At 32.6% G+C, this 140,575-nt stretch overlaps 18 protein-coding genes, 1 long non-coding RNA gene and 2 pseudogenes across 31 annotated transcripts in view; 6 read left to right on the top strand and 15 right to left on the bottom strand.

The window, feature by feature from the left end:
• Positions 1 to 853, bottom strand: part of LOC105765115 (NAC domain-containing protein 7) — a 3,322-nt gene extending 2,469 nt beyond the window's left edge. The window contains exon 1 of one of the 2 annotated variants that reach the window (XM_012584050.2): positions 380 to 853. The gene's annotated coding sequence lies outside the window, so the exon portion shown is untranslated. Of the gene's footprint in view, positions 1 to 36; positions 314 to 379 lie in introns of those variants that run through there. The other variant, XM_012584051.2, reaches the window with a different exon arrangement.
• Positions 854 to 19,265: 18,412 nt separating this feature from the next.
• LOC105765114 (auxin-responsive protein SAUR36) lies at positions 19,266 to 20,190 on the top strand. Its single transcript, XM_012584049.2, has one exon. The coding sequence runs from the start codon at positions 19,546 to 19,548 to the stop codon at positions 20,038 to 20,040; it is 495 nt and encodes a 164-aa protein (XP_012439503.1). The 5' UTR covers positions 19,266 to 19,545; the 3' UTR covers positions 20,041 to 20,190.
• A 2,241-nt stretch (positions 20,191 to 22,431) lies between these two features.
• On the bottom strand, positions 22,432 to 26,307 carry LOC105765113 (vacuolar-processing enzyme). The gene is made up of 9 exons (XM_012584048.2): positions 25,890 to 26,307; positions 25,609 to 25,773; positions 24,374 to 24,530; positions 24,190 to 24,275; positions 23,861 to 24,060; positions 23,677 to 23,725; positions 23,360 to 23,572; positions 23,044 to 23,247; positions 22,432 to 22,959 (listed from the first exon to the last, which is right to left on the bottom strand). The coding sequence occupies exons 1-9, from the start codon at positions 26,103 to 26,105 to the stop codon at positions 22,774 to 22,776; spliced, it is 1,476 nt and encodes a 491-aa protein (XP_012439502.1). The 5' UTR covers positions 26,106 to 26,307; the 3' UTR covers positions 22,432 to 22,773.
• Positions 26,308 to 26,929: 622 nt separating this feature from the next.
• On the bottom strand, positions 26,930 to 29,636 carry LOC105765109 (uncharacterized). Its single transcript, XM_012584043.2, has one exon. The coding sequence runs from the start codon at positions 29,545 to 29,547 to the stop codon at positions 27,289 to 27,291; it is 2,259 nt and encodes a 752-aa protein (XP_012439497.1). The 5' UTR covers positions 29,548 to 29,636; the 3' UTR covers positions 26,930 to 27,288.
• Positions 29,637 to 31,157: 1,521 nt separating this feature from the next.
• Positions 31,158 to 32,547, top strand: LOC105765111 (uncharacterized). The gene is made up of 2 exons (XM_012584046.2): positions 31,158 to 31,324; positions 31,650 to 32,547. Exon 2 carries the CDS (start codon positions 31,662 to 31,664, stop codon positions 32,352 to 32,354), a length of 693 nt encoding a protein of 230 aa, XP_012439500.1. The 5' UTR covers positions 31,158 to 31,324; positions 31,650 to 31,661; the 3' UTR covers positions 32,355 to 32,547.
• A 685-nt stretch (positions 32,548 to 33,232) lies between these two features.
• LOC105765112 (uncharacterized) lies at positions 33,233 to 34,757 on the top strand. Of its 3 annotated transcripts, XR_008191655.1 has the most exons (4): positions 33,233 to 33,369; positions 33,592 to 33,716; positions 34,104 to 34,185; positions 34,395 to 34,757. XR_008191655.1 is itself a non-coding variant. In XM_052624676.1 (3 exons), exons 1-3 carry the CDS (start codon positions 33,332 to 33,334, stop codon positions 34,577 to 34,579), a joined length of 348 nt encoding a protein of 115 aa, XP_052480636.1. In that variant the 5' UTR covers positions 33,233 to 33,331; the 3' UTR covers positions 34,580 to 34,757. The 3 variants fall into 3 exon arrangements, 2 of the variants coding, with proteins under 2 accessions (XP_052480636.1, XP_012439501.1); XM_052624676.1 differs by lacking the exon at positions 34,104 to 34,185; XM_012584047.2 differs by lacking the exon at positions 33,233 to 33,369 and having other exon boundaries at positions 33,459 to 33,716.
• Positions 34,758 to 35,559: 802 nt separating this feature from the next.
• Positions 35,560 to 38,022, bottom strand: LOC105765110 (vesicle-associated protein 1-2). The gene is made up of 8 exons (XM_012584045.2): positions 37,816 to 38,022; positions 37,629 to 37,699; positions 37,323 to 37,404; positions 37,138 to 37,253; positions 36,888 to 37,043; positions 36,760 to 36,810; positions 36,251 to 36,328; positions 35,560 to 35,932 (listed from the first exon to the last, which is right to left on the bottom strand). The coding sequence occupies exons 1-8, from the start codon at positions 37,865 to 37,867 to the stop codon at positions 35,822 to 35,824; spliced, it is 717 nt and encodes a 238-aa protein (XP_012439499.1). The 5' UTR covers positions 37,868 to 38,022; the 3' UTR covers positions 35,560 to 35,821.
• A 3,738-nt stretch (positions 38,023 to 41,760) lies between these two features.
• LOC128035530 (phosphatidylinositol/phosphatidylcholine transfer protein SFH11-like) lies at positions 41,761 to 44,997 on the bottom strand (annotated as a pseudogene).
• A 3,025-nt stretch (positions 44,998 to 48,022) lies between these two features.
• Positions 48,023 to 51,393, bottom strand: LOC105765108 (phosphatidylinositol/phosphatidylcholine transfer protein SFH11). Its single transcript, XM_052624975.1, has 12 exons — positions 50,878 to 51,393; positions 50,677 to 50,794; positions 50,279 to 50,545; positions 49,923 to 50,000; positions 49,524 to 49,625; positions 49,351 to 49,400; positions 49,145 to 49,257; positions 48,955 to 49,028; positions 48,748 to 48,858; positions 48,623 to 48,664; positions 48,492 to 48,548; positions 48,023 to 48,392 (listed from the first exon to the last, which is right to left on the bottom strand). Exons 1-11 carry the CDS (start codon positions 51,261 to 51,263, stop codon positions 48,504 to 48,506), a joined length of 1,386 nt encoding a protein of 461 aa, XP_052480935.1. The 5' UTR covers positions 51,264 to 51,393; the 3' UTR covers positions 48,023 to 48,392; positions 48,492 to 48,503.
• A 17,448-nt stretch (positions 51,394 to 68,841) lies between these two features.
• On the top strand, positions 68,842 to 71,985 carry LOC105765107 (putative glucuronosyltransferase PGSIP8). Its single transcript, XM_012584040.2, has 4 exons — positions 68,842 to 69,250; positions 70,482 to 70,740; positions 70,814 to 71,015; positions 71,129 to 71,985. The coding sequence occupies exons 1-4, from the start codon at positions 68,970 to 68,972 to the stop codon at positions 71,815 to 71,817; spliced, it is 1,431 nt and encodes a 476-aa protein (XP_012439494.1). The 5' UTR covers positions 68,842 to 68,969; the 3' UTR covers positions 71,818 to 71,985.
• Positions 71,986 to 75,957: 3,972 nt separating this feature from the next.
• On the top strand, positions 75,958 to 78,632 carry LOC105765104 (probable pectinesterase 68). The gene is made up of 5 exons (XM_012584038.2): positions 75,958 to 76,374; positions 76,515 to 76,704; positions 77,019 to 77,225; positions 77,761 to 77,999; positions 78,313 to 78,632. The coding sequence occupies exons 1-5, from the start codon at positions 76,082 to 76,084 to the stop codon at positions 78,467 to 78,469; spliced, it is 1,086 nt and encodes a 361-aa protein (XP_012439492.2). The 5' UTR covers positions 75,958 to 76,081; the 3' UTR covers positions 78,470 to 78,632.
• A 38-nt stretch (positions 78,633 to 78,670) lies between these two features.
• On the bottom strand, positions 78,671 to 81,570 carry LOC105765105 (peroxisome biogenesis protein 19-2). Of its 2 annotated transcripts, XR_001124787.2 has the most exons (6): positions 81,281 to 81,570; positions 81,139 to 81,187; positions 80,674 to 80,959; positions 79,436 to 79,752; positions 78,880 to 78,988; positions 78,671 to 78,781 (listed from the first exon to the last, which is right to left on the bottom strand). XR_001124787.2 is itself a non-coding variant. In XM_012584039.2 (5 exons), the coding sequence occupies exons 1-5, from the start codon at positions 81,318 to 81,320 to the stop codon at positions 78,943 to 78,945; spliced, it is 738 nt and encodes a 245-aa protein (XP_012439493.1). In that variant the 5' UTR covers positions 81,321 to 81,566; the 3' UTR covers positions 78,671 to 78,942. The 2 variants fall into 2 exon arrangements, 1 of the variants encoding a protein (XP_012439493.1); XM_012584039.2 differs by having other exon boundaries at positions 78,671 to 78,988; positions 81,281 to 81,566.
• Positions 81,571 to 88,683: 7,113 nt separating this feature from the next.
• LOC105765103 (zinc finger protein ZAT9) lies at positions 88,684 to 89,858 on the bottom strand. Its single transcript, XM_012584037.2, has one exon. It carries the CDS (start codon positions 89,749 to 89,751, stop codon positions 88,828 to 88,830), a length of 924 nt encoding a protein of 307 aa, XP_012439491.1. The 5' UTR covers positions 89,752 to 89,858; the 3' UTR covers positions 88,684 to 88,827.
• A 5,140-nt stretch (positions 89,859 to 94,998) lies between these two features.
• LOC105765102 (WAT1-related protein At5g47470) lies at positions 94,999 to 97,374 on the bottom strand. Its single transcript, XM_012584036.2, has 7 exons — positions 96,872 to 97,374; positions 96,728 to 96,793; positions 96,505 to 96,621; positions 96,183 to 96,414; positions 95,945 to 96,106; positions 95,586 to 95,737; positions 94,999 to 95,489 (listed from the first exon to the last, which is right to left on the bottom strand). The coding sequence occupies exons 1-7, from the start codon at positions 97,069 to 97,071 to the stop codon at positions 95,363 to 95,365; spliced, it is 1,056 nt and encodes a 351-aa protein (XP_012439490.1). The 5' UTR covers positions 97,072 to 97,374; the 3' UTR covers positions 94,999 to 95,362.
• A 392-nt stretch (positions 97,375 to 97,766) lies between these two features.
• Positions 97,767 to 98,592, bottom strand: LOC128035410 (uncharacterized). Its single transcript, XR_008191886.1, has 2 exons — positions 98,487 to 98,592; positions 97,767 to 98,120 (listed from the first exon to the last, which is right to left on the bottom strand). It is a non-coding gene; the product is annotated as an uncharacterized LOC128035410 (long non-coding RNA).
• A 1,315-nt stretch (positions 98,593 to 99,907) lies between these two features.
• Positions 99,908 to 102,191, bottom strand: LOC105762268 (metalloendoproteinase 1-MMP-like; annotated as a pseudogene).
• A 4,966-nt stretch (positions 102,192 to 107,157) lies between these two features.
• On the bottom strand, positions 107,158 to 108,550 carry LOC105765101 (metalloendoproteinase 1-MMP). Its single transcript, XM_012584035.2, has one exon. It carries the CDS (start codon positions 108,370 to 108,372, stop codon positions 107,290 to 107,292), a length of 1,083 nt encoding a protein of 360 aa, XP_012439489.1. The 5' UTR covers positions 108,373 to 108,550; the 3' UTR covers positions 107,158 to 107,289.
• A 2,567-nt stretch (positions 108,551 to 111,117) lies between these two features.
• On the bottom strand, positions 111,118 to 111,850 carry LOC105765100 (metalloendoproteinase 4-MMP-like). The gene has a single exon (XM_052624768.1). The coding sequence runs from the start codon at positions 111,848 to 111,850 to the stop codon at positions 111,239 to 111,241; it is 612 nt and encodes a 203-aa protein (XP_052480728.1). The 3' UTR covers positions 111,118 to 111,238.
• A 559-nt stretch (positions 111,851 to 112,409) lies between these two features.
• LOC105765099 (O-fucosyltransferase 29) lies at positions 112,410 to 118,014 on the top strand. Its single transcript, XM_012584033.2, has 10 exons — positions 112,410 to 112,557; positions 113,126 to 113,638; positions 113,737 to 113,827; positions 114,640 to 114,716; positions 114,999 to 115,087; positions 115,177 to 115,366; positions 115,655 to 115,836; positions 116,325 to 116,427; positions 116,550 to 116,878; positions 117,340 to 118,014. The coding sequence occupies exons 2-10, from the start codon at positions 113,387 to 113,389 to the stop codon at positions 117,653 to 117,655; spliced, it is 1,629 nt and encodes a 542-aa protein (XP_012439487.1). The 5' UTR covers positions 112,410 to 112,557; positions 113,126 to 113,386; the 3' UTR covers positions 117,656 to 118,014.
• A 173-nt stretch (positions 118,015 to 118,187) lies between these two features.
• Positions 118,188 to 129,911, bottom strand: LOC105765097 (uncharacterized). 8 transcript variants are annotated; one of them, XM_012584031.2, is made up of 18 exons: positions 129,722 to 129,910; positions 129,413 to 129,508; positions 126,799 to 128,495; positions 126,326 to 126,688; positions 125,969 to 126,127; positions 125,174 to 125,568; positions 124,659 to 124,986; positions 124,505 to 124,577; positions 124,289 to 124,341; positions 124,103 to 124,210; positions 122,241 to 124,018; positions 121,922 to 122,027; positions 121,370 to 121,544; positions 120,852 to 120,919; positions 120,617 to 120,732; positions 119,654 to 120,526; positions 118,751 to 118,844; positions 118,188 to 118,634 (listed from the first exon to the last, which is right to left on the bottom strand). In XM_012584031.2, exons 3-18 carry the CDS (start codon positions 128,483 to 128,485, stop codon positions 118,630 to 118,632), a joined length of 6,381 nt encoding a protein of 2,126 aa, XP_012439485.1. In that variant the 5' UTR covers positions 128,486 to 128,495; positions 129,413 to 129,508; positions 129,722 to 129,910; the 3' UTR covers positions 118,188 to 118,629. The 8 variants fall into 8 exon arrangements, with proteins under 8 accessions (XP_012439485.1, XP_012439477.1, XP_012439481.1 ...); XM_012584023.2 differs by having other exon boundaries at positions 124,505 to 124,986; positions 129,413 to 129,521; positions 129,722 to 129,911; XM_012584027.2 differs by having other exon boundaries at positions 124,505 to 124,986; positions 129,440 to 129,521; positions 129,722 to 129,911.
• A 3,047-nt stretch (positions 129,912 to 132,958) lies between these two features.
• LOC105765096 (uncharacterized) lies at positions 132,959 to 138,219 on the bottom strand. 2 transcript variants are annotated; one of them, XM_052624810.1, is made up of 11 exons: positions 137,806 to 138,219; positions 137,000 to 137,066; positions 136,706 to 136,816; positions 136,313 to 136,429; positions 135,889 to 136,236; positions 135,181 to 135,503; positions 134,805 to 134,904; positions 134,661 to 134,720; positions 134,426 to 134,512; positions 133,954 to 134,094; positions 132,959 to 133,659 (listed from the first exon to the last, which is right to left on the bottom strand). In XM_052624810.1, exons 1-11 carry the CDS (start codon positions 137,964 to 137,966, stop codon positions 133,330 to 133,332), a joined length of 1,845 nt encoding a protein of 614 aa, XP_052480770.1. In that variant the 5' UTR covers positions 137,967 to 138,219; the 3' UTR covers positions 132,959 to 133,329. The 2 variants fall into 2 exon arrangements, with proteins under 2 accessions (XP_052480770.1, XP_012439472.1); XM_012584018.2 differs by having other exon boundaries at positions 136,706 to 136,822; positions 137,806 to 138,217.
• Positions 138,220 to 140,575: the final 2,356 nt, after the last annotated feature.

The following is a 140,575-nucleotide window of genomic DNA, read 5'->3' as shown; positions in this document are numbered from 1 at the left end:
CCTAATAAATGCAATGAAGCCAAAACAAACAAACACCTTACACCCTTGCACAAAGTATCAACAGGAGACTGATTGGAATCCATTGAAACAAGTATAGGTATTGAGAAATAAGGCATATCCCAGATCAAGTTGAAGCCATCTTTGAGCTCAAAAAAAGAAAAGAAAAGAAAAGAAAGAAAGAGCAAAATCTAAGCACTGATGAAACAGTTAAAAGACATTGTATATCATATCTTTTATATAGTTCCATAATTTCATTGCTTAGCGTATACCAAAAGCATGCCTCACTTCGTTTTTGTGACCTTCGGGAAATGATCACTCCCAACAAAACATTCAACAAAAAAAAAATGCACAAAGGAAACAACAAGGAAGAGAAGCTCACGATAACACCAAGCTTGAAAATGATGTGTAGAGACCCAACACTGTGTCTAACTCAAAACTGGTTAAACCTCAGAGATCTGACTCAAAACCAGACACATATATATCTGTTGCACCAAATCAACTTAAAAAAGCTATAACTTTTTGTTCACTCTCTCTTTTTCTTTAAACTTTTTATTGAACCAGACAAAGAACACAGAAAGAAAAGCAAAGAGAACTAAAATTAAGGTGGGTATGTAATGAAAAAGTTGTAACCCTCGGGAATTGAAGTAAAACCCCTCGACCCCCCGCCCTCCCCAACTCTTTTTTGTAGAGTCAAGAACTTTGTCCACTAGTTGTCGGAAAGGGAAAGAGGGAGACCAGAAGGAAAAGAGAGAAAAAAAAACAATGAAAGGACAATGAAGAGAATAGGAAAAGAGGGAGGAGATAGGGTTAAATAAGAAGAAGCACACACATGACCTAATAATCCATCCTTCTCAAATATTCTCTTTCTCCATCATATATATATATATATAAAGTGGGATTAGAGCTTGATTACTGGAAAAGCTTTGCGGGAAAAAAGGGAGGCGGATAATGGTTCAAGGAAGATTGAGAGCGAGAGCCATTGACAGAGATGTAATATTACAATTACAAAGAGAAAGAGAGAGAGAGACGGTAACCTTCAATGCCACCCACCAGCTACTGATTAAGACCACAAGAGTGTTTTATTAGTTTTATTTTCTTCTCTTTTCTTTTTCATACAAAAGAGAATGAAATTGCATAAGATTATAATCTGACGGCAAATATTAGATGGGCAGCTCAAAAAAGCTTTCAAGGGCCAATAAGAGAAAAAAAAAACGGCCTTTTGTTTTCCTATTAATTGAGAGATATGATCATTAGCAACCTTTACATTATTTTTTATATTTAAGTTTTATGATTTCCCTCCTCAATATGCTGATGCTATTCATATAGATTCACCTCTAAGCTTGGTAATTTTTCTCAAATTGGTCCTTAATTTTTTTTTATCACATTGGTTCGTAAGATTGGCATTCGTTACACAAATCGGTCCCTATGGTTAACACTATTAGTTTTTTAAGGCTTAATATATAGATTGGCCCTTGAACTTGACAACTTTTCTCAAATTAACCCCTAAGCTTTTTTTTATGACATGCCCAATGCTTATCAACATCAACAATTTTTTTTTAAAAAAAACAGTGTTATTGTAGAGACCAATCTATATAACATATGCCGATCTAAGGGACCAATATGATCGAGAAAAAAGTTTAAGGGCCAATTTGAGAAAAAATATTAAATTTAGGGTCAATCTATATATTAAACCTAAAAGAGAAAAACATATAAAAATAAAATTTGTAATAATTAACTGATGCACTGGTAATATTTAAATTTAATTATACTATATTAATGAAATTTTATTTTCCTTTTCTATTTTATATTCCTTTTTGTTAACAGCGTGATGTACACTACCAAAGTTGATAAATCATATATAGTAATAATAACCCGTCTAGAATATTTGTAGATTAACATGCTCATTTGTTGGGTTTTCTTTTTCTCTTTTCTAGTTTCAGTAAAGTTCTGTATTCGAATTTCGTCCTATTTAAAGAGGTCCAAAACAATTATAATTTGAGACAATATCAATACTTTGAAAATTTATCTCAAAAGAATAAAAAATCCTATAATTATTTTTGGGTGATTAATACGCTTAACGTTGCACCAAGTATATCACATACAATACAATTACTTTTAAACTTACATTATAAAAAAAAATGGCAAACACCTTTGAATGCTGTTGGAGATAGAGGAATGTGTTATCACCCTAGATTTTCAGACACACTATTAACTATATTTTCTAAAGTTCAGTGTTGTTGTCTGAATTCTCCTATTAATATATATATATATAAAAAGAATACCGAGAAATATAAGTCATTACTTTACGCATTGATTCTAAATTCTTAAACGACCAAAAGCACAAAGCCACAAAAGGAAATTAATAGAAATGAGAAAAGCCTTTTTTAAGGTTCGCAAATAAAAAGGAGTCACAGTCACACACCAGCCATTGCACGCGACGCGGTGCGAGCCTCCCCCGTTTGGTTGGTCAGCACTTATTCATTTATTTAGTTCATCTCATAACGTTAATAATGAATTATATTTCAATGACTTGACCCCACCGACCCACCCTATACGACACTTCTCCAAATTAATATTTTAAAATAATATCCAAACTTCTTTTACAATTACTAACTTCACTCGGCTAATCTCCCAACTCCAAGCCAATGAGCCGAGATGAAAGTAGACTCTAGGGTCCTTATTATTGCATCTAAAGATAGAATTAATCTTTTCAAAAATCCTAAAAAATCTTCCAATTTTACCAACAAAATTACGACCCAAAATTTTGTTTTTTAATTTCATCAATGCAGTCTTTTTAGTCACAAAATCAAGTATTTCATTTTGCCTATATGATTTAAAATTTTAATTTGATATTAAATTTTAGGAAAATAAATCATTTGAATCCACAAGCTAAATTCGAAAGATTTGGATATAAAAGATATGCAACTGACATGATCAAAATATATGTACATTTTTCCATATTGATTAAATTACATTTAATTATTTTTTAATTTTCATAAATTTTGTTAATACAGTTACGAAATTAAAATATAATATATAAATTTGATTTCTTAAAACATAGTAATTGATATTTAACGGAATTTAAATAAATAATATTTTGAAATTATTTTAAAATTATAAATATTATAATAATAGATTGTTAATTATAAGTGTTTATTATAAAATATAACTTGCAAAAACACCATTAAAAATATGTGTAAAAAGTGAAGGGGTTTATGTTGGAATTTTTCCTTCACAAATTCTTGCATTAAAACTTAACAATCTTGTAATATAGTATATATTATATCTTTCTTTTTTTTTATGGTTAGGTATTTTTCATGTTCATTTTATGATATTTGAAAACTTAATCTTTTTAAAATTCATGGTTGTCTCTCTTAGCAATGTTATCTACGGGTGAACGTTCAATTGGATCGAGTGAAAAAATTTTGAGTTGATGAGTCATATTTTATCATCCTAACTCGATTTGAATTTATTCGAATTGAGTCGAGTCAAACGAAATTCGAGTCAAATCGAATTGAGTGAAATTATTCGAATTAAATGAAAAAATTAAACATGTCAAATTAAAATATTGTTACAGTATAATTAATTCCATGTTGGAGCACATAAATTTGAAACCATATATATATTATTTTTTCAAAGCAAAATAAAAAAATACTTTAGTATAATAAACTTGAATCATGAATTAACTTATTTAGGTCATAAAATCATTGTTTTAGAAAAATTTAACTTTCTTTACATATTCTTTAGAATTTTTAAATTTATTATAATTTTTAAAAATATATAAATTTTGAAATTTTATAAATATTTTGAATTTAAAATTATTTTAAATTTTGAAAATTATTTATGATTCTTTTTGTAATTTTGTTGAGAGAACACAATTTGTTCATTTTCAAAATTGACAGGGGCTAAAGAGGTATTTACACTGATTTATTATTCGAATTATAAAATTTGATTCGAAACTCGAATTGCTTATTTAAACTGACTTGAATAATTCGATTCAATTAACTCAAAATTTAAAACTTTATTTCAACCTTTTCGAATTGAATTTTAAGTCTATTTTGTATACAATAATGAGTCATCCTTTGGAGAAAAATATATATTTAGAAAAAGGGATACAAACAGTGGAGAGTGGAGCCCAGAGCAGAGAATTGAAATGTCGGGGCTGAGGGACGTGGCGGCTAATGGTCCGGCGTGGACTAGCCCACAATCATTAGGCTCACCGTTTTGTGTTGCAGGCTGGCTGTTTCAAGTGGGCCCATCCCCGTTATCCCACTTGGACAGGACCCCACTTTTCCCTTTGGCTTCTCTCTTATTTATTTATTGCGGATAAGTAAAAAGTGTTAATTGATGACGATATTAAAATATAAATGTGTGGTATTGCCACTGACCGGGGCATCGCCTAGGGTTGAGGGATAGCATTGAAATTTAGTAACAGTTATTTTATTTTTGTTGGAACAAAGTACATATAGAATAGAAGTGAAGCAAAAGTCTCAAACGTTATCCAACTGTCATCTTGGCCCCACCTTTGTTTGCTTGTCATTGCGCTATTCGACCCTCACCCGCTTTTTCATTTATCATCAATTTATTATTATTTTTAAATAAAAAATATCTTTTGATTAAAAATAATATAAATCTAATAAGTTACAATAATATTTTAATTAAATTACACCTAGTGTAATTACAAAAAATACATTTCGCATGTGATGGAGACATCAGTGACTTAATTTTATCATTAAGTTAAAACCAAATTAGTTGTGAGTTTATTTTTAAAATATTATAAAATGATAATTATATTTTAATTTTGATTCTTTTAATAATTTGTATACAAATTCATGTTAAATATTTAAAATTTTAATTTATACATAATATTAACTTTGAGATGAGTTTATTTTTTATTTTTATTTATATTTTAATCAATATTTTCCATTAAAACTTTCTAAATAATGGTAACTAATGAGTTTTACATAAAAATAATTTAATAAATCTATCTCGAGTTAAATATAAAATCAAAGTATTTAATTTTAGTTGAAGCCAATATACTTAATATTTTATAGCACTTGAGTATGTAGTTTTTTTCATTATTTTGTAAATAAAACAATGGGAATTAGAAAATACAGAGATAAAAATAAAAATAAAAAATAATTATCTTTTATTTAAAATTTGCTTACTAAGTATGTGAGTTCAAGCTTAAGAAAAATAAGTGAACATTCTTCAAACAATGATAAATAAGTGTATTTTGTAGTACATGAAATTGCTACACATTGTGATAAACAAATATATAGGGTTTCAATGATTTTGTTTTTACAAAAGGAATTTTACTATTTTTGGATAATGAAATAAATGATTGGTGTTAGGGTTAGTTTTAATTTATTTATTAATTAGAAATTAAGAATGGATAACATAGCTCAAAAACTCTTGGTAGTGAAACTTTAATCATGACAAAAGCAAACAAGACAACCACTCACAATTGAAAGGGAAAAAAACAATGGTTCTCACTCCTTAAGCATGTTGATTTGATATAACATAGACATTTTCGAATGTACAAGATTATTATTAAAGGAATGCAGTTTGGTTTGGACCTCGTACACTGCCCTAACCCACATTGTACATTGTTAAGCGACTTTGTTGTGTTGCAAATAAATGGAATGTAAGGTTTTGTTAGTAATGAATGGAAGTGGGGTGAGCTGAATCCCAACTAATGGTGGGGTCTGTTTTAAATCATTGTTGATGTAAACCCATTATTGTTTTGGTTCCCCACGTTTAACCAAGGGAATGGCCAACTCCTCCGAAAAGGCCTAATTCAATAAACGAATATCTTCACAAGGTTAGCAACCCCCTTCTCCATTCTCCATTTGTCATCATGTAAGGTCTTTCTTTGTTAAATTTGATCACCATTCACTTCTACTTTTGCTTTTCTCACTTCCTATTGGTAACCTGCCTAATTTAGAAATGCTACAAGTGTATAAGAATTTTATTTTCTTTAGGGTCGGCTTAACTATCTCTTGACTCTATGCTTAATTGTAATTTGATTAGGATTATGTGTAAGGGTTCTAATTACTAGTCTCATTCTTTGATTTTGATTGTATTTTTCATTTCGTTTGTGATTGATTATATATCAATGTGTTGTTTATATTTATAATTTCATTAAAATTTGAAATTTTACCATGCACTTTAATAAATTCAAAATACATGATGTTTAAGCATGTGAACAATTGAAAGGGAAACTGTTTATATTAGTTCAGCAATCAAAGGGGTGTTGGATTAAATAATTCCTAGTCATTTTCCTACTGATATTTCCTTTGGAAACTTAACTCATGTGCTATGACTGATCAACACTGAATAATTCATTGATTTAATCATGGCAAGGTTGACGACAATTTGTATGTTGACTAGAATAGAATTGACTTTCAAGTAGAAGCTGCAGAATTAACCCAACTACCCAAAATACCCAAACATAGAACTTGTACTTCATCTGGCTTATTCAAATGAGTGGTAATCAAATTAACAATGACCAAAATTTTGACAATTGGTATCAGTAATGCTATGCTAGATTATTATTTATGTTACCTGTTTGAAGAGTAAAAATAAATGAAGGATAGCCGCCGCCGGAGAAGAAAGAGATTAACCACATGTATTATTACCTTGAACGACTTCTCTTGTTGCTCTTCTATTTTTTTTCTTTATAATCTTATTTTTCTTGATTTCTCAATTACAAAGCATTTGGATTAATTTAAGCATCTTGGAGCACAAGTTTCAATGCCTCTACCTTACCTTCATTAGCTTGCATGAACTTGATATCTTGGCCCATCTCACTTCCCTAAGTTTTCACAACCATTTATACGCTATTGTAATAGAAAACTTGGCTAGGTTTCAAACAATTAGCTTTAAAGAGCTTGCATATTTTCAGCCAATTTGGCTATTTCATGTTTGGGAAATTGCTGGATCTTGGCAGGTAGCATGAACGAAACCTTACCAGACTGAGGAACTTATTGATCTACTATAATTGGATTCGAACAAAATTTGATCCCGGTGGCTCCGCACCTAATTGTGTCTCCATGAACCTTTTTCTAAATTGATAAAAGAATTACAAAAACGAACCAGAAACCCAGAAAGAAATCATGAACTACCCCAAAAGCTGTGAAGTCGTAGACTTTCGAGTGGCAACAATGAAATAGAAAATTAGTGAGAAAACAAGGAAGATGAAAAGGAATAGAGAATGGAAAAAAAATGGATCTCCTATTTTTTGTCATTAATTAGCTCTAACATCCTAAACAAGGGGTAAGCTTAAAACTTAGACAGGAGAGTTAGAATCTACTAAGCTTGATTAAAACTAACAAAAAATCTATATTGATCTTCTTTGCAAAACAAATAAACTATTTATGATACAATATCACTTTTAAATTAGAAAATAACGTGCTTCAGCGAACTCAAACTTATATTTTCTTACACTGATTATAATATCGATGTAAATCGAGTTAAGACTCAACGAACAAACTTTTAAACATTAAAAATTATTGATTTATTGTATTTTAGAATGACATGAAAAAATTTAATATTTTAAGAATACGACAATACAATAAATTTTCTTTTTTTTCATCACAAAGTTTTTAAAATATTCAACATTATCACCATTTACAATTTTACTTATATATTTTAAAATTAACTATGTAAAATTTAAATTACTTGTTTTTATAATAAAAAAAAGTTTAAATACAAAACCCGACAAGTAATTTAACCGATTTATATATTCATGCGCAAAGAAGACTATTTGGGCACAGAAACACATGCACATAGTGGCATCATTCACTGGTGTGTTGCCCAAGGCGTGATGAATAATAATTAATGCTTTTTTTTTTCTCAATGCTTTGTGTTTGTTTGTGGCTCATTCTAGGAGTAATGATCCCCCAAATGAAAATAAATGGATGACTGATTAAAACTTTTTTGGACTATTTGGAATTAAAATTTTAAAAATGGCACAATATATGTTTCAAAATGTTGTTTTCATAAAAAATTACTAAACACTTGTGATGTTTAGAATAAACAAACAACAGAAATCATGATTACATTTTGGTTTATATGTCCCCCTCATAATAATAATACCAATTATGGCGATAATTATAGATTAAGAAATGAGAACAAATAAAGGGTAAGAAAGTGGAATTTGGAATCTTTACCTTCACAAATAAAACCACACACCTTCGCCTCTCCAGGAATTTTAATTAATTAGATTAGTGAATTCAATCCTAATTAAGAATAACCGAGTGCTCCTTTTGCGTAGTTGTTTTGTTTGATTCTCATTGCAACAAAATGGGGTCAGACCACGGCAAATTTGGTCTCCAGTAAACAAGATTGTGGTCTGCAGCAGAAGTTGGTGGAAGTGGGGCGACCAAAAGAGTCAACTCAGATATGCTGATCCAATGATAACAGCGGGGGACCTTTCTGTTAATATATTTTGTGGAAACATAAGCAAAGCTTTAGAAAGGCCATTATCAAATCTCATTAAGTTTATAAAAAGTTAAACCAAAGATCATTTTCTTGTAATCGAAGCAATATTTTTGCTTAAGAGGAGGAACATATAGTGTTGGATGCAAATTTAAGAATTCCTTAAAATAAATATATTTTGTGGCAATAATTAGTATTCCTACGTAGAGCACAAGGGATAGTACGAATACAGTATTCAGAAATTCCCTATTCAATATTTATACACAAAATAGCTCTTTTTTCCTTTATTTCCGTGGGGCTTCCCCCTCCCCTAAGATAACTCCAGCATTGCAATCTAGGATAATATATACACACACACACACTTTTAGGTTGGCAAAATAAAATTAGAATTTTGGCTAATTTGTTCAAAGAAAAAGAAAATGCTAAAATTACTACAGCTTATTCAAATAACTTTTTTATATTTTTTTAGTTAAATACAATTCTAATCTATGAATATTGTTGTCAATGCAGGAGAACATGAGTTCGAGTGCGTTAAAGCGCATTCTTCGAATAGTTCTAAACATTGCGTCAAAAAGAACAGATATGATGTTTATCATTGAAATTTTATTAGTTACAACAATTTAATGTAAGTCTCTTACTAAACACTTAAAATATATGGTACTAAAGCTCTTTTAATCAACCAAATTTCTCTTTTACTATTTCTCGAAAATCAACATCGTTGTTTCTTTTTTGAATCTCCCTTTACAATTTCTTTAAACAGTATTATTGTCTTTCTTCATTTTTATCAACCAAGTCATAATTATATATAAGAATTTATTTTCACTAAATTAATGAAAATTAGTTAACCTACTGGTTGATAAATTACCCATTACTAAATCCAATTTAGTTGCATTGTAATGCTGCTGTTGGATGATCTTAAACTTTCAAATCTTTGAATGCTTCAATAGATAAACATTCTATTGATAGGGTGAGCAAAACTTGATTCGATTTGAAAAAAAAAATTTAATCAAATTGAGTTATTCAATTTTTTTCGAGTCAACTTGTATAAGTAATTCGAGTTTTGAGTTTGAGTCGAGTTGAATTTTACAATTCAAATAACTCAAATGGTTAACAAATTGATGTAAATACTCTTTTGGTCCCTGTCAATTTTAAAAATGAGCAAATTGGTCTCTTAACAAAAATAAAAAAATTCTAAATATTTATATTTCTTGAAAATTTATCAAAATTTTTAAAAAATCTAAAGAATATATAAAAATTTTAAAATTTTAAAATTTTCTAAAATAATAATTTTAGGACCTAAATAAATTAATTAACAATTTAAGTTTATCATACTAAAGTATCTTATTTTTTTCTTAATTTTCTTTGAAAAAGTTTTCAATTTTATGTGCTCTAATATGGACTTAGTTATATTGTAACAAGATTTTAATTTCATATATTTAATTTTTTAATTTAACTTGAATAATTTCACTCGATTTGATCCGATTCAACTCGACTCGAATATCATTTTGCTCGACTCGATTCGAGAAAATTTGAAAATCGAGTTAGAATGATAAAATATGACTCGTCAACTCAATTAACTCGAACTTTTTTATTTGATTGGATCAAACGCTCACCCCCACCCATTGGTGGTCATTTTTCCTTTTACACCTTTAATTTATCTTTTTATCCATTGTACTTTTTTGTCCCTTTCTTCATTTTACCTTCTACTTCAACAATTTTGTATTTTCAATTGTCAGAATTTTTATTAATTTAAAATAATAAACAATTTTTCCCATTATTTTATAATAAACTAATATACGTTATTATCAAAAGTACTTTTAGTTTACCATTTCTTGGATTAACTACTTTTAGATTATTTACTTTAATTTTAATTATTTTGATTTAAAATATGTAATAACATATTTATATACTAATTAGGTAAATCATTTAATAAATATATTAAATACTTTATTAATAATTTATTAATTTATATTTTAAATAAGTTATAAGTACAATTATATTAAAAATTTTAATGTCCACAATGATATTTTGCATTTTACAAGAATCCACCTTATCATCACCGTTGTGTTTGAATACAAACACATATTCGATCTTTGATTTTAATCTCACCAAGAACTGTAATCAATCTCACTATTATCGTAATTAATTTGTTAAAAAATTTAATAGTTAAATGTGATCTCATGAAACAAATTTATTTATTAGTTCTTTTCAATAAATCATATTTTTATCTAAAATGAAAATATTTCTCATACTGTTTATTAATACAAAACCATCGGATTTTATTTTTAAAATAAATAAGATTGATTTACTCATTTCAAGAAATGCATTTAATGGAAATGAGTGAAGGATTCACGACCATACATTAAACTGAAAATTACATGAAGATTATTTAATATCATTTCATGAATGCAACAATAAAATAAAATCAAATAAGCTTAAATTAACCTCAAATACAAGAATATTGGTCATGAATTCCAAATTATCATAACACATACACAAAGTTGTTTCTAGGTCGGATATCCGTTCAAGTTTGAAGGCTTGTTTCAAAAATAAAAGGATTTAAACAAAAATATGAGACCTGAAAAATAAGTTTCAACAAAAAAAAACGCCTAAACTCAATGTAACCTGACTTGAATATATTATATTAATTATATATGTTGAGGCATACTTAACCAACCATTAACCCAAAAATAGTTAGTCATTATTCAAAGTCAAAACAAACCTACCCAAGTAAATAACCCGACCCAAAATTTACATTATCTAATCAATGTATTGTTTTTAAACTTATTTTATATAAAAAAAGTAAATTAAAAATTTAAATATGACTTGGATAAAAAAGCTTTATTGAGCTAGACTTGGATGAAAAATTAGAATTATTTATTGAGCAGTATCAAACTTGATCATGAAAATATCACATATACATATTCAAATGTTAAGAGGATATTAAAATCAAATTTTGATAAATGGATCATCACCATATCAACGTACCAATATGTATATATATTATCATTACCGACACTAACACTAAAGCATTGTAAACTCATATATGCGTATATATTAGAAAAATAACATATAATAAAACTAAGACTTTTCACGATTTCACAACCATTTAAACCGAAATGGGCTATGAACATGTAAAGAAGTTAGACCTAAAACCCAAATATTTGGGTTAAAGTAGGCTACTGGTCTGATTTTGTTGGACTGGATTGGGCCGGGTAATTTATGAGCCGAATATAATGTGAGGGCCTGCTATCCTTGCTGAACCGGGCTTCCATACCTGTCGGGTATGATCCACTTATTATCCTAATTAGGTCAAAAGGTCTAGACCTTTCTTCTCTTTTCTTTTGCTCTTCACCGTCCATTTCCCCTATTCTTCTAAAACAAATATCTAAAAAATTTGGATAAAGTAATATGTAGTCCCTAAACTTGAAATTGTTCTCACATTGGTATTTAAAATTTTCTTTTGGTCCATATTAATCTTGGAATTTGGTAGCTTTTTCGATTTGATCCCTGAACTTGACTTTTGTTAGGATATAATGATGTGACAATTTAATATTGTGCCATGTCATCACTTGAAAATTTTTAAGTTTCTTTATGTGTTTTTTATTTTATATAACATTTAAAATTTTATCATGTGATGAGGTGGCACTCAAAGTGCCATGTCATCACTTTTGAAAGAATCTGAGTTCAAAGATGGAATTTGACAAAGTTATCACATTTCAGGATTAATATGGACAAAAACTTCAAAGATCGTGTAGGGAAAAGTGACAAGTTTGGAAGTTAAATGTTGTTTTATCCCTAAAAAAATTCACACTCTCCTTTTACCCTAATATCACTTTTCAAGTTGTCCTTCCAAAATCTCCCCTGCACCACCACCATTTATAGTCATCGAAGCTCCGATTGGGCACCATCATACAATAGCTTGTTCTCTCTTTAAATTTCTTTACAAACGAGCTACAAAACCATTAAACTTCATATAATATCTTGAATTTCTTAGGCTCCAATCAAAATATTTGACCATCATATCGTCATACAACTTCGACAATGGCTCCACCTCATCTCAATATGCCTCTCTATCGTTCAGATTTTTAAATCCGCATTAAAGATAAGTAGTTCTTTTGCCTCTTCAATTCCTTTAAGTCTCTCTCTCTTTTCTTTAGGGATTTATTTGCTTGATTTGTATTTGTGAATTGTTTAGAACATATCTACCGGCTTTGGATATTTGGTGAATGAGTTAAGGGATACTATGCAAGTTGTATGAGTAGCAAAGATGGTTTGACGATTTGGGATCATGAAGGCCAATAGGTCACAGATGTGTGTTTAAATGTTGTGACTAATTTGTTAGGTTCTAGTGTTTGTAGTATAGTGATATTGTCAAATGTACTTGTAATTTTTTAACAAATTGGTTTAATAAAATTTTATGATCCATATTAATATTTTTTGTATAATGCCCTCAACAATTTTTGCACACAATGAAAAATGTAAGCAAGTATTAGCTCACAGATTATCTAATGTTTAACTAATATTATGTTGCATTATACGGTTAGATCATAATGCAAGAAGACAACTTATATTAGTATATAACCTAAATGGTCTATAATCTAACCGAAATTGAAAAATCAATTAAAAAGACTATTATGTCGTTTATCAAGCCCAAATGGGACTACATTTATTAGGTATCAGAGCAAATGACTCTTAAAAGATAAAGACACAAATGTGGTTGTTATCAAGAACTAATTTAGTAAAGAGTGTTGTACATCCTTTATGGTTATTGTTATTATAGATGAAAAGTTGTTATAGAAAGTAATAATAAAACATAAAAAAATCAATTCTACAATAAACTGTTTTAATGAAATATTACAGTATAGAATAGTTGTTGTATAAATGGTTGATCTTAGCAAAGAATACCCTAATATAATGCAAAACCCAATCAAATAGTTACCTCAAAATATTCTACTTACTTCCATAAAGATTAAATTCGTTAATTTAATAGTAAAAGACTAATATGAAGGTGGATATACTTGGTAGGTCTCCTATTAAAATATTGGATCAAATTGATCACTCTACTATTAAATAAAACAATTTAGTCTCTGTATTATTAAAAATAATAAAATAAAACCAAATTTGGATAGAGTTAATGTTTACCATTTAAAAATATCATTTATTCTCTAATAGAATTATATTTAATTTGAAAGTTTTTATGATTTTGTAGATGAAATATTTTATTCAAAGTTGAAATGTAAATAAAATATTCATATAATATTTTAAACAATAAAATTAACTCTATTCCAATTTAGTCTTATTTAATTTTTTAATAATATATAAACTAAATTAATTTATTTAAAATAATAATGATTTAATCCAACCTTATAGGAAATATACTCCCATAGACTTTTACCCTATTTTAAACCAATTCTTATAATAAAATATTTAGCAATAGGTGGCTCGAAAAATTAATCACAGGAAATGTTAAGGTCCTTGTACGAAGGACAACAAACTAGGGTTTTTTTTTAGATAAATAACCCCCAAAATTTAAAATATTATGAAAATGACTCTAGTAGTAGATTATTTAGAAAAATGATCTAATTTCTATAGGATTAATGGGTGCCTCCACTTCCCAGAGCGGCACCACCCAAAAAAGTAACCCAATCATGTTTTATAATTATAAAAACAATAGGATGATTTTTAATAATATTTTAATTATTTTTTCTAAATAATCTAGTACTAGAACCATCTGGGGGAAATTTATTTTTCTACAGATATTGGTCACTCCATAGAAGGCCTCACCTGAAAATAATTTTTAATCCAATTTGGTGCCTCCATTAAAAGAGGTGGCACCAAAAATAATAACAAATATTTTATTTTTTCATTAACTATGAAAATACGTATGAAAATACAAAAAATTATACGGGTGCTGCATTGAGAAGTGGCGGCACCAATTTTTTTTTTCATTCTATCATTTTTGTAATCATAAAACAATGATTGAGTTACTTTTTGGTGTAATACCGCCGTGAGAAGTGGAGGCACCCATTAATATGGTAAAAACTAAGGGTGGGTTTGGATGGGCGATTGGGTGCGGTGCGGTCGTTTAGCTTACTTTTTGTCTCACGCTACAGTATCGCTACAGTATCTAATCTCACCGCCACCGCTGTTTTTACACTAATCGCAAGTAAACGCACCGCCCATCCAAACTCACCCTAAGGCTCAGTTTGGATGGGCGGTGTATTTAGCTCCGGTGAGATTAAAAACGGCGGTGGCGGTGAGATTAGTTATTGTAGTAGTGAGATTGGATACTGTAGCGGTGAGATTAGAAACAGCAGTGGAGTATGTGTTTGGATTCAAATGCAGCTGTGGCGGTGAAGTGAGAATAGAAAATGACTTTTAAGGACATCAAATTAGAATTGATTTATATCAAAAGTTTTTTAAATTATTTACTTTTATAAAATTATTAAAGTATGTGAATTTATAAATTCATTTAATAAATTATTAAAATGTATCTTTTGATATTTTATTTATTATCCTATAAATTATCATATTTGTATTTATTTAAATGATAGTTATAACCTTAAAACACCTTAATTGTTATTTACTTATTATCCTATAAATTATAATATTTATTAATTTATTATATAATATAAGTATTTATCCAACCTAATCTAGGGATAAATTGCTTGGGCTTTTCAAATATTAAAAGGGAAAGAAAAGGTTAAAAAAAATAGAAAGGGCGATGGGTAAAATTAGAAAAAAGGCCTGCGTTGAGTGCACTGAAGCAAAAAGCATCAGTGAGCAACTGGAGGTGCAGCACAGTGAGAATCAGTTCAGTGGACAACTGCAAGTATTATCCAAACACCTCATTAGTGAGATTGAACTAAAAAAGTGGTTCAAACACAGAAATGGAGCTAATTGGTCATCCAAAGAAAGCCTAAGTTAATTTTCTAAATAATTTAATACTTAAGTCATTTTCATAATGTTTAAAGTTATATATCTTTAAAAAAAAACCCCACAAGCTGGCAAACCGGGTATGCAATTTGTACAAGTAAAATGTGGCCTTTAAGCTTTGCAATTGAAGTAGTTTAATGTAAGAGAGCAGACAAAATTCGTGTTCCATCATTGTTTCATACAATAAAAGAATAGGTTACTTTTTCGTCACCATGTTCATGCTATACAGATTCGAATATTTTTATACTGTTTTCTATTTCATCTTATTTTAATTTTAATCGTTAATCATGTTTTTGAAATTCAAAAACTAAGACAGTTACACATTAAAGGATTTGGCAATTGTGTAACTTTTGATCTGTTTGTAGATATAGTCCAAAATGGTCGTATTCTATACCTAATCGACATCTTTGATGGTTAAGAGATTGACTCCCTTGCCCATTTTTGTGTATTGTTTTTTCGTGGGATCCTACTCTAATTTCGTCCGCTAATAAAATAAAATCTGGTAAATTAATCAGTAACTTATCCCATCCGGATATTTTGTTTTTTTATCATTTTTTAGCACTAATGAAATTTAGTAATTACACGCTGCCATGGCCATTAGTGAGTTGTACCAAAAATGACACTACAAAGGCCCGATTTCACGCCTTTCATGTCTTTCTGTTTTCTCTTTCATATGTATTTTCCTGGTTTTGGTAGCAAATTTTTGGCATTTCACTAGATAAAATAATAATAATATTTCAAAATTACCAAAAAATTATTCTCATGACATGATTTCATTATGGTCGGAAATGCAATAGAATCACTATTTGTTCTTTTGCTGGACCTTACTAGGAATAACAAAAGTAATAACACTCTTCCTAAGACTACTATAATAAGGGATAAGTATGAAAATTATGTAACAAATTTAATTCAATATCTATATCATGAAATTTTAATTTTAATTTAATTATTTACATTTATAAAATAATATACTCCGATTATTTTCATATATATATTTTTGTGAAAATTGAACTCAAATAAAATTATATATATAATTACACAAAATTTCAAAATTTATATATCAAAACACGTATTAAATTATAAAAAAAAATTCCATGCCAAATACTCGTATGGATGATTAATTAGACATCACGTGGTCGATGTTAATTTACGAGACCAAAACTTTCTGTTTTAGACTTTGAATCAATCAAACTCAGTCAAATATTAACCAAGTAATCCAAACATGGAACGATTTGGTCGGGGAGCTTCAATCAAATTAGGACAAATGTATGGTTCTCTTGAGAGATGGACGTCCATGGTTCCTCTCAACTATTTGCGTGTAATCCACTATTCTCGTACATTCAATGTGATAAAAAGACTTCCAATAAAAAGAAAGCAAAAAAAAAATCAAAATATAATATCTTAGTATTTTTATTTTAATTGTTTTCTTTAAACCAATTTAAAGAATTGAGTCTGAACTGCTTGTTTTCCTTTTTTAAAAAAAAAAAAAAACTGGGTTTATATATTATTGAAAATGGTATCACATAAAGATATAGACAAACTGTAATTTAAAAAAAAAATCAAGGAAAGCCCGAAACAAGAAAAAGATAACAGCTATTACCTCCTACCTACAACCAAAGTAAAAATGAAAGAAAAACTTAGCCACCTCTGTGAAGCCTCAATCTCGAAAATTCAAAGAAATCGTTGAATTGCCTAGCTCCAGAGGAAGAAAAACCCTGTCGTCCCTCCCGACAGCAGACTAGATAAAGGTCCACGTCTCTAGCAACGGCCCACCCAAACTAAGCAACTCATCCACCAAAATACCAACCTCGGCTCTTAGTCATGCCGTTGCCAATCGCCCAGATCTAAAGTATCAGTCCCCTCCACCATCATGATTGTGGAGAAATCACCCATCCACACCGTGGATGGTGACGGGACCATCCTAGACCCACCAAGAATCACACTATCGGTGAAAGCCATGTTAATGTCAGATCTATCACTGATGGTAGACTTTATTTTTGTAATTACAAGTAGAGAATCACCTTCGAATTCAACCCTCCGAAAACCTATCCCCATCGCAAACCGAATTACTTCCAAGACACAAGCCCAAGCCTCGACCTCAAGTGGAGTTGGAACATGTGATTTCCAAAAACAGGCCGCCCCAACAACCCCATCACTCACCGCACTTATCTCGGATGCGCACCAACCCCTATAAAAAACCAACATCAAAATTGACACGTATAAAGGATTCTATTGGTGGCAGTCACACTCCTATTCGAGGTACCGCCTGATTTTCCGAAACACCAAAAATCCAATCCAACTGTCGGGCATAACATTAATTAATCGTGCTGTTCTATTACATGGAAGTAGAAGGATCTATGTCCATGCCAGATAAAGTAGTAGTGGAAACTAGCTCAAATGAAACTGCGAAACTGTCCATTTTTAATGTAAAATTAACTATATTAGAGCTATAAATAGTTGACAGTAATTATTTATTAATGTTATGTACAGATTTATTTTAATTTAAGTTTAAATATAAATGTAATTTTATTAATGCGAAATTAAGTCCATCATCGTACGAAACTGCTTCCGAACGAACTCTCGAAGCTGCATGCATTTGTTAACCTTCCACCCAAAATGAAAGAAGCACCAGAGTTTAGTGTCTTGTAATTGCAACTTTTCAATTTTGTTTATGTGATGTATAAATTACTTTTGATTATAGTTACTTTGAAATATATATCATCATTTTTCTAATTTGGTTGTAAAATTAAAACATTTTCTACGTTAGCGTACCAAAACCAAAATCTTGATCAAATTTGTATTTGTCTCAGTTAAATCAAATTATGATTTTAATATTGACTTTGAATATATTGTGCCGACTACTTAGACTTATTCTATTTAAGAAATACTCCATCCATCACACAATCAAATTCAATGAAATTACAAGTTATGGTTCACTCCCCCGACGCTTTGTCCTCCCCCCTTTCACATAACCTTTAATTGAATTTTTTAATTCGTTTAATATATTTTTTACATGTAAATAAAATAAACTACTTAGCATTCATTAAAATATTTGTTATTTTAAAAAAATCATGCAATTCTTGGAGATCTCATAGATGGATTGCATATGCCTAATTTGAAAACCCATGTTATGTTTAAATGATTGATATTGAAAGGGTAAATTGTAAAAATAGTCATTTTTGTTTGCCTCAAATTATATTTTAGTCATTTATGTTTGAAATGTTACGTTTTAGTCACTTATGTTATCGTTTTGTTACGAAGTGGTCACTCTACCGTTAACTTCTGTTACCTCCCTAACGGTGGTCCTACATAACAGTCCAAATGGATTTTAAATGCCAACTTTGCTGCCTTACGTGACAATCCAAATTAAATTTATTTAATTAAAAACCTATTTTCATATCAATAATTGGACATCCAAGTTGGCATTTAAAACTTATTTGGACTGCCACATAGGATTGCCCCTAGGGAGGTAACAAAATTTTAATGGTAGAGTGATCACTTTGTAACAAAACAATAATGTAAGTGACTAAAACGTAACATTTTAATCATAAATGACTAAAATATAATCTGACTATTTTTGAAGTTTACCCCTATTGAAATTATTGAAATTAAGATGTATTTTTTCATATAATACTTATTATCTTTATTACTCAATTCTCAGTATCCTTTTTAAGTAATTATATGCAATACTAACAAACATGGTAACATGTCAAAACAAGAAAAAAAATATCCATTTTTGTCCCGCTCTTCCAAGTAATTACAGCGTGCCTTGTGCTGAGTGCTGACCATTACCACATCTTTTCGGCATCTCTGTTCTTTTCTTACATCATAGTAAAACTAAATCTGACAACCTTAAAAAAAAAACCCTCTATATAAGCATCTCTCAATCTTCTCAAAATAAACGAACCCTTAATCTCTTCTTCTCATGCTTGAATACTCGAACCAAAGCATCGCTGCTACTGCCCCAAAGCCACCAAAGTCACCATTTTTTCCTTCAAAAAGGAGGAAAAAGAAAAAAAGGACAGAATAAGAAGCATTGTTATGAGAGTCTGAGACCCATGTCTGAAAACGAACATCATTAGCAAATCCGAAAATAACCCATTTCTCAGATTTAGATTCTTGCATTACCCATTTGATTATTTTTCTTTCTTTGACGTAAAGATTATGAAGAAAATTAGAGGGTTCAAGCTTGGGCGCAAGCTAGTGAAGGTGTTCAAATGGATAATCCCACCTAGAAGAAGAAACTACCGGAATGGTTTCTTGAGGCATCCGACTCGAAGCTACAACCCTTTATCAAGACTCTGCTCTTTCGCGACGTTTCTTCGACAGGGAACCAGAAGGCTGTGTAATTCGGACTCGGATCCGGGTTACATTCAATTGGGTGAAAAGGGAGTGAAGCGGGTAGGAGTGCCGAAGGGGCACCTTGCAGTGTACGTGGGGGAATCAGACGGTAACATGAGGAGGGTGGTAGTGCCTGTGATTTATTTCAATCACCCGCTATTTGGGGAGCTGTTGAAGGAAGCGGAGCTGGTTTACGGGTTCAATCAATCGGGTGGGATCACGTTACCATGTGGGATTTCGGAGTTCGAGAAGGTTAAGATGAGAATTGCCGATTGGGATCATTGTCGACGGAAACAACATCGTCGTTATTTTTATTGATATGTCCCCCTATCTTTAATGGCGGGTAAAAAATTGATTTCGCTTTGTTTTTTTTTTTGTAAATACAGGAAGGTGTTAATGTTTTTTTACAGTAAAAGAAAAGTTTAAATATTAAAAGAATGGATAAGCATTAATTTATTGACTTATTCCGTATTACGGTCTCCTTTTTCTTTATTTATTCCCTCTTTTAGTTTGAGTTCCTTTAAATTAGGTAATATAATTAGTTTTAAATTAAATATTTCTTATATAACTATTAATAAAGTGTTGACATAAAATTTTATCCATTTTACCATTAGTTTATACTATATTTATTGAATTGTATTTTAATTAAGATTAACAAAATTCAAGTCGCTTTATCGATTTCAATTTATTTGGAATGGAGAGAATTTTCTTTTGTAAAAAATATGAATACTCACAATAGAGTAAACCTATTCAAGAGTTGAATAATCTACTCGATTCAACTTGGGTCGGGCTTAAATAAAGATCTTTGTATACTTGGTTGACCCTACCCAATTTCAATTTAGATAATAAAAATTATTTTATTAATTTTTAAACAGTAAAACAAATTATTTTTAGCGAGAGGGGCCGATCCATGTGCAGCTCTAAAGTGGAGTGAGCAACTGTTTTAAATGCTTGTTTTGCTCCATCCCACCCAACTTTTAAAATTACTATTTTGCCTCTTACAAACATTCTATGCATATTTTATATTTTTATTATATATAATATATACAAAATCATTAATATGTGAATATGCTATATTTATTTATAAATATATAATTTGATAGTATTACATTGAAGAAATTATTAATGAAAAAATAGGTAGAACAAGCTATAGTAGGTGTTCATGGGCTGGGTTGGGTTCAACAAAAAATTTAGGCTCGTTTGCTAGGTTTAGGCTCGGTTCTAAAAATAGACCTAAAATTTTGTCCAAGCCCGACCAAGATAAAAATGCTAAAACCTGGACTCGACTCGCCCGTATTAAAATTTTTATATTATTTTTAAATATAAATATATAATACATCAAAAATACTAAAAATATTAAAATAAATATTTCTCAACAAATTGAAAATAAATTTTAAAAAATATGTATACTTAAATAACATTAAGATAGATGCAATTTAACAAACAAATACCTGTAAAATAATAACAAAATTAACAATCAAATTAAACAAGTGTCCTACAATATCTAAACAATAACAACAAAATAATAGTAACGTAATATTAAAATGGTAGTAAAACAGGGAGAAAACAAGAAAATAATATTAAAACAACAAAAAATAGTAGATTTTTTTTTTGTTTTTTTTTTGTGAATTTGGGTTGAGCCGAGCCAGAACAAAAAATACCTTACTCGAGGCTCGACCTATTTTTTAAACAGGCATTATCTTTTTGTCTAGACCCATTTTTCAAGCTTATATTTTTACTTAAATGGACCTTTCTCGACCTATGAGCAGTTCTAACTGAATGTAAATAACATTGACAAACATGAATATTTTCAGCATTTATACAAACTTAAAACGAAACCATCGATCCCTAGTTTTGACATCATTAAATATAAATGGCTACTAAAACTCCATACGTGTCTTACTAATTTATTCATGCAAAAAAACAATACGTTTTCTTTTTTTAACCTCATCTTTTACTTTTCTCATTGAACCTTGTTCCGACTTTTTCAAAACTTCATTACTTAGTTGAGATACATGAGAATCTCCTCAGCCACGACTATATGTTCCATAAAAAGCATTCTTTTTAATTTTATAAAACCTAACACCATACAGTACAACAAGTTTTTACTTCGTCACGTCGAAAACCCAACACCCATGTGCAAGCTTGACTTTGCTAAATTAAACAGCAAAAAAGGAATAATTGTTAGATTAGTATGTACAACAAGAGCAACACACTGATGGGAGTTGGGCCTGTTTCCATAAAAATAATTAGGAACCGATCTGACAGATCCACATTTGCTTAATAATTAGGCTCTTGTGGGAGTTTTATCAGGTTTGATTATAATCCTGGTTTTCTTCTTTTTTCTAACTTTTATTTGGTAAAAATTACTGGGTCAAAAATCTCAAAAGAGGATCCCAAAAATCCAGTTGCCGACCATTTAACCTGTCATTCCTAATTAAATAGATTGGTATCTTTGGAAAATTATATTCGGAGTCGGACTTTGTCCTTTGATGCCATTCTTCTTTTTTAAATCAATATTTAATATGATTGCAAGTTATTTAATTAATGAAATAAATAAAAGGTTTTTGGAACATATGTTGTTATATTTAATTTCTCTAAAAATAATTTGATTCTCAACAATAAGCTGAAAAAAATCATTTGTAAGTGGGGAAGAACATGCCTATGTATAGGTCAACAATCAAAGAAACAGAGGCTCAAAGACTACAATAGTACAATTTCCTATCATAGGTGTTTATTTTATAGTAGAGGACCAAAATATAAATTACATACTTCAACAGCTCCTCTATAGATCTTAGCATAAGACTATGTCTTCAAACAACTATTATTTTGTATTTGGTATACCTGTAATATTAATCCTCTATTAAGATAACAACATATCTCTGTTTACCTTAAGCTATTTAATATGTATGTGTCTACAACCCATCTGCTAGGTGGCTACAACCTTGTGATAAAAGTGCATCTAGCAGAAAAACCTAACATACTAAACTAACTTTGAAAACGATTCAGATTTAATGGTAGTGAATGGCCTTGGGCACATGGATTCCTCAATCAAGCGCTATACCCATTATTTGAAGGATGCCATTGTGTTGGATCATGGCTGCTGCTGCATGCTGCAACACAAGCTTCCTCCATTGCGGATTGGGAAACATCACTGTTGCAAATGTTTGCAAATGCACGCATGTGTTTCATTCCGTACTGAGTTAGTGACCCGCAGTGTGTTTCGAACAAGCGAACCTGGATTCAAGATTTGGTTTACAACTTGATCAAACAATGAAGAAAACTAGTTAAAATTTTGAGAGGAAAAGATATAATAAATACCATGGATTTCAAGCACTGCCAGTCATCAACAAGGGGCAAACCAGGTTCCCTGATGGTATTGAGGATGACAGAGCCTTTTGCTGGTCCATACAACACTGTTCCAATCAAGTCAATGCTGCCATCCAAGTGGATTCTATGCCTCATAGTCTCAGAAATCTGTTTCAGTATTTCTTTCTTCTTCGATCCATCTTCCGAATTTTTGTACTGTATAACAAACGAAATGACTGACATCGATATCGTTTTTTTCTCTTGTAATTTAAAGAATTTAAATAAGATACGGGGAAGGGGAAATGAAAAGAATAGAGCTCAAGCTCACCATATGCCATAAAAAGAGAATATCTGCATCTCTCTGGTTAATAGCTTCCATTTGCGTGTCATGGCTTAATTCATTTGGAGGAAAGTTTACGGAAGCAGGATCAAAACCTTGATACAAATAAAGCTTTTCAGCTTTAATGCTTGTGCTACCGTATTCCATCACATGCGATCCACCGGATGTGTATGAGTTGAAATTGGAAGTTCGTTCCCTTACCTGCATAGTGGAAATACATTAGCATTGCCATTTGAAGAGTAAAGCCGACCATAAGTCCAAAATACAACAACAAATGTTCGCAGAAATTTGTTGCATGCGCTTACTGTTTTATACTGTTGCTCTATGGTTTCTCTCTTCAGATTGTGAGTTTCACTGCAGATCATGAGCATATAAATAAGCTAATGAGCCAAAATACTCGGAATTGACTGGACTTGTGTTAGTGATAGCTGTTAGTCGAGCTGATATATGGTCTTAATGGAGTTTCAAAGGAGAATTAACTGCATATACCTGTCCTCCATCCAGGCCACACTATACAAATCTCCTAAACAAGTGATGAACTCCGGAGGTGGAGAAGGTTCCATCCCAGGACAATACGTACCCCAACTACTCTCTTGCGCATTTGACGCTGTTGTTACATAAATGTTGAGATCTTCTGGCATTATTCCTTCAAAGATACTGCCACTCTCACAAGCTTCTACATATATAACCTGGTGGCATCAGAAATGGAATGTAAAAGATCATACAAGTATTTTCAATCATATAAGAGAGGAAAAATATATTATGCCATTCATGGAAGTGCAAAGGATGAGTAATTTTGAAACTTGAATATCTGTTACCATCTCTCTGTAGCTCCCAGCAGCATGTTTTTTCTTCAAGACATCAAGAAAATCCATAGCATACAGAAATGGCAAATTTGGCATCCCTAGAATCAAAATTTCAAATCAGTAACGACCAGAAGCATACCTTTCTTAATTTTAAGATTTCACACTGAAAGAAGCTTAACAAAAGTCTTCAACGTACCGAGAACTCCGGGGCCTCCATGATCGGAGTAGTAAAGGAATATTCTGTCATTGGTTTTGCTATCAACAACCTTTCCACTTCCCCCACTCAATGCACTTCTGTTACCAAGAAGCACTGCATACAAATTTGCAGCAGTAACATGCTCACCCGTGTAATCCTACCATTAAATACAGTCCAATCAGTATTGATCATTATGGTTATATTACAGCGAATTCAAGTGAGTTAAGCTCACATCCCTCCTTAAGTTAGCAGTGCATGGCTCGCAAGGAAAAAAAATAAAAAGAAATATAAAACAGACAGGACAACATATGAGAATCTACAAAGTAATTTATTAGGCATTATTAGCAGGCTTCCCAATTAAATTTTTATGCCCATATGTTTGTCCTATGTTTAATAAATTAACAAATAGCAGACTTAAGCCTCAAAATTTCTTACCTACTTTGGTTGAAATATCTTCTTTCATTGTTCATTTGACAATAAATTAGCTCCTTTTTTTTTAAGAAATCTTTTTATGCAACCACTTGTGAGAGGGTAAGATTAGCAAGTCATCACTTATGTTGAAGCTCGGATTATAATTTTTTTTAAATAATCTCATTATAGGTTTGTTTTAATCATATTTGTTATTTTTGACACAATATCTAGAATTACTCTTAGCCCCTCTTTAACCTATAAATAAGAATAAGAAGATGATACGCTTTAGCGTACTCAAATTCAAGTCCTTCTGCATTGACAACAATACTCATATCAATTAAGGGCTCAATCCTCATATTATAAATTTAAGTAATAGGATTACATCTATTAATCTACAATTATACTTCCAGAGCAACAATAATGACAAAAGGGTCGGCCCATTTTATAAAAATCAAGTTTCCCATCACTATCAAATCAAAGTTGAACAACATAAAACGCAACCAACAACTCACCAACACCACAAATCATGATTAAACAAATTTTGTAACCTTGACCGGTTTGTTTATGTTGAACAAATCTATAACCCATATATTATTATATCACAGATTTATTATTATTATTGTACAAACATTATCTGCCTGTTCTCTTCTTAGATATTAATCTTATTTTATACTAGAAATTTTCTAAATCCTAACCCAAGTAATTAAACCTTAAAAAAAAAGCAAGTACACTTGACGAAATCTAAGAACTCAAAATTAAGTGGGTGGGACAGTGACCAAGTTGCCACCCATTTATTACATGTTGAGTGGAAGGAGAATTATCACCTTAGGCACGCCGGCATAAACATCATCCCCTTGGGGATGGTTGATGATGATTCCTGGCCTCGGATTCAGCTCATTCATGGCTATGTCATCGTACAGAAACACAATAATGTTCTCTTCCTTCAATCCTCCTTTCCTTAACAGTTGATAAGCGTGGCATACATCTGCCTGCACTTGCACTCCAAATAAACAGGTGTTTTCCCATGTAAGCAAACCAGTATTAGAAACTAATGGTAGCTAAGCAAAGACTGGGATTATAGTTGTTGATAAATGGTTTTTATTACCTGATGCCTGTAATTTCCATAGCCAGATGAACCAGCCACGAGAACAGCCCATCTGGTTCCGAGTTGCTGATCATCTTTTTCTGAAGGCAGTCGGATTATTCCAGACTCCCAGTGGTTCAACCGGGTGGCTCTTCCACCATTAGCTGCTTCAAAAAGCAATAATAGAAGGAAAAGCAAAGCCGGGTTGTTGTGGAAAACATAACCTTGTTTTGCCATGGGGTGTTTTAATATAAAACGGAACTGGTTCAGGAAAGCCAGCCACAACAAGAGAATAAGAAAACTTTGAAGCTAAAGGAGGAGTGGGAGAGAGAGAGTATTAAAGATGGAGGTGGGTTAAAGTGTGTGAGATCCCATGCAAAAGAACAGGTTGACACGTGTGGGAATAGTTTCAGAATTGTGGGTCCAAAACTCCTCTTCTTTAAACTCATGGCAATCCCTTTGTCTGTATATATATTTTTTAGTTGGTGTTTCTTCTGGGCTTTAGTTGCTTATAAATCTGACAGAATGAAGGGACAACTAAAAGCAAAGACTATTGGAGAGGTTTAAGGCTTTTATGCTGGGTTGGGTTTGGTTATCGATAGGAAGCAATGCTGTTCAAAAGTTGTCCCACAAATTCCGTAGGTAACAGTCTTGTCTGTTAAGATTTGTGTATCAGTTTCCCTGATCTATGATTGGACAAATGTATATGCTGCCAGAGTTTTTTAGTCTTGCTTAGAAGGAAGTTTTAGAGGGCTAAAAAGGTGGGTGATCAGAGGACAATGGAATAAAAGAAGCTTGTCTTTATTAGTCTGTATTAATCATTATTGGTGCTTGCTTGACAAATAAGGGTGTTGTCACTTGTCGGAGGCCGAAATGCAACAAAACAAATTAAACAAGATTGATTCAGGTAATAGCAAATATAGAACAAATAAAGTAAAACAATTTTCAGCCGTCACTAGCGGAAGTTCTCAGTCGGTTAGAGCCTACGACGGTTACCTAGCGTTCCATGGGACTGCCAATCCTCTTATTGTAAAAAAAACAAAAATACCAAAATGCTCTGCTTCAAAAACAAAAATATTTGTATTCAATCTTACGTGGTAAATTCAGGACTATTCCGTATCACATTTTAAATTTAATCTAAATGCTGAATCACATACTATTCTATTGAATGCAACAGCAGAGCCTGTAAACGAGGTAACCAGGAAGTGTTGGACCAACAACGATGGGATTCCTGTTCTAAAAGGATATAATACAACAAATGAAGGAAAACTTGAGTTTCCATGAAAACCAAAGGATGGAGTTTCCTGTTCTTGGTCACGAACCTATAATGTACATTGAGACTAGCCTTTGACAAAGACATGGACTATTCTGCATCACAAAATTAGACATAATCTAACTCCTGGGTCTGGTTTCCCAACATTTAGTCAATAATTAGGTACACTTCACGGGGAGTGGGGGAAGATAACTCAGAATGTGGTGTGTCACACAAAGAGCTGTTCAGCTTATACAATGATCGCCACTCGTCCATGACTGCCATTTGATCCGGAGTTAAGCCGGGAAGTGATTTTTGATGGAGGAGTTTCAGAACCTTTTCAGTTTTCCCCATAACATGAGCTGCATGTCTCACACTCTCTTCCCTCTCTTCTATGGCGCTGGTCGAACACTTGTTTGAAATGAAACATTGTAAGTTGGTGAGACAAGCAGCCAATATATCAGAAACCATGACCCTTATCGCTTCGAATAGTCTTTCACTCGTCTCGTAATTTTTGTCTTTGTAGTCTAGCAAAAGGGATTGGCTTATCCTGTACATGGAATTAGCAGCCAATACCTTGATAGGCCACTTTGAAGGGCTATCCATTAGACACAGATTCGCATTGTTCTTCTTAAATTCCATGAATATGTTCTTTGCCGAATCAGAAAGTACTTCTAGTATTTCCTTTGTGCTTTTTCCTTGGAGGGACAGTTTACGAAGGTCCACATTTAGCCACCTATGATACAGCTCAACAGATAGCCAGACAATATCCGCAGCCTTCCCGTTGTTTACCAGCTTCCCGTGCATGTGCTCTATGCTTCTGACATACACCAAGCCTTCATTTACTCCAGTTATAAGATGTTTGACTGAGTAGCCATTGATGTTTGGAACTGCAAACGCGATGCTTGTCAGTGTCACCAAAGAAAGAGACCAACAATTTGGAGCTTCTTCAGTATCTAGAGGGGGTACTTTGAAACTGTCAAACTCTGTAAGTCCTTTGAATCCCTCAGAAGGTCTTGATAGTTCCAAAAGTTCCATGAGATGTTTTGGCTGTCGCTTCTTTGCTTTCTGCCACCAGTAATCGGTGGCATCTCGGTTTTCCTTCATCATTAGGTCAACCAGTGCATCTTCACCTTCAAGATGCAAAACAAAACGGCTGAGATCCTGCTTGTAGTTTGGGGGTGACTCTGGACTTGAGTCATTTCTAATGCTGTTGTTAGGTGTGAATTTCATCAGCCAATCTCTACCATGGTCATAGCATAACAAAATCGTACCCATAAAGTAAACCGAGACGAAACGAATCACTTTGCTCATGAACACAATTCCAGCCTGAATTCCAATACATAAGTTGAGAAGTTTGATCTTTGCATCATGGAGAATTCTCCTGCATTGCGGATGATGTATTGGTATGTAGCTCAACGGGCACTCTTTCATCTCCACTAATGCCTTTATCCAGTACTCTTCTAGCTTGTAGTTGCTGTCGCAACCCTTCTTCCTGCCTCTTGTTGGACACCTGAAATTGATAGCAAGAAACCATCTCATTGCAGGGGCAATTGTACCCATTCCAACAGCAACAGCCTGTGTAAGTAGCACTAAATTGATTGACCATTTATAATCAGAATCCCCTTTGCAGAACTCAAATGACCCACGCATCACATAAAATCGAACCATGGCTTCAGCTAATGTTGCAGCACTCAACAGACATAAGGCACCTGAGGCAGTACATGTAACTGATCTTCCCATAACAAATTGGGGACTACAGGTATGAGCCATCATCCAATATTTCATTAGAGCTTCTCTAAGTTTATCTACTAATGGCCGGCCACTTTCTTTTGCCATTAAGCATTCTTTTTGAGCCATTTCATACTTCTTTTTGTATTTAAGTTCTAAATAACGCTTAATAGTTGGAACAGTCAAAGCTGAAAAGCTGAAAACAAGTAATAAAACAAGCATGAGAAACATTATGATAGCATGTTCCAAAACGAACACATAGATTACACCGGTACCAAGTTGAATACAGATATTGACGACAACAGTAATAACAAGTATCCCCAAAGCTACAACGTTGCTCAATATTTCTTTATTCTCCATGGTTCCTAAAGAAGGCATAGAGTTACCCATTACCGTACAGATCAAGGCGGCGCTGCTTAGTTTTGCAAGCTGATCTTGGCCACGAGGCATGGGGGTGTTCAGATCCACTGATAGTTTGACAGCGACGGCTATTATAGTCAAGGAGGTGGCATTGATGGTGAATAATTTGCAAGGGAACCATAGTTTCGAATGGCGGAAGCCATGGATAACATCTGCGGCCATAGCAAGCGCACAGGCAAGAGATGCTGCCGCTATGTAGACACCAATCCATGGCAGTGGTTCACTGAATTTGGCTTCATTCAGGACCCCATCGATGCCGCACCCAAGCTTGCCCATCTTCTCCTTTGTTTGTCTATATTTCTCCTGGATGCAGATTCTTAGTTAACCCTCTGCCATTTGATTTTCTCGAGTCCCGACAAGCAGTCTGTCTTTATATTTAACTTGAAATACTATTTTGGTATACTGATTAGTCATAATTTAGTTAACGGGGTTAGGGGTACAATTGGGTTTTCGGCAAAACCAGCCTATGATCATGAATCATGCATGGACATGGTCAAGTATAAACAATCTATTGATCCAATGAATTTGGTATTAATCTAAATTAAATAATATGAATTCAGAATTATTTTATTTATAATCATTATTATGACTTTCATTTAAAAATTATAACTATGATAATCATACTTATTATTCAATTGAATCAACCCATCCATCCATAATTTTTTTATTTCAAACAAAATATAAGAATAAAAATATTTGTAATACCATTTCTCATTTATATTAAAATGGAACTTAAATTGATTTGGATGTAATAAAGTAATTACCTACTTTAATGATATTCTAATTGCCTAAATCAATTACTAACATTTCATTTTAACGTTAAATGTAATTGAATTTGAACCAATAACTATATTTTTTTAATATCAATTTAATTTGATAAAATGTTTGAAGTTTAGAGACATTTTCGTAATTTGTGCATTAGGGCATTATTATATAAATGGCTCATGATCTCATGTCGGCTGATTAATTGATCTAACTAATTTATGCTTTAATCTTCTTTCTGAAAAGATAAATTATTTGGTATGCCCGCCTTCTTTTATTCGTCAAAACGCGGCAAATCACGCCGTTTGGATTGTGTTCATCAAGCTTTACTCAATAATAGTTTTGTCATGGTCCACACCCAACCCGCCCGAAAAATGGAATTGTGTTGTTAGGTTTTTCCTTTTAGTCTTTATATTTGGATTTTTCTTTACATTGCTCTTCAAGCTTCTTTTCAAATAGAGAATAAATTTGGATTAATTTATTATTTTTGTGTGTTAAGAGTATCATAAAATTTAAATTAAACAACAAATAAAAGTTACTTCATAACTCAATTTAATATTGGGAATGATCGAAAATTGTTTGGAGAGATATACATCATTTCATTTTATCAATATACCCCTAAAACACTTAAAAAAAGTGGCAGCAAATTTCTATGACACCATCAAATAAAAAAATATTTTTTAAAAATCAAGATAAATAAAAATATTTAAAAAAATCTAACATCAAAAAACAAAAGTGGCGACGCCAAATAAACTGGCACCACACCCAAATTTATTCTCCCCCACAAAATACAGGTTGTATGGGAGGAGTATTTATATGGGTGACGTCAAATATATTGGCATCACCAAAAAATATAATTTTTTAAACAATGATGTCAAATGTATTGACATCACTCATTTCCACGGTCTATTTCATGTCATTTATGTACTTAATTGAAAAGATAGGTCATTTTTGTAAATAATAAGAAATATTGAGTCATTTTATAAAAAAAACCTATTTATTATGAATAAAACATAATCATATCATATCAATTAAGACTTAATCTATCTAACCCAACCCAACCCAACCCAACCCCAACATTGGTGAAGGCAGCCCAGGCCTCATTAACAGAGGAGGCGATTCACAGCAGTTGCCCAATTTAGTATTTACCCCTCTACAATAAATTCTGTTTTGTTTTGTTCTACCTTTCTTAATTTTCTTTTTCTTTTGCTGTGAATTGGGTTCCTCTGTTTCGATTGAAATCGCAAAGCAAGGAGGCTTCTGTTTCAATTAGGGTTAAGTTGCAGAAAAGGTAAGCACACTCTTTTTATCTTATTCTTGGATCTAGGCATTCAATTTTGGTAATAACTGTAGCCCCAATAAGTTAATTGAATCCCTTATCTACAGTTTGATTTCTCTTGGTATTGGAATTCAGTTTGCTTCATAATCCCAATTGCATTCGAACTGAAATTGCAGTTCTCATTAATTTTCCTTTTGTTTTCTTGTTTAGTAATTTTAATCCTATGTTCAGTTTCCGAATTAGGTCTACATTCGACAATAGTTTTGTGTTTACCCCAAATTCCTATTTTCTAATACCCTACTACAATACATGCTGATGATTTTCCATTGAATTTTAGAATTGAGTAGCTATGGGAGGTCATGGAGGGTTAAATATTTTACCCCAAAAACGTTGGAATGTTTATAACTACGAGAACAGAGAGAAAGTCCGGAAAGATGAAGAAGCTGCTGCCAAAGAAGAGCAGCTAAAACGTGAACAAGTAAGGAAAAGGGATGCCGAGTTCCGTCTTGAGCAGCTTCGGGCTGCTCGTGGCTTGGCTCCATTAAATAAACCTGGAAGTTCAGAGCCTGCTGCTGCTGCTACTGAGCCTGAAGAGGCTGTTGAACCGGAACCCAAATCTGGTCACATTAATCTCTTTGAAGGGATTAAGATTTTCGATCCCATCAAAAGTTCAGGGAAGGAAGAGACTGCCGAGAAAGATGGGTTCAAGAGGAAGAAATTGAAGAAAGAGGAGGCAGCACCCAAGGTTGTGGCACCTGAGGACGAGAAATATCGATTGGGTTATGGGATTGCTGGAAAGGGAGTAAAGTTGCCATGGTACCTGGAGAGGCGGAATGCGGATGTTGAAGAGGGGAGTAGCAATGATGGGTCAGATAGAGTGCGGAAGGATGAGGGAAGGAAAACTGGGAAGAAGACTATAGAAGAGTTGCGGGAAGAACGCTTGAAGAGGGAGAGGCGGGAGAAGGAGAGGGAAAGAGCATTGTTTCTCGAGAAGAACAAAACAAATAGGACTGTGAAGGACACAAGGTTTTCCAGGAGGTGAATGAACTTGCAGAAGTTAAAGCTCAGCAGTTTCATCTTTCTAAATGTTCAAATTGCAGTCATTTGAAATTGGGGTCTAACTGGCCTTTTGATATTTGTTAGAGCAGCTTATAAATTTACTCCATATTTAATTTCACAATATATTTTGTAAGAGCTACGTTTGATGCTTATGAATGAAATTTAACTTTGCTTCATCAATTTTTTTAGTTGGATGTCGAAATAATCTGGCTTGATTGGGTAGTTGCAAATTGTTGGGCGATTTCCATCCTCCCAACTCTAGTCGTTTGATATTTACTTCCATGTCTGTATACTGTGGATGGTATCATTTGTTAGACTTGTTACTTCAATCAATAGTTTAATCTTTGATTCCATCCTTACCTGCGCAAACCAATGAGAATAGCTTTGAAAGCTATATTCTTATTGAGGTTTTGTTTTTGAATTCAAGAAATTACGTATGAACTTTGTGCATGCATGATGCCATCCATCAAGATGCATGAAATCTGAGCTCCTGATTGGATGATATAATATTTTTTTTTTTTTTTGACTTTGTTTAGATGAATCATGTGCAAATTCCAACATATTTTTAAAGATGTATTTTGTAAAATTATAACCCAAAGTTAGTTGAACAAGCTTTCTCAACAAGACTAGGTCCTGTAATAAAGATTCAAGTCTAAATATATTTAAATTGAGAGATAGGCCTTGGTCCCCATCTCCCCTGTTTTTATGGTGCAAAGCTAAAGACAAAGTCGTCAAGGAAACTTTTTGAATTCCCCCGCCGTAATCTTGTTCTGTACCGTCCAACAAAATAAAATATCATTTGGTCCATTACCCATTATAGCTTTTTCACTGTTGGATTATGTCAACAACTTTATATAATATGGTTTTGAGTTTAACTCTTAATCTGTGACAGAAAAACAAATCAATCAACATCAACCATGATTGTATATATGTACAGAACATGAAGGTCATAAACAATGGATGGTTTTGGTGGACATAACATGCCAAATCTTATCAAGGTATGGTCCTGCCAAGAAATTTAGTAGAATGTTAGGTGGTTAACTTCTAGGAAATATTATCTGTAATCATAATGCTGACGGAACTGAAGTTGAACTCATTTTCTTAATAGCAACTTCACTTTTTTTTTTTTCTTTTTATAATATTGGATACAACGGTTTCTTCTTGTGAAGGAGTTGATTGTTTGAGGCTTAATAGATTTCATAAATTTTGCAAAAAAACAGATTTAGAGAAAAAGAGAGAGTTCATCATCCGTTTGAAGAAGCAGAACAGAGACTTGAATTAATTATTGCATATGGCATCGAATACAAAAATTCTCTTGCATTTCGAGGATCTGGCGCTCCCTTCGGTATGTTTTCTGGGTTCTTTTCTTTACATCAAAGTTTGTTTCCATTGATCATCATTGTCCGAGGTTTAGCTTCTTGGTTCTGCATCATTGGCTTTTTTCTCTACTTCTAGGAACACCTTTGGTGTTATATAACTTTTTGGTTTTCTTGAGTGGTCAGTATCTGCAGATTTCTTTAACTTCTTTTGGTTCTTCCTTCACGATTATATGATGTTTCTATATTGAATTTTTTTTTATCAAAGACCCTCTAACAGTTCCATCATGAACATGAAAAAAAAGGGGAACTTCAAGCTTCTGCAAACTCAGCAGCAGTGTGAATTGCACACATGCAAGTATTGCTGTTTTAGAGTTTAATTCACTAATTTAGAAATCACATTGCTTAAACTCCAGTTTCAGGTTATAGTGATGAGTGCAAACATGGGATGCGCTCAATGCAGAGAGAAAGTCTCTAAAGTTACTTCTAAAATGACTGGTAGGAACTTTGATGGGTAAACCTCATATCATAGCAAACTAATCTCTTTAATTGTCCAGTCTAAAAATCTTCAAAGCTAAACTCCATTTCTAAATTCAAAAGCTAATGTGAGTTCTTGAGAAGATTTCATCAACTCAAAAATTGTGGATAAATTGGTTTGGAACAGATAGGAACGTTCAGAATAAAGGAAATTGTTGTTCAACTTGCAGGGCTGAGAGAGTACATAGTGGATGTAAGCAATAAACAAGTGGTTGTAAAGGCAGATTTTGGGTTTCGATGGAAACTGAAAAATGAATTTTCCAAGACCGAAAAGAGAAAGTATTGGCATCTACTTGGAGTCTTCAAGTGTTTGGGCCTAATTTGTTTCTGTAAACAGATAGCATTAGCTGATTGAGCTAAGCATTACCAAGGAAAAAATAAAATAGGAAGAAAAAAAAAGAAGGAATTCTTTAATGTTATTGTAATTTGATTGGAAACTGTGCATTGTTTGTACGAATAACTTCTGTAATTCCTTGGAAACTTATTCCATTTTTAATCATACTTCAAATATTCATCATTATCTTTGATGAAAACTGTATAACATCTATAACATACGATAAAAGCTATCCCGTGGTTGCTTGAGATTGCAGAATTGAAGATTGAGCAATTGTTTGGTGAAGACACGTCATTAAGGTCTACCATCCTATAAAAACAATCCCGTCGATGTTTATGTTTGACATCCATCCAGGTTTATACGATTGGCATCTGCCTTCTTCTTTTTTTCTTTTTTTTTTTAAACTTTAGTGAAAATGTAAAAACATAACATTGGCCTAGTTTTGTTTTAAAGCTACAGTAATAATAATAATAATAATTGTTCTTCCCAAACAGCTTGTGGCTAAGCATGGAACCAGCTGGCTTGAGCAACTCGACAAACAACAGGTGTCCTTTTTTTGGTCAAGATGGATGGTGGCTACTTACTAGTTACGATAAAAACACGTAAACGAGGTGGATCAAGGGGAAAAAATGAACCAAATTCTCCTTGTTAACCAGCGGTAAACATTCATTCAATCAAGCATGTAGCATATGAATAAACCTGAAAACAATGAATTTTTTTAATAAAAAAAATAACAAGGGCACCATTAGTGGGCTCAGCTTTGATATAGTGATTTTCATATCTAAAAGGATCCCTATCATGACTCACCAACTAGCAAAGTACTCCCATTTTCTTAGGACAAATCATGAACACTATCATGACAATCTCAGTCGAATCTACAGCCGTAATCCTAGGAAATTGCTAAATCCCCCGCTGAAGATTATACTTCTTGACCACCGGCGTAACCTTAAAACATACTTGAGAGAAAGGCCAACCCAGTGTGCTTTTAAGTACAAATGCAATAATCAAAACCTTTTCTTTATGAAAATATAAATTTATCTACAAATAAAAGTTACTCTTAGATGCAATATTCATAAATTAACTTCAGTATCTATAAATAGGAACCAACCATAAAAAGTTCTGCTAATTTGCTCAAAGCTAACAAGTAACAACCAATTGAAGGTGAAGCAGTCCAACGACTACTAATTCCTCTTCCTTTTCCTTCATCATGCTTGTCCAGAGGAAGGTAAGTTGAGGGAAAATATTCAGAAGGACCAGGGTCGCTTACCACTTCTTCATGATATATCCCATAATTATGCCGAGCAAGCCGATCAACATGACAAACATGAATGACACACCACCACCGCTTTTGCTGCCTTCGCGCTTGAACAGATCCTAAAACATTTGAAATTTTTATGTGTAAGAAGTTTACATATGGCTCAGATCGAAAGAAAATAATAAACAAGAGAGTTTTGATTAAAGGCTCCTAAGCACAGAATACATTTTACTGAGTTGGTCATTACGACAAAAGAAGAGGGCAGGGGAAGCACAGAAGAATACCAGAGTGACTTTATAAGCAAAACGCAAAGAGCTTTTTGCTGTATGCATGCAAGCATCAGTTGAGAAGCAAGTGGGAAGGGATAGAACGGATAATACTACTCTACACATTGAGTGTAATCTACGTGGTTAAGGTCATAGTCTATTTTCCCTCACCAGTTCACGGCGAAGCTTGTTACTTTGTTGAATTGCCTTATTTTTCTCCTCAGTCAGCTTTGTCATAAGAGCTTTCTCCTGCAATTATAGAAAGTATCATGTTATTCTGCTGTATCAACATCACATGCAATGTATGCCAATTAGAAAAAGAACTCCGGCCCCGATGCTGCAAAAGCTGGCTAGGGGCATTCAGTAGAGAGTGTAGATGGTGCCTCCTTGCTGCATGGTGCTACTACAATCTGCTGAACATTGCTTTGGGCTCAGAAGCTCACAAAGATGTCTAGTATCTCAACACATTTTGGTCTGAACAATTAGAAATGAACTTCTCTAACTATAATTCGACTCTAAACCACCCTCTTAATCATCATTCAATTAGAAATGACCTTGAAAATAAGGAACTTACTCTTTCCAGATTACCAAAATAAATTACAATTATTAAGATAAATTAAAATCAATCCTGCATATGCAGAAGCACACAGCAAAATCATGATAGAGAATTCAAATTTTACCTCAGAAGATATTTCTTGAGCTTCAAGCCCTTCCGTAAATGCTCTGGCACCCTGCATTCAGCAAAATTACCAAAAGAAAGAAGACAAAAAGAGAACTAATAACAAAAACACATGCAACGAGATCTTACTGAAGCAAACTCAGCAGCATTTGCATGCTTGCCATCTGAAAAAGAGACTCCCGGTGAAGGTCCTTCTTCAGACCCTTCTTGTGCTGTTGAAGGTGGAGAAATATAAACCACTTTCAACTTGCACTCTTCAACCACATTTCCAGCTTCTTTGTTGAACTATAATATGAAAGATTCCCCATAGATCATAAACTGCACATACTTGCAAATCTCGAAGTAGTAAATAATACAATGAATATAAATAGTTAACTACCATTTCTGCAGTTATATCGTTTGCCGTTAAACCGTCATTCACTTTTACACTTTGAAGGAGGAATTTGTCCCGGCATTGCATATCAGGAGGAGCCTCCTTTTGCGCTTGCATTGTAACTAAATCAAAATCAATCATTGTTTTAGAAACCGCAAAGTATCAAGTAAAATACAATTGATTTACAACACCTATAACATCGCATGTGGATCGAGGCAAGACGACCCCCGTGTTGGGACGGACGCAGTACTTCTTCGGATTTGTTGTTTTCACCTGAAAACAAAATCAATTAACTCAAAACGGAAATGTACAACATCATTTTGAGATTTAAACAATAAAAGCCAAAAATTTCAGGTGGAAAAAATATTGATTAATTCCTTCGCGTTGCATTTTTCAACGTAAGAAGCTTATGATAAATCAAAGATCAAAAGTTACAAAAGTACATGTGCCTGCCTACATTGAAAGGCGATTAATTCGAAGCTGATAAAGGTGCGTACCTTGAAAGCTACATAATTATCAGTTTTATTCGACAATTGAAGCGAACACGAGATCTGCTTCTTTAGCTCAACTATTCACCAAAAAAACAAACACACACACACACACAACAAAAAGAAGAAATAAATCACAATAAAACTCCATAAAAACAAAAACCGTAGATCCACGAGAAAGAAAAACAGAACTTACAAGGAAACTTGAGCTCAGAAGGCTCGCTGCTAAGAAGTTCGCCTGTGCTCATTTCAAAGCAATGAGATCATGCAATTGCGTTGGTAAGGATCTGATAAAGGATATCTTTCTCAAAGGAAAGATAATATTTTTTCTTCTGATCTGAGAATTTATGTGTTTCGCTTCTTTTAAATAGTGAACGTGCGTCGAAGAACAAATGAACTGAAAAGGAAAGAAAAAGAATCCCATATCTTTCTCTAAATCTCTATCCTTAGTTTTTGATTTTTTTTTTAATTATTATTATTTTGAAAAAATAAATATTAAGAGATATTTTTCTTAAAGATTCTTTTATAATCTTTAAAATGATTATGTTTTAATTTTTTTATAATAAAGTATTTATTGGAGCGAGCTTAATAACTAATCCTCCGCATTCTGTAAGGTTTCAAATTTTGAATCTTCTTTATTTGGCCTAATATATTATATTATTTAGTATTGGAGTTTGATATTTCTTCTAATATGGTATTTATATTTGATAAAAGTTATATATTTTGGTATTTAAAGGTAATTCTGTTAATTTTTAGTATTTAATTTGAGTTTTGAAGTTGATTTGATGAAAGTTAATTATTCATATAATTAGGTTTGTTAATATTGTCTTGGGGCGTTTCGTTTTTTTTTGTGTGTTTTTTTCATGGGATTCTTTTTTTTTTTGGACTCGTGTCTGTTTTGTGGGCTATCACTTATATGTTTTTTTAGTTATTTCGTCTAATAAAATCCAGATAGTTTTCTTCAAAAAATTTATTATTCGATTTGAATTTTTCATTATTTTGTTAGGATTTAGAGTTTTGAATTTAATTTTATATTTAATTTTTCAAATGCAATTCAATAAATGTAATTTAATGTGAGTTATAAAGTCGATTTGAAAAAATTTAATTTTTAATTTTATCAGTTAATTATGACTTTTCATCATATTAATTTTAAAACCTAAATTAAGCATAAAAAGCTTAACCATGCTATTTTTAAATACTAAAATTTATAAATTTTGTTAAAAACAAGTATAATATTAAACTAAAATTAACATAAATATCATATTAAAAAATATCAAATTTAAAATTGAAATTATGTATTAAACCTTTTCTCACAAATCTTAGGTTAAGTTGAAACAGTGTGCTCACTTGAAATAAATTTAAGGGTGTGATCCTTGTAAATATGTGAAATAATATATATGTAATTTTCTCTTGAATTTATAATATAATTTAATCAAATTAGGACAAGTCCATCACTTTATAGAGAAAAGCTATGATAAGTCTACATATTTAAAAAGAGTTTAAATAAAATTTATATTAACATTTAAAAGTTAATATTGAGGTTAAAATTTAGAATTTAAAATTTAAGAATTTTAAAAAATTATTTAATTACTTTTACTTTCTAAATAAATTCACAATAATTATAGTGAAATAAGACTATCTTGAATGTAGATGGGTGTAATTATATATTCAAGATAGAAATGTACAATTTTTTATAATTACGGTAAATAATATTAATAAATAATTGTGTGTAATAGTAAAATATATTACTCTCAAAAATATATATATTTGAATTGTTAAAATAATATTATTAAAAAATAATCACAAAATTTCTGAATATCAACAATAAAATTAACTTCAAGAATATATAATAAAAAAACTTCGCTCCTCACTTTCTAAACGTGGATGAGTATGGCATGATAATTGAGAAACTCCTTTACAATTGTATTTTTTTCCTGTCACATCTTCATTTTTTATCCTAATTATTTGAGAGAGAGATTCAAGTTAAGCATACAAGAAAAGTCATAACTGATCGAATTTAGTAAGCACGAAAGTGATTAAATTATTAATAAAATTTTATTTTAATATTTTAAAAAATTATTAAATTATTTGAAAATTTTTATTAAAGTTATTGACTATTCAAATGTTTTTATTTAAATCATTAAATTTAAGTTATTTTAAAAAGAAAAAGTTCAGCTAGCGAGTTTTAAACAATAATTCGATGATCGGTATAGTTGAAGTAGAACATACATTAGATTCAAGTCGATTTGATGATCGGTGTTGGATATCGAAGAAAAAAGTTGTTTAGATTTTGATTTACGAATACATGATATTCAAAGCTGTTAATTAAAAAAACTGAATTGTAGAAGAGAAAGAGAACAAGAGCGAGAGGTTTCAATTAGTGTAGATGATACAAATAGAAAATGCTATACAACAGCAATTTTAACAGCTCAGTGACTTAAATGAAAACTTTTGAACAGTTTAACTTTTTGAAATTAAATGACCAAAACATAAACTTAATAATGGATGGGTGAAAATACTGTAGATTGAGCATGTTAAAACTAGGGGTGAGCATTCGGTCGAATCGAATCGAAAATTTTCGAGTTAATCGAGTTTTCGAATCTCATTTTATCATCCTAACTTTATTTGAAGTTTTCTCGAATCGAGTCGAGTGAGATGGAATTCGAATCGAATCGAATCGAATATATTTGTTCGAGTTAAATTTTAAAAAATAATTTTGGGTCCTTGTAACCATTGTCACCCATCGTAATAAAATTTGTCCACCTTAATCAAATTTTTTATTAACTTTCATCACCTCATAATTTATTTATTAATTTTTTATATACTGGTTAGCTTATTTGTTTGCTTAGTTGTTTTAATTATCTTCGGATTCTTGTCACTATGTATTTTGGAATTAAAAATATATTAAATATAAAAATATGATTTTTAATAAAATTTATTTTAAAAATAAAATTTGAAATTGATACCAATATAAAATTTTAACACGAATATTTTATGGCATAATTAAGAATTCAATTTTAATATAAATATTCAATATGACTAAACAATTCAATAATATAAATAATATAAAATGTGAAGTTTAATTTAATAATATAAATAGTAGATATAAATAAAATTATTACTATTTATGTTTAGTGATTTTTTGGATAATTTTGATTTTTATTTGAGAGTAAAGGGTGAGAAGTAAAAGTTTAGGGGGAAAATAAAAAGTTTTGGGGAATAAAAGTTTGAGGAAAGTAAATAGGAGAGTAAAATTTTGGAGGAAAATATTAAAAAAATTGGAGGGGGGGGGAGGGTTTGGGGTAGATGGGAGGTGGGATGGGAAGAGAATAAAAGTTTTAGGGGAAAAGTGGGAGGGAGTAAAAATTTTGGGGGAAAATAAAAAGTTTTGAGGGTTTTTGAGAGTAAAATTTTGAAAAAAAAAATGAATGGAAGAGTAAAATTTTGGTGGGAAATGGATTTTGGGTAGATTGGGGGGTTGGGAGGGGAGGGGAGTAAAAGTTTTGGGGGAAAAGTGGGAAGGAGTAAAAGTTTTGAGGGAAAAGTAAAAAGTTTGGGAGTTTAGGGTAAACTGTAAAATATTATAGTTTGATATTGAATTATTGAATTATTCGAGTTATTCGAATTCGAAAACTCAACTCGATTCGAACTCGAAATTCGAAAAAAAATTCGAGTTGATTCGAATAACTCGATTAACTCGAATAACTCAATTCGTTTAACTCGAAATTCGAATTTTTTTTCGATTTTTTCGAGTCGAATCGAATTTTGCTCACCCCTAGTTAAAACTTGCGGTCTTGGTTGAATAGGAAAGAAAGATGTTCAAAAATCTGAGTTAAAATCATTTGATTCAGATTTATTTTTACAAATTGTTCCAAGAATATATTCTGGTTTATTAAGTTTAATAATTGCAAGTTTTAAATAAAAGAAAGAAAGAAGGTATTTTCTTGGGTATGTTGTATTTTTTACTACAGTTAGAGAGTTCTATTAGATATTCGGTTAATCTGTTTGGGTGGCAATTATTCCTGGGTTCCCTAATGTATCCCAGATTTCTACGTTGGCCTACTTCAATGGCGTTCTAGAAAATACACTGAAATATTGTTTGAAATCGCACCATCAAGTTTGGGACTCTGACTGGCTTTCCTCAATAGTCACTCCCAAAGCGCATACGAAATGCCTTTGGCTTCCCATTTGAACTCTGCTTCACAGTGTAACAAGCTTGCTGGTAACCAACAATCCTGAGAAGAAGAAAACAAACACGTATGGCATCATAATTCATGGAATTTCGGTGAAAACAAAGTAAAATATCGTTAAATATTTTCACTTGATCATACTTGTCGACAAGTTCAAAGATTCAGATCTTTAATATCTTTGTGCAAGCCCTCTCAACACACTGTCAAAAAATTCCTAATAAAATTATCGATTTAAAGTGGCGAGGCACAAGGAAGGTGTTTTTATACTCACCATCTTGGTATCCTCAAGTGCCACTTCCAAATGCATCAATTTTCATCCCATAAAGATGATAAAAATATTTCCATTGAATCTTTTTGTTTTGTCGAGACAAGAGGTGAAACTGTACTACTTACTTTATTGGTGTCTGCAAGTGAAGCTTCCGGTGCCATTACTTTTTGTGGTGCAAACTTATCACTCATTCCCCTTTCCTCCTTTCCCATGTCTTCTTTGCTTTTACCATTTTCCTGTTTTCACTCCAATTTAGCCTTCAACTTCAATCTATATACACATACATAGTTACATACACACACACGCACACGCACACACATAGAGATGCTCACCATATCATGCATCAAAGCATCTCCTGAAGCTAGGTCACCATTTCCTTCATTATTGGTATCTTCTGTTACAGAAATTGCCTGTGATAAAAAAAAAGGGGGGGATAATATTTGTAGTGAATCTGTGAAACCATGTTCACATTTATTCCTACAAATGGAACATTAATAATTAGAGAGAATGCCTTTCTACTAAGCAGGAGTCCACCTGAAGCATCTCTGTAATTTCTGGGTTCTTCCAGGGTCCTTTATCACTTAACAAGCAACCCCCATAGTCAGCACATGTACAGCTTCCACCAAGAAACGCCGGCAAGTTACTGTTGAATTGAATGATAGCAATATTTAGCGGCTTAAATGCATAAATATAGACGTCAACTGCCAACTTTAATACATGAATATCTATACCATACCTTGGATCAATGCCTTCAGTGAGATTGCTAAGGTAATTAGATCCCAGCACCTGAAACATCATAATCACTTCCCCAATTAAACATTTCCCTTGTTTGAGAAGGATATATAAATATATATATAGACTTCAATGCCACCGTATGCAATAAAGGAAATTGAATGCTTCAATCTGTACATGAATTTTGGCCAAGGTTCGAGCATCCATAAACGCCTTGAGAACCTTCCAAAGCATCCGGAACCCAGAACCAGCATTGATAATGAAGAGCCGGTTTAGAGTCTGCAAGAACAAATGTCATTTACCAAAATTTGTGTCTGATTGGAAGAACCAGTTGTGTTTGCATACTGAACAAATTTTCTACTGTAATAAAAACTAATGAAACAAAGATTCTCCTACTAGTTGCCTCAAATAATGTTCTAACAATCCGTCACAAGCAGCATGCATGCCGATCGGACACTTTGGCTAATCAGTCAACATATCATTGCTTGTAACCTGGCTTCACAATTGACCATTCCCACTATCTTCTACTCCCTAGTTTATCAATCTTAGTGAAAACAAAATGGAATTGAACTTACCTCTGGGTAGTAGTTGCTGTCAATTTTCTGAATTTCCATGAAAAGATATCTTGCAGGCTTTGAGAAATTAGACATCCCCTTGCCAAAGATTAACATTCACATAAATTTAGAGCTTACTAGTAGGAAGTGATCAAATTTTCTAGAATTCTCCAACATGGTGATATATATATTGTCATGATTGCGAGGAAAAAAAGGAAAACATCGATCTCGATTCATGCGCATCATACTATGATGCAACTTCAATACAAGATTATAGACAAGGAAAACTCTTTCAGCTAGAGAAGCAACATTTTCATGTCCCTCCCTTGAATGATGAACAAAATTGTGGAGGAATTAAGAAGGGAAGAGATGCTTACAACTCCCTTCACATCTAAGATACTTGTGGTGGATGCAATATGCCTCTTGGCTGCAATTGAGCATGCAGGGTATCTCAAATTTAGTGTTTTCTCTTGTTCTGATACATGATACTTTACAAATCTGTCTATGCTGGTTGCTTGAAGTAATGCATTCAGGTCTACCATCCCAACCCTTTCTATGTATACCGGTCTACCACTTGATCGACACCATGAAATCCATGAGGTAGCATTTCTTCACCTCTCATGAGCTCGGTAAACTTAAATTCTGGATGACAAAGATTTACATTACAAGACAATAAGAAATCGAGCAAACAATGCAGGAGGTCCTTAGCTTATCAATGTTATGTTTAAATTTCATGTATGAAAGGATAAGATATAGTTTGAATTATACTTGCCTTTTGGATTGCATCAACTCCATAGTCCTTGCGCCATTGAAGATAATTCAGAAACATTTCTTTTGCTTTTTGCAGATCAAAATCTCTCATTCTTAGAAACCTAAATGCACAAGGAGAGCTCCATCACTGATCAATATATACATACGTATATATGTATATATATATTTGTTACATTTAATAATAACATTGCGTTCACTTTACCGTAGAAGTGTATGATAGTCATTGTGTTTTGCTGGAAACTGATCCTCAAGGAAAAGTAATTCACGGAACGACTGAACAATTTGTTCATCTTTTGGATCATGAGTCCCTTCAAGGATCCTTTCCATGCTTTTGCTCTTTCCGAGTTTCTTCAACGAATCTCGAACCTTGAGCGGATACGAAAGCACGGACTTAAGTCCCGATAAGGATGGCTTCTCCGCTTCTTTGCGCGGAGGAGGAGGGAGGAGGAAATGGGTTTCAATGGGCGGATGGATAGGCCTATTCATCACCTTCGGAAACTGAGATGCATCTCTATGGGGAGAGTCACTGTCTCCTCCACCACCTTTGTCTATAGTTATTTCCCTATATTTCTCATTTGATTTATGCATATGCGCTCTAATTGAAATTTTATGTTTCAACTCAGAAAAAAAAAAAAACACTTTTAAAGAGATCCCAATGGTGTTAAAGAAAATTAAACAATCAATGTTCTGACCTGCTGCGATTACAACATATGATTGAACAATGATCAATGTTGAACATGCTCTTGTCCTGAAGTTCAAGTCTGAACAATCATTAGCCAATGTGAAACGTGTAAGGAATTTAGAAAGAAAAAGTTGGAAATTCCTTGTTATGCAAAATCTGTTGAGAATCTAACTAAAATTAATGCCAAAAGTGGCAGCCAAGATATGAAGAGAATAAAACTACAAGGAGAAACAAATGAAAAGGAAACAAACAGAAATATATAAAAAGTCAAAAGTGAAAAGAAAGAGTGAGCAGAGAATATGAAAAATTGTTATTGAAACAAGTAAATTCGAGGAAAGGAATGTGATACTTTGTTAGGATTTAGAGTTTTGAATTTAATTTTATATTTAATTTTTCAAATGCAATTCAATAAATGTAATTTAATGTGAGTTATAAAGTCGATTTGAAAAAATTTAATTTTTAATTTTATCAGTTAATTATGACTTTTCATCATATTAATTTTAAAACCTAAATTAAGCATAAAAAGCTTAACCATGCTATTTTTAAATACTAAAATTTATAAATTTTGTTAAAAACAAGTATAATATTAAACTAAAATTAACATAAATATCATATTAAAAAATATCAAATTTAAAATTGAAATTATGTATTAAACCTTTTCTCACAAATCTTAGGTTAAGTTGAAACAGTGTGCTCACTTGAAATAAATTTAAGGGTGTGATCCTTGTAAATATGTGAAATAATATATATGTAATTTTCTCTTGAATTTATAATATAATTTAATCAAATTAGGACAAGTCCATCACTTTATAGAGAAAAGCTATGATAAGTCTACATATTTAAAAAGAGTTTAAATAAAATTTATATTAACATTTAAAAGTTAATATTGAGGTTAAAATTTAGAATTTAAAATTTAAGAATTTTAAAAAATTATTTAATTACTTTTACTTTCTAAATAAATTCACAATAATTATAGTGAAATAAGACTATCTTGAATGTAGATGGGTGTAATTATATATTCAAGATAGAAATGTACAATTTTTTATAATTACGGTAAATAATATTAATAAATAATTGTGTGTAATAGTAAAATATATTACTCTCAAAAATATATATATTTGAATTGTTAAAATAATATTATTAAAAAATAATCACAAAATTTCTGAATATCAACAATAAAATTAACTTCAAGAATATATAATAAAAAAACTTCGCTCCTCACTTTCTAAACGTGGATGAGTATGGCATGATAATTGAGAAACTCCTTTACAATTGTATTTTTTCCTGTCACATCTTCATTTTTATCCTAATTATTTGAGAGAGAGATTCAAGTTAAGCATACAAGAAAAGTCATAACTGATCGAATTTAGTAAGCACGAAAGTGATTAAATTATTAATAAAATTTTATTTTAATATTTTAAAAATTATTAAATTATTTGAAAATTTTTATTAAAGTTATTGACTATTCAAATGTTTTATTTAAATCATTAAATTTAAGTTATTTTAAAAGAAAAGTTCAGCTAGCGAGTTTTAAACAATAATTCGATGATCGGTATAGTTGAAGTAGAACATACATTAGATTCAAGTCGATTTGATGATCGGTGTTGGATATCGAAGAAAAAAGTTGTTTAGATTTTGATTTACGAATACATGATATTCAAAGCTGTTAATTAAAAAAACTGAATTGTAGAAGAGAAAGAGAACAAGAGCGAGAGGTTTCAATTAGTGTAGATGATACAAATAGAAAATGCTATACAACAGCAATTTTAACAGTTCAGTGACTTAAATGAAAACTTTTGAACAGTTTAACTTTTTGAAATTAAATGACCAAAACATAAACTTAATAATGGATGGGTGAAAATACTGTAGATTGAGCATGTTAAAACTAGGGGTGAGCATTCGGTCGAATCGAATCGAAAATTTTCGAGTTAATCGAGTTTTCGAATCTCATTTTATCATCCTAACTTTATTTGAAGTTTTCTCGAATCGAGTCGAGTGAGATGGAATTCGAATCGAATCGAATCGAATATATTTGTTCGAGTTAAATTTTAAAAAATAATTTTGGGTCCTTGTAACCATTGTCACCCATCGTAATAAAATTTGTCCACCTTAATCAAATTTTTTATTAACTTTCATCACCTCATAATTTATTTATTAATTTTTATATCTTGGTTAGCTTATTTGTTTGCTTAGTTGTTTTAATTATCTCGGATTCTTGTCACTATGTATTTTGGAATTAAAAATATATTAAATATAAAAATATGATTTTTTAATAAAATTTATTTTAAAAATAAAATTTGAAATTGATACCAATATAAAATTTTAACACGAATATTTTATGGCATAATTAAGAATTCAATTTTAATATAAATATTCAATATGACTAAACAATTCAATAATATAAATAATATAAAATGTGAAGTTTAATTTAATAATATAAATAGTAGATATAAATAAAATTATTACTATTTATGTTTAGTGATTTTTTGGATAATTTTGATTTTTATTTGAGAGTAAAGGGTGAGAAGTAAAAGTTTAGGGGAAAATAAAAGTTTTGGGGAATAAAAGTTTGAGGAAAGTAAATAGGAGAGTAAAATTTTGGAGGAAAATATTAAAAAAAATTGGAGGGGGGAGGGTTTGGGGTAGATGGGAGGTGGGATGGGAAGAGAATAAAAGTTTTAGGGGAAAAGTGGGAGGGAGTAAAAATTTTGGGGGAAAATAAAAAGTTTTGAGGGTTTTTAGAGTAAAATTTTGAAAAAAAATGAATGGAAGAGTAAAATTTTGGTGGGAAATGGATTTTGGGTAGATTGGGGGTTGGGAGGGGAGGGGAGTAAAAGTTTTGGGGGAAAAGTGGGAAGGAGTAAAAGTTTTGAGGGAAAAGTAAAAAAGTTTGGGAGTTTAGGGTAAAACTGTAAAATATTATAGTTTGATATTCGAATTATTCGAATTATTCGAGTTATTCGAATTCGAAAACTCAACTCGATTCGAACTCGAAATTCGAAAAAAAATTCGAGTTGATTCGAATAACTCGATTAACTCGAATAACTCAATTCGTTTAACTCGAAATTCGAATTTTTTTTCGATTTTTTCGAGTCGAATCGAATTTTGCTCACCCCTAGTTAAAACATGCGGTCTTGGTTGAATAGGAAAGAAAGATGTTCAAAAATCTGAGTTAAAATCATTTGATTCAGATTTATTTTTACAAATTGTTCCAAGAATATATTCTGGTTTATTAAGTTTAATAATTGCAAGTTTTAAATAAAAGAAAGAAAGAAGGTATTTTCTTGGGTATGTTGTATTTTTTACTACAGTTAGAGAGTTCTATTAGATATTCAGTTAATCTGTTTGGGTGGCAATTATTCCTGGGTTCCCTAATGTATCCCAGATTTCTACGTTGGCCTACTTCAATGGCGTTCTAGAAAATACACTGAAATATTGTTTGAAATCTGCACCATCAAGTTTGGGACTCTGACTGGCTTTCCTCAATAGTCACTCCCAAAGCGCATACGAAATGCCTTTGGCTTCCCATTTGAACTCTGCTTCACAGTGTAACAAGCTTGCTGGTAACCAACAATCCTGAGAAGAAGAAAACAAACACGTATGGCATCATAATTCATGGGAATTTCCAGTGAAAACAAAGTAAAATATCGTTAAATATTTTCAGCTTGATCATACTTGTCAGCAAGTTCAAAGATTCAGATCTTTAATATGCTGTGCAAGCCCTCTCAACACCTGTCAAAAAAATTCCTAATAAAATTATCTGATTTAAAGTGGCAGGCACAAGGAAGGTGTTTTTTTATACTCACCATCTTGGTATCCTCAAGTGCCACTTCCAGTGCATCAATTTTCTGTCCCATAAAGATGATAAAAAATATTTCCATTGAATCTTTTTTGTTTTGTCAGAGACAAGAGGTGAAACTGTACTACTTACTTTATTGGTGTCTGCAAGTGAAGCTTCCAGTGCCATTACTTTTTGTGGTGCAAACTTATCACTCATTCCCCTTTCCTCCTTTCCCATGTCTTCTTTGCTTTTACCATTTTCCTGTTTTCACTCCAATTTAGCCTTCAACTTCAATCTATATACACATACATAGTTACATACACACACACGCACACGCACACACATAGAGATGCTCACCATATCATGCATCAAAGCATCTCCTGAAGCTAGGTCACCATTTCCTTCATTATTGGTATCTTCATTACATGTAAATTGCCGTGATAAAAAAAGGGGGATAATATTTGTAGTGAATCGTGAAACCATGTTCACATTTATTCCTACAAATGGAACATTAATAATTAGAGAATGCCTTTCTACTAAGCAGAGTCCACCTGAAGCATCTCTGTAATTTCTGGGTTCTTCCAGGGTCCTTTATCACTTAACAAGCAACCCCCATAGTCAGCACATGTACAGCTTCCACCAAGAAACGCCGGCAAGTTACTGTTGAATTGAATGATAGCAATATTTAGCGGCTTAAATGCATAAATATAGACGTCAACTGCCAACTTTAATACATGAATATCTATACCATACCTTGGATCAATGCCTTCAGTGAGATTGCTAAGGTAATTAGATCCCAGCACCTGAAACATCATAATCACTTCCCCAATTAAACATTTCCCTTGTTTGAGAAGGATATATAAATATATATATAGACTTCAATGCCACCGTATGCAATAAAGGAAATTGAATGCTTCAATCTGTACATGAATTTTGGCCAAGGTTCGAGCATCCATAAACGCCTTGAGAACCTTCCAAAGCATCCGGAACCCAGAACCAGCATTGATAATGAAGAGCCGGTTTAGAGTCTGCAAGAACAAATGTCATTTACCAAAATTTGTGTCTGATTGGAAGAACCAGTTGTGTTTGCATACTGAACAAATTTTCTACTGTAATAAAAACTAATGAAACAAAGATTCTCCTACTAGTTGCCTCAAATAATGTTCTAACAATCCGTCACAAGCAGCATGCATGCCGATCGGACACTTTGGCTAATCAGTCAACATATCATTGCTTGTAACCTGGCTTCACAATTGACCATTCCCACTATCTTCTACTCCCTAGTTTATCAATCTTAGTGAAAAACAAAATGGAATTGAACTTACCTCTGGGTAGTAGTTGCTGTCAATTTTCTGAATTTCCATGAAAAGATATCTTGCAGGCTTTGAGAAATTAGACATCCCCTTGCCAAAGATTAACATTCACATAAATTTAGAGCTTACTAGTAGGAAGTGATCAAATTTTCTAGAATTCTCCAACATGGTGATATATATATTGTCATGATTGCGAGGAAAAAAAGGAAAACATCGATCTCGATTCATGCGCATCATACTATGATGCAACTTCAATACAAGATTATAGACAAGGAAAACTCTTTCAGCTAGAGAAGCAACATTTTCATGTCCCTCCCTTGAATGATGAACAAAATTGTGGAGGAATTAAGAAGGGAAGAGATGCTTACAACTCCCTTCACATCTAAGATACTTGTGGTGGATGCAATATGCCTCTTGGCTGCAATTGAGCATGCAGGGTATCTTAAATTTAGTGTTTTCTCTTGTTCTGATACATGATACTTTACAAATCTGTCTATGCTGGTTGCTTGAAGTAATGCATTCAGGTCTACCATCCCAACCCTTTCTATGTATACCGGTCTACCACTTCGATCGACACCATGAAATCCATGAGGGTAGCATTTCTTCACCTCTGCGAGCTCGGTAAACTTAAATTCCTGGATGACAAAGATTTACATTACAAGACAATAAGAAATCTGAGCAAACAATGCAGGAGGTCCTTAGCTTATCAATGTTATGTTTAAATTTCATGTATGAAAGGATAAGATATAGTTTGAATTATACTTGCCTTTTGGATTGCATCAACTCCATAGTCCTTGCGCCATTGAAGATAATTCAGAAACATTTCTTTTGCTTTTTGCAGATCAAAATCTCTCATTCTTAGAAACATAAATGCACAAGGAGAGCTCCATCACTGATCAATATATACATACGTATATATGTATATATATATTTGTTACATTTAATAATAACATTGCGTTCACTTTACCGTAGAAGTGTATGATAGTCATTGTGTTTTGCTGGAAATTGATCCTCAAGGAAAAGTAATTCACGGAACGACTGAACAATTTGTTCATCTTTTGGATCATGAGTCCCTTCAAGGATCCTTTCCATGCTTTTGCTCTTTCCGAGTTTCTTCAACGAATCTCGAACCTTGAGCGGATACGAAAGCACGGACTTAAGTCCCAATGAGGATGGCTTCTCCGCTTCTTTGCGCGGAGGAGGAGGGAGGAGGAAATGGGTTTCAATGGGCAGATGGATAGGCCTATTCATCACCTTCGGAAACTGAGATGCATCTCTATGGGGAGAGTCACTGTCTCCTCCACCACCTTTGTCTATAGTTATTTCCCTATATTTCTCATTTGATTTATGCATATGCGCTCTAATTGAAATTTTATGTTTCAACTCAGAAAAACAAAAAAAAAAACACTTTTAAAGAGATCCCAATGGTGTTAAAGAAAATTAAACAATCAATGTTCTGACCTGCTGCGATTACAACATATGATTGAACAATGATCAATGTTGAACATGCTCTTGTCACAAGTTCAAGTCCGAACAATCATTAGCCAATGTGAAACGTGTAAGGAATTTAGAAAGAAAAAGTTGGAAATTCCTTGTTATGCAAAATCTGTTGAGAATCTAACTAAAATTAATGCCAAAAGTGGCAGCCAAGATATGAAGAGAATAAAACTACAAGGAGAAACAAATGAAAAGGAAACAAACAGAAATATATAAAAAGTCAAAAGTGAAAAGAAAGAGTGAGCAGAGAATATGAAAAATTGTTATTGAAACAAGTAAATTCGAGGAAAGGAATGTGATACTTTGTTGTAATAATATATATATGTGTGTGCATTAATCTGATTGACAAGGAATCTTATAACAGTCTAAAAGCAAGTAACTCCACGTTTTACACATCTGAATTCTGACTCTTTGGGCTTGTTTTTTTTTCTTTTTTATTCATTTTTTCCGTGCGTATAGGATCAATACTTCGGTATCTTTGTTTCCTCTCAAAGCAGCAAAACGTCTAAAAACTAATGTTGTTTGGATCAAACCCGATCATTCGGGGTGCCAATTCGAAGAGGGGTTACGAGTCGATTGACTTGAGAGTTGAACGGTTGAACCAATTGAATCGAATTTTTTTAATAATTTTTTAATTAAATCGATTGGATTGACGAAACAATGTCCTGACCGATTTGACTACCGATCCAATTTAAAAAACAAAACTAAAAACACAAAACTTTTTAAAAATAAAAATTCAAATTAACCACAATGTAAGAACAAAAGGGCCAAAGCCTAGAAAGATAATACATTAAAGACAAGGGGACCAGGCCCAACCCTATCCCAAAGCAGCCCAACAGAAAGGGAGGGAGGAGGCGTGGCTAGAAAAGCCCAATCAAGCGGGGAAGTCGTACTCTCAACTAACGGACCCACCACCAAGGGGGAGTCAAAACCGGAACAACGACTTGGAGAATGATCACTGCCGCCACCATGGACATCATCGAAAGTCACTGACATAGGGAGATTCAAATCTTTTGGAGTGACATCATTAACCAAACAGCAAAAGTTTAGTGCAACCAAACTGACATCACCATGCACAAGCCATCAAGGCTTACTGGCGATGACACTCCACCAAACGCAGTGACCTTGTTGAAGCGGAAGGAAACACAAGCTGAGGAGAATCTTGACCAAAGTAGAGGAGCAAATCTCCAAAAGAAAACCATGGAAAGACCATGAGGTGGCTGGGATTCTCTCCTCCTCCATTCAAGTGGCCAAAAGCCTAAGGGGCTAGGGAGAAATCACGAGATTAATTTTTCAAAAAATAAAATAAAAAGGAAAAAAAAAGAGAGGTAAAAGGAAGGGAGCCCCCATGCGCTAGTGGTGGGGAAAGGGTTTGGTGGGAGGGTGTGATAGAGAAGGTAGAGGAAACAAGAAAAGAAAATGAAATGGAACAGAAAGATGATTAAGAAGGAGAGGCTAAAAGGGGAAATGGAAAGGAGAGAGAGAGAGAGTAGGGTGGACAACCTATAACAACTAGATTTTTCAGTGGTGTCGAAAATATTGGTTTCGAGGCCACCAAATCCGACGAGTAAGTCCGTAAATATTATTATTTAATATTTATAAGTCAAATATAGCTTTAAAAAGGTTTTTGATTTAGTAATTTATGTTTTATAACGATTTATTAGGTTCAAGTGATAAGACCCTAAGGTCAAGTGGTTTTAGAAAGTGAGGTATCGGGACATTGTTTCTATAAACCAAGCCGTAAATATATAAATATTAACGTTTCAATAGTTAATTAATTAAAAAGGACTAAATTGAAAAAGATACAAAACTTGCTAATTATAGCAATTAAGTGATGAAATGGTGTAATTATTAATTGAGGAAGGACTTAAGTGATAATTAAGCCCTAAATAATATAGTGGGACGGCAAATTGATGGATAAGGACAAATTAATTAAATTATAATGGCAAACTTGTAATTTAGTTGAAATTAAAACAAAATTAAGTAAGAAGAAATAGGTTTTCTTCTTCATTTTCTTCTTTTGTCACTGCCGAAACACCATAGAAATAGATTGGAGAATTGGTTGAGCATAGGAGCTTCCATGTGAGTTCAATTCTTACCCGTTTCTTGTTATTTTTATATTTTTGAGATCGTTGCAACTAGGTCTAGCTAACCCGTACCTTCGTTTCTGATTCTGTTAAAAATTTTGGAAGTTGTCATTGATAAATATTAGATGTTTTTTTTATGAATAACATGGATTTGGAGCTTTGATTGTGTTGTGTGATGATTTTGTAAAGTGATTTTTGTTAAATATTGGTTTTAGGATTAAATTGTGAAAATGTCAAAATATTAGGGTTTGATAGTGAATTTTAGGTTTATTAGGAGCTGTATGAGGGGCTAGAATATTTGGATAGATTAATGATTTGAAAAACCTAGTTAATTTGATAGATTAACTAATTAAGGGATTAAATTGCAAAAATTGTAGAAGTTTGGAGTAATTACGTAAATTCAAAAAATAAAAGAGTATTAATTGTAAAATAGATTGGAGACGAAATATATGCTAATAAATGAGTAATTTTATATTTTAGATCAAGATCTTGTAAATACTCGTGGAAAAGGAAAAATAGTGGAATAGTCCCTAAACTTCTGCAATTACTACAATTCAGTCCAGGTAAGTTCGTATTGTAATGGCACAATTTCAAGGTTATCGGAATAGTGGTTTCGTAACCACAAATCTGATTTAAAGAGAAATTTATTTTAATATTTTTGCATGAATATTAGTATGATAGGAAAATCGTATGAAAATATCGATAGAAAAATTTTACCGATTTAGTGGTTAGTTAGAAAAAGAAAGTATTGAAGAAATTGGGTAAAAATAAGGTATCGAGACCTCGATCTCGTAAAATTGAGTCAAAAATATTTTTATAAATATTTATGAAGTGTTAGTATTATGGTATTAAAATTTCGTTAGAAAATTTTAACGTTTGGGTAGTCAATTAAGTGAAAAGGACTAAATTGAAAAAGGTGTAAAAGCTACTAGAAGGGTTAAATAGCTCAATTGTTAAATGAAGAGGGACATAAATTGAAAATAACCCCAAAAGGAGATATTTTGGACGGCATACGCTGAGAAAAATCAGGAGAATTAAAGAATTAAGGGTAAAATTGGAATATTGCAAAATTTACTTTAAAAGTTAGGACTAAAGTGGAATATCTAGAATTCTCTTTATTTTTATGCATTCTCATCAGCCAAAAAACGTCCTAAGGGTTTCTTCAAGCTGGTGTTTCATAATTTTTGCACCAAGTGAGTTAATCCTTGCCTTTTTCTTGTAATTTTTGTGTTTCTAAGACTTTTACAACTAGGTCCTATTACTAAATTCATTAGTTTTTGATTTTATGAATGAATTTGAAAATTTCTATGAATTTGTGCTGGAATTTTATGATGAAATAGGATGAAATTGAAGCTTTAATTTGTTTATGAGATGATTTTATTAGGTAATTTAAATAGAAATTGATTTGTAGGACTTAATTGTGAAAAAGTTTGGAATTAAAGTCTAGTGCTAAAATTCTGATTTCCAAAGGTTATAAAGTAGCTTAAAGTGATAGAATAAAGTGTTGGTTGAGAAAAATCAGCTCAATTGAGAGGTTAATTGAGCAGGGATGAAATTATCATTTATTGAAAGCTTAGGGAAAGAATGGTAATTAACATTATGCACTAAAACAGTTTTGGACATAAGCAGTAGTCTAACTTTGAAAAATCACCAAAAATTATAGAGATCGAATTAGAGGATGAATAAAATATGAAATTAAAGATTATTGAGTCTAGTTTCTTATAAAAGAAACGGTTTAATCAATGAAATTGTAAATCATGAAATATAATAGATTTTGTGAGACAAGGTCAGAATGAATTCGGGTTCCCTGTTCTTACTTTGGAAAATCATTAAAATTTGTACAAAAATTATTATGAGTTATAATTTATATGTTTAGAATCCTTAATTAGTATATTTTCAGAAGAAACAAACAGAAATATCATCCAAATTCTGTACAATGAGATAATTAATTTTTAGTGAAGAGGGGTCGGAACTGTCAAATAGTGAAACAGAGGAAACTTTAAAGAATAAACTGTACTTATTGGCTAAACCAAAAATTCTGAAAATTTTATGGTAAGAAGATATGTGAGTCTAGTTTCGGGAAAAATTAGCGGATCTTAATTTGGAGTTCCGTAGTTCAAGATATAAATAATTTAGTGACTGTGACTTAGTGAGACAGCTTTGAATGCAATATAAATAATAATGGAACTATAGAGAATGTTACATATGAACATGAAAAGTGTTAGATTAATGATTAAATTTATTTATTTAGATCCAGAAAATTCAAATATGAAGCTAGATCGAGGAAAAGAAAAAGTTCGGGATTAGTAGATTTTTGTTTACGAACAAGTATCGAGGTAATTTTGTGTAACTTGAATTATATTCTTAAATGCTTGAAATATATTTTTCTTGATGTGAATATGATTTAGATGTTTATTGTATGATAATTGATGAAGTATTGATATTCTTGATGAAAAGAGAAAATAAATCTTAGTTGAATGAAAGGAAAATTCGATGGATCTCTGAAAAGGAATTGACGGTAAAAAGGATCTAGCCCGGACAGGTGATCCTATCCTCATATAGCCTTCCCGAAGAATATGTGGAAAATGGATTTATCCCGGACGGGTAATCTGAATTAGGGTCTGAATTTAACCTAGACTGGTAATTTAGATCCAAGCTCATTAGAGTAATTGTCGTTGCAGGGGATTTAGCCTGGACTGGTAATCCCGACAATACTCTATGAGTTTATATTACAGGGGATTTAGCCTGGACTGGTAATCCCACTGTAAGGATGAGGTTCGGGGGAGTGTGCTCTCTGAAATGGAAATATGCGCACATGAATATGAATTGACAGACCCGGATTTGTACACTAAAGTGTACCTCTAAAAATCCATCGAAATTCCGAGAAATTCAACGGGATAAATATGGAAAAATAACAAGAGAATGAAAAATATGGAATTGATGAGCTCATCAATCATTTGTCTTTGTAATGAATTTATATGATGTTTACTTAACTAATGCAAAAGTTGAGTTTGTATGTGATAGGTATATGTTTATGTGAATTGGATGTGTGCTTGTGTTATTAAATGATAGGTGTATAATCTGGTAAGTATAATTCTTGTTGCATGAACTTACTAAGCACAATGTGCTTACCCCGTTCTCTTTTTCCCTATTTTGTAGTGCTCGGGAGCTTGAAGGTTGGAGATTAGTCGGAGCTTTATCACACTATCAACCCATATATTTTGGTATTTGAAAATGACTTATTTTGAAAGAATGGCATGTATAGACTAAATACCAATATTACATAGAAATTAATGTTTGTAACTTAGCTGTTGGTATGGCTAGAGTAAGTATAACTTTGAGATTTTGCGAACAATTTCTTATGGCTTCGATTTAATACCAGTTTAGTCCCGATGTATGTTTTGGGCTTCGGAGGCCTATCCAAGGGACGTCATGACATGATTAGATAAATGAATAGTAATTAAACTCGTAATAACAGAAAAAAAATTAATTCACTAAATCTGGTAATACCTCGTATCCTATTTCGGCGACAGAAACGGGTAGGGGGTATTACACGTATGGTTAAAATTTAACATTTGTATAAATTAATGATTGGTATTGTGCATATATTCTATTGTTGGAAATTAATTATTATTTGAATTATAATATTGAATTGGATATTTGGTTTGAATTGAACATGGGATTTGAGTACATTCGTGATTTGGTGTATGACGGAGGTTTAGAGTGAAGATAGTATTGGAGGGAGATATCGGCATTTTACCCAAGCAAACCGGGGTTCAGCATTTGTTGTGAACTCTTGTGTTCTACTTTCTGTTTGGCGTGATTGGGTGGATCAGCTCTTACGAGCTTCTGTTAAGCTCTTACAAGCTTTTGTTCAGCTTTCGAGCTTCTGTTGGCGTATTCGGGAGGACCAGCTCTTATGAGCTTTTGTTGACGATGTACTATTATTCGTAAGTTATTCTTCGAATGGAAAAATCTTGGTAAGGTGATTTATTTAATGAATTTGAAAGACATGTTATTTATTTTTATATTGATTTATTTAAGGTGATGTATTTGATTTGTTGTGGTTGTGGTAACTTTGTTAGGTATTTTGATTTGGTATTGCTTGAATGAGTTGATGAATTGAATTAATGTGTATTTTGAGATTAAATTGTATATAATTGTAGTACCAATGAGGGTGCATTGGTTAGGCACATATTAGGTTGGTTTTAATGTGTTTTTGACCTGATTAATGTCATCTTGATTTTATATTTTGGTTAGTATTTGAGTTTCTTAAGGTCCAAGCAATTTGATTATGTTTGTATTAATGTATGATTTGAATGATTTACTATTCCGTTGTCCTATGATACTCCGTAACCTTGTTCCGACGATGGATACGGGTTAGAGATATTACACAACCGACCATAAAGTCATCACCGACGACTGAAGGATGGCAAAATAAGTTTCGTATGACTACAAAGCCTTGAATGGACAAAACTCCTGAAACATAAATCTTGGCACAAGCCAAGAGCAGAGGTCTTGTATAGACCTAATTTCGATAAAGATTGATGCGTTTGACATTTTGAAGGATGTCTTTTGCCAAGTCCCTCTTCCTTGCCTCTTTCTAACAAGGAGTATGACATCTATTTTACAATTTTTTTCGATTGTCTTTTCCTTACAACTTTTTTGATGGCATCTTTAAACTAAGGTAATCATTAGTAATATGATCTATATCACTAATCATTCTTTAAACAAATATTCTATCTTGGATTTCCTTTTATTGGGATCAAATCACATGAATGACAAAGCACCCAACATTTTCTATTCTCACTAAGAATTTCTCTTTACGGGGCGTTTAGAAGGGTTGAGTGGCAGTACTCCTTTTAGGTTTTTTTGGATGGTAATAGCTGATTTTTCTCCAGTGAGCAAAGCAACAATTTAAGTCTTCTCTCCTAGGTCGATGTCGCGTTGCTACCTTAGGGGACCGTCTTTGGTTCTAATACGTACCCTCTTCTTTTTCTTTGGGTTGTTCTTTGTTGTTCTAGGATTTCCTTTCGATGAGTGGTGAAATTAAAAACAATGATAACAAAAAAATTGAATGTTATAATGGTAAAATTAAAACAAGTGATAAGATTTGTGTTTGGACTCAAATGTGACTATACCCAAGTGATGAGAATAGTAATGATTATTATAGACATTAGTTTAAAATGTTATTATAATATAATAAATAATTAAAATTTATATATATTCAATAATAAAATATAAATTACAATTATATTTTTAAAATTGATAATTAAAATAATTTGCAAGTATTTATAAATTTACAAGCATTATATAATAACATAATTTATAATATATTTACTTTTTATATTTATATTTATATTTATATAATAAGTTTAATTTGTACAAAACCCATGTTTTTATAACTTTCCATTACATATGTAGTTTTATTTTAAATTTGTAATAAAGTAGAATAAAAAATCAAAGTAGGAAAAATATTTCCACTGGAGGGGCTTTCACCCTATTGGACTATTGAACTCCAATTCACTTCATTGGTGTTATCCAAACACCACTCAATGCTTTTGTGAGGTGAGCTGTTGTCTTGGCAGTTGTGAAACATAGCTCCAATGAGCTCAAAAAAACTTGTTTTGTGCTTGCAACTTTCGGTATTATTGTATAGTTGATTGGGAGTCTTCTTCTTGAAGACCACAACAATACTCGTTTTTCTCGATGGCTAACTGGGGGCCAAAAGAGAGAAAGGTTGCAGATAACGGGGTAATAAACCTCCATCATATTGCTCCGGTCTCATTTCTCAAACTTGTTTCGCGTTGGATTGTGAGAAGTGTTTCATCCTTCTAACACTTAGTAACTAGGCGATTCACGTAGTGAAAGTTGTAGAGAATCATTATATTTAGAGATTTCAATAGGTAGACAAAATTTTAGTAAAGTTATATATCTCTTTTTACCCGAGTGATAGGGGATATTTTATAAGGAGATAGGGGTTAAGCATGGGTCTCAAGTTCTCTTCTTTTAAAATATAGTGATAAATTGACGTTTATTAATTTAAAGTATTGTTAGAGTCTATTTAAATGAGATTAGACGGAATCAAACCGATGATAAACTAAAATTAAAAAAAAAAAAAAACCATAGATTATATGTTTCCTATGTAGTCAAGTTGGGGCTAGAGTTTCATTAGGCTGGTCTCGTTTTCATTGTCCTTTGTCGACAGTCTTGGCAATGATAAAGTGCAAGCCCAAGCAATGTCGATCCTTGTCCGTTAATATTATTATTAACACAAAAGATATTTGAAACACTATAGTGCATCCGAAGCTTCCAGGAAATTTCCTAGATTGCCCCACTTTCCATTCAAACCTGAACCCACAGATCTAGATTAATGATTTATTATGATTTTGCTTCCCTTCGAGTTTTAACATCGCGCTCTTATCATTTTCACCAGTAACTGCATATACGTATGCAGCATTGAACAATGAACAACGAAGAAACAGCAGAAGATAGAAAATGTCCTAATTGCTGCAATTAATTTTCGAATTTTACTAATATTAGCATCGATTATGGATCAAACGTTTTAACATAAATCTCAAGAAAGCTTGGTTACATGTTGAAATTTTTCTTTATTGTTTCAATAACTCTCCGAATTAACGAAAATCCTTGAAATAATTAGACATAATCGATGGTAACAAAGTATGCTAACAAAGCTTTGGTCTTTGGTTAGTGTGGGGTTCAGCGAATTGATTCTCTCGCCTTTCGTATCACTGGCTCTGATCCTACATTCTGTCAATATTTCATTGGCTGCCGAATCCACATTCCACACAATATAAAACAACTTTACTTAATTTTTTTTCTCTCATCTTCAATGGCGCTGCACTTAGTAGCACTAGCGAAACTCCACTTGTTATCTCCTTCCCATAGTGCTTCCCCTTTAATTGCAAGCTTGATTTGCTCCTTCTTGCTCAAGATTTCTTCTAGATTGAGCGTTCTTCGTCGGGTTTACATCGATGTGTTCCATGCAACAAGACTCTTCTTTTTTCAGTTGAGTCAAATAGCCTTGGAAGCTGATCACCCAGCTTCCAGCAATGGCCACAGATGGCAACGAGCTCTTCGGTTAGTTTGCCAGAGGATAACCCATGTGAGAAGGTCCCCGCCGGCAGAATCTGATGAAGCTAGTTTCCATACTCTCACCATGCTTTCACTTTAAGCTAATCTTAATTTCGGGTGAGAAACTCAAGTTTATACTTTATAATGACCAAAAGTTGTAGTCTAATGTTCTTATGTAAATAATATATCTGGGTTATCTCTTCTTTTTCTTTCTTGATTTATATTTTCTAATCTTAAGATCACAATGTGAACAAAAGTTTGTGTTGCCTTAATCAGTTTATGTTTCTGGATATGTCCAAGTGTTCCCACTTCTCATTCCTAATTTGTCTGCATACATTATGCCTTCTTTACAAAGAAAATTTAAAACTTCTTTAACACAGTTTTTTTTTCAATATAAACCCTAACTAATTCTGGATCTGTTATCAACTTTAAAATCCATTGGTTTTAAGAGAAAATAAGAATATTAACAGTGATCAAAGCCAAAACCCAAATTTTCATTTTCCCAAATTGTAAGGTGTATTACTATGGCTTTGCAAATGGTGGTTTTGGCTACCCTTCTATCCTCCTCGCATGGCATGAGTCCCATTTTAGCTGGTTTAGCATGCTCTTTTCTATTTAAACTCTCTTTGAATTTCAACCTTATTCATCAAGGTTGCATCGATCTATGCCATGGCATTAGGCTTTTAATGTATCAGATGGGTCTAATAGCAGCTGTTAGCATCAGCCGCGGATGGCAGCAAACTCTGCATATATGCTACGGCAGAGTAATGAATGCGAGAAGGTCACCTGCAGCTGTTGAGACTAGTCTCCATGCCCTCACTATGCTTTCACTTTGACCACATAAATTCGTCCTTTCATGTAAAGTGGTCACTAAATTTGTCGAGATTAGGATCTATAGGTTTTTAATTTTTCATATGATCCTTTTTTTCAGCATATACTTTTATGGGAATTGCACTTTTTTAATCCACAACTGCTCAATATTTAACCTTACTAGTGGGAAACAGCTAAAGACATAATTCAGTGCTGTTTCAAGGTTTTCTGGGTTATCCCAGGTGGGTGAGATGTAATGCCAAAAAAGCAGTGCCTTCTGCCCATTTGAAGTAGGAAAGAGCCCAAATTAGGAGAAAACAATGAGTCCTTATTTGGTGGTCTAATTCTATTTTAGCATCAGCAGGCTTAAAAGTTTTAAGCCCAATTCTAATGAACCCGCACCAGGTCTGGACCTTCCTAATTTATGCCCCTGCTAACCAATGATGTTTGAATTGGGCTAGATTAATTAGTCCTGTTGATCAAACGGGTTAGATTGTGATTTGTTGGGATGTTGATTTGGAAAATAATATCGAATCGGTAGGTACAAATTGGTTGAATCAAATTTTTATTATTTTTAATCAAATCAATCGAACTGATTGAACCAACAAATCGATGACTAGATCGATTCGACCACATATTAGATTCTAAAAACATTGCGGCAAATAAATTATACTTGATACCTTGTAATTAGAGCTTTAAAAAGAACTATATAAACTGTTCATGACTTTTAAAAACTTTTCATTACATAAAAATTTAGAATTTGTTTTATATACTGATTCCAAAACTTGTCAATTGTTTCATTTTTCATTTTTACTTTTTACTATATGTTAAGAAAGATATATCATCCTTCTAATTTTACCTTTTTTTGGAGTTTAATGATAATTGCATGGTTAATAAATGGGATCATTTCTATACTATACTTTTAAAATTTTCATGATAATTAAGTGAATGAGATTTGGTCGGTCAATTAAAACGAGAAATGATGACAACTAGAAGTCCAATACTACGTACCGCCAACCTTCCATTCAATGGCAAAAGTTGTGAGGAAACGAGTATCAATTTCAACGCACTCTCGCCATTGGGCATCAGCCTCCTTATTTGATGAAATAGACAGTGTCAATGAATTTGTTGACTTGTGATTTAAGGTTAAATTTTGTTATCAGCTCTATACTATGACTTACTTGTTGATTTAATCTCTGTACTTTAATTTGATCAAATTTAGTCCCTTTATTTCTTAAATTGATCCATTTTAGTCTCTATTCTTTTGAAATCTGAAATTTTAGTCTTGACCTAACTATGCACGATTAAGTCCATTTGGTTAAATTATCCATTTGATCTTTTTAGTCTTTATATTTTTTGAATTTTGAAATTTTAATATTGACACACAAAAATTTGTTTAATCCATTAACTAATTTTTGTGAGTAATATATGAAAATAGCAAGTGACATGATATTATATATGTGATGATATTTTTGTTGGATAAGATTTAGAAAATAACAGAACTTAATTTAAAGAATTTAAGGATTGAAATTTTAAAATTAAAAATACAAAATTAAAAATAATTAAATTAAATCATAAGGATTAAATTCATCACTTATACATAATATATGGACTAATAACAAAATTTAACCTATGTTTTAATATAAAAGGCTGACGAATTCTTGGCTATCTTGATTATTAGGTATATCCACTTGGAGTACATTAAAGGGAAAATTTTCTTGATAAGAGTTAAAATGTAATTTTATAATTGTATTAATTAATATTTTATGATTTAACATAATAAAAATGGTAAAAATATTTTTCAGTTTTTTTTATTTCCATCCATTCGAAGATGAGTAACTAAGACAATTAATCACAATAATATTAATGTTTTTCATTAACGGTACATGATTTTATTGATATAATAAAAATTTAGCTTTTGATGTTTACATTTTTGTCATTTTGCCTTAATTTTAAAAGTTCAGAAAATTCAACCTCAACATTTACATATTTAAGCAAGCGCCACAGGATAATTTTGTTAAATTAGGACCAATTTGACAGAATGTGTAAATTTTGAGGGCTAAATTTATTAATATATCGATCAATAAAATATACAATTGATGGAAAATATTAACGTCATGATTAATTGTCCTTAGTTGCTCATTTTCGAAATAGGCAATGATTAAATTGCTATGATTTTTTAAGAGGAACTAATTTGCTCAATTTTAAAACCATGATTCCACCGTATAAAAACCCTGTCTAAACTTGAATAGGTCCCTCAGAATTTCAAGTAAAATGAGCACTTTAAAATAAACTTTAGTGAAATGGCAGTCAAAAACAAAAGAAAGCAAGTTCAAAGCACCCAATTTTAGTTCAATTCAATAAAGGGTGAGGAATAGGCAAACAAATATAATAAAAGAACAGGAACCTCCAAATCAGATACTTTAGTTGTAGAAAAGTAAAGAGTCCAAACGATTACACCACTTTGTCCCTAATTAGCACGACTGCTTAACGCGTCTTTTATACAGTCCATATACCTTTACCAAGTCAATAAAAACAACAACAAAAAGAGACACCCCCCTCCATCTTCATTTTGAGTTGTAATTTACCCTCTACGACTATGGTATAGAACCAACTGGCAGACCGTATTGCGTCGACTGGGACAATGCCGTAATTATCGTCTCCGTCTCTTTGACTTGACTTGTCAACTTTTTTGTGTTTTGTTTTGCCTGCCCATTCTCATTCTGTCACGTGGCGCATTTGTTTCTCTTTTTTGTGTTTCTCTACCCTTTAAATAGAAAATTATTAAAATATTTTTATATATAAAGTAAAGTAATAAATATTAATATAAGAGTGTTTATCTTGGGCAAAAAGCTCCTGTTTTTTTTTTAATTTATTGAAATAAGCCCGGTATTTTATTATTTATCGGAATGGGCTATTTTCTCCCGAAAATGCGTCCACGTCAGCGCGATGTCAGGGGACATGGCAGAAAAATGCATCCTCAATGGCGCGCTTTGTCCACGTGGACAAAAAGCGCGCTGACGTGGACTCGTTTTGTTGCCACATCAGCGCGTCTCAGGGGACGCATTTTCCCCGCGCGTGAACAGTGCCAACGGTAAAAAAAAAATTATAAAACCCCTCTCCCCTTCATTTTTTTTCACAAATTAATCATTTTCTCAATTATTTTCTCAATTTCCTCTCAAATTGCTCTCAAATTGCTCTCAATTTCTCTCAAATCCATATTTAATCTCATTTTGCTCTCAATTTCCTCTTAAATTTCTCTTAAATCCCTATTTTTAAAAAAAATTATTTTTTTATTTTTTAAAATCGTAAAAATTTGTACGAATTTAACAATGGCCAGCGAATTGATTCGTCTTGATAACAAGCACATATCCGTCGAACAAATGAGAATGGTAAGTGTTAAATTTATCTTTTAAATATTATTTAAGATTTTTTTATTTATGCATTTTTAAATAGTTATTAATTTATTATTTGTTATAAAAGTCTGTAGATCGGATATTAGAATGCTATATCTGGAATATGCATGGTCCTCCATCACCGTTGGTAGAGAATTACTTGCGGGAAGCGAGTTTTTAGCATGTGGCAACGGTAGGCCGGGGATGCAAGTTAGACCCGAAACTTATCAGTGCGTTGGTTGAGAGGTGGAGACCCGAGACACACATATTTCATCTTCCATGTGGAGAGTGCACTATCACTTTGGAAGATGTCAATCTGCAATTGGGATTGCCGGTGGGCCAGTACCCGATCCGGGTGCATTCAATCTGGCGATTGGGGAGCGGTGTGCTACGAGCTTTTGGGCGCTATTCTGGAGAAAATTAACGGAGGTCGGATTGGGATGGGCTGGTTATGAGACACATTCTCGGATCCGGATGATGATTCAACCGAAGTAGAAAAAATCTGATATGCTCGGGCATAAATTCTTCAGATAATTAGAGGTTATCTGATGCCAGACTTGTCATGAAACCTCGTACATCTAATACGGCTGCTGAAACTCGTTGATTTTAGAGCAGTTGGTGAATTGAGTTGGGGGTCTACCGTGTTGGCAACACTATATATCGAGAGATGTGCGGGGCGACGCGACCGAGTTAAGCGAAAATCGGAGGTTGCCTGTCACTACTGCAGTCATGGGCACGGTTTCGATTTCCATTTTTACGTCCTCGAGTGGACCACCCATATACATTCCCATTCATAACGAGGTAATTTTCATATTAGATTTTACAATTATTACGTAGATTTTTAAAAATAATAGTATGCTAAAAAGTTTAATTAATAAGGTGGAACCATCCGGCAAGTTATGCTCGATTACCTACCTCTCTTGAAGATATACGGCTTCTATTGGACCAACGGTTGGAAGCACAAGTAAGTATTAAATAAAATAGATATTTCTATAATGAGATAGTCGATTGGTATTTGGTATTTAGTACATAACTAATATTTCCATCATGGTCATATAGTTTGAATGGACACCATACGAGGATCCAGCAATTCGGGCAGTAATTTTGGATGAGTACTTGCAAAATCCAAACGGTTGGCATGTGAAAGTCTCATTGGTCAACTTTGCGACTGTGGAGATGCACCAGTCGGACAGAGTATTACGGCAAATTGGATTCCGACAACCGATTCCCGTGGCACCTGAGGTGTTGGATGATCATCACAAAATCGACCTACGGCAATTGCATACGGATTGACCGAGATTCTGGTCACACTACATCCAAATGTGGGAAGATCGGTATGACTATATATACATACTTGGGAACTGATAATCGTTCCAGAATTAGCGTGCGTGCCGGAATACATGTCATGGTTTAGGATCAATAGGAAGCCGTATTTACTCTCGCCAGAGGAGAGGCAGCGGCAATTGCGTGTCCAAAGGGAACGACGTGGCCCTTTAAATCCAAGAAGAAGGGACGACGATGCAGACCCATCAATGAGGCCCAAAAATTCACCCGGCCCATCATCAGCGCCCATAACTTCATCAGGCCCGAAGCAGGCAAACCACGATCCACCCGACCCGATGAGTTCAACCGACGATACCCACGGCACAACCTTTTTAGATGATGCTAGGTGCGTATCCTAGCCCTTTTATGTATCTTAACATTTATATGTTTCCTTTTTCTAGTCCCATGGCAGGTTGGAGTCAATGGTCCGGTTCATCTCCATTTTTGACTATGCCGATTGGACCGCCGATATATAGGCCATCATCACAGGAGGGATCGCAAGAGGGGCTATCGGGGAGCTTTTCTTTTTACCAAACGTCATCACCGTATGGGTTTCAAACACCTTCGCCGTTGGTGATGCAAACACCTCCACATTCACTATTTTATCAAGGTGGCTCATCGTCCCAACACCGACAACTAGATCCCCTACCGGATGAACCAGAATCCCTGCCGGAGCAATCACAACCCCCGCCGGAAGCTAGACAAAGAAGGAATCCAGCGCGTAACCGTCGACGACCGCCATGTGGCACTGAATCCGGTGGGCACGGAGATTAATTTTTCTTTTAAAATATTTGTACAAAATAGTTTATATTAATGTAATAAAATACAAAATAGTTTAATTTGAATATTTTGATATTATTTGATATAATAAAATATAAAATAGTTTATTTTGAATATTTTGATATTATTTGATGTAATAAAATACAAAATAGTTTATTTTGAATATTTTGATATTATTTGCTCAAAAGCGTCAACTCGAAATTATTTTTTCAGGACCTACTGTATCAAAAATGCATCCATGTGGGAGCGATTTCCTTAATAAATTTTTAATTAAATTACTCACGTAACCCTAAACCCTAATTTAATTGATTTTTTCTTAAAAAACCATAAACACGAAACCTAATCCAATTTTGAAAAAATTATAATTAATTTAATTAAGAAACCCTAAACCCTAATCCCTTATTCATTTAATTTTTTCTCCAAAACTCTAAAAACCCTAAACCCTAAAAACCCAAAACCTAACGTGGGAGAAACGGGAAAAACGCGTCCCCAGGGGAGCGCTTATGTGGCAGCAAAACGTGCCCTTGAGGGCGCGATTTATGTCCACGTAGGCAAAGCGCGCCCTCAGGGACGTGTTTTTCTGCCACGTCCCCTGTCATCGCGCTGACGTGGACAAGTTTTCGGGGAAAATGGCCCATTCCGATAAATAATAAAATACTGGGCCCATTTCCGTAAATTTAAAAACAAAGAGCTTTTAATGGTGTTTTGCCCGTTTATCTTTTTATTTTTTAATAAAATAATATTATAACGAGATTTAAATTTCAATCCAACATCACTTGGTTTTAATATATATATATATATATATATTTATAAATATAATTTTGCATAGAGTTCTTTTTATTCATGTTATAGGTGTGTTATAATCTAATATTACTTAATTAGATTTTTAAAATTTTCATAAATTACAATGATCAAACTTTAACAAATTAAAATAAAATAACTAAATTCTGAATACTCGTAAAGTATACGGATGAAATTGATGACATTAATTCATTTGAAATATCACCATAAAATATGCTTAAATATCTGCCAATATATACATGTATATTATTAAAATCGAAACCTCTCAAGAAATTCCTTCCATGGACGTCCTAAATTTTTTACTAGTGGATAGTTATTAATTAATTTTTAATACAATGATTTTAGAAATTTCAAACTACATGTACTTTTCACAAATTATACTTATTTATTTTCACTTAATTTTTATTTAATCATTTTTAATTATATTTTGGATGTTATTTAATGTTTATTAATTTTAAATTTATGTTTAATTTAATTATGAAAAGGTTTGTTTATAATGTATTAATATTTAAGTAAATAACAATATTTTCAAATAAAGAAATTTATAAACCATATATAAATAAATAGGCTTAATAACTCATTTGGTACTTGAGTTTGACATTTTTTAATGTGGTATTTGTATTATTTTTTGGTCCAACATGGTACATGTATGTAACAAAAGTTATATATTTTGGTTGATGAGAGTAAAATGTCTATTTAAAATACAATTTTAAAGAAGTCTATTTAATTTTGATCTTCTTGAAGCTTAATTGCATAACCTTCTCTTTTCTTTTTTCTAAATCGCATAATCTTTGATTTTTCACTAATTAGAAGATATTATAGATATTAGTTTTTTTCAACATTAATTTTGTTATAAGTTTTTATCATATTTATTTATTTTTATATAATGTCTAAAATTATTTATAGTCTCTCCTCAACACTTAAATACCGGTACAATTAAATTAAGAATAATCTGTGAATAATATTATATTTTGGGTTGGCAATTTAGATACATTTTATATGCATTGATATTAGGAAAAAAAAAAAAAAGGAAAGTAATAAGTGGAGACGAAAATATCCAAAATGCCCCACTTGCACCTTCTCTTAAAGGGCTTTCCTTGTCTGCTTCCTTCCTACGATGCTTTTATTCTCCCCTATTTATATGCTTTGGAAAGCCTGAAGACTTCCCATTCAAGGCCACTGAGAGAAAATCTTTATTGTACTTGTCGTTTTTTTTTTGGTATTTGAAGTCTTTAACCTAAAATCACATATAAGAGAAAAGAGAAAAACGAATGGGTTGGAGCGGAGAAAGACGAAGACATGTGGTAACATTTTTTAGAGTCTTGTTAGTGTTGCTGGCGGTGGTGCAAACGACGGCGTTTCAAGGGGTTAAACTGAAGAAGAAGGAGCACCGGAACGCGTACGCGACGATGATGTACATGGGGACGCCCAGAGATTACGAGTTCTACGTCGCGACACGTGTCTTGATCAGATCCCTTGTTAATCTCCAAGTGGACGCTGATCTCATCGTCATTGCCTCCCTCGACGTTCCCCTCCGTTGGGTTCGTGCACTGTAAGTCTCCATTAACATTAATGCCCTTTTCTTTAAGTTTCCTTGGTTTTCTTTAAATGCAATTCAAGTTTTCCTTATTTTTCTTTTATGTTAGAAAAAAAACAAATATTATACAGAGCATCATCTTGTTAATGGATGTTAGATGGATAATGGGGATTGGATATCCGAGTTCGGGCACCACAAACGAAAATTTCTTGAATCGATAAAACTTTGTTATTTTATAAGTTGTAACGGTCGGTAGTTTCTTCATTAGTTTAGTTAATTAATTAATACAAATGGTGAAAAAACGAAACGGTATGTTGGTAAGAAATAATGAATCAGATGAATTTTGTTTTTTAATTAAGGAGTTCTTACCGGTCATGGTCAAGTTTAATGCGACGTTACCTACTCAACTACACGTCAATCCGTCGAACCAAAGAAAAAAAGAAACCTACATGTCAAACCGTGGGTCGAAAACACTGTTGGAAACTGTAACAAAGTAGGTTCAAAGGGTCAAGGACCGGTAAGAATTAGGGGACTTGAGCCCAGACACGTTTATATTTTTAAGTTACTTTCAGAATCTACATAGGTGTTTTGTTATTTTCATAATTAGATATAGATTGGAGAAAAATATAGACCTACATCAAATATTAGAAATAGGTTGCCCTCGTTTAAAAAAAAAATCAATTAGAATTTGTCACGAATCACATTCTTATTGATTGTATTATAAAATTAAATTTATAATTTAGTAATTTAATATTAAAATGAAAAAAAGGTATAATTTGAGGGTAATTTTGCATTTAAACCTAAAGATAAAAACAAATTTAGACAATGAAATTGATTTTGATGTTCTTTTTCCGTCCTTATCCAAAATCTCAGCAACACAAATAATATAAAAAAAACGAGAGAGTACGCTGATAAGAACAGATTTCCCCCACATAATCACACCGCCCATTATTATTAAACTAAATTTAATTCGGGTGGATCCACAATATTAAACTAATTAATCACCATGAACCCACACTCACTTTCGACAAGCACACGAAATGGTCCCAGGTATTGTATTGGTTAAGGAATTAACAGCATGTGAGAGTAGCTTGTTTGATGCACAACCTCTTTCAAAGTATGCCCAGTTATGATTAAATTATGGGAGTGGTCTACTGTACTTTGATCCTTTCAAAAACATGATGTTCAAGGACAAGAACGAAACAATGTTCCTTATTATAATGAGGCTGTGTTTTTTGTGGCATAGGGAAGAGGAAGATGGAGCAAAGGTAGTGAGGGTGGAGAACCTTAATAACCCTTACAAAGGTCAAGAAAATTTCGATAAGAGATTCAAGTTGACACTGAATAAACTATATGCCTGGAGTTTGGTGGACTATGATAGAGTTGTCATGCTTGACGCTGACAATCTTTTTCTACAGAAAACCGATGAATTGTTCCAATGTGGGCAGTTTTGTGCTGTCTTTATCAACCCCTGCATCTTTCATACTGGCCTCTTTGTGTTGCAGGTAATAATTTCTAGCTCTTCTTCCTCTATGTATGATTCATTTCAACTGGTTCCTAAAAGAAATTTATGTGCAGCCATCGCGAGAGGTATTTAAAGACATGGTCCATCAACTGGAAACTGGTAAAGAAAACCCTGATGGTGCTGACCAGGGATTCATTGGTGCTTACTTCCCTGACTTGCTCGACCAGCCCATGTTTCACCCACCATTAAATGGGTCCAACCTAGATGGGCAATACAGACTTCCTCTGGGATACCAAATGGATGCTTCTTATTACTGTGAGTGAAAATAGCGAGGATATATTATAGCCTTTATAATGATTCCATGCTTTTGATTTGAGCTGCAAATCTAACCCCCAAAACAATGTTTTGATTCTTCTGCTGTTCCTCAGATCTTAGACTTCGTTGGAGAGTACCTTGTGGACCCAACAGTGTGATCACTTTCCCTGGTGCACTATGGTTGAAGCCATGGTATTGGTGGTCTTGGCCTGTCCTGCCTTTGGGCATTCAATGGCACGAAAATCGTCGTCAAACTCTAGGGTATGCAGCTGAGATGCCGGTTATAATAGTCCAATCGATTATTTTCCTTGGAATATTAGCGATGACACATCTAGCACGCCCCAGCATCTCCAAACTATGCTACCGAAACTCAGACAAAACCACATCTTTGATCCAAACTGGTCTAAAATTTATGGCAATCTGGTCTATTCTTGCAGCTTATATAGTTCCCTTCGCTATTATTCCTCGCACGATTCACCCATTAGTAGGCTGGACACTGTATTTCCTTGGTTCCACTGCTCTTTCGTCTATAGCAATCAACTCGTTCTTGCTGCCTGCCATCCAAGTCTTCGTTCCTTTGGTTGGGATTTTTGGGTCTCTTCTGGTCATGGCATATCCTTGGTACCCTAATGGAGTTGTAAGAGCTTTAGCTGTTTTCGGCTTTGCGTTTTGTTATGCCCCTATTGCTTGGGGTTCGGTGGGTAAGGTCATGGCACGTCTTCAAGTCTCACTCGAAAGGGAACAATTTTTACCAAAATTGGCTGAATCTTCACCACCTTCCGGCTTCAACAAGTTGTATTGAGACTCAGACTAGATATAATGCAAAGGAGACATTTAATTAGATTGTTTTTGCTAATACAATGTTTTGTCATCTAATTAATTTCTTTGATAATCACCATACAATTTTATGTATAAATTTCACTGTTTTTCCTCATTTTCAAAATGACAATTTCATATTTGATGCACTCAATTTGATTATATCATTAAAACAAATCTAAAACTAAATTCATTTATATTTTGTTCAAAATTTTTCTTATATTTATTTACAGTGATATGCAATGTTCAAATTAATTGCCAATGAATGAAATAATTATTTGGTATCTTGACCGTGGAAATTTTTAACTCCATAAGTAGCATTGTTCGATTTTATCATATATCTTATTTATTCATTCTTAATTACAATTTAAAGACATAACAAAATCTCAACTTCACTCTTGAAATTAAAAAAATTTATCGGTATTATATCAAATAATTATTCATAAAATTTCCTTTCAAAATATTATTTATAAAATTATGTACCACCAATGTATAAGATAAGAATTTTTAATTGAAATGGATTTGGAGACCTAGGCTTCCTTTGGATACAAATGATCTCTCGTTTCAGTGCGTTTAGATCATTTTTTGAAATCAATCGCACTAATATTGGTGTTTGGATTTTACCCATTGCCGCACTGAAGTCTTCTCATCATGCTGTAGTATCATGGCGCCGAGGTTCTACATGCAGTGAGAATTTGCAACTCCATTTGAAAGATGGAAAGTACCTTTTCATCCATGCTTTTTACTTTTTCTTTTATCCTTTTACATCTAATTTTTTATTTAAGAATTTCAAATAATATTATTAATTTAATATATACAATCTTCATATTAAATTTAATAAGTATTTTTTTATAATTAAAAATTAAAAATTATTTATTATTTTAACTTTTCATATCTTGATGTAAAGGTTTTCAATATTTTATTTATTATTTATTGTATATTATATCTAATCTGATGTCCTTAATTTTTATTCTTGCCCTTCACTTTTCTTTTCTTTTCTTTTAATCGACGCTCTTTCCTTTTTTTTATACGATTAGATTATCATTTTCTTTTTAAAATTTGACAATAAAATAAATAATTTTATATGAATAAATATATAATTAAAACCTAATTTCTAGTAATAATGAAACTTGTTGTGTCTTATGTTATTATATTTTTAATTAAAATCATCCGTTTAGATACTTCAAAATTTGATCCAAGTATAATGTTACTATTTGTGAAAATAATATTTATCATTGTTATAAAAATATTTAACTATAAAAATTAAAAATAATTATCATTTTATCTAATAAATAATTTAAATTAATTATATAATTTATTAAAATATTAGAAAATACATTTTAATATTTTATTAAATTAATTTATAAATTCACATATTTTAATAATTTTAAAAAAGTAAAATAATTTAAAAAACTTCTATTATATATCAATTATAATCTGATGTCCTTAATAGTCATTTTTTATTCTTACCTCACTGCTACAACTGCGTTTGAATCCAAACACACACTCCACCATTGTTTCTAATCTCACCGCTACAGTATTCAGTCTTACCGCCACCGCTGTTTTTAATTTTACCGGAGATAAACACACTGCCTATCCAAACTAAGGGTGGGTTTGGATGGGCGATTAGGTGCGGTGCGTTTAGTTTACTTTTTGTCTCACGCTACAGTATCTAATCTCACCAGCACCACTATTTTTACACTAATCGCAGATAAACGCACCGCCCATCCAAACTCACCCTAAGCCTTAGAAAAACATGTGAGTAGACATGTTGTCTTCGATTGGGCTTTGTCCAACCAAATCCCACATCGTCAAACGAATAATCTAGTTGACCCACCAAAAGCCCATACAGAATACTCGGGGGCCGTTTCCATCAATCGTCATCGAAAACGAGCGTCAAATGTACGGCGGTGATTTGAGAGAAAACCTGTCGGGACATGGAATGTTATTGCAATCATAATAACCCTGAACAGAACGTTGAAAAGGGCAAACTTAGACCAGCAACTGTTTAAACGGGGAACCAACCCTACAATCAAGCCAGACTTTTGGTGTTGGTAATATTATTTACTTCGTATAAATGATGAAATGAAGAAATTATAGAAAAAACATATCTGTCCCAGAGTCTGAGCTTTTTTGTCTTTAGCCCTAATAGGGCAAAGACTTTGGTACTCCCAACGTTCGAAAAACACAAGTGGACCCCATTTAGTGGACCATTTTTATATAAAATAAATTTTTAAGTATTTGAGCCATGCCTAGACCATCATTCTTCATGCACGCCAACACCACCGGACGCTTCACCAAAAGGTGACCGTTTCCTGTTAATTTGTGTTTTGTTTTTGGATTAGTGAGAAGATTAAGTCGAATACTTCATTAATGCATGGTTTATTTTTGGACTGAACCAAAACTATAAATCGTAAAGTTCATAAACATATGTACATTATACTATCATGATTGCATGTAGCTCAAATTATGATATTTTTATATATTTAAATTTAATTTTAGTTAATTTTTTTAGTTTTATATAATTTTATTTTGTTTTGTTTTTAAAATATTATTAATTAAGTTAAAATTTTAATATTACTAATTATTCCAATTAAAATGTTGATATAAAACTTTTCTTTACAACATACCTTCAAACGTTATAAAAAGTATGTTAGGATGATGAGTTTGAGGTTTTTTTTTAAATCACAAATCTTGAACATTAGCCAAACATAAAAGATAAAAAAAAAGAACTAGTTAGATAAACTAATAGCATTATAAAGTAAAAGATAAAATTATCTCAAATTAAAGTATTAAAGTATACGAACTAAATTTGAATTAATTTTATGTAATAATTAAGGTACACTGTCAAGAAAAAATTTCTACAAGCAAAGTTAAAATATGACATTTTTGGTTTATTTTAGAATTTTAAATATATCTGATGGTTCACAGATTAAAGTTTTTAAAATTTAGGACACAATTTGAAGAAAATAATGGGTGTAATTTGATGCATGTGTCAAAAGGAATTTGGAAAGTTATCTAATAACTAAATTTGAGTGTAATTACATATATGTAGCATGTTTTATCAACCATTGTAATTAGTGGATTCTACCGAATCAAGTCTAATTGGGTACACTTTCCAATTCTTAGGTGGAGAGTGATAATTGGAGTAATTATGCAAGTGATAACAAATAATTACATGCAATTTTAATTACTTGTGACATTCAAACATGCTTGTACGTGTTTTCTATTTTAATTTTAAAGTATAATTTTACTATTTTCATTTGAATAATTTAAAATTTTTATTGATGAGAGATAATTTCTTATGCATTCGGCCTACTAAATAATGAACTAAATTGCGAGCATTTATTATTAATTATTTATATTTGGTAAAGGACCAACTGATAGTAACAAGGACTATATGTTTAATGTTAGAGAATAACACAACAAAGATGAAATGTTAAAGTAATTAGATAAAATTACATATCATGTTTATTTTATTGTTAATTTTATTAGCAATTATATTATTAATACTTTTTGAATAAACCTATTAGATACAATAACTTGATTTTAGGTTTTGTTAGATTTTTTTGTTAATAATTTTCATAATAATTAATATATTTTAGAATTTAAAATTATATAATGAAGCATAACATATAAAATTACAACGTGGAAATGTCTAAAAAGTTAGAGTTTCACATAACAAGAAGAGTGTAATATCTCATAGAGTAGTCTATGGTATCTAAACACTTGTTTTATCTGCCACAAAACTCAAATATAAAATCTTACTATTTACTTGCTAAACACTTATCACTCAATTATGTAGTAAGAATCCTAGTCGAAGTTGGAAATGACAGAAGATGCGAAACATATACTAAGGTATAATGCAAAGCCAAATGATACGTCCCCAACATCGAGACTTGCGTATAATACAGCCAAGAGCTACCTTAAAAGCTACCCTACTAGCCTTTACCTCCAAATATAACCCCCTCGTTGCGAGCCAACCAAAAGAAATGACCGTTGCAAACACCCCCTAAATTTATTCTCTACTGTAAACATAAACTTTAATCATGGATAAATAATTAAGATTATTCAACTCAATTAATCCAGATTGTAATATATATATACGTGTCTATATAAGCTCTTGAGCTCAAAATCATCAACCCCATAAAAATCCCACATTCAAACATTCTTTACATTCGTATCACTCTGTCTCTCTCACTGTCTCTCGTTTCATCATTTCTATTCTCTGACTACCTAATTCTATTTTAATGGAGTCTTGTAGTTTTTTGTTATTCTACTTCTGTTTTGTCTTCGTTTTAGCTTCTTTTTTCTGTCCTGCGCCGTCATTATCCGTAGCAACAAGGCCGGTCGTCAATCAAACTGCTTGTACTACTAATTCCACAAGGCACCGCCATAAGTGGATCGGACCCATCGGTCACCGGCTGATTACCGTCGACATTAACGGGTTGGGTCATTTCCGGTCAGTACAAGATGCCGTTGATGCAGTCCCGGAAAATAATAGAAAGAATGTTCTAATTCGAATCAGCGCTGGATATTACATGTAATACTTTAATTTCATATCCTTCTTTAAGAGCCATTAAAGCATCAATATATGCTTAAAACTGAAGAAAAAAAAATACATTCTTTGAAAACGCTAAACCTACACGTTAAAAATGGCTGTTTCTTTTGGTGGCGTTGCAGAGAGAAAGTGGTGGTGCCAGCAACAAAGCCATACATTATGATGCAGGGAGCAGGGAGGGAGGTGACGTTCATCGAATGGCATGATCGAGCAAGTGATCTTGGATCCAACGGCCAACAGTTGCGTACTTATCAAACTGCTTCTGTCACTGTGTATGCTAATTATTTCTCTGCTAGAAATATCAGCTTCAAGGTAATAACTATAAAAAAGCACCGAACAGCTAACGAATAACATACTACTTCATAAATTCTTCACGTTAATAATTAAGAGTGAATGGAGAAAGAAAGTGAAAGCAGCAGAGAACTCTCTATCAATGCTCCTGAAAACATTATAAATATATGCCCTAGATTTCCTTTAATACTGTGCTGCATGTGACTTTATTTTGGCGGTATAATATATTTATAGTTCAAATGACGAGTACATTGAAATGCTAATTCAACACCAAATATTTTGAAATATTTGATTAACCTTGAAAATAATAATGTTATTGAATTTACATTGTATAGAATACAGCACCGGCACCGATGCCGGGAATGCAAGGATGGCAAGCAGTGGCGTTGCGGATATCGGGCGACAAGGCGTATTTCTCAGGCTGTGGATTCTACGGTGCACAAGACACTCTTTGTGATGATGCTGGTCGTCATTACTTCAAGGAATGTTACATCGAGGGATCAATTGATTTCATCTTTGGAAATGGCCGGTCCATGTACAAAGTAAGAACTATATTTATCATTTACATATGGATAATATATTATAATAAAAGAAGGATAAAGGGTTGTTCTCGTGACTCTCTTGAATGAAGAAATAACATATAAATAAATATATAATACACAAGTTGATAAAGAAAAATGAAAAGGACGTTACATTGTGCTATAGCAAGTCTCAAAAGCTTTAAAAAAGAGAGAGAGCTTTTTTTCTTATCAACAGACCCTTTTGTCTGTCAGAAACTAGTGGTACCCAACTAACCAAAAATATAACTCTGAAATACATAAGTAAACAATCATAAAAGGAGCCAAAAAATTTGGGTCTAAAAGTTTAATGAACATTCAACATTGTTATATTCAGCTTTTCGATGGCATTAACTTCTTTCATAAGCATACGTCTCTTCTTACTTGAGCCACCTTCTTCAAATGAAATGGCAACCACCACCAGCATAATCTTTGTATGGGGCCTCCCTTTTTAAGGTATTTTAGTACGGTAGATTTCATTATGTTCACTCACGGGTTGGTTGCTGCTTCTTGTTGTCAGGACTGTGAGCTGCATTCCATAGCCACGAGATTCGGATCCATTGCAGCCCACGACCGAAACTCACCCGACGAGAAGACAGGCTTTGCTTTCGTGAATTGCAACGTGACGGGTACTGGTCCACTTTATGTGGGTCGAGCCATGGGTCAATACTCCAGGATTGTCTACGCTTACACTTACTTTGATGACCTGGTTGCTCATGGTGGGTGGGACGACTGGGACCATGTCAGCAACAAAAATAAGTATGTTCCCTTCACATTGTTCTTTTATTAACTTTTACCCTAATCTTTTTCCATGTTAATCCTAAGAAAGTCAAATATGAAGAAATTGTCGCCCTATTTAATCATAATACAATCCTCCATCATAGTCTTTTTTATAATTGAAAATATCGATGGCGTGATTGTGACAATCATCGACATTTTCGGAATCAATAAAGCTCATTTGGTTCTATCAAAAGAAATGAATTATACTACTCTTAAATCAGAAATGATTGGATTTTGATGTCATTGAAGAAATCATCAACAATTTCATTTTGCTTATTGGTTCACGCTGCAGGACTGCGTTTTTTGGGGTTTATAAGTGCTGGGGTCCCGGAGCTGCGGCGGTGCGTGGAGTATCATGGGCCAGGGAACTAAAGTTCGATGAGGCGCATCCCTTTCTAGCCAAAAGTTTTGTCAATGGTAGACACTGGATTGCACCGTGGGATGCTTAAGTCCAACTCAAAAACAACATACAACCTATTCTATACACTATGTTCCATTTCCTTTCGCATAATTAATTCACTGATTCAATTCAATTTTTCTTCGCATATTGTAATTGACACAGTTCTTTCATTCATTTGTTTCTTCAAGATATAATACATCTTTTTTTACAAATTCTTACTGTATCCTTCCCTCTCATTCAACAATATAAGTGGTTCAAAGCAAAATTTAACACAATACTCTGTTCATGTACAAAACTAGAAAGTACCCTTTTACAAAAACCGATGTTTTCAAAGAATCGTCAAGCAAATTGCACACTGAACCTGGTCATTTAGTCATAAACATCTTTCTCCATGATTATACATACAAAAGCATTTAATTTCTTGAAGGATCAAAATAACAAGGAAAGCTGTTTTATTACCTTGAAACGTTAAAAGAATATGTATTGAATATAAGGAAACATAGTCTGCATCAGGCTATTGCATCACATTATACAACAGCCTTGCTGTGAGTCGAGCATTTCTGGGGATCTGCAAGATTAAAACGTGTTCATTAGCTAAGGGTACAAAGAAAATGCTCCTTTTTGTCATATACCAATAGAAGAAGAAACAGTTCATCCAAAGGAATCTGCAATCTCTATATAAGATATCGATTACATTGTTTTGAAGCATATTATATCAGTCAAGGTAATTTGGAACAGTGAAAATGAAGGACACACCACATTCAGAAGTTAACGATTCCCATAATCATTGAACCAAAACAATTGATTCATGATTTGATTACTGTATGTCGATACTCGATCCTTTCGAAACCACTTTCAGGCCATTTTGCACTGCCAAATGGCCTTTCACCAAAAATTAACACAATGGAATAGGGAACGATAATTTCGAAACAACATGACAGGCAGGTTGGATGAAAACCAGAAGATTGCAAATAAATGGTTGGTATAAGATTGCTTCAAAAGGAAGAGCCCTTACAGCTGGCTAAGATTGGTTAAATCAAACTCAGGAGCGAGCTCTTGCACGATATCATTTGGTGGTTGGCCACATTCTTGCATTTTTTGCATGAGGTCAAAAATCCTGGTGAAGTTATTAGGATCCTTTTCATAAACTCCATTAAGCTCCTTCATCAGTTCATATTGGTTGGAGTAACGTTCATATTCTTCTTTGCTCAAACTGGATTTATGCTCTTCTAACCACTTTGGGTATCTTTCTCCAATTTCCTTCATGGGTTCATGAAGAATCTCCTTAGACAAAAGTTGTTGCATCATACTCTCCACAATGGATTCCATGTCCTGCTCAAAATTAAGGTACGAGTATGATTAAATACATGCACTCGACTGTTTAAATTACTATATGTCCATATGATGCATGTCCATCAATCCGTGCAGGAGTAAATACAACAACAACATACAATGCTATTACCTAGATGTCTCAATTGGATATATAACAAATTCGAATGTTCACATGCATCTCAAATAAGACATTTTATAACCAATGAGAACCTATATCTATCATGAGCATATATAACATACCAGGCTTCTCAATCATATGAGTGACATGCGCTAAAAACAAGGACCAACTCCTTAAAGCCAAACTTTTACTTAGGGCTTTTCCCAATGAATCCTCCCTTGAAACAAAGAAACAATCACTTATACACCCATGGTCCTAAAAATATCATTTATGCATCAACACATATTCTCCCTTTTCTTTCGGGGGAATGTTCTTGGTGGATGGAAGGTTGGTTCGGAGGGGGCTGGTGAGGTTTGTTCCAAAGTTAAATGAATTTGAGGTACTTCACTTGGGGCAGGTGTAGAGGCCATCATCCTACTCTTATATGATAAAAGCCGTAGAGTGTACATTAATCAAATGCAAAACAAAGTCGGCAAGCACAATAAAAGTGGAAATAGGCAAGGCAACCTTCTAATTGTCTTGCGAATCCAAAGTGTTCCTGACACAAACTCACAACTCAAAAACAGAATCCGGAGCCAGTAAATCTTACTCAACTGATCAGCTAAAATACTACAAGTTATTTTTTTTTCGAAAAAATTAAAATAGTCTACCCCTAACATGCTGAGGTAATAATCAAATCCAATTTAGGAATCAACAAATACCTGACATTCAACAACAGAAAACTTAATTACCACGGCAAACAAATGCAGGAGGAGATAAAACAAAGCCTTAAAAGGAACAGGAAAACATTCAAGCAAATATACCTGAGACCCAGAAAGCTCCTCAAACTGCTTCACCCAATCGTCGATCAATCCATCCTCTCCAAAATCATCTCCTCCAGGTTTCGACATTGATTCCAATCCTTTTATAGTCTCTCTGGTTTGTTCTCTCATCTTATCAAGAGCCTCTGTGACATGGGATTCACTTGACACCTTTTGCTTTCCCTTTTTCTTGCTCTTCAAGTCAGGTAATCCCATTCCCAATCCTACAACCCCACTTGGTAAAGAACCAGATTCTTGCTTCTTTTCTTCACCATCTCCTCCTCCTTCCCTATTAACCAAATATAAAAGCTAAGTATTTGGAAGAAATTGTAACAAAAACCCTAAACCTAGGTAAAACATCAGAATAACATCCAAGATATCTAATCAAGCACCTAGCTTTTGAGGGAAAAAAAGAAGGAATTTTTAGCTCCGGAGCAAATTTTTGGACCTAAAACAAAAAGAAAGTACCTTTGAGGAAGAGAGGTAAGGTTGAGATTCTGGAAATCATCCAAAGCACCTGGAAGAAAAGGGTCAAATTCAAAAGATTTAAGAAACAGAGAATTAAAGGAAACAAAGAAAAAACAAAGAATTAAGACAAAAGAAAACATACTGTCAAGTAGTTGGTCTAAATCATCAGAGTGATCTGCCATTTTTGCTATCAGAAGCTTCTAATCTAATCCACTGTTTCTCTCTATATATAGGTAACGTAAAAAGTAATTATTCTAGCTCTTAATTTTTTTTTCTTCTTCCTTTTATTAGAGAAACTGGATTGAGTTGGATTGGAATGGAGAGCAGTCCAGGAGATATGGGTTTTGTCCAAAGAGGGGCAAAATCAAGATCAAGATCCAATATTTCAGATTGGTTGAACGGGTTGACTGCTTTTTGACAAATGATTGTCTTCACAGGCTGCGGCTGGAGTTGGGGACTTTGGGCTTTACGTTCTTAATGTCTTCCAATGTTACTTCGTTTAATCAATAAGAAAGAAAAGAAAGACTAATCTTTATGTATCTTATGGATATTAAATTAGATTTTGTGAGTTTAAAGTTTGGGTTTCTTTATTAATCAAAAGTCGTGTTGGACAATAGAATTTTTTCCATAAAACAAATGGAATCCATTAAAAGGAAGTCTAGAACTACAATAGATTTTACAGCTTTTTTCCCGTTAACATTTACTTTTTTTAAAAATATTTTAACAAAATTTATATTTTAAAGTTTTTATGGTTTTATAAATTAAATCTTTTGTCTGGGGTTAAATTGTAATTGAAAAATAATTTTCAAGATATTTCTTATACAATGAATGTTATCTCTCTTATAATTTGGCCTTAATTCTTTGTAATAGTAAATGGACTAAATTGATCCATTTAATAATAGAGGACTAATTTGATCTAGCAGAACTCCCAAATACTTTAACCTATATAAATTCCATAACCATTTAAATTTAAATGAAGAAAATATTAAAAATCAAAGCCATCAAATTTTCATAAAAACATTTTTTTCAATTTATTTACTCATCTAAAACAACTTTTTAAGTTTTTATAATCTCAAAATGTTACATTATCATAATTTTAGAATCCAAGTTTAAGAGTTGAAATGGATCTATCTGTTAAATTTAAGTACTAAAGTGAAAAAATAACAACAAAATATATCTAAGTGCAAAATTTACATCAATGGTGCCATCTTACTTTTGCCTCAAATTTATCCAATTGTCAGCTACTGGAATGGACCAAATCGATTCAATTTCATACCCATGATCCAAAATCAATTTTCTAATGCCTGAAGGGCCGCACTTGGAAATGAACATATTTTAATTTTCATACAAATATAATAGGATTGTTTTAGTTATTCTAAATAGTAATGGATTAATAGGAGTATTATTTTTTAGTATATGAGTTAGTAATAATTAATTTTAATTGATAATTTTAGTCATTCATCTAACTTGTTTTGAAAAATCTGAAGAAAAATTCCTTTTCTTTTTAAGATTTTAAGATGTATTATTTTTATAAAATTTTTTACTTTTTTTATTTTTAATTTCAAGTTTAAATTTGTACTAATTATCTTTTATTTCACATCTAACTATTATACTGTTAGTAATGTAAAATGGCATATTCCACATTGATTGAGGAATGGCTTATAAGAGAGTTTAAATATAGTCTATTACCCTCGTTGAGTAATTGGGATTAAAGGTTGTTACTAGGCACATATTGCATGTGTTTTATTTTTGAATAAATTTTTTACTTTTTACCTTTAAATATATATTTTTCTTTTTCGTAGTTTTCAATTTCTAAACTGTTACGATTTTGAAAATGTCAAATTCTAACTGTTTCTACCCTTTGGCTTATGGTCGTTTTTGGTCGTTGGATTGGCCTTGCAAATTACCATTTTACTCCTTTAGAATGTCCTATAAATTACTTAGATGATTTCCTCATTCCATACAACAATAACCTATCTTTTATCCCAGCTCATCTGTTTCTTTTCAGTATATTTTTCGATCAGTTTTTTAGCTCTATTTTTCAGTTATTTTTTCTATTTCTTTGAGAAGAGCAACACTAATTTTGTCCCATCTTCTTTATTCGTGTGTACGAATTTTGGAGTACTATGTTAACTTTGAGGGCGACATCTACTATATGATTACACCGATCAAGGCGAATTTGCTTCTAAAGCAGTGGTCCTTCCACGATATAGTTATTATTTCATTTATTTACACACGATTATTTATCCAGTCAATACTAGCGATTTTGTTTTGCAACAGTATATTTCCTACATATGTAATATATTAATATTAAATATTTTAAAATTTTAAAATTTTATATCTCAGATACTTGATAACTTGATCGCCGAGATGATTCTCTCGTTAGCTGGTTATATCAATTGACAGCCGGAGGTATAACAAGTAAAAATTAATAATTATACCGCTTGCCATCAACCATTGAAAATACCCATTTGGAAACATGTTTAATTTCAGCTCTCAAATCTCAATAAGCAAACTGGGGAGAAAAAAAAATGCAAAGTTTGCAATAATGATTTTAAATTTCACTACTTTGGAGCCAATTTTACCATCTCTATTTATGAACTAACCAGTAACCATTAGTATAGACTGTAACTTCCGATCCTATATCTAGACCTTAGTTACTCAATGATATTTAATAAGTTTAATTTTTAAAATTTCAATCACTGTCAAGATAATTTTTTTTAGTCAGTTTATTTACATTTTGTTTGGTTATGGTGAAAACGTGCATGGAAAATATATAATAGAGAAGTGAAGAAAATAAGTAAAATTTTAGTTAAAAATAACATCTCTTTAACAAAAGAAGTAATATGAGTGATTAAAAAAATACCTTATATATTAAGATATGTTAAAAAGTAACACCCCTACTAAATGTATGTTTAGGTGGATGTGTGCTGGGGTTTTCCAGCATCTTCAATGTAACAGCCCGATTCTGGGCCTAGTCAAAACAGTGATTTCGGGACCATAAATCTGACGAGAAAAAATATTATTGTCATTATATTTTTATGGTCTACAATTTCATGGAAAACTTTCGTAAAAATTTCGTTCGAAAATTTCGACGTTTGGGCACTCAATTTAGTTAAAAGGACTAAATTGTAAAAAGTGTAAAAGTTGAGTTCTACATGTTAGAAGTGTCTAATTGTTATGAAAGTATAAGTTGGGGGTCCTTATATGGTAATTAGACCATTAGTTAATTGATGGACAAAAATAGACATAAGAAATGGGTGAAATAGATTTTTTTTAATGGGGGCATTTTAGTCATTTAGTAATAAAAAGAATTAAAAAGGGAAAAAGATGGCAAAATGTGCTCATCTTCTTCATGGTGAACAAAATCAGTAAGGGGGAAGCCATAATTAGGGTTTTTTAAGCTTCCAAGCTCAATAGTAAGTGATTCCAAGCCCCGTTTTTAATGTTCTTTATGTTTTTGGAGTCCCGGTAGCTTAATTTAGCTTATTCTAGCAATAATTCATGTTAGGGTTCATATTTGGAAAAATATCCATAGGTGAAATGTGTTTATTTTGTTGTTTTATGGTAGAATATGAAGCTATAAATTATGTTAAATAACTTTTGCTAAGCGATTTTAAGCGAGAACGGGTAAATTGACATAGTCAGTAAAAATAATTAATGTTCAAAAGTGTGTGTTAGAGTGAGAATTTGATGTTGTCATAGAAGGGAAAAATGTTCAGCATGTCATAAAACATAAGAATAAGAGATGAAATTTAATTTCCGAGCTTGGGGACAAAAGTGTAAATATGCAAAAGTTTGGGGGCAAAATTGAAATTTTTCAAAAAGTTGGGGGGAGGACTATTTTAATAAATGTGAACATTTAATGAGTTAAATTTGCTATTATAGATTAAGAAAGACGAGAAGATAATCTCAAACGGGGAAAAGAGAAGGTCGTGGAGTAAATTGCAAAATTACGATATTTTGCACCGAGGTAAGTAAACATGTGAATTAATGCATTATTTTGATATTATTCAATTTAATTGAACATAGAATAAATACTTGGTATAGATACTAAAAATGTGGTTAAGTTGGGAAAGGTGGTAAAGTGTTGAAAAACACGGTTTTCGGTTGAACACTCGGAATAGGCCAGAGTACATTGAATATAAAGGGGGTTGTTAAGTGTTGATTCCCCCAAGGGGTTGCTAAGTGCTGGTTCCCCGAATCATTGGTGGTTGCTAAGTGCTGATTCCATCGTATTTTAAATGTGAAGGGGGTTGCTAAGTGCTTATTCCCCGACTCATTGGTGGTTGCTAAGTGCTGATCCCACCGTATCTTAAATGTGAAAGGGGTTGTTAAGTGCTGATTCCCCAAATCACTGGTGGTTGCTAAGTGCTGAATCCACCAATAACGGACAACATTTCGAGTGTTCAACAGGGGAAAATCGAAAAGGTGAATATATATATAAGGTGGACGAGAATCTATGAGGGATATTGGGTTTGATACTTAATCAACCCATGTGTGAGGTGGAAGGAAACATCAAACCTACAAAAGAGCAAATTTAAATACAAAACTGTTGTGAACAACAACAGTTGGGAAACTTTGAAAAATCACTATAAATGGTGAAAAATGAATTAAAAGTTGAGTAATATATTAAATTGAAGCTGAATGAGTCTATTTTCATATGAAAGAAAAAGGGGAAGCAAAAGAGTTGTATATTTGGGGATATTTGAATTTTATTGAGACAGGGTTGAACTGATTTCGAAATCTCCTGTTCCAACTTTGGAAAATCACCAAAAATTGTACAAAAATAATTATGGATTGGAATTTACATGCTTGGATTCCTTAATGAGTATATTTTTAAGAGAAAGAAACTAGAACATTTTTTGAATTTGTTACAGGGAGATAAGTAAATTTTAGTAAGGAGAGGCCAGAACTGTTAGGCAGTGAAACAGGGGAAGGTTTAAAGAATAAACTGTACTAATTGGCTAAACCAAAAATTCTGAAAATTTTATGGTGGAAAGGTATATAAGTCTAGTTTTGGGAAAAATTTACGGAACTTAATTTGGAGCCCTGTAGCTCCATATAAAAATAAATTTGCAACTGTGATGCAAAAAAAAGCTTGCTGGAAATTGAGCAAACAATGAAATTTATGTGTGATAAAAATTATGTCACTATGTAATCTTGTGAAAAATTTATTTACTTGTCATATGTTTACTTACTAAGCTATATGCTTACTCGTTTGTATTTTCCCCTGATTATAGTGACATCAGCCAGTTCGAAACTTGGACGAAGTCAGGAAATCATCCACACTATCATCAACTTTTTGGGTATTTTGGCAATCAACACTTTTGAAACATGGCATGTGTAGATGACTTTATGTAATGTGGTATAAATATGTATATATAGTATTGTTCGGTTTAATAGGTTGGTGTTTATTAATGGATAAATTGTGTATACACATATATACCTGCAATTGGTTGAAATGTTGAAATCGTTTGAAATTGTGTTTTGAAAACTTGCAAGGGGTTTTATGTAAAAATAAGCAGAAATGCTGCCGAAATTTTTTTTATAAAAAAAAAAGAAATAATACCTCATACTCTATTCCGTCAAGGAATACGGGTAAGGGGTGTTACATTCAAAGCCTCATATATTATCCCATCACATGTGAGAGACACTAATGCTGCTGGCAATGATTATAGGTCAGCCAAATCTCTGTTTGTAACCAAAAACAGGGGCACCATATAACATGGCTTATATTGCCATTAAATGTTGCAGGAAATTAAAAGAAAATTACTGCCTGCAACAATGCTGGAAGAATAAAGATTTGGCAAATATATATACATGTAAATGGCGATGCTTTGAATAGTCTGAAAAAAATATTTAAAAAGAAACATCTTATCCTTGTGCATGTAAGGGCTGTCCACATCAATAGTTGGTTGGCTGCGGACAGTTTATTTATTTATTCATATATTTTGATGTGTTGTATAATGGTATAATAAATTATCAGATGTACCTAAAAGTAATTTAGATGAACCATAAATTATTAATAATTTGCCTTCATGTTTGGACCTTTGATGTACTCGTGTCAAGAACTCACCAAAAGATGAAACTACTTAATAACTTTGCACATTAGCTACCTTTTTACATTGTGATTTTTCACATGCAATACGAAAAGTGCCCCTTGCATTACTTTGAATATAAATTTTTACTGTTGTATGCACATTACATAAACATACCCAACTAGTTCACAACTCTTTTCCCTATTTTCATATTATAATAAAAGTCAAAATAATAATAAAATTATATTTCCATTATAAAATTTCAACAATCTTCTTCACTGATTTTGACTTCAAAATCCCTCTAGAAAGTGGTGAAAACCAGCAAAATTACATGTTTGTTAACCAAGTTGACACAACTTGCAATCCACATATAATTTTTTTTTAGCATAAATTAATTAGTAGGGATCCGTTCGAAGCAAGAAAATTTCACATGCAAGCATCAAAGAAAGGAACATGAAAACCGTTCGATTTTTATTGACCAAAACGTCCTTGTAATTTTTTGTAAAAATCTTGATTATTTAGGGAACCAATATAAAAAGAAAGGGAAAAACAAAACAATAAATCAAATGCATGAGAGATTATTTTATGGATCCTTCCCACCACATCATTCATGGTCTTTTTATTATTATTTAATAACATTTCAGTAATTTTTTCATGCTATTAACACATAATTTTGGTAATTTAAACCCTGAACCTCAAACCCCAAGCTCTAAACTTGAATCTCGATCTTTAAACTTGAACCATAAACCTCAAATTTTAAACCCTCAATCTCGTATTTCAAACCTCGAACCCAAACCTTAAATCTTAAACCTTAAGCTCAAGGTTCGAGGTTCGAGATTCAGTGTTTAAGGTTTAAAATTTAGGATTCATGGATAAAAAATTACTAAAATTATGCGACAATAACATAAAAAATTATTAAATAATTATTAAAGTAATATGAATTGTTTCTGGAAATGCATTAATAAATTTGCCCGATTATTTCGTTCATTTCAAGGCAGATAAAACATTTTGAATCACCTTTTCGTGCAAGAAATCAAGGGATTTTGGAATGTAAAACCCAATTTGCAGTGAGGTTATTTGAGTCAATTCATCTTAAATTTGTAGTTAATGCTCCTATCATATAATATCCTTCTTCAAAACGGAACAGAGAACAAAACCAATAAATAGTTTTACATGAAAAATGTGGATGATAAGAGACAGGACATGTTAGCAGAATTGAACACCTTGGGTACTTGTAGAGGACTGTGTGTTTGGTCCACTATCTAACCCAACCAAATCCCACAAAAAGAATGCTTTACTGCTTTTTCTTTTCCCCCCTTTCTGACATGAAGTACATTGGAAGTGAAACCTGGTTCACAGTCATTGCTATCTGATTCCATAACAATGGCTGCTAATACCATGACAAAAACTCCATATTAAGCTTGTAATAATTTCCAGCAACTGTGTAAGTGTTTTGATTGCGGATAATTCAAGAAATGGAGTGTGGGTCAGGAACAATGAAGAATTGAAAGAATACCAAACATTCATGATTTATCTATGAATGAAGAAATATTAAGAAACTACAGTAAAAGAAAATTAAAAAAAAAACAATGCATAAAAACATTGAATATAGAGCATCAGATCGACGTGAATAGCCCCATCATTCAGTTTAAGCATCAGAAACCACACTAAACTCATCATCTTCCAATGGAGCTGGCAAGTTTAGATCTATCAAATTGTTGTAAAATTTGCCTGAATTTGGAGTAGCAGCAAGCAAATGGGATCTCTTGTGACCACCGAGTGCTTGTCCCGAACCGAACACTCTGTAACACAATGGACACTCAAATATCTTGCCGTTATTACCAGCAGCAGTGGTTGCGACTTTGCTTGCTTTTTTAGTTTCAGAGCAAACCCTTTTATGTTCATCCAATGTGTAAAAAGATCGAAATGTTTTCTTACATAGCTCACATCGATGCTTCCCATGAATCTTTTTCTTGCTTGACTTACGAACCTTCTTGTTCCCTTCTGAGTTTTGTTCCACATTTTTGCTTTTCCAAACATCTCTTGACAGCATCATAAGACACACAGCAATATGTTCTTCAGGTGAAGTATCGGAAACTGAACTCACTGGTTCTGGCTCAGTCGGTGACTCGACCAAACTGGGTTTCCTCAACAACTTTTGTTTCTTGATTCCATCTGTTGTTTTTGTATTTGTACACGCTTTTGGGCATCTCTTAGATCGTCGCCGAGTTGGGTTTCTCGACTCGGTCTCACTTTCTGTGTCTAGAACAACGGACCCAGAATCTATTACTGCAAATGAGAAATCGGGATCTGCGTACCTGAAACTCTTCATGGGATTCTCTCCTAACCCGTAAACAAAACATTTATCTTCGAGCACTTTGGTTTTCTCTTCTTGCTCTTCACCTGATGAAGACGATGATGAGGAAGCTGAGTCGGTACGGCCACCGAGTTGGTGATGCTGAGCCGTTTTTCGAGGCAGTGGATGAGTGGCTAAGTGACCTTTCATGTGACCTCCTAAAGCTCTGCCATTAGAGAATGTTCGAGCACAGAGCTTGCATTTCTGCTTCTCCATTATCAGAGAACTGAAGCAAAACCGAAGATTAAAGTTTTTACCTTCTCTCTAAAAAGCATGAAAAAAACAATAAAAGGGAAAGATTGGGAATTTAAAAGAAGTAGGTGACAAGCATCCCTCCACCAAAAGACACACAATCCAACCCAAAAATTATGATTTTCTTTTAGTTATCATAAAATATTTAAAATAAACTAAGAAAAACAGTTGTACTATGATAACAACTAAATTACGTGGGTGGTAGAAAAAAAAATATTATAGAGTAAACTATATTAGATAGATTGTATTTTATCTTTTTTTTGTTAAAAAAATTAGTCACTGTTAAATAGTAATTTGATTCATTCTAGTAAAATTTTATCCATTTTACTATTAAAATTAGTGTTATTGACAGAATAATCAGATAGTTACACATAGTGTGCCATGTGTAACTCATTCTGACATATAATGACCAATTTTTAATAGTAGAAACAGATGAGATTTTTAACAAAAGAACCAATTTGCTCTTTGATCTAATGTATATGGACTAATTTGCCATTTTTTGAGTATAAAAGATAAAATGCAATACGACTTTTAATACACCATGGTACTTTTACAAAAAAGTACATTTAAGGAAGATCTAGTGTCATGGGTCAAAGTGTAAAGCCCGTGACCATCGCACCAGATGCATCCCATGGAGGTCTATCGATTAGATGGGATCATTTAGCTCAAGAGGATTAGTCCGATTCAAAGAGTTATTGGAGAAGTCTGTCAGATTGAAACTTGAGTGGCCCAATGATGTAGATTTGGAATGATAGGCTACCCTGGTAATTATTGGAACCAATCTTAAAAGATTGAGGGGAATCATATTTTATATGATTTGATTTGATTTGATTTGATTTGATTATGTAAATTGATTATGTAATCTTGTAAATCCCTAGATTTAAGGAACAGACTAATCACATTCGTTGGTATAACTTGATCTAGACCGTTGATTTTGGGAGAGCTCAACTATAAATAGAGAGTCTCCCCCCTACTTATAAATGATCCATTGTATCTTGAATTCATAAGAGTGATAGAATTCTTTGAGAGCATTTACTCAAACACCTCTCATGCCTTGTTTTCTGTGGTTATTTTATTTTGTGTCTTCTTTTGGCTAGTGTGTTTGCATCGAAAGGATGACTTAATGCTGCACGGATTGTGAGACTAAAGTTCTAACTCTGTGACACTAGTAATTAATTAAGCCATGGGCTAAGGGGTAAAATTTTATGTATATATATTTATTAATTAGATTATTATTTCATGTGATATAAGAGTTAGTTGTATATATTAATTATAATAGATTAATAATATTTTTTAAATTAAAAAAATTGTACATTTTCACAAATAATTTAAAACAACATAGTTTAGATACTGTATAAATATTATATATTGTTCAACCCGTCAATTGGTTGAATTAATGACATATTTTGATAAATTTTCATAATATTCTTTTTTCATTTCAAGAGCTTTAATATATATATAAATATTTAAATTTAAATGTCTTTTATATTCCAACCTTGTACTGAAATTGTTTGATTTTCTTCTCATTTTAGTGGACTATAATTTTAATGTCAAAAGTTAAAGAATAAATGATGTTAAAACAATTTATTCAAAAATAAGAAAAGTTTTAAAACAGGAAAATGATGTTAAAAATCTTAAAGTAATAGTGATTTGATTTATAATTCTTTATTATGTTTCATCGTATCTATATGCTTCCTTACATTCATAAAATGGAAGGAAGGAATGTCTACTTTAAATTCTGATTTTATTTTATATAAATTATTATTTATTGCCATATATGACCTTAGTTTACTTAAAATGAATCTTTGATCCAAAGAAAGCATGTAGCAGATAAGGTTCAATATGAATTGAATGAGTAAATATATTCATTATTTATTATTACGGTAATTAATTAATTTAGTTATAAATTATGTAAGTACTAAACTACAAATTAAAATAATTTATTAGAGATCAATAATGTAAATACGAAAACGGATACATAATTAATAATGATAAGGAATTCATATTTAAATTTAAATTTAAAAACAAAATCCACTCTAAATATAACTAAAAAATATATTTTGAAACTCAAAAACTAACCTTGAATATTCAATGTTTTCCATATATGCTTGAGTTCCTTCTTTTATATATGATATTTGATATACGATTTTGAGTTTAATCTTTATAAATATATATATTATTTATTATTTTTTAAAAAATATTTTTAAATAAATTTCTTGAATAAATTGACATGGAGTTAATTATTATATATAGATAATGATGATTGTGTTGGTATATTTTTGCAAATATAAATACAACGTACCATCATGTTGATGTTCATGGCATGCAAACTTTTGCCCTCAAAATATTGTAGCCAATTATACAACTCGCCTTTAATTAAATTACCCATATTTCATTGTCATCGGCTGGTTTGTCCCTATATCAAACATATATTGACACTTCAAGCACATGCATAGCCCAGTTTTATAATATTGCACTACTAAAAAATGTGTAAATTTGCTTCCATGAAGCATATCATAGCCAAGCAAATTCATTATATGTCATTACTGTTTATCTCTAATTAAATTAAATTAAATAAATCAATAAATCAAATTATTTTAGAACTTTTTATTAAAAACCATATTCTTTAAGGATTATTTTATCCCTAATTAATTAAGTTAATATGAGGTAATAAATAAAATAGTTTAATTCTTCTAAAACACTCAAAAGAGTTCAATTATTTTTATTTCATAAACAACCTTAAAATATTTATTTTTACTATTTAATTATATTCTTATAGAACACTTATCAATACTTTAATCCTGTTCAGTAAAATCTAAAGACTCTATCAACAATATACGAATAATTTTCCTAAATTAAAATTTAAAATATCAGATAACATAAATAAAAATAAATCAACAACCCCACATATAATTAAATGAAATTTTAAATAGTATTTGAGTTTACCGTCTAAAATTTTCGGAGGATTTAAGTTCAAAGGTATATAATAATTTTGTAAAATGTTAATATTTATCGGATGTACTCCAAATTGTATTTCAAAATTTTAATTTCAGAGAATTGTGTGTTCAATTTTAATGAGTTGAGAAGATGTTAAGATTAAGTGTAAGGATAAATCCGATAGCTTAGGGTTAGAATATTCTCTTCTCATTGGATTCTGTTTATTTGCTTATTCTATTATTTATAAATAGATTTTCTTTTTTTATGTAAAACTTATTTATTACATATATATTATAATAATTAAACATAAGACTTAAATTAAAAAATATGTAATAACTCTTATAAAAATAAAATTCCTATCCAACATTACATAAATAACAAAAAAAAGAATGTAATAAAATATTTATTTAATAAATAAATTTAATCTCTAAATCATAGTATTTCTTACAATAGATAAATGTAAATAAAAAAATTGAAGGGAGAGTGAGTGGGCAATGTCAAATCTCCAACTTATAAATCCCTGCAGATTTGATTAATGATCCTTAACCTTGAGGTTATTGTTGAAGGTTAACCTTTTTGCTTTTAGCCGCTTGTACAAGTCAAGCAAAATTATTGGCTTTGTTGCAGCGCTCGCCACGCCATTAACCCATTATAAAGCCGAGTGCCAAGTCCAAAGTCCAAACCACCCCAGTTCAGCATTAAAACGTGAATCACGCTAATTCACCGTTTTAGAGGAAAATCGAGAACAGTATTTTTTTGAAAATAAAATAAAATATGGTTAAAAAAGCTTAACTATTCATGGATTTGGACTTGTTAGTGGCCCAATAACTGTAGGACAACGAGAGCCCAAGAATATTATTAGTTCCATTTTTAAAATAATAATAAAGAACAACTTCTAAGATGATATTTTATTATAGCGAGATCTTGTGAGATATTTTTAAAATTAACGGTTGCGATTAAAAGTAAAAAGCAAAGAGATTGTAGTCATATGATCAAATCGCGTTAAAAATTAGAAAATTGTATCGGTGACCTAGAACCTATTGCATTAGTTATTGAATACGTTGATTTTTAAAAGAATTAATTTCTCTCCTTTAATGTTGATTAAAAAGTAAACTCACATTTTCTAATGTAAATCATACATGGCATGATCAACTTTTTTTTCATTTTATTTCAATTGTTGGTTTAAAATGATCTTACGAGATCTCTACTATAATGTGATATTTAAATAGATGCCCTAAATAAAGTTTTCTCAAATATCAATTTATTATTGTTGTTATCTATTCAATATGATTTGATTTTGACCAACAAATGTTGATATGTTGATTGTAGCGATAACGTAGATTTGAACATTGAAAACAATATTATTAAGAGGAATAACCATAAACCTCGAACATAAATAATAAACCAACAATGAGAAATAAAAAAATGATTTAGTAAAATGATTTGATTTTGAATTGAATTTGGTGTCACAAACTCAATTAGTAAATTATTTTGAAAAATGAAACTACCTTTCTTAATAGTTCAGTTATTCTATTTTATTCTTTAAAAATGTTTAGTGAAATGAAAAAAAAACCATTAGTAGAATTATTTATTTTACCTGGTATAATATTTAATATTATTATAAAATTTTTATAATATCAACAAGTTTTAGGTCTAATGATAAAGCATATTATATTCTAAAAAATAACACATGTATAAAAACTTCTAATAGCATACATCCATTCAACAATAAAATGACAAAAAAACTTATTGAATAGAGATTTTCATTAAAAAACTTAATAAAAATATATTTTAAATAAAAACCACTACTAAGTTATATTTTTAGCGATATTAATAAATAACTACTATTAAAAATTTTATTTTTAATTATATTATAATTATTTAAAGTAAACTGGATGAATTCTATTTTTTTATCTAAAAAAAAAAAGAAGCTCAACTCCTAATATCATGCGCCATCAAACAACTATAAAGAAACTCGAAGTGGAGTTGTCAGCCACAATATCACATTTTAAACATACCACAAAGGTCAAATTAGATTTTTTATCTACTTTTTTATTTTTTTCCTAATAATATTAATAATAGTACTCAAATAGAATTACAAAATGACCTATTTTAGTTGTTTGTGATAACTTTTTATTTGAAGAAGAGATTCTTTTTTCTTTTCTCAATAAACACGTTACTATCATCAAGTAAAGGTGTTCCCCATTAATGCCCAAAATGTAGGATTTAATTCTTTCTTTGCAGATGTTCCAACAAGTTATTGTCAAGGCATGTAGGTGCCTGCAATGATGGATAAAAAGAAAGGGTGTTTGAATTGAATCATAAGTGCTTTACTACAATGCCATTGACCACACTGATAAGGATGATCAAATAAGCCTAAAATCCCAGAACCACAATCTTTTCCACTCATTTGCCCAACTCTTCTCTCACTTCTCTTTTCCCCAACCTAACACTTCTTATCATCTCTATTATTGAGTCTGCAAAAATAATAGTTGAAATATAGGAACATTTACATTCGTATCGATCACATTTCGTATGGTATTCGTATCCGCTATATCGGGTCTGCTTCGGTTCGGAACGAGAAGTTTTCCCCGGAATTTCGTTTTTGCTGGTTTTTAGACTGGAAGTGGATAGTAATTTAGCTTAGCAGAGGCTTCTCTGGATCGAACTCGCTTCCAAAGCCATCCCCGACTGAGTAAATTTCTTTTCCTTTAGCCCATAAGACGAAGTAGAGACCGATGAACATGAGGAACATTCCGGCAAGGCTGCATTTACAAAAAGGATTCATATTATGTTGGAAAATTTTGGATTTGGAACTTTGAAGAAGCAAATCGGTGAATCTCTGTCTATATATGGTTTACCTTCCTAACGAAATGGTCTGGCCTAAAGTAATAAAGGAGAGAACTACTGTAATGACTGTTCCAATGGGGCAAAACATTGAGACAAGCACTGGTCCCCTTTTCTTCATTGCCCATCCATTGAAGCTTACACATGCTCCGCTCACAGCACCTCCCTGCATGTCCGAATTAGAACAAAATCAATGCAAAAAGAAAAGCTGCACTAAAAGGGGAAGAAAATTTATAAAAGCTTGAAAATGTAAAGCAAGAATTGATGTGCTTATAGCATTTTATGAATTGTTTCGAATCTTTCTATATGCATTCAAATTTCATCTACCATGTAAGTAGTTATGACATTACACCAAGAAAGGGCAGTTGTATACCAGTAGAGAATAGCCAACTAGGTCCAAAACACTGACAAGGGGCCAACCCCATTCGGCATCATGATTTTTGAACAACTGCACTATTGAAGTTATAACCAGTCCAATAAACGATGTTATTGCACATAAGGACATCGGAGCCGGAAAATCACCCAAAGTTGCCGCCTGCAGAACATGAAATCTTAGCAAGAAAAAAACTCATATTTAGCCTTCCTATATTTGTTTTCCATTTCAAGAATACCTGCAATACAACACTGCTTGATAGAACTAGGACTGCTGCCATGAGGTACATGCAACCGATGATCTTATTTTTGTCGAAAATGTTGTTATCAACTGCCGGGTGATCCATCATTGCATCTCCTGACGAGTCAGTACTCTGCATTATACTCATTGTAACGGCTCCTGCGACACACACGAACGTGCCTACAATCTTTATTTTACTGTATAGATAAGTTAGAACAACTTTTTCTACCCTGCATCAACATTGCCAAAATTCATCATCGGGTTTTTCGTTACTGATTCGATTACAAAAAAACAAAAAAAGAGAGAACTGAATTTAGTACCTGAAAATCCATGCAATTATAAAGATAAGCCCAGGAGCAAGGTTTGGCATGGCTGTTGCCACTGCTGGTGAAGTTAGATTAATCCCTTTGAGGTAGAGGAATTGGAACAAGGTCACCCTGCAACAAAGATGATTTAACATAATTGAAAATGGATTGTCGACATCATTACTTGAGGCATTTGTTTTTTATCTTGTTTCTTCATCATATATACATACGGTCTTACCCTCCAAAGGAGATAAAAACAAGTTGAATTATCAATTTCAGAGTTAGACGGTTGGGCCATAGGCTCCTGCAAAAATGAATGAATGTGAATTGACGCCTTCAAAAAGTTTTCATTCATGGCTAAAGCAAAAGAAAGAAAGATTACCTTTCAAAATAAAAAGCAAAAGGAGAGAGAATAATGAAGGTGGCAAGGGTGAAGCAAATAACAATGGTGAAAGGGCTAAGGCCAAGGGACATGAGATAACCAAGTAAAACCGAGTTCCCTGCATTAACAAATTGCACTCCTATCAATCCTCCTATTATTACCACATCTTCAATCACATCTCTTTTCAGGTACACCACCATCTTACTTTTTCCCCTACTTTCTTTCCCTTCCAAACATAGAACAAAGAGGAGAAAAAAACAACAGCAATGTTTTACGTATACAACTTTTTCTCTCTTTTTTCCCCTTCCTGAAAAAGCAGATGATCGAACCCTTTCTTTATTTTGCCCCTTTTTTTTAAAAAATGTTTGTTTCTGATTCTACATCAAATCACTTTGTTTCTTTCTTGGAGCATGTAATTGTAACCGGAGGAAAGCATTTTGTGTTTATTCTTTTTTTCTTGGTTATCTCTGTCTCCCTCTTTCTCATTTGGGACTTGACTTACATTAAGAGGCTTTCTCCTGGTTATTCGCTAGAGGATGGTTATACAAAGGCTCTACCATTGTTTTTAATGGCTCCTCTCATTCTCTTTTTATAGCTTTCCACTAAAATTTAGCTCCCTAGAGTTTGTATTTATTTATTTTCTCTCTCAAACTCTTCGTTTGGATTTTTGGAGCACTGTAAATTGTAATGCAAATAATTCCCGCATTTTTTTTTTACTAACATTTATCGTATTCAACCACCATCTCTGAACTAAACCCTCTCAAACACACATTTGGACTTGGATCCTGGCAAAACAGGGCATGCAGAGGCTTTTGGTCAAATCAGAAAATGAGAAGAAAAAAAGAAAATCTATTTTGACCTTTCAAAAAATTAACTGACATTTTTTAATCTCATATTGTGTATGAATCAAAATTTTCTGTTAGAAAGAAAAAAAATGACATTTTTTTTTTCAAATAAAAATCTATAGGTTCTTGACGCTTCAGTTATTTGAACACTCCTCCGTCATAGCCATTGTCTCTTCATAAGTCACCTTGGACACTGCTAGGCCAAACTCTATTGCAACAGGCAATGCACTCAGATCAGAGAGTGAGTTGTTAGCAGAAACCATTCTACAGTGTGGAAATAAAGCAGAGAATAGCATTTAATGCTGATCGACAAACAAGCGCAACAGCCCAATCTCAACAAGAGATAAGTTTATGATTGGCAAACAAGCGCAACAGCCACATTGCTCACGCACCATAGATTCCATCTGGGAGAAGAAGCAATATGTTACCATCGTGTTCAAGATCAGTCATAAATGAATCACTCCAAGTACATTAAGTCGAAGTCAGAATATTTTATTCGACAAACACGATTGACCATATCCTAACCTCTATTGCACAAAAAAATTAGAATGCATTCACTAGGTCTATGTATCTGGCAGACTTGATGATGAGCTAACTATCCACCCCGACGATTAATCAGATTGTATAAAGAAGATTATGGCAAAAAAAAATGAAGGAACTATGAGCAGAAAATCAGAAAGCTGGGTGGAAGAGGAGTAGGTTAGCAGATTTTTAACATGTAAAACTTGAAGTTATATCTTTTCCTATGCAACATAAGCAAGACTAATTACCAGGAAGATAGGTAGAAAACAATCCACAATATGCACAACTGCAAGGAATGAGATGGAGTGTTCCAATCCCACAACTACAAAGGCAGGCCGTGTATGACATTTGATAGAGGCTTTTCTCCAAAATTAAGAAGAGTACAAATAAGGGAACTAGTTTAGATAATAAAAGAGAAATGTGAAAGTAAGGCTCTATCCTGAATAATTAAATAATTTCAAGATCACTAAAAAAGCACTCACGGTTCATTGTAAATTCCCACTTGATTTCTTTCAAGCATGGTCACTTATGTGCCTGCAGGAACCAAATGTTGAATCAGGCCTTTTAATTCAGGAAAGCTTGCACATTGCATATTTTCCTACCATCTTTGGGGTCTCCACCAAATGTGGAATCAGGCATGTTTTTAAGGTAACATGGCTCATCTATCTAATGCAAGGTGGGGTTTGTCAAACACTCTTGCCTCTCCACCAAATAGGTTAATTCAATTAACAGCTATAAAAAATGGAAAATGCAAATTATGCATCTTTTCAATGACCCCATTGCAGCAGAACAAATAATATCTCTGGTTTTCCTGTATGTACATGATCTATTGCAATCTACTGCAAATGCTCAGAAATTCTTTTAAAAAAATTATTTTAAAAAATTATTTTTAAAAAATTCACGTTCATTTTTGAATTGGTGTTGGCTATTTGCTCAATTGATCAATATGATCCTGCTCTTGGCCTTAAAGCTTTCTACCACAATTATAACACACAAATAGCATTTACAAGGTGAAAAATCATTCAGAATTCTCCTGTTAGTAACATCTTAAGATTCGATACAATTGATCAAGGAAAACAAACTTAATACATTTCAACAAAATTCAAAACCAAATCAAATTAGAGTCTGAGTCGAGAAGCACAAAAACAAAGCTACTCACAATAGAAAATAGATAAAATAATACTAGGGGCCGGTATAGGTGTAACAGAGTGTACCCTGAGAAAGTGCCCGGCGACTCCTTGATGTTGTGCTCAGGCATTATGGTTAAAAAGATAAATGTAGGTATGGTCAAGAGTTTTGTCTTTCTATCATTTCCTGCCTCAAAAAGTTAGTACACCTTTTAAAGAAGAAAAATCAAACTCTAATAATATATACATATATAACACCACTAAATATAACCAAAAAAAATTATTCACAAATACATTACATCCTTTTACAAATCAAAGAATCGTTTCAAATCTTCTTCTTTTCTTTTTCTTTTGCTGTGAACAATTTTAATTCATACATAAACAATACTATAAAAAGAAGTTCTAAAAGAGCTCAAAAAGAAGGCTCTTGTGTAATCATCAAAAGAAGGAAAAAGACTACCGATGAAAATCTCCAACTATAAAATTGCTTTGTTGTAAGAAATTTCAAGACTCCAACAAAAAATCATATTTAAAGTTAGGTTTTATCCATACAATGCTTGAGTACTTTCTACATTGTCGAGTTTAAGATTCATTTTTTTATTTTGTGGCTTCAGGTTCAGATACATTACGATTTCATTGATCGAACTATGGGTCAACTCGAGCATATGGCCAATCTCATGTGTCGCCATTGGTTCAAAGTAGACCTGTCCAAAAAATGGGAGGATTTTAACAAAATACAATGCTCGAAAAATGGGTTTAGGTAAAAATATGAGGAGTATTTTTTAAGCTCCGCTCGGTCCAGCCTGAATATTATGCTATAAAACAATACTATATAAATTATATATTTATATTAAATCATTAACTCAATAAAATTTAAAGCCATTACTTAAAACCTAAAAAAAAACTTACCCAACTAAATATCCTAACCCAATAAAATTTTAAAATTTATATTTAATACAATAAAATATTTATTATATTTATTTGTGTTTTTTAATATAATAAAACATTTATTATATTTATGGTAGTTTTTTTTTAATATAAATACTTTTAATGTGTTAGAAACTTTTATTTTAGCGTTTTTAGTGCATTTAGTGTATTTTTTAAAAGCATAATTTTAAATAAAAAGCAATATAATAAATCTAATATTGACAGGTCGGGTCGAGTCGGGTCCATGTTTACTTTTCTTAAATTGAGTCGAGTTTTGGTAAAAAAAAATTTCTATTTTTCAAGTTGGGCCCAAACCTGAAAAAATTAATCTAAATACTTTGCATAGGCTTGCCCAAGAGCACCTATAATTCCAAGTCAACAGCCACCTTTGATTTCACTTTCTCAAAAGCAATGGCCCACGTTTCATCTTCGTACAAGTGGAACCTCCCATTCTCTGGTTAAAAGGGATGAGCTAACACTCTTAAAACCCCTTCAAATGGTTGATTGTTGTCGTGATCAACCTTGAAATCCTCGATTCTAATATTCGCCATTGGGTAATCGTCTATTTCCATGGAGTTCACAAGAATAATTGAAGCCCACATTGAAAACAAGCGCTTAAACACTGTTTTGATTTTCGGTAAGCTTATATAATCGATCATGTTCGTAAACGAAAAAGCGTATGTTAGAGTCATTGGCAATCCACAATCCCACCTCGACCTTCCATAAAAATAGGTAAAATGTTTCTTTGCATGGATTGTTAGACTGATGTCGGAAACACTACACCTCAGGGACATGATTGTCGATGTCATTTTGGATTCGAGCTTTCCGATTACCGGTAACCCGAGCTTTTAATAGTACAAAATCACGACGGATTCGAACTGGGCATCGAAAATGTCAGTAAAGTTGTTGTTTTGATTGTTGGGATCAATTGATAAGCAGTCGAACTGTTGAAAATATTTCTTGAGTTCCGACATGCCCCTGACGTGGCTACACTTTTCGACATCTTTAAAGCGAGTAAAATTATGCCGCGTAACATTGTGATTGCCGGTAGTTATGATAAGTACTTATCTTGGTTTAATTCTAATGGGAAATCGTAAACGTGGGAAAACAACGTAAGTAAAGAAAAAAGGAGAGAAAGGAACATTAACCAAAGACACATAGTTGTTTTCGTGTTCCATCCATTACACAAGGTTAGGCAGTTTTCCCTTGAAAACATGAAAATTCAACCCAAATCGATTAACTTAAATTTCAAATTTTCGTATTATTCATTTATTTTTTTATAAAAAAAATAAACGATACGAATATTAATCGAAAACTTGAATGCAATTTTGTTTTTGTCAATTCACTTGTGGTTTAATCAAACTTTATCTCTTTTTTCATTGAAAAAGCATATATCTAAAAAGTAGAATTTAGGTTAGGGTTTGTATGATTTAAAGATATATTAAGAATGTGTTGGGGAAGAACTTTTGGGGTTAGCTTTAATTACCAAATATGATATTTTGCCGTCTGACAACGAAAACGAGAAAATTGAAAGTTTTCCATTCAAGTCTCCTCTACTGTTGGGAACCCAACCATAGCATTTCCCTTTCAACAATTCTGTTGTAATCACCCAATCCTTCCTACATTATCATTTCAATTTCAGCCTTATTATTAATATTTTACAAACTGGTCGTAGTTTGCAAGTAATGAAAGAATTCAAATGTAGATGTTAAAATGATTGGTTAATTAGATTTTTAATTTTTAATTAGACAAATGAAAGGACTAAATTTCTAGAACTAAATTTTAATAAATTGAAGAGTACAGGGATTTGAGAGCAAGATTAGACAAAATAAAAAGACCTCTTGCATTTCCCTTTCGAACCCGTTTCTTTGGAAGAAAAGCTGTTTTGGTTGATTCCATCCATGGTAGAACCGAAGTAAACATAAAAAATATCTCCAATTATTTGTTCCTCTTTTGGCCTTTGTAAAAATTTCGGATGACATATAACATCGTTATCGCAATAATTGAAATGATTTCAGCTTGAGATAATAGATAAAAATAAACATTAAGTCAATATATACATATATCTTTAAGTTACATACCACCATGCCTTAACTATATCAATTTTAGATACATTAAAAAATTTATTTTAACATTCCATTTAATTTTTAAATTTGTATTTTCTTTCAAATCATCCCAACATAGATAAAAAATTAACAAATGTTGACGTGGTATACACATAGATTATCACGTAAATAACACATCAACATTTAAATAAATTTTCAACAAAGTTTAAAAACATTAACTTTCCTCATTACTTTTTATATTTTTTAAATATAAATTTAAGAATTAAAAGAATAAATAAAAATTAATTTTTTTAAATTAGAAAACTAAAAAAATCATTATATCTATAAATTTTAGGTCAATGTTTGGGACACTTACAATCTACCGCCTAACGAATGCCTTACGGAATTTTATCTATGTTGAAGGGTTGGTTTCCATTATTTTTCTAATAACGGGATAGAAATGATTCATGAATCAGATTTAAAACGCTATAATAACTTATTTTACTTTCCAATTTTATAAAAATATATTTTAATTATGCATTTAATTTTTCGACTCTTTTAATTCTTTAATTTGTATTATTTATCAAATTATTCTAAAATAGATAGAAAAACTAATATCATTAATTTTGCTAACGTGACATCCACGTAAAAGTCCATATGTATGACACTTTAGCAATTAATTATTTTATACCTTTTAAATATTTTTTAATTTTAAAATTTATACATTTTTGAATTTTATATTTTAAAATTAAATAATTACTAATGTGACAATTCACTTGTATACCACATCAGCAAATTTATAAAATATTAAATTTCTCATCCATTTTGAGTACGTGTGAGCAAAATTCTATTCGATTCGAAAAAATCGAAAAAAATTCAAATTTCGAGTTAATTGAATCAAGTTATTCAAGTTATTTGAATTATTCGAGTCAACTCGAATAAGAAATTTCGGATTTCAAGTTCGAGTCGAGTTGAATTTTTACAACTCAAATAACTCGAATAATTCGAATAATAGATTAGTATAAATACCCTTTTGGTCCCTATCAATTTTGAAAATGAGTAAATTGGTCTCTCTCTTAACAAAAATTAAAAAATAATCAAAATAATTTTCAAAATTTGAAAATAATTTTAAAATTCAAAATATTTATAAAATTTATACTTTTAAAAAATTATAAATTTTTTAAAATATATAAAAAAGTTGAAATTTTAAAATTTAAAATTTTTATAAAATAATAATTTTGGAATCTAAATAAGTGATTAATGATTAAAGTTTATCATCCTAAAATATCTTATTATTATTATGCTTTAAAAAAGTTTTCAAATATATATGGTTTTAAATTTATGTGCTCTATAACATAGAAATAGTTATATTGTAACAAGATTTTAATTAGACATTATTAATTTTTCTAGTTTAACTCGAACAATTTCACTCGATTTGACCGAACGCTCACATTTAATTCAAGTTATTCGAAAATCCAAATAAAAAAGGCAAAACTACGTCGTTTTGATAAATGTTTACCTAGTAGTCTTACTTTCCTTCCCGAATCGTCTCACTTTCCCTTTTTCCTTTATCAAAATTAATCTAAAAGCATGTACTCCGTCTACTAGTTAAATAATTGGTCCATGTAAATGCAACATTAAGTATAAATAATAAGATTCGTTAACTCGACTCAACTCGAAATTTTGACTCAATTCGATTTGATTAAAAAAAATTCAAATTGAGTTTGGTTGCTAAAATAAGATTCGTCAACTCAACTAACTCGAAATTTTTTGACTCAATTCGACTTGACTCGATCAAATACTCAACTCTAATTTTGAGTGATTTAATAAAAACCTTAAGAGACGAAAAATTAAACGAATGATTAAAATAATTTTTTTATAAAATCGAATGGTCAGATAAATAATTATATTATTTAAAATTAATATTAATTAGAATTTTAAACATAAATTATTTAATACTCCTTTTATGATTCAATCAACTGCTAATTCATTTATACTTAAAAAAAATCAGGGGTACTTTTAATTTTTTAATTAACTTATTTTCGTTCTCTAATTGATGTTCAATTAATGGAGTTATTTTTAAAAGAAAAGCATTAAGAAAATAGGTAGGGATGGAAGATAAACAACTCCAGAAGCGGGCGTTGATGATGTCATGATGAATGGGAATTTGAGAATTTATAAAAGCTAAATTTGGATGATGAATCAAAGTTATCCATTTGGCAAGGTGTCCCCACTTAGTAGTTTCTTTGAGGAGGTTACAGCATTCAACCAAATCATGATTAATTTTAATTCATTAATTATTCAAACAGAAGACTTTTCATTTTTGGGTTTTTGAGGAGAGCAATGTTAAGTGGCCCTCCATGTCACCCGATAGTATTGCTTTTTCACTGTCAACTTCACCATTTTTTATACTATAATTACTTGACAGTCTATTTTAACGTATTTACACCCGAAAATTTTGTTATCTCCACATCATGACTTTACCTTTTTCTCTCCAATAATAATTATTAAAGTAAAAAATTTCAATATACGTATATCGTAGTATATAGGTTAAATTTTGTTATCAATCCATGTATTATATGTAAGTTATATATTTAATCCCTATACTTTAATTTAGTCATTTTAGTTTTGTACCTTTTCAATTTCAAGTTTCAATTATAATCAACTGGTTAAATTCTGCAATTTTCGAATTTGATATGAAAAATAAATTATCACATATGTAATATCATATCACTTGTTATTTTCGCATATTAGTCACAAAAATCTATTAATAGCTTTGATTGTTGTCATTTTGCATTAAGACTAAAAATTTGAAATTGAAAAGTATAGACATTAAGAATGATCTAATTGGAGAACATAAATTAAATCTATAACTTTTGCACACAATACAAGATTAATAGCAAGGTTTGACCAAATAAATTTAATAGTTACATTTGGATAAGACTTAAAATTCAAATTTTAAAAAGTTTAAAAACTAAAATTAATCAATTCAAAAAATACAGAGATTAAATTTGATTAATTATAGTACATAGATTAAATCTATAACTATAAAGGTAAATAAAAAACATAATATATATGACGTCATTTTCTTGGCAGTTCAAAAGCCTACGTATGCAAGAAACCCGATAGAAAACTATTTTTTTACCATGCCCGAGAGAAAACTTAGGGCCTCTTTGAATGAGTGATTACTTTTAATGTGATATGTTTATCTTTCTTTTTGTCTCACGCTAAAGTATTTTATCTTACCATCATCATTATTTTTATATTAACCACAGATAAATACACCATCAAATGAACCCTTAATCCACCCAAAAACAGTGAAGAACGATGATCAAAACAATGAGATTAGCCTAATATCCTACAGCCTCTATCTTAACCTTGCTTATAAAATCCACACAGCTTGCCCGGTACAACTTTAACCAAATGGTCCAAGTCATAATTTAAATTCTTATTTTCCTCTTTTTTTCTTTAAATATTATTTTAAGTACTATAATCGAATCAAATTATGGTTTGGATTTTTCAAAGCCGTTTTAAATAACCGGATTAAATTATGTTTCTTTTATTAATTATTTATATTTACATGTCTTTTTTTAGAAGTAAAGTTTGTAAGGGTAAAATATTAATAAAGCAAATTACAACATCATTTAACACAGATTGGTGGATAATATCTTGATAATCAAACCAAATGAAAGATCAACATTTTCATCCATGAACAATGTGATTACTTAGGGCCTATTTGAATAGGTGATTACTTTCAATGTGATATGTTTATATTTCTTTTTGTCTCATGTTACAGGGACCAATCTATGCACAACACCATTGACCCTATCAATGAGCAAAATAAAAAGAAACACAATTAAACTTCGTAGAAAATTTATGGTAAAAAGAAATTTTCAAAATACTACAGTTGAATTAGTTAACAATAGTTAAGTCGTCTATAATGTGGTGAAGATCAAGCTTCTTATCCATTTGGAGGACCCCAATAATAGTGGGGGCTTGTTTGAACGAGCATCAAATGCACCCTCAAACTGTCACGTGTAGCTCGGGTAGTTTTAAACATCAATATTAACATGTATTTATTTTGAGCTGAAAATATTATTTTTAATAAAAATTAACATACAAATTTTAATCACGTTAATTATTTAGACTAATTAATAATATTATAAAAATAAAAAAATTTAAATAATAACAAATTAAATTACAACAATTAAAGCCCAAATGTAACATGGACTAAAATCTAAACTACTCATTTCTTCAAGAGAGGCCAATTTGTCTAATTTAAAGACTAGCAGGGACCTAAGATTATTTATACCGTTAAAAAGTAAAGGTGTTAATAAAAAAAAGAAATAATTTGTTTGCTGACTCCCAACTTAACGCGGGCTTTCATCTTTGTACATGAGTCAAACCGTCGAAACCTTCTTTTTTCTTCGTAAAGGAAAAAAACTGAAGTCCAAATGTTTGTCGGGACTTAAGCGTTCAAAATGTCCAACCAAAGTAAAACAAACTTGTTTTGTTTTTCTAATATATGAAAAAAATTAATATATATTTTTAATTTCCTCGTTATATAATCCTTCCAAAATAAAATAAAATAATCAGTTATCCACCAAATAATCCTATTTCCATATTTATTCTTAATATATAAATATTATACATAAATATATTTTTGTTTCTCTTTTCGGATTCTATCCTAACCTTTCAAGTCCAAAATGAATGGTCCAGAGTTTTGTCTTTCTTATCATCTCCTGCTTCGAAAAGTTAGTACACCTTTTTAAGAAGAAAAATCAAACTATAATAATATATACATATATAACACCACTAAATATAATAAAAAAATTATTCACAAATATATTACATCCTTATACAAAACAAAGATTGTTTCGGTTTTTTTTTTTTTTTGGGTGTGAGCAATTTTTTCTTCACACATAAATAAAAGAGCTCAAAAAAGAAGGCTCTTATGTAATCATGAAAAGAATAAAAAAAACTACCACTACTATTGAAAACGTCCAACTACAAGATCTTTGATTGAGGTTAATTGCTTTGTTGTAAGAATTTTCATACGCCAACAAAGAACTGTATTTGAAGTTAGGGTTTGATCCGTACAATGCTTGAACACCTTCTACATCATCGAGTTTAAGATTCACTTTTTTACTACGTGGCTTCAAGCTCGGATACATCACGGCTTCCTTGATCGAACTATGGGCCAACCCGAGTATATGGCCAATCTCATGTGTAGCCACTGATTCCAAGTCAATAGCCGTCTTTGATTTCACTTTCTCGAAATCAATGGCCCACGTTTCATCTTCGTCCAAGTGGAACCTTCCGTTCTCTGGTGAAAAAGCATGAGCTAACACTCCTAAAACCCCATCAAACGGTTGACCGTCACCGTGGTCGCCCTTGAAAAACCCGATTTTGATATTAGCTGATGGATAATCGTCTATCTCCGTGAAGTTCACTGGAATCACCGAAGCCCACCTCGAGAACGAGCGCTTAAACACTGTTTTGATTTCCGGTAAGCTTATGTAATCGATCATGTCTGTAGGCGAAAAAGCGTATGTTAAAGTCATGGACGACCCACGGTCCCACCTCGGCCTTCCGTAAAAATAGGCAAAATGTTTCGTCGCATGGATTGTCGATTCGGTGTCGGAAACACCGCACCTTGGGGACATGATTGTTGATATCGTTTCGGAATCGAGCTTTCCGGTTACCGGTAACCCAAACTTTTGCTGGTACAAAATCACGGCGGATTCAAATTGAGCATCGAAAACGTCAGTGAAGTTATCGTTTTGATTGTTGGGAATCGATAAGTAGCCGAACCGCTGGAAATATTTTTTGAGTTCCGACATGCCGCTGATGTGGCAACCTTTCTCAGCGTCTTTAAAGCGAGTAAAATTATACCAGGTAGCGTTTTGATCATCGATAGTTATGACAGTTACTTGTCCTGGTGTGATTCTAGCAGGAAAACAAAAACGTGGGAAAAAACAGAGGAAAAGAAGAACGAAGGAGAGAAAGGAACAATAACCAAACAACGGTAGCATGGTTGTTTCTGTTAGTTATTTTTGGGATTAGAGCTGAAATTTGAAGCAACCATAGGCAGAGATAAGAGTAAGGAACAAGAAAAAGGAGTGAGAAAGCTAAATAGATTCTGCCGTGCCCCCTTCCTGGAGATACTGACTTTTGAAGGCAGAGAATGGTGGATTAACCACTGCTTGGGTTTCTAATTAATTTTTTAATTAATATTTTTCGGTATCTGATATGAATACACGTTTTTTTGGGTGGTATTGAAGAGGGGGATATGCTTAAAATTCTTAAATTAGTTTGATTGAAATTTTTATTCTTGTTGTTTGTTGACCAAATGGCTGATTTCAGCATTAGTTCTTTTTCAAATCACTTTCCAATAAGGTTTTCTATTGTTCCAAGTTCTAACTTTTATTACAAGACAATTCTTGGTGACTCAAGTTCTTCGATTGCGTGTTTTCGTGTTCTATCGATTACACAAGGTTAGGCAGTTTTGCCTTAAAAACATGAAAATTGAAGAGTTGGAGATGCTAAGCATCGACATAGAAATTTCTGAAGCAGGAGGATAGGAATTTCAGCACATCACTCATCAAACTCGAGTGATTACACAAATCGGTTAAATTAAATTTACAAGTTTTTCTTATTATTCATTTGTTTTTTATAAGAAATATACTATATGGATATTAATCGAAAACTTGAATACAATTTTGTTTGTCTTTTTTTTTCATTGAAAAAGCATATATCTAAAAAGTAGAATTTAGGTTAGGGTTTGTATGATTTAAAGATATATTGAGAATGTGTTGGGGAAGAACTTTTGGGGTTAGCTTTAATTACCAAATTTGATATTTTGCCGTCTAACAACGAAAACGAGAAAATTGAAAGTTTTCCATTCAAGTCTCCTCTACTGTTGGCAACCCAACCATAGCATTTCCCTGTCAACAATTCTGTTGTAATCACCCAATTGCATCACTATCCCCACCTTCCTACATTATCATTTCAATTTCAGCCTTATTATTAATATTTTACAAACTGGTCGTAGTTTGCAAATAATGAAAGAATTCAAATGTAGATGTTAAAATGAACAAAATTTTCAAGTTAGATGATTGGTTAATTATTATAGTTTTATACAAAACGACATTTAAGGCCAAAGTCTTCCATTGTTTCGCTTTCAGAAATGCAACGAAGTTTATCATGATAAATGGGTGCACTCTTTAATGTTTAATTATGTCTCCAATCTTTGTACTTAATGAGCTTTTAATTTTAGTCCGTTGCTTTTATTTTTGGAAATTTATTCCCTTGTCCTATTTGAAAATTAAAGTCCAAATGATAATATTCTCATCAAACTTTTATTAAATTTGAATACGTGATATTTTAATATTGGATTTTTATTTAAAATTAAAATTTAACTGATAATAATATTCATATTTAATAAAATTGTTAACAATGTTATCAATTAAATTTTAATTTTAATTAGCAAATGGAAGAAGTGAATTTTAATAATTTGAAGAGTACAGGGATTTGAAAGCAAGATTAGACAAAAAAAAAAAAAACCTCTTGCATTTCCCTTTCGAACCTGTTTCTTTGGAAGAAAAGCTGTTTTGGTTGATTCCATGGTAGAACCAAGGTAAACATAAAAAATATCTCCAATTAATTGATCCTCTTTTGGCCTCTGTAAAAAATCAGATGATATATATATATATATATATATATATATATATATATATATAATTATTGTTATTACAATAATTAATATGATTCAAAATTGAATACATATTTATTTTTTCGATTTAAAATTTAAGAGATTATAAATAAAAATAAACATTAAATCAAAATATACATACATCTTAAGTTACATACAACCTTGACTTCACCTGATTAATTGTTTTTTTATTAGAACTATATAAAATTTAGGTCAATGTTTGGAACACCTACAATCTACCACCTAACAAATGCCTAAGGGAATTTTATCTATGTTGAAGGGTTGGTTTCCATTATTATTATTTATAACGGATAGAAATTATTCATGAATTGAATTTAAAATGGTATAATAATTTATTTGGTTTTCTAATTTTATTAAAAAGTAATTTTAATTATTTATTTTTTAGTCTTTGAACTTGTATTGTTTGTTAAATTACTTCAAAAAGGATAGAAAAGTTAAGATACAAACAATCCAAGAGGAAAATTTTAAATGACTGATTAAAACAATTTTTTATAAAATTGAAGGACTAAATAAGTAATTATATCATTTAAAATTAATAATTATTGAAAATTTAAATATAAATTTCAATAAACTGCTAACTCATTTATAATTTTAAAAAAATTGAGGGGCACCTTTAAATTTCTTAATTAACTTATTTTCGTTTTCTAATTGATGTTCAATTAATGGGGTTGTTTTATTAATAAAATATTTAGGGATGGAAGATAAACTAGTTTAGAAGCAGGCGTTGATGATGTCACGATGAATGGGAATTTTAGAATTTTATAAAAACTAAAAACGGGATGATGAATCAAAGTTGTCCATTTGGCAAGATGTCCCCACTTAGTAGTTTCTTTGAGGAGGTTACAATATTCAACCAAATCATAATTAATTTAATTCATTAATTATTGAAACAGAAGACTTTTAAGTTTTATGGGCTTTTGAGGAGAGCCATATTAAGTGGCTGAAGTATTTTCATTTTTCACCCCTCCATGTCACCCCATAGTATTGCCTTTTATGCCATGATTTCAAGTAAGATTCTTGAAATGTCATTCTTTAAAATTATTCACCCTAATACAAATGAAAGAATTGCTCCAATTCTTTTTCTTTCTTTGGGTGTGAACAACTTTTTCTTCACACATAAATAATACTATAAAGAATTTTTTAAAGGAGTTCAAAAAAGAAGGCTCTTATGTTAACATCAAAAGCAGGAAAATAACTACCATTGCTGAAGAAAATGTCCAACTACATGATCTAGGATTGAGGCTAATTGTTTTATTGTAAAAATTTTCAGAATCCAACAAAGAACTGAATTTGAAGTTAGGATTTGATCCGTATAATGATTGAACACCTTCTACATCGTCAAGTTTAAGATTCACTTTTTTACTACGTGGCTTCAAGCTTGGATACATCACGGCTTCTTTGACCGAACTGTGGGCCAACCCGAGTATATGGCCAATCTCATGTGTCACCACTGATTCTAAGTTGACAGCCGCCTTTGATTTCACTTTCTCGAAATCAACGGCCCACGTTTCATCTTTATCCAAGTGGAGCCTTCCATTCTCTGGTGAAAAAGCATGAGCTAACACTCCTAAAATCCCGTCGAATGGTTGACCGTCACCGTGATTGCCCTTGAAAAACCCGATTCTAATATTCGTCAATGGGTAATTGTCTATTTCTGTGAAGTTTACCGGAATCACCGAAGCCCACTTAGAGAACGAGCGCTTAAACACTGTTTTGATTTTTGGTAAGCTTATGTAATCGATCATATCCGCAGACGAAAAAGCGTACGTTAAAGTCATGGATGACCCACGATCCTACCTCGGCCTTCCATAAAAATAGGCAAAATGTTTTGTTGCATGGATTGTCGGACCGGTGTCAGAAACGCCGCACCTCGAGGACATGATTGTCGATATCGTTTCGGAATCGAGCTTTCTAGTTATCGATAACCCAAACTTTTGTTGGTACAAAACCACGGCGGATTCGAATTGAGCATCAAAAACGTCAGTGAAGTTGTCGTTTTGATTGTCAGGAATCGATAAGTAGTCAAATCGTTGAAAATATTTCTTGAGTTCTGCTATGCCGCTGATGTGGCTACCCTTCTCGGCATCTTTAAAGCGGGTAAAATTATGCCATGTAGCGTTGTGATCATCGGTAGTTATGACAGTTGCTTGTCCCGATGTGATTTCGGTGGGAAAACAAAGACGTGGGAGAAAACAGAAGAAAAAAAGAAAGAAGAAGAGGAAGGAGCAATTACCAAACAACGGAAACATAATTGTTTCTGTTGTTAGTTATTTTGGGGACTAGAGCTGAAATTTGAAGCAGTCATAGGCAGAGATAAAATTGAGGAACAAGAAAAAGGGGTGAGAAAGCCATATAGATTCTGCCTTGCCCCATACTGGAGATACTTCGAAGGCAGAGAATGGTTTAACCTTTTCTAGAGAACCAAGACAGCGGGAAACAACAATAGTAGTTGATAGATGGTTTCAATTTCATGATTATCAAAGAGGTCAGTAGGTTTTGGCACGCAAATCTATTTCTTAAGTGGGATATTATTGCTAATAAAGAAAAAGTGGGATATTATCAAAGAAGGCCATAGACAATTTTTTTTGAAAATGTCATTTTAATCATTCTAGAATAGTGAATTAAAATAAAAAAAACCCCACTTTTTATCACATAACTCATGGAGAAGTGTCCTTTGTTTGTATTTTGTCGTCTTCGTTTATTGTCATCTTTTCAAATTTATTCACTTCAGACAGAGAATCTATGAATTTGAAGTTTTCCTACATTTTAATTTAAATTCAGATAAATTTCTTGTCCACATGATAGCTCTTTGCTAAATCAATAATTAAATAAGGTTTCCTTTTTCCCACTTACTAAAATTCAAATTAAATACTTTATATCTTTAATTGTTCTTCAAATCTGCATTTCAGTAAACATTAATTAAAACTATATTATATTTTAGACAAAATCTTCAGTTTTCTTATTCTTTCTTTACTTCTACTTCATTTATTTTTCTTCTTCTTCTTCTTCTTATTATTATTAATTTTTTTGGTCAAAATTTATTGTCCTATTAGTTCACAGTAACTTACGAGTTACAAATCTGCCGCGTTTGGAGAAAGAATTTTGAGAGCGTCGATCGAAAGAAAGGAAGCAAAACCCTACTTATTCTTCGAATTTAAACCTCCACATTGGCATTATTTACAGACATACCCTCTCATTCTCCTTTACTCTTTGATGATTGTGGTTGTTGGGGAGAGCGGGAGGAGGGATTTGCGGTGGAAATAAGTGATGAAGTTGAGGGCGGAGTCGTTGTTGCCGTTGTAGTAGTGTTCGTTATGGGCGGAGCGAAGGCGTGGATGTTTAGCGTGGTATCGGTAAACCTGAACGGCTCCGTTCTAAGCAACAAGCATGTGTGTTGGAGGTGGAGATCCTCTGCGGCGCAGCAGAGTAAGCCAATCTCATGGTCGCTCGTCTTTGGCTTGATGCTTTTCTCCTTAGGCATTGTTTCGCTCTTCACCGGACATGTGGTCTCTGATCTCGACTGGTATTCCCGGCGACTTGTGAAACAAAAACTCTATTTCAAATTGGTACAGTGAAAAATAAAGAATAATTTCGCTTTCATTTATGTGTTTATTTATTATAATTGTTATTTATATTTTATGCTAATTTGATGCAAATGCTGCAGGATGGAAGTAATAAAGGACCGATTGATATATGGAAATCTGAAAATGGAAAAAGTTTCTATGGATGCAGCAAAAGAAGTCGTAAATTTCCTCGTACGTTAATTTTCATTTTATTTTTGGAACCTTTGGTTTCTCTAAATAAAAGCTGGACTGGATTAAGATTTAAGAAGCAAATTTCAATCATAACAGGAATGGTTACTTTCCTTAAATGTGTTTTATCTGAAATTATGTGCTTGCTTTTCAACATGTTAACTGATGCTAAGATTGTTGCTTTGGATGTTTATCTTAATTACTTGTATTGCAAAGTTCTTGGTTTTTGTTTTGGAAATTCAAAATTATGTGCATCTCTTTAAGTTTGTGATTGAGAGACAGTAGCTTTAAGTTTTTTTTGTGGCAGTCAGTAAATTGTTTGGTTCTGAGGTAAGAAAGAGCTAAGTAGTCAATTAATTGTATGTTGTATCAAGGACATATCTAATTTCAACATTTTCGACTATTAATAGAAACACGAGGATGATAGTTTTGCATTTTGTAAGTCTACGCACCTAAACAACAATGCAATCTACCTTGACTGCTTTTGCTTAAATAGATTATGAGCTTTGAATTTGCCTATGTTTATGATGTGTTAGCTGATAATGTTGGTGCTTAACTTTGAAGAATAAAACTAATTCTTGATGATTTCTCCCTGGAGGGGAATCAGATGGAATTAATTCTTGTTGGGCAACTTTGTGATACTTCTTTTCTTTGTAGCATAATTTTCTAGTAAAATGGTTCTAATACCTGATGTCTAGTATCATCTGTTTTTACCTCTTAGAAAGAATCTATTTGACACTGTTTTCATTTAAATTTTACCAAACCAGTCTCTTAAGTTCACTGATTCATCATTTACATTGATATTTGATATCTAGATGCTGTACGTGAGCAATCATCAAATGGTTATTTGCTTATTGCTGCAAGTGGTGGACTGAATCAACAAAGAACAGGAGTAAGTGGAAATTTTTACACTTTATGCTTTATTTTTGGGTAAATATCCTAATGGAAGATATTTTTAACTCCTTCAATGGCATATCTAACTTATTTATGTGTGTCTACTTAGTATTGTTACTCCTGCATTATGTATTATTCAAACCAATACGATTTAAGTTGATTTGAATAAATTGAGTTTTGGTGTGCCTCTGAGATTTAGGCATCATACTGAATTTATTATCCTCACTGACCTTGGATAGTACTATTTGTTTAGAATTCATAATTTGATTATGCCGCGCAGATATCTGATGCTGTAGTTGTCGCACGGGTTCTAAATGCAACCTTAGTGGTACCTGAGTTAGATCATAATTCGTATTGGAAGGATAATAGGTAAGTTGAATCAGCCTATTAGAAGTTCAAATTAATATCCTATTCCTCTGTTCGATTGTTAAGGTTTTTTCCCTACCCCTGACATGCAGTGACTTTGTCAACATTTTTGATGTCAACTGGTTCATTTCTTACCTAGTAAAAGATGTTACCATTGTAAAAAAAGTTCCTGATAAATTTATGCGATCAATGGAGAAAAATCCTTACAGTATGCGTGTCCCAAGGAAATCCCCTCCAGAATATTATCTAGACCAAGTTCTGCCAATACTTAAACGAAGACGTGTAAGATCTCTTTCAAATACTCTTTTACTAATGCTATTTAGGTTGATTGTAGATATAATTTCCAGAATTGAACTTTCTGATCTTTCTTCATTCCCTCTCCCCCTCCCCCTTCTCTCTCTCCTGGTTGTGCTGTTCAAAGGCAGAGTTTTAACAATTTCCTTTACTTTTATGTTCTTTATATCTTGGTAATTGAATCATATGTTGCTAGAATATTTGTATTATACATTTTCTAGGATATTATGGTTTTTGTGTGAAAGTGCAGCAATTAACTCTCTGAAAATTTTGTAGGTCCTTCAACTAACAAAGTTTGATTACAGACTGGCCAACAACATTGACGAAGAGCTACAAAAATTGCGTTGCCGGGCTAATTTCCATGCTTTAAGATTTACAAAACCTATTCAAGAACTTGGGCAGAAACTTGTATTGAGAATGCGTGAGATGGCAATACGTTTTATAGCAGTCCATTTGAGGTTTGTTCCTTATTCCAGATGGTTAGATTTGCATGTCAAGGGTTTTTAAAGCAGTAATATATTAGATCTGCGTCCTGAAATAAGGTTTGTCAGTAATCCTTGGGGATGCATTTGCAATATAAAATGGCATACTTAGGAATTGGTATGACTAGACTTATTTTAAGTCCCTTCACTTTCAGGTGGTGATCCGATTTGAAATTCTTTAAGCCAGATAAGCTAGTGACATTGTAGAATGCCTTTCCCTTAAGTGCCAATCCTTGGAATTTTGGAAAGGCATCTTAACTTCAGTTCGTTTATATGTATACATTTTGCTGTTATGTTTGACATCATATCCAATGACTAATTTCTGCATCAGCACTTCTGCATCTGAGTGCATGTGTATTCAATAACAGCACATTGGGTCATTTGCATAGAGAAACATCCTTAAGTATAATTTAAAATTCTAATACCTGTTTTCCTGATATTACTCAAACCTTATTTCATTACAGATTTGAACCTGATATGCTAGCATTTTCTGGTTGTTACTTTGGTGGAGGGGACAAGGAGAGATATGAACTTGCAGAAATACGAAAACGATGGGAAACATTACCTGTGAGATTCCATTTTTTATGGCTTCTCACCAGTTCTCTCTTTACTATACGCCATAATAATTGTTTTCAGCAGTACCAACCAATTTATCTAGTAAAATTGCACTCATCTTCACATTTGTGCAGGATTTAGATGCTGATGGAGAGAGGAGTCGAGGTAAATGTCCACTCACTCCTCATGAAGTAGGATTGATGCTGCGGGCACTTGGTTTTGCAAATGACACATATATTTATGTTGCATCTGGAGAAATATATGGTGGAGAAGAGACTCTGCGACCACTAAGAGATCTATTTCCAAACTTCTACACAAAAGAAAAGCTTGCCAATGAAGAGCTGAAACCTTTTCTTCCATTCTCTTCTCGCCTTGCTGCCATAGACTACATTGTTTGTGATGAAAGTGATGTTTTTGTCACCAATAATAATGGAAATATGGCAAGAATTCTAGCAGGTCGAAGGTGAGAAATCTTGTTATTTCTTGCATCATGCTTTTTTTTTTTCTTCTGGTAGAGTCCCAAGTGTTGTATATAACTGCTAACTTTTATGTTTATCTAGTAGTTTATCTGTTGAAGTAATTTAAAGATGTGAAATTTCGACCAGGTTCTAAAGACATCAACTATAAGCAAAATAATGCTCTTAACATGGTCCTGCATTGATTTGCAAACCTGTAATACAATGTGGGGCTTGTAATGTTAGATTTACCCCTTTGGTGGGCCCATGCTGAGAATATATATTGCATCAACTTTTATTAACATCAGTTGAATATTTGGTACCAAGCTGCTTACTCTGAGCTCCATAGGCGTGTATCTGTTTATTTCTCTGCATTTTACATCGTCCATTGTTTATTGCGTATTTAGCATGGGATTGATTCTCTTTGAACTTTCTTTAATTCTTCATGATTGCTTGTTTGGATTCAAAGGAGGTACATGGGGCACAAAAGGACTATAAGACCAAATACCAAGAGATTAAGCTCTTTGTTTATGGAAAGGGATAAGATGGATTGGGACACCTTTGCCCGAAAGGTGAAGGCAGTTCAAAGAGGATACATGGGAGAGCCAGATGAGATGAGACCAGGACGTGGTGAATTTCATGAATATCCATATTCATGTATTTGCAAAAAGAACGGAGATCCTGAGTCGGAACAAGAAAGAGGAAATCAAGGATTGAAGAACAGAAGCAAGGAAGAAGAGCCAGTTTTAGGAGCCAAGGGGGATGAACAAGTGTTTCTAATCTGATTGCATCTCTGCCATCTTTTGTTAAGCAGGCACAAAATCTGACAGAACATGCCAGTTGATTTGAGCCAAAACCCGGTCAGGGAAGGTTTCTCTTGTTTCTTCTCTCTTTTACCGAGTAGACATGAGAAAAAGGAATTGAATCTTTGTACAGGTAAAGGTAATTTTAAGAAATTGCGACTGTTCATAATATATTTGCTAGGTAGATAGGTATGCGATACTAGAGATTCTTCGGTTTGGACTATATTTAGTTCTTTTTCTTTTTATAATTTGACGGTAATCGGATTATATTTAGTTCTTTTTCTTTTTATAATTAGACGGTATTCACTTCAAGCGTTCAATACTCAAGTTCATTTCCAATAGATTTGTCACAGCAGCGCTAAGATATATTTTCCGTACAAATGATTTGGAAGAAACCATTCCCCGGGTTTGAATGTCTGCAACACTTGCGCATGAGGACAAATACGACATTCTTGAGTAATAAATAGATCTTACACATGTAAACTATCATGATAAATTAAAAAAAAAAAAAAAAGGTTTGAAGCCTGATCTTTATTTGAATCCTTTTGGGTCAACAGAGGACTAGAAGAAACCCCAAGTAATCTAGGTCCACGAAGAGAGCAAAGAAGGCTGAATAAGCAATGAGCAGTTAGATGCAACAAAATACATGGGTTGATATCACTTGCGATGCTGCACTTCAAATATCAAACCCAACTACTTAAAGACGTTCCATATACAAAAGAGCATGGCCTAGACAGATCAGATTATAATAATTCTAAATAAAACTAAAGAACACTAAACATATATATGTATATATCTACCGCTACATCAAAAATACAAAGAACCAAATTTTCGTTCCTAGCTTTCTCCTCTATCATCTGGTAATTTACACAAAGCTACACTGGTGTATTTTGGTCATCCGATATTCGCTGAATTTCTTTTAAGACTGGATTCCGCTAGTTGCAGGAGGGCACCTCTCAACCTGTTATTTTCCAGACAGTTACAATTGCATGAATCATCGTACGTTTCATAACAAAGACGGCTCAAAGGACAGCAATGTTGATTTGAGAATAGAGAGATATGAAATTTAAGTTTCACCTCTCATACTTCTGCTTTGACTTTTGTGACTTTTGTCAAATGAAACAGAAGGAATTTTCGAGATGGCCAACGAGCTTTGTAGCCCTTCCAAAAGCTGTGGGAAACAAACAAGATCCATAACCAGATCAGTACAAATTGTAAATGCAGGAAAATAAATGTGGTTAGTGATTATAACAGATTTTCCTTCTTCCTGATAACATATATATTATCGACATCACTGAACTCAGACAAGTGAGCAGAAGACAGACAAAGAATTCTTAGGGTTAAGTGACATCATACAGGGAAGCAACATATCCTAGTTTAGTATGCACAACTATTCTTCTTAAAGAAGCAAAAACAGCAAAAGTAAAACTCTATAAATTCCCATTTTCATTCAACAAAACATTCTATGTGATACCCAGTAACAATTTTATATTTTAGACACATATCTGTCTAACCAAAAATGTTAATGTCATATCTCAATGTTGATTTCCTAGATTATGATAGAAAAATAGAAATATGGAAAAGATGCTGCTTGAAATCTCTACACCCCAATACCAGTAGATAGGATAAGAATTCAACAAATTTGCAAAACACACTGTCAAATTCATTTCCCTACAGGGGAAATGTTGTTTCTATATTCCAAGCAAACCTCTACTTCTCAACTTGTTCCCTAAAGAGTCTGAAACCCGGAATCTAATCTTACACATAAATTGTCAACCGTTTGCAAGCAAGGAATTTTTCAAAGCACAACTCAAAGCTCACAGGGGTACATGATGTACAAGAAAAGAAATTTTCAATTCATTTTCCACAAAAAAGAAAAGAGCAGTATACTTAGCATATGAAATAAATTTAGATCTAGAGATTTTGATTCTGCAGTATAATGACAGCTTATGAAATGAATGATCATATCTATTAACTTACTCTTGATGTTGGCTGAATCCTGCGATTAGATCTACGAGGTTCAACACCTTCAGAACTTGTTTTTGTTGTATCATCATTCAAAACATTTTCATCGATTTTTGCTAACTTCCCACCAGATGGTGCGAACTTCCCCTTATTAATCCTTTCAGATTTAGCATTTGAAGCAGAAGTTTTCTTGAGGGGTGCATCTGATGAGACAGCCACAGAAGAAAATAAGACCGGGCCCTCTGCTGCTCCATCAGAAGATGAAAATGATCTGAACTCCATCAAGTTTGGCTTTCCTGATACATTCTCAGCATGGCTTACAGAATCCTCCAATTTTGACACATCTGAGGCCACAACACTATCAGGTTCAGAAACCATAGTGTTTGGTAAGTAGTTTTTCTGAGGAATACTTCTACTAGAAACACTAGGCAATTTTCCAGGCTTGAGAATCTTGCGCTTGGATACAGCCATTCGTTTTGGTTCAATTTTATTTTTCGTTCCACGGGGTTCAGATCCTTGAGGCATTAAATATTTTGTAAACTTGGCTGAATCACTAGTTTCATGAGTCTTGCTACTCTGATCTGCAACATAATGTTTACTTACTTCCATAAACTTTTGCTTCTTTCCAGGCTTAGGAACACCAAAAACCACTCCTGATCCTTTCTTCTTTAAACCAGTACGTATCATTCTCAGTGAGTCAGGTTTACTCTCATCTCTGGTACTTTTACCAATATTAAATATTTCTTTGTTTGCAGATAAATCCAGCAATTTCGTGTCATCAGGTTTCCCAGATTCCTTAATGTCAACATTTTTTGAAAGCTTATCTTTCCCTTTGGCCTCAACCACAGGACTGCCTAACCTTTGCCGCTTTTCCTGTGGGGTATCACCCTGAAAAATAGATCAATGACTTAGCACCAAGAAGCAATCAAAGTATAATGAGAGAAGCATCAATCACAAGTATAAGCTAGCATATCACACCTCACGGGAAGACTCATTATTATCAACAGAGCTGGACCATTCAACCCAACTACCTTTTTTCCACATCAGAGAAGGACGAAGAAGCCATGCTTTGACACCAGATGTTTCTCCTTGAGCTGCAATAAAAACAATAAAATAAAGTTTTATTATTCTCAGAGCAGAGGCTGTATAGACTTTACTACTGAGCAGATTACAATCCAGGTCGTTAATAACTGTTCTACTTGGTCATGCATACCAGGAAAATGGACAGTAAATGAAGTTTCATCTTTCTTGCTCTTCTCAATGACAACTCCCTCCCACCAGCTGAAAGCCAAATAAATGAACATAATAATTTCAAACATCAGTTCATTCCTTGATAATTAAAATTGAAACAACTTGATAGAATTGAAACTCTCCTTCCCTCTAGCACAAGGAAATACATGTTGATGGGAAATAAATAGCATTTGATTCACAAAGGTAGTCCAAAGCCATCCAGAAAAACAGGGCATAAAAATGCATTCTCGCATAAATCAGTTTGTTCAAACATCAAAAGATGAATAACTTGTCAGATTACAAAATGACAAATCTTAAGGTTGCACAAAAAGGTCTAAATGGATATCCTAAACGTTGGCTAGGAAATATAGACAAATTATCCAACATTCTACTTCCTCATACATATTTTATAATGTCCCCATAATCTTCAACAGTACCATTTCTGTCCAATGGACTGGAAGAAATAGGTAAAAGAAGATATAAAAAACAATGCATGCATACCTATTTTGCATCCATGCATCAACCCTATCTCCAACAGACCAATTATAATCCGCCATGGCTGCCCTGCGTCTCTTCCTTGTTCCTTCAAATGACATAGCTGTACTAGGACGAGCACAGCGTATCCTAGGTGCCCTATCACCTTCAACTTCCACCCATTCCTTTAGCCTATCACCATCTGTAAGACCAGCAGTCAAAAAAGGTTTGTTAAGATAACTATTATTGATGTTTGCGCATATTGCAAGACATCTAAACTGTTTTTCCATAAGAAACTTGAAAGTTTCTACGCAGGAAAGTCCATAAGAAATATACCCTCACTCTGGTGCATTTAATCATGTTTTCAATCCCCCCCCCCCCCCCAAACAGATGCACACATCATACAGGCAAATTTGTGATTCAGCCTAGAGATCCCCAAAGAGAAAGTAAAATTGCACACACATCAACAAGGAATTACATAAAAATTAAGGACAAGAATTCGGACAGATCTGCTTTCATGGTTATCATAACTCAGTTGATTCAGCTAAAACATAAGTTACAGTTGTTGTGGTAGCTCACCCTCTTGTCGAAGTTCATTGTAACACACATAAGCTTTGCCATTGTTCAAGTTCAGTATATCTGCCAGGAACCATGCTACTCTTGACCCACCTCCATCTCTCAATACCTGGGCATGAGATAGTAAAATTGAAAACAAATCAAATACAATATAAGATCAATAATATGTGTATATATAACTAGGACATTTCCATCTGGTAACTAGGACAAATGAATGCAATTTTTTCAAACTCAGTACTACATTGTCAAATTTCCATCAAATATAAGTGTGTTTCAACTAAAGATCAAAATCTCAAGTAATATTTCAATAAAAGTCACAGACCTCAACATGCGAGCCTTCCCTTATATTATTATCTTTTGAAGTTTCCCCTGCTTTTTCACGGTCAGTCTGAGTGATCATCAAAGGTGATTCAAAACCAATCTCAGATTCAGAAGCAACTCCTTTAGTTTTGGCAACATCTGAAGCTTTGCGCCTCTTTTGTCCTTTTTTATCTTTTTCACTTGTTGCAACAGGAGTCAAACCGCCATCTGTCAATCTAGAACGATCTTCCATAGACACTCTGGTCATCTCTCTATGAGTAGGTGACTTTCTGTGGTTATCCTGCTTTTCCCTCTTGTCCACAGGAACCTCTTTTAGATGCCCAACAGATGAACCAGGAGCTTCCATGCTACCACCTATGTTTATCTGCTCTCTAATAGCACCATCTGGCTCAGGGGATGCTTGGGGTACTTTCCAATATGCCTCTGGACCTGCTTCTACCAATTCAGCCAATGAGAAAGGTTCACCCATTGCAACAATCTTCCCAGCTTGTGACACAGCTTCAGCTGCCAGCTCCGCAGCTTTAACAATGGCATCCATGTTTTCAGCTTGCTTTGCGGCAGCTGAAGCTGCTTCTACCCTCCTTCTAGCAACTTCCCTGGCAACAACAATGACAGAATTCGAACTAGCAGCAGCGTCCTCACCCCTTAAGATGGACGTAGGAGTAGCCTCGTTCAACCTCTTCCCACTATCAGATACTGCATTATTGGGAGTGGAATTTCTGTAGCTACTTGAAACCAATGCTTCATCAGCCATCAATTTTGATTGTAAGGCAGCATTTGAGGCGACATTGGCAGCCGCAGCCGCAGCCTTTGCAACAGCAGCAGCTGCTGCTATTGCAACAGCTGCGGAAATCAATTTAGTTTCAACATCTGGTGCCAACCCTGAATTTTTGTGCTTGTCCAACTGCCTCCATATTTCTTCACTGTGACTAACAGCAGCAGCAGCAAGAGCAGCAGCATCCTCTGCATGCTTCTGAGAATTTTTGTGTTTACTAAGAGTCTCTTCAGAGAGACTAACCCTCTGATCTGATTCTTGGTCACCCTTTTTGAGATGATTACCAGAGACAGATGTAATGAATTTATCAGTGGACTTGGATATATTGGTAGCAGGAATGGTAATTGCAGCAGGTGTAGAGGCCTGACTAACCACAACAGTAGCCAATGGGGACTCTGATTGAAAATGAGGTATACTCTGCCCAGGCTCCTCAGAAACTGTAGACTTTTTCCGTTTTCTAGGCTTTGGATCAGCAGAATGCTGACCAGGTGTTAATGTTGCCTTTTTTGTGTCAAGCAGTGGAGTCCCTGCAAAAATATTGGCAGGACTTCCACTCTGGACCACAGGAACTGCAGAAACCTGTTTCATGCTAGAAGAATGAGGCACAGATGCTATTGCAGGATTTGAATTAACTGCTTCTGTGATCGGGCGCACAGGAAAACAAGCATTGCCATCAAATGCAGAAGTCTGTGGAGTCCAGGGGCCACGAAAAGGGGATTGGGACATCCAAGAAGAATTGTGTCCGATTAAATTCCTTGTAGCTGGAGGATGTAATGGAGAAATTGCTAGCTGATAATCCATAACTGCACCTCTTGGAAAGCCAGTAGGTTGAAGGGCGTCACCAGAAGGTGTACGAATACTCCATAGTGGTGATGAAAGGGGTATCATTGGGTTTACAATTGATGTTGTTGGAGTACCCTTGCTGGTAGAACGACTAGCAGGTGAGGATGTAACCTTACTCTGAAGTGTATTTTGTTTGATCGATTGATCAGAAGTTTTAGCACCTGAGCATCTCAACCAAGGCACAAAATTAATAGATAACAGAATCAGAAGAAACTATTTCAGCAACTTAAGACCAGCAAAGATACCTATATGAGACTGCAAAGGAGTTTCAGGGCTAACAAGAAGCGATTTTTTACCATGTACCCTCTCAGTACCTGCTCGCCAAGCATTCTCCCAAATGGTTCTTCCACCATCTGCAGACAGCCCAAAATAGTGAACATATCCGTATAAAAAGTCTCAAAGATAACATATTTAGAGATAAGAAACCTAACCAGGTCCTCCAAATGCCGATATCATATATGCCTCATCAGGTACTGTTCCTTGTCTGCAGCAACATTGTTCAAAACATTTAGATAGATGTGCTCAAATGATCAAACGTACTAAATGAAAATGCAATACCAGAAACAACTGGAGTTGACAAGAATACCAAAGCACATGTACAAAAATCTTAATACATGCCAAGACAAAATGAGAGTTATAAGTCTTACATCAAAGCTCCATATACAAAAATCTGAGCGCGCAACTGAACTTGCTGCAAATCTGTAAAAGGCTGTTGAAAAACTGCAGATGAAGAAGCTGATGTGTTCAAGTCTGGCAGACTAGATACTGAAGTAGAAAGAACACCAAATGGTTTCATATTACCGCCTTCTATATGTCCATAGTGCTGCATCTCATTGGATTGCACAAGTTGACCAGTTCCAGCCGAACTGAGTGACACATTACTTGTTCTATCACTTCTTTCTGATTCCCTTGCAGGGGTTATCTCTTTTGCAGCATTTCCCTTTTTAGCAGCTTCCTTACTTGCACTCTTACCACCTGTTCGTCTTGTTTTACGCTCAGAAGTCCCTTTGGAGCCACCACGCACATTCTCCCTTTTAGGTGCCTGAAGATTTGCACAACTTGTCTCTCGAGCAGCCTTGGCCCCCGCTTTGCTTAAGCCAGAGGTTGATGGAGTTCCTTCCATGGCCTTCTTGTATGAGACAAAGAGTGAGAGAGCAAGTGCATGAGGGATAGAGCATAACCAGAATGAAAAACAAAAATTAGAATCATACTTCTTAAAATTCTTCAGCTAGAAGACAAGAAGCAGGACAATATTAGAGCACAAAATGGACTTTTTAACATAACCATATGCATCACTTCGGAAAACGAAACTTTACCGGGGATATTTTATCTTGTTGCATGGTCGCAAAAGGTTTCCAATTCTTTCCAGATTCTTGTTCAGACACACCTAACAATGGAGGTACCTCAAAGGTGAAACTTTTGTCTCCTGGAGTAGCATCATTTCCTTCTGTATCCTGAGAAATTGACTTCTCTTTGTTCGCTTCCTCGTTAGTAACACCAGATGCTACAGCACTCTGATCTTTGGATCTTTTCACACCATTTTCAATTTTACCTTGTGACTGCTCGGAAGTTCTAATGACAATTGGAGAGCCACAGGAAGGATTGTCAAGATCAGCACTGCTACTTCCACTTTCCATCATGTGAAACTTAGTTTGAGATTCAGATGAAGGCGCAGAAGCAAAGGAAGTATTAAAAGCCTTTGCAGGATCAACTGCAAAATCAAAATAACCCATGAGAATGATAACATGAAAATTGTGGGAGGAAAACCGAAAAAACGGATGAAATGGTCTCAAATGAAAACAGTCACATGAAAGAGGCTAAGCATGCAATTTATTCATGGACTTAACATCTCTAAAAACAATAAAAATATGAGTTACCATTCAACATGACAAAATACAGAAGTTAAAAACAAAGAAAGATCCATCTCAAGAACCCAAAGGACAGGTGGGAGGGATGGCAAAGAAAGAAGAAAACAAACTTTTTACCAACACAAAAAATGAACAATCTAAGGGAAAAAGACAGGGGACAACAGTAAAGGATGGGTTCCACCATGAAAGGCATAAAATATTAAATTTTAATCACTTCAAGAAAAAACTGATAAAGAAACTCACCATCAACCTGATGCACAGCAACACGACCACTGATCTCTTCAGAAACCAATTTGGAATCATTATCTTTATGGTGATTTTGGTCAGTATTATGAGAGGTTTCCATTGAAGTTGAAGGCACTGAACTCATCAAGGTCTTGTTCAGCTGAGTTGAAGCACCACCTGACAGCGCCATAATAACAAGATAAGGAAAACAGTGAAACAGGCATTTAAATGAATGCACTGGCTATGGAAGACTACCAAATAGAAGTACCAAAAGCACCCTAAAGGATTGATGTATAAGAAATAACTAATAAGAATTTAAGTTGAGATAATAACTAGCTAACCGTAAACCAAGATATACTATGAATTATAGGTCACCTGCAGAATCTGTAGAAACCTTAGAGATAACTAGAGCTTTGTCACCATCAGTCTTCCTCACTGTTGAATCAGAGACAATAGATGATGAATGCATATCCTTTCCAACCTCCAATGTGACTCCGCAAAGTGTTTGGTCTCCATTTTCGCCTTCAAGTGTAGTGGTATTCTTCATTAACAATGACTGATCAACTATCTTGCATGAGAACTGTTCACCAGTCTCACAAGAAGCACCTTTTTCGGTTGTCATTCCAGAAGTCTTTACGACTGAGAAACTTGCTTCTGAAGATGGCACCTGAACCTCTTTCTTATCCAAAACAGTATTGGCCGGCATGCCCTTATCAGAAGGCAAAAGAACACAATCCACTGTACCAAGGAACACTAAGTTAGCATATGATACAGGATGCATGAATGAAGGCATAAAGGAGGAAAGAAAAAGCTCAATTATTACACTTAATGCTTCAGTATATACATACCCAACATACTGCTGACAGGAACATCAGGTTGTAGGTTTGAAGCTAACTCATTTACCCTGCCACCTGCACTGCATGATGAGGAATCAACTCCCTTTGTTACAACTGGGGATCTATCATCAAAGCAATCTGCACTACTACAATCAGAAGGCAAATTGGTTTTCTGCTTTGAAGTAACTGAAACACTTCTATCACATTTATGATCATCAATATGTTCAGTGACGATGTACTTTTCACATACTTTTGTGGGTCCAGCAACCAAAGTATCATGAGAATCTTCACCTTCATCCTTAGAACCTTTACCATCTTCTGCTAACAACAAAGATTTCTCAGACTTGCTGCTCGAGATTTTTTTATCTGGGTGGTAATCACTTTCTAACAAATCCTTCTTCTCAATAGCATCAGATGCTAGCTTCATCGTTGAATTCACCTTTGACTCTAGACTCATACAAATTATAGTACCAGTATCGCTAACCTCATTTTCATGCTCCATAAGGGTAATATCACTAACAATGGGCATTGATGATGTGTCATGTAGCTTTCCTTCTGACAAGACAATGTCTTCAGACTTGCTGGTCTGCAGAAGAATTTCTACACCCGCATGCTTGCTGCATTCTTCCACCATATGTAGGTCAGAATTCCCTTCCAATATTCTACCAGAAGGCTCACTCATGTTAGCAGTGCTGTTTCCAGTAGCATGTTCTTCTTCCCTAGATTGCATGTCTGAGGCTGAATGTTTCTGCACGTGCGAGGTAACACATGCAACTGTATCATCAACCAAGTTCTTACCACCAATGTGAAGTTCTGGACTTAAGCCAACATTTTCCCTCTCTAAACTGTCCACATTTTTATCAATGATATCATTTTTCAAATGTGTGGAATCTTCATCATCTATCAAAACACTAGTCATACATGTGCTTTGCACAGAAGGGATTACGGTATTAACTTCTGACCCAGAAGCAAATTTATCTTCCTGTCCACTGTCATCCAAAGACTGATCAACCGAAGCTTCCACTAGATTTTCATTAACAAAAATATGTTTACTATCTTTAGACTCATCTCTCTCCGTTGCAGGTATGTCAGTATTTTTACTATTTGGATCTTCTAATGCCCCATGAACAGATGGATCACCCTCATGGGTTTGAGAAGCATCTTTAACCAACTGATTATCTACACATTTCCCTGGAATCTCACCTGTATGCAGGGCAGGTTGTATGTCATCCCCAACTTTAGAAAGGCTACTATATCTGTGTTTCAAACTAGGGTCCATCGGCTTTATCATGCAACCCAGCTCATCACAGGCATCTGAATCCTTACTAATAGTTTGACCAAGAGTAGTTTCGTCCTGCCCTACAGACTTTAATAGCATTTCAACTGATTCTGAGGATGCCGCCTCAGACCAGACATTGGTGTGCCTAGAAATCAAACAGGGTTCTGCTGCACTAGAACTAAATGCAATCCCTGTACTCCCCCGTGAAAATTCTTCAATCCACTGATTATCTTCACTACTTTCAATGCCGAGAAAAACTTCAGTTTCAACTAAACTATCAAATCTTAGATGCCCACGAAGATTGTCATCAAAATCAAATCTTGGGAGATCATATGACCGTAAAACAGGAGGAAATTTATTGTTTCCTTCACCAGCTAAATGAAGATTCTGGCTTTGGGAATCATTGTCATCATAATCCATGAGTGTATCCCTACAATAGAAAAGGTTTAGAAGAAAACAAACTGATGAATCAGATAAAGAGATCAGATCTCTGAGTTTAAAGAGTATCCTGCCACAGTATGAATTGCATGGAAAGCTTAAACTTTACAGCATTTCTCCAAACAGAACAATCCACATTACCCATCTAAATACCTCCAGCAGAGTTGATTGCTAATTTACAGTACAAAGAAGAGTAAAGCAGGGAAAAGAAGTAAAACTGTTCACATTGTATAGGCCAACCTCATCAAAGAAGAGAACTAGAGTAAATATGCCACTCGAAATCCAAAATGCATAAATGGTGATTATGAGTTCTTTTCATCAGTTTACACTTCCTGTCCATGCTTGTCATGTATCCAACATAAGGAAATAAACACTACATTATCAGGTTAACAGATTTAGTTAAACTGAAACATAGCAAGTGAAAGCCATCTGTGGAGTTTTCAAACCTACTGCAGTATACAAGTTAATAATCCTTAATAAGAAAAACAAACATGTATTTTCCATCCTAAACTATCAGTAGGTTGACTTAGATATCAATACAAGTATACCATGAACTAATTTCAAACAAAGTTCTAGTTCAAACCATTAACTAGTCAACTACAATTTGAATTAAACAAAACCTCCAGCGCAATCACATTAACTATTAGCAAATTATTACTAAAAGAATAGAAACTAGCAAAATAATTGACTGAGCTACGGTCAAACTTAAAACTTAATAAAAGAAGTCGGCTCCAATATATTTACGCACAAAACCACAAAAAATTTAATTATAACCTTAGAATAACACTATACCTCACCACTTCAAGAAGATAGCTAACTGTTTCCAAGCTCTTTAATTACACTAGAAAAACGAAAACCCTAAAATAGAATTTGCTTACAAAAAAACCAAGTAGGAATGTGAACAGTTACCAGAGCAAGTAAGTCTAGAGACGCTACCTCCCTCCATTCGGTGGCAAAATCCCTGGCCGCTTGATCTCAACTCCTCCCTAATCGTACGGTCATCTACTGCACCACAAAACTCCAGTTCAAAACAATACCACTTTAACCACACCATATCAACAAAAACGGCAGCAAAAAACAAGGAATCAAACTAAGACAAACAGAAAACAAAGAATAGAAGATAAAAGAAAATGAACAAGAGAAAATTTTGGTAGAATAAAAACCTAAACTAATGGAGGAGTAAATGAATAGAAGAATTAACTAGTAACCGCGCCTCACCGGTTGAATTCTCCAGCCGGTTGAGTTAGGGTTCCGATGAATCGAAGCAAAACAAAATAGTCACTGAAAGAGAACGAGAGAAAGAGAGGAGAGATTTTTCCGCTATGAGAAAATGATAGAGAAACGATTAAGCGAAACTACTGATGCTTTTGAAAAATGAAAAAAAAAATTGGGGTTCAGTGAACTCTAAAAATGGCGAACATCAAATGGCAGTCAATGTTACGAATATGACACATGGTTTATTATCATTCGTTGGATAAAGATAATAATAATGTTAATTATACCGTTGTGATTCGTTTCTTTTGCCACAGCTGAGTTCGTTGCCGTTCGATTTACGCTATAAGAATGAAAATAGACGGTGACGATGGAAAGTGTGACTTGTAAAATATGACTGGATGTTAACTTTTCCTTCCTTCGTCTGGTTAAAGGTTTGGAAAATCCAAAGTAACCTCTAAATGTGAACACGCCCGGGAACTTGTAATAATTTTGTATATACTCTTTTTCTTAAGATAATTTTGTGTACGTTTAATTTTTAGGGCGGAGAAAAAAAAATAGAGAAACTGAAAACAAGTTCATGATATTGTTTGGATAAAATAGAGAAATTGTTTAATTGCGGAGTTTAGACGGTTTTTTGAATTCAAGTTATAAATTTGCTATTATTCTAATTGAATTTTGTTTTATACAATTTATAATTAATTTTATTTTTTAATGATTTAAGAACAAATATTTTATATAAATATTAAATATAAAATATTTATTTTTCAAAAATATCATATAAAACCTTTTTTTCTAATATCGAGCTTTAGTTAATTAAGAAAATAGAACAAATACAAAACAAAGAGTAAATTAATCTGAAGTAAACAAGTTTACTCCATACATTCTTCAATATTGATCAATTTTGATATCATATGATTCGATTCGTCAATTCACTAATAAATGTACATAAAAAATTATATTACAAAATAAATAATCTATACTATTATTTAAGTTCTTAATCGAGTTGGTCACTAATTGAGTTAGAAAAATTATGAAATGTCCTTTTGTAATTAAAAATAATTATTCGAGGATATTTAGTATTTTATTTAATAAAAATATGTATAGAGTGATATTTGAACCCAAACCAATTGCATTAATAAAACATTTAATTTACTACTAAGCTAGAGTTTAGTTTTGATATGTTTATATATTTTAATTTTATTATGTACACTTTATTTTCTAATTTTTTAAGTTTAATACATATATATTTCATGTGTTATTATTAATTAATTTCAAACCATACTCCATAAGTTTCATTATTTATTGTATATTACTTTTAAACACACAGTTGTGTTATATATTTGTAGTTTTCATGCATAAATATGTGATAAGATTTTAGTATAGTATTAACAATTTATTTTTTTCATTTAAATAAAATTACTTTACTTATTTATCCACTCTTCTATTTATACTCTCATTTTCTCTTTTTTTTTAAAATACCCTCATTTTCAGTTTTCCACATTTGTCTCCATCTTTTATTAGTTTTACTTTTTTCTATTATAAATGTTTTATCTTATTTTTATTATTTTTATGATAAATAATTGAAGCACATTTAATATTATTAATTTAATTTTTACCTATTAAAATTTTTTATTCAAAATCTAAATTATTTTTATTTTAATTTCATACATATTGCTTATATGTTATTATTAGTATTAAATCTTACATTTCATCAATAATTATATTTATTTATAAACGCACTCATACGTTTTAATGCGTAACTTTCACACCTATCTTGGTGTAATAAAATTTATAGTAATAATTATTTTCACTCACAATACTAGTATAAAATAGTGTAGTATTAAGTGCTCATTTATTTAAAGGAGAATAAATTCTTAATTTTAATATGTTTTATAAATCAATTATAATTATTCATTAAAATGAAATATTTGAAAACTTTTTGGGGGTTAAATTGTCTTGAAATCATCTAGAATGCATGTTGAGTGTAAAATTTGATTAAAAATTAAAGTTGAACGATAAAATACAATTAAAATCAAATTTTACTTGTAAATTTTAATTACATATAATGATAAAATCAATCATAATAAAATATAATAATGAATTTTAATATTTACACGTAATAAAGTGGCAAATTTATTTATTAACCCCATTTTAAATAGTTGGCTAATTAAACCTAACTTTAGATATGTAATGATATAAAATAACAAATTAAGCCCATTAACATTTATCTTGTTAATTATTTTGGTACTTTTTATTACTTTGGCGTTTGAACTTTAATGACTATCACATAATTCATGAAAAAATTAAAATTTTAAAAAATATATAAAAATTAAAATATTATCCATATCAATAGTGAAATATGTAAGGGATGTTGCATAGGTGCCATTAAATTTTAACAGAACAATCAATTTTTGTCCAAAAATAATTTAACTAAAAATTTGAATGTTATAACCAAAATGATCCAAAAATAAAATGAAATTGACAAAATAAATGTTATGGATTAAATTTATTATTATACCGGATAATTTTTTAATCCAATAGCATTAAATGGTAATTACTTTTACCAACAAGCCCAAACTAAAACAAAGATTATCAATAAATGTATTGCGTTAGTAATTTCTAACTAAAAAAATTTATAAAGGAGTAACTAGCTTGGCCAAAATTGATAAATTGTATGTTGGTATATACAAAAGTTGTAATTTTTTATAAGTTAAAATTAATATAATGGTAAAGTTTTATTTTGATTTTAAAATTTATTTTATTTTAACTTGTAATATATAGAGAGCTGATATTAGAACTTAAAGATTACCGGTAAATATATTATAGAGACTTTATTAGGAGTCAATTTACATTTTACCTATTTTGTTCAAAAAATGAACAAAACAATTGTTGTACGATAGATCGAATAGCAAACTGGTCATTTTTGTTAAAGTTTTCATACATTTATATTGTTAAAACTGGAATGTCTGACGGAATAATAAGACATTTACATGTGGCGTACCACATACACCTCATGTTGACGTATTGGGGTTAGTTTTTATTAGTAGAAATGGATGAAACTTTTAATAGTAAGACTGATTTGCTCTTTGATTTAATGTACATAGACTAATTTACTTATTTTTTTAATAGAGGAAGTAAAATACAATCTAACTCACGTTACAAATACTTCCATGATACTTTTACCAAAAGTTATTACACTGTGCTACATGCAACATTTGCATTCGTCAACTGAAGCATAGGTGAAGTGGCAAACAACTAATGTTTAAATTTTCCACAGTCATGGTCCCAGATTCAAAATCTCTACAACCCCTACTGTTTAAAAAAAACACAAAGTAGATTACATTCAAACTAATAACACCAATCACAGCGAATTTCAAGGCTTATTACAGCCTCAAAACAATTAGGAATTGTAATGTACTCATTAAGTTAAATGCATTACTTTTGCAAAGGTATTAATCTCACAAGAATATATGGTAAGTGATATGAGATTAGGATGTACAATGAATTTGACATTGAATTACACGTAAAGATGAGCGATACCTCTTACGTTTCATCGTCTACAAAATATGTCGAGAACCATCGTAGTTAAATTCGTGTAGAGTCGAACTCAGTCACACCCACCATGGCTTCTCCGTTAGATCCTTTGAGAAAATATACCTGAACCTTGAACTGTAAGGCAACCAGTCAATGCAATGTGATGGTTTCTTCTTGGATTTGCCGTCCATACATTTCTGTATTGAATTGTGGAGCTTTTTGTCGACATTTTCAAGAACCCAGTTCAAGAGATCGTCTGAGTTGATGGAGGCTTCTTTAGCAAATCTTTCAAGAACTCTGGGTAGGAATACTTTCTTTGACTTCTTAACAACTACATTTGCTTGAAGGAAGTCTCTTTTTGCAGCTTCTAACTCTTCTTTAACATTTGATGCTGTGTAAACTTTTAGCTACAAGTGTAAGATGAGCCAAAAACAGGTTAAATTGAAAAAAAAAAAAGGCTTTCAAAATCAAATGATAGGACTTCAAAATATGCTATTTATGTGATTAAGTATCAAGATTGTATCTTTTCAATCAATACAAGCACTAAACTGGATGACTAACTTTTATTGAGATGAAAATAACTAGATAAGTTTTGAATTTTGACATTTTAACTGAAACGGATCAATTATATGTAAACCCTACTAAATTATATTGTATGACAATTATACTGCAAAACACTGTAAAAGACAAGTAGAAATTACCACAGGATCAGAAAAAGCTCCAGTACTGAGAGCAAAGCAAGCAAGTGGTTGGGCATATGGAAGACCAAAATTTGAACTGATAATTTGCCTTTCTTCACCAGATTTTTTCCTTAATGCTGTGGAGAGGATTGTCTCTAGCCACTGATATTTAGACAATATCAGATAAAATATATGAATATCAGGAAATTGGCAAGTTATTGTAGCTGATTTCCACTGTAAGACAAGTTTCTAGTATTCAAAGGTTGAACAGGTTACACTGATAAGTGATAAACACCTTAAACCTATGGCATTATATTATAGCCAACAATGAGATGCTAAAAGATTATTGAAATATCCATTACATACTGGAGGGAAAAGATGTGAAACATATTGAATTAATCAATAATCAGATAACATTATGTACTGGATATTGCAAGATTATGAATTATCAACCTATTTCTATATATGTACTTTTTGATGTCAAAAGTTATACCCGCCCGATTCGAGGTGTACGGAAGCAAAATATTGACTGCTCTATGGCATTTGCAGTTATGATATGGCCACCAATGTTGTATGAAGCCTGCACTATACAGAAAAACCAATTTTATCATCTAATAACTGACTAAATCATAACAAAGATGCAACCACTCTTAGAGGTTCCCACACTTTCTTAAGATGTCATTAAATGCTTAAATTTGTTTTTGGCTTGGATTTAAGTAAAGGACTACCTTGTGAAACAAGGCTAACCGTCTTAAAGAACCATGGGGAATTCCATATGCTAAATATGCCTGCACAAGGAAATTTTGAGAGTTAAAGATGGTAAAAGAAAAAAGAAGGAAGCAACGAACGAGCTGGTATGAATTTGCGCTTACATGCATAACAAGGGCATTGTACACATTGATCCAAAATGCAATTTGGGCATTAAATTCCATCTGATTCACTGTCACTTTTTCTAGTTGTTCTACTAGAGCTCTGAAGTTGACAAATTAATGCACAAATTGTGTCAGTTTCAAAGGATGTGATGAAAAATAATTGGAAACATGCTGTTGGTTTAAATAAAAAAGAAAAACAAACATTAAACTTGAATTTGACTTGTATCACAAGAAGAGAAAAAAAAAGAAGTTGCTCTTAAATTGCTCCTGCAATGTGTACCTTAATTTCCTCAAAACACAGTATTTCCCTGTCTATGTTTATTTCTCTATTTTCTTTTTGGATATTTATATATATATGTATCTATAATAAACCAACCTGTAGTTACTGATGGCATAAGATGATCTAGAAAATTGGTTCGTATTAGTTGATATCCAAGATATTTCAATATCAGACGTGCAAGAGAAATCCTGGTCGTCTCCGGCGCCACGTCTAGGAAGTACAACATTAGTTGATGACCTTGACAATAAAGGTGACTGGTTTTTGTTGGAACTTGGAGACGTTGCACCACGAAGCCCGCAATATACAGCTGCCATACATCTGACCATCTCCTCCGACAACTTGCTTGGACACTGGTATAGATGATCTTTCAGGGTTCGCAGCACTGAGGATTTTTCCATACCTTGAACTTTTTCATGAGCCTGAAAAATGCGAGGGTAAGAAAGTCTGGACATCAAACATGCATGGCCATGGCATTATAAAACAGATTAGGTATATGGTTCACACAGTAAAATACAAAATGCATGATCGATTTCAATATAACATAATCTTTGAATTTAATATTTTCACTGGTACAATATATATAAAAAACAGATTAAGGAATCCAACTTGTTATTGTTGAAGAATAGTATGAAATAGCCCTTGCTCAAGATGCCCATCCATCTATGACGTCAAGGCTCTTGATATGTCAGAAACATGCAACTCTTAACTTTCACAGACTAATGTCAGAATGAGCTTTTAAATGAACAAAACAAGAATTAACAACACAGTTGTAAAAAAGAAAATTAGAGTACGCATGTTTCTTGCCTTAACACAGTGTGAAGATGTCTTGTCAAATAGAATGTCGTTTTTTCCACAGAACTGTGAAGCATCAATACTTCTAGAGATTCTTTTCCCAGAATCATTTGTGGAAACTAGAGCTTGCCAAGGTTTCAAAGGGAACTTTTTTGAAGAACAAAATGCACTTGAAATAACACTGGGGTGTTTCCTTGATGCATGCTTCATATGGGCAGGAGATGCCTTGCCTGAACTCTGCTCAGAAGGTTGCCGACTAACACACTGGTCAAAAACACTCCTATAGAGAGAAAGTACATGTTGCTCACGGTTTGCAACCTCTTCTTCAAGTAACTCGATCTCCGCAATCAATTCCTTTGTCTGAAATTAGCCAAGATTCGCTGAGGATTGGTTTTCATAAACAGCTAGAAAGTCACATTCCCAGAAATCATATTACCTGTGTAGCAAAATGCCTATGCCCCGGTGATAGAGTGCTTGAAGCCCGCCCCATTGCTCTTTCAAGCATAAGTCGCATAGATTTTTCTTGTTGCAAACGTAATTGCAGTAGTTCTATCTGAAAAGGGGGAAAACCATGGTTATGCTAATGTCGAAACTTATGCAGCAAAGAGATAAATTATACAGCTATTCAGCATAAAAGACCATTGATCCATTGTTTAGGTGCACATGGCAAGTCTCTCATGGAATGCATATGGGTTCATTACCCATTTATGGCCCAACTGAAATAGAACTATAAGGGTTCACCTTCATCATACTTGAAGTATCTATATGCCTTTCAGACATTCAGTCAAACATTTATAATCAAAGAAAACCATCTAAGTTGAAGGCTTACATCTTTCTCCAAAGAGGCTCGTTGGTTCACTGAAATATTCTTGTTGCCATAAGCAGAGCAATCATGAAGAGGACTTCGAGTCCTAGAAGCCCTTGTTGATAATGGAGATGCCTGCAACTTTTTCACATTTGAAAAACAGAAAAAGGGTAAATAAATAAATAAAAGAAGTATGCATAATTCTCATACTCGTTCAACACTGCAAAACAAGGCTATATATATATATAACTTCAGTCCTCTAATATAGCATGAGATGGCCATAGTTTGGAATTGTTCAGAAAATGTATCCTCACATACATTTTGCTCTTTCTTCACTGGACGCGAAACTCTGCCTCTTAAAACATCGAGATTTCTGTCCGACGCACTGAAACAAAAGCAAGGAATAGTTATTGGAACTGTCAGAATGAGATTTAACTGATTCTGAGAATTACATTAATTTTATGGAAAGATTATATGCTCAAATTGCACTTGTAAAGTTAATCAAACCAACTCTATGACTTATGGCTACTTACAAGAACTACAAACTTGTGAAAGCACTCATTAAGGGCTTCATTATTCATCACTTCACAATCAGAATGAAGCTCGCAGCTAAAACAAAAGCCTAGAAGCAGAATGGTGAAAAGCTAAAAACATGATGTGGAATTCCTGATTTGGTAGTTTATAATAGAACATTCCACTGAAAATTTACTAAGATGATTAGGTCAGAATTTGAGGTTCATTTGTTCCCTAGTGAGTCTTAGCAATCAAGTATTCATACCATATCCAGGTAAAACAACAACAGCAAATCATTCTTCTGAATCCTGCTTCACTAATATTGCTGCCATTGAACCAAGAGAGATTATTTATCCATAGACCTATTGCACCATACTCAAACTTACAAGATCCCAAATTTTTCACTTGCTTATCAAGTAAAGGCAATACAAGATAAGGGGGGATGAAATAGAAGCAAACACCAGTTAAGTACAAAGAAAAATAAACCCTTAGAACTACAGAAAAATTGACATGGTTAGTACAATTCCCAACAGTGTCCAACTAACTTTATGATTAATTATTGCACAAGTTGACAAAAACAACATAAGAAACTTGTAAGATGTGAAGGTCACCTCTTAGAACGCCTATGTTGAGCCTGAACTTGTGGATTTGATGACCAAGAAGATTCTTCAGTCTCCTTTCCTCCCCCTGCTGTTGTAGCTCCTTCTTCCTGATCTAATCGAAAACCATCCATTTCTTGTACGTCAGCAACTCTACACACTATTCCAAACATTCACATTCTTTCACTCTATACCATAAAATAATGATTTACTATTTTATATTTTTTTTTTTGTTGAGAAACAATCGAAGTTAGAACGTGACAAGGAAAAAAACCACCCGACAAAGATTATATGATGAATGTTGTAATAGAAGTGGCAAAACTCGAGAGATATAGTTCATCAAAATGGGGTTATGTAAATGGTAGTAAATGAAATTAAAAAAAAAAAAAGCTTGAATGTTCACATAAGAATGTGAAAGTAAACAAGGCAAAAGTTTCCCTCCCCCGATGGGACCTGGTAGTTGCCTGCTTTAGATGATAAACTTCAGAGTTGTTGAGTGCATTCAATGTGAGGAGTTATTTCACCTGGTCTCCTCTGTCTAATATTTACCTCGATAAAAAGTGAATATTAAGAAAATACATAATACATATATATATAGACAGGAAAGTAAGGTTAAAAACAACAAAACCAGTCAATGGAAATTAATGTGATTCTGACAATTCTACAATTTGGTCAGTTCATGTTCATTGCATCTAAATAATCTTAACGCAGGTTTATGTTGAGAGTAGACATGAAATTGAAACAAATGTTATAGGAGTATCGAATTTGTGCTCGAAACACGTTATGATGTTTAAGTTAACAAATGGATTAGATTGAGAATATGAGTTAACTAAAGAAGAATAACAGAAGATGATAAAATTTTATCACAGCTTCGTAAAAAAAGCATACGAATTGGAAGAGAAAAAATTGGTATTGCTATTATTGGAGGGATATAGGCACTTAAGCCAAGTGCATGCTAAAATGACAATAAATTTTAGTTTCCTACATATTCGTGCCGTCTATGATGATAAAATTTGAAGTATAATTGATTTGTTATATTTTGAGTAAGCTACTTGCTTTTAGTTTTCTTTTGGTATTTTACAAATCAAGGGAGAAAGGGAAGTCAATAATTTTGTTCTAGGCAAGATGAAATTAAAAGTTTTGGAGGCAACCATTAAAAATGGTGTCTTAGAGTGGTTTAAATTGAATTATTAATTATTAAGAGAGGTAAAAATAAAATATTTTTATTTAGTTAAAATTAAAAAGATTAAATTGAATTATTAATTTTTGAAGTGTTAAAAAAATATATTACTATTTATTTAAGGGATCAAGCTTTTCCTTCTTAACTACATCACTTTTAACCTTAAATTAAAATCGAAATATATCATAATCAATTATTATACTTGTTATACCCTTGTCGTATCATCTATTGCCAAACCATCAATCTTATAATTGAATGAAGAAAGTTCAACCTCGTAGCTTTCCCAACCTCGTAAAAAGACTTGCCTCACCAGAACACCGCATCACACAAAGTGGGCCCACATGATCTCTCGGAGATATATGGAAAAGAGTTCCTATTAGTACTTGTCAATCCATTACCTTCTTAATTTAACAAGCTCTCAGTCCAATCTCCTCAAGTCAACTCCAATAATACTTTTAATGTAACAACCCGTTTTTAGTGAAATTGGAATAGTGGTTTCGGGACCAAAAATACAAGGTCAGAAGAAATTTTATTTTAATATTATTTTATGGTCTATGGTATGATAGGAATGTCGTATGAAAATCTCGTTAAGAAATTTTATCTATTGCATGTCTAATTTGTTAAAAAGGACTAAATTAAAAAAATATGCAAAACTTGCTAATTATGATAATGAAGTGATTAAATAACTTAACTAATAAATAGGGGAAGACTTAAGGCATAAATATGCCTAAAGTAAGTGGATGAGGCGGCATAACCTGAGAAAATAATAAAATAAAAACTAATTAATGGCAAAATTATAAATTTTGCCAAATTAAAAACAAATTGGTTATATTTGAATTGAATGATATGTATGTGAATTGTGTTTTCACCAATAAATTCGGTTCTAAAACAGACATTGAAGAGGGTTTAAGCTGGTTCTTCAATTTTTACTTCATATTATTATAGACTAAATACGGAGTTAGATCGAGGAAAAGAAAAAGAGTTAGATTAGTAGATTTTGCATACACGAACACTTGTCGAGGTAAGTTCGTGTAACTAAATTTTATAGTTATATTTGAATTGAATGATATGTATGTGAATTGTGTAATTATCATGTATGAAAATCAATTATATATTCGATAATGTTTGATAAGTATTAAGTTATGTTTGAATAAATGAAATTCAATGGATATAAGGTTACCGAATTGGTTGTGGTCTTGCATGTGTTGTGGACACACTACAACTCGAAAAAGCATCCCGTTATTAGCTCACATGAGCTTCTCGTTATATGGTTCCTACAAGCTTCCCATTTTTGGCTCTTCGGAGCTTCCCGATAATTAGCTCTTTGAAGCTTCCCGATTTATGGCTCTCCGGAGCTTCCTGATATTGGCTCGCTTGAACTTCCCAATTATGGCTCTTATGAGCTTCCCGTTACATGGCTCACATAAGCTTCCCATTATATGGCTCGAAAGAGCTTCTCGTTTACATGCTCGTATGAACATTCTCGGATACGAATTGATAGATTATAGATTTGTACACTTCGTGTGTACTACTTGTGTATCCATTGATATTTTAAATGATTCAAATGGCAAAAATCATGTCATAAGAAAATATATGAATTCG

The sequence above is a fragment of the Gossypium raimondii genome, chromosome 12, assembly GCF_025698545.1.
Source record: "Gossypium raimondii isolate GPD5lz chromosome 12, ASM2569854v1, whole genome shotgun sequence".
NCBI classification, from domain to species: Eukaryota; Viridiplantae; Streptophyta; class Magnoliopsida; order Malvales; family Malvaceae; genus Gossypium; species Gossypium raimondii.
This window is presented reverse-complemented; position numbering and strand designations above follow the sequence as displayed.

Coding starts and splice junctions, on each gene's coding strand:
- LOC105765114 (XM_012584049.2), top strand. CDS start 19,546: ATGAAGAAAATTAGAGGGTTCAAGCTTGGGCGCAAGCTAGTGAAGGTG.
- LOC105765113 (XM_012584048.2), bottom strand. CDS start 26,105: ATGGCAAAACAAGGTTATGTTTTCCACAACAACCCGGCTTTGCTTTTC. Junction 25,774..25,889: donor ATGGAAATTACAGGCATCAG/GTAATAAAAACC, acceptor GTGCAAGTGCAG/GCAGATGTATGCCACGCTTA. Junction 23,726..23,860: donor GTGGCCTGGATGGAGGACAG/GTATATGCAGTT, acceptor CATGATCTGCAG/TGAAACTCACAATCTGAAGA.
- LOC105765109 (XM_012584043.2), bottom strand. CDS start 29,547: ATGGGCAAGCTTGGGTGCGGCATCGATGGGGTCCTGAATGAAGCCAAA.
- LOC105765111 (XM_012584046.2), top strand. CDS start 31,662: ATGGGAGGTCATGGAGGGTTAAATATTTTACCCCAAAAACGTTGGAAT.
- LOC105765112 (XM_052624676.1), top strand. CDS start 33,332: ATGGTTTTGGTGGACATAACATGCCAAATCTTATCAAG. Junction 33,370..33,591: donor ACATGCCAAATCTTATCAAG/GTATGGTCCTGC, acceptor GCAAAAAAACAG/ATTTAGAGAAAAAGAGAGAG. Junction 33,717..34,394: donor AGGATCTGGCGCTCCCTTCG/GTATGTTTTCTG, acceptor TTCAACTTGCAG/GGCTGAGAGAGTACATAGTG.
- LOC105765110 (XM_012584045.2), bottom strand. CDS start 37,867: ATGAGCACAGGCGAACTTCTTAGCAGCGAGCCTTCTGAGCTCAAGTTT. Junction 37,700..37,815: donor TTCTGAGCTCAAGTTTCCTT/GTAAGTTCTGTT, acceptor TTTGGTGAATAG/TTGAGCTAAAGAAGCAGATC. Junction 36,811..36,887: donor ATGCTGCTGAGTTTGCTTCA/GTAAGATCTCGT, acceptor TGCTGAATGCAG/GGTGCCAGAGCATTTACGGA.
- LOC105765108 (XM_052624975.1), bottom strand. CDS start 51,263: ATGCATAAATCAAATGAGAAATATAGGGAAATAACTATAGACAAAGGT. Junction 49,401..49,523: donor GAACCTTGGCCAAAATTCAT/GTACAGATTGAA, acceptor ATGATGTTTCAG/GTGCTGGGATCTAATTACCT. Junction 48,549..48,622: donor CACTTGAGGATACCAAGATG/GTGAGTATAAAA, acceptor TTTTTTTGACAG/GTGTTGAGAGGGCTTGCACA.
- LOC105765107 (XM_012584040.2), top strand. CDS start 68,970: ATGGGTTGGAGCGGAGAAAGACGAAGACATGTGGTAACATTTTTTAGA. Junction 69,251..70,481: donor CTCCGTTGGGTTCGTGCACT/GTAAGTCTCCAT, acceptor TTTGTGGCATAG/GGAAGAGGAAGATGGAGCAA. Junction 70,741..70,813: donor CTGGCCTCTTTGTGTTGCAG/GTAATAATTTCT, acceptor ATTTATGTGCAG/CCATCGCGAGAGGTATTTAA.
- LOC105765104 (XM_012584038.2), top strand. CDS start 76,082: ATGGAGTCTTGTAGTTTTTTGTTATTCTACTTCTGTTTTGTCTTCGTT. Junction 76,705..77,018: donor CTAGAAATATCAGCTTCAAG/GTAATAACTATA, acceptor TACATTGTATAG/AATACAGCACCGGCACCGAT. Junction 77,226..77,760: donor ATGGCCGGTCCATGTACAAA/GTAAGAACTATA, acceptor TCTTGTTGTCAG/GACTGTGAGCTGCATTCCAT.
- LOC105765105 (XM_012584039.2), bottom strand. CDS start 81,320: ATGGCAGATCACTCTGATGATTTAGACCAACTACTTGACA. Junction 79,753..80,673: donor AGGAGCTTTCTGGGTCTCAG/GTATATTTGCTT, acceptor AATTTTGAGCAG/GACATGGAATCCATTGTGGA. Junction 78,989..79,435: donor TTAACCAATCTTAGCCAGCT/GTAAGGGCTCTT, acceptor TTAATCTTGCAG/ATCCCCAGAAATGCTCGACT.
- LOC105765103 (XM_012584037.2), bottom strand. CDS start 89,751: ATGGAGAAGCAGAAATGCAAGCTCTGTGCTCGAACATTCTCTAATGGC.
- LOC105765102 (XM_012584036.2), bottom strand. CDS start 97,071: ATGGTGGTGTACCTGAAAAGAGATGTGATTGAAGATGTGGTAATAATA. Junction 96,107..96,182: donor CAAGCAGTGTTGTATTGCAG/GTATTCTTGAAA, acceptor CATGTTCTGCAG/GCGGCAACTTTGGGTGATTT. Junction 95,738..95,944: donor TAGTTGGCTATTCTCTACTG/GTATACAACTGC, acceptor TCGGACATGCAG/GGAGGTGCTGTGAGCGGAGC.
- LOC105765101 (XM_012584035.2), bottom strand. CDS start 108,372: ATGCTACCGTTGTTTGGTTATTGTTCCTTTCTCTCCTTCGTTCTTCTT.
- LOC105765100 (XM_052624768.1), bottom strand. CDS start 111,850: ATGACTTTAACGTACGCTTTTTCGTCTGCGGATATGATCGATTACATA.
- LOC105765099 (XM_012584033.2), top strand. CDS start 113,387: ATGGGCGGAGCGAAGGCGTGGATGTTTAGCGTGGTATCGGTAAACCTG. Junction 113,639..113,736: donor AAAAACTCTATTTCAAATTG/GTACAGTGAAAA, acceptor CAAATGCTGCAG/GATGGAAGTAATAAAGGACC. Junction 116,879..117,339: donor AGAATTCTAGCAGGTCGAAG/GTGAGAAATCTT, acceptor TTGGATTCAAAG/GAGGTACATGGGGCACAAAA.
- LOC105765097 (XM_012584023.2), bottom strand. CDS start 128,485: ATGGATTATGATGACAATGATTCCCAAAGCCAGAATCTTCATTTAGCT. Junction 126,128..126,325: donor GGTTTCTACAGATTCTGCAG/GTGACCTATAAT, acceptor TGGCGCTGTCAG/GTGGTGCTTCAACTCAGCTG. Junction 122,028..122,240: donor GGGAAGGCTCGCATGTTGAG/GTCTGTGACTTT, acceptor TCTCATGCCCAG/GTATTGAGAGATGGAGGTGG.
- LOC105765096 (XM_012584018.2), bottom strand. CDS start 137,966: ATGTTTGGAATAGTGTGTAGAGTTGCTGACGTACAAGAAATGGATGGT. Junction 136,430..136,705: donor GAGCCTCTTTGGAGAAAGAT/GTAAGCCTTCAA, acceptor CCCCCTTTTCAG/ATAGAACTACTGCAATTACG. Junction 135,504..135,888: donor CATCTTCACACTGTGTTAAG/GCAAGAAACATG, acceptor CGCATTTTTCAG/GCTCATGAAAAAGTTCAAGG.